This window comes from Anomalospiza imberbis, chromosome 2 (assembly GCF_031753505.1).
Source record: "Anomalospiza imberbis isolate Cuckoo-Finch-1a 21T00152 chromosome 2, ASM3175350v1, whole genome shotgun sequence".
NCBI lineage: Eukaryota > Metazoa > Chordata > Aves > Passeriformes > Viduidae > Anomalospiza > Anomalospiza imberbis.
The window spans coordinates 29,662,889-29,795,089 of record NC_089682.1 but is presented as its reverse complement, the minus strand read 5'-3'; the positions used below and the strand labels follow the sequence as shown (position 1 = coordinate 29,795,089).

Here is a 132,201-nt window from a genome sequence, read left to right as displayed (position 1 = left end):
TGGTGGGGTTTTGTTTTAGTTTGTTTTTATTTGTTAGACTTTAGCCTTCCACTATGTGCAAATTTTCCTGTGGTAATTTTTCTGTCTCTAAAATAATGGATGAAATAAACTTCTGCTAGATGACAGCATTAACTGTGCTTTATCTGCTGGAAGAGGAATGCTTTCACCAAAGAGGAAAGGAGCTGCAGTGACCTCTGTTGATGGAATTAAGCAATGTGTTTAAAGAGCCAAAAAGGAAAGGCAACACATTCAAATCCTCTGCTGTAAATCAATAGAACAAAAAACAAATTGTGCTAAGAAGAAACAACTTTCAGGCTGAATATGAGAAAGATTGACATGCACACTTAACACCCACTGAAGTCAGAAACGCTATCATAGTAGTTGCCTTTTAAAAATTACTTTTAGAAAATTTGTTCAGTGATTTTCTTTTTTGTGTGAGATTAAAAACCATTGGCATAAAGGCAGAGGGCATAACACAGAAGGGAGGTGTGGGGTTTTTGCAGTGCTATAGAGCATTCCAGGAGTTTATATCACCAAAAGAAAACATCATGCCTCTATGTATTAAGTGATCTTAATTTAGTGACCAGTTCTCCATGCCAGACTGACACACGATATTCTTGAAGTTTTGAGGCAAAGAAGCTTTCCAGTTGGCCGGCTGCCTGTGGCAGAAGGAAATATCTAGGAACTGTCATGCCTTTATGACCAAGAATTTGGAACGTGTCTTTATGGGCTAGTTCTGATACAGGAAAATAATTAAACATGTAAATACCCACAAGGATCTGGACCTTAATGCTTAACTTCAAGGTTTGGAGGAGCCTCATTAGAGCCAAGCATTTAAGAATTCATCCCATAAGAATAAAGTTATTGAAATCAATAAGAAAGCTTCCATTAAGAGCTAAGTAGTTTGTGGAAATAGGAGTAGCATGTCCTTAATTTTTTCAGACTTGGTCCTTTGCTAAGGACTACTCAGTATTAAACAGAGGCATAAATGAGGAGCAGGGCTTGGTGCTCTTGAAGTTATTTTGTTTCCAAACTGTAGAGTAAACAATTGGTACCCATGCTGTTTGTCTTCTCCAGGAGCCACAGTGATAGAAATAGGTATTGGTTTCCTTCAGTGTCAAGTGTTATGGTAGGTCTGACCATGATCACCAAGATGGAATTCTTCCCAGTTCAGGTATTTCAGTTTGATAATGCCTCCACAAGAACCTGAGAAGTTTTTTTTTTTTTTTTTTTTTTTTTGTTTTTTTTTTGTTTTTTTTTTTTTAGTATACTTTACAGAGCCACTTCTGTGCCTAAAATATCCTTCTCACAAGAGACAAATGGACATTGCTAATGATTTTTTAATAGTATCTACTACGGTATTCTCATTCAGGATTTGTAGAGAATGATTTCTGCAAGTGTAAGGAGGGAAAAATACCAAGCTCATTCTGTTTTTTTTTTAAATACTAGAAAATCTATGTAATGAAATATCTTATTTTGATATAGATAAATATAACCCCCAAAATAATAGATCAATGCACTATAATAGGATATCATTAACTAGATCTAAATGTGTACTTGGTCTGTCAGTCTAAGAATATTAAGATACACATAGTATCTTAATATTTGAGAATATTAAGATACACAAAGTATCTTAAGAATATTAAGATACACAAAGTACCTTAATATTAATTCCTCTTTGAGAACTACATGCTGCCAGGCATGAAGGAAGTATTGATGCATCTTCTATATATAATTAATTATTCTGGTGAAGATCTTCATTGACTGCTGGGAAATTATGTCTGCATGAGTCTGGCAAATTTTGGTTCACAGTGGTCAGGATATGAGGTATAGCTGGGTGGTAGGTTAGATCAAAGATTTATTTTCCTCAATATATTATCATCCTACACAGACCTCTACAAAGGACACCAAATTCCCACTAACCATGCTAAATATAAACCAAGAAAAGACTATTTCTGGAAGAGTTTACATATTAATAAAATAAATTCTATGTTAGAATAGCACATATAACCATTCTATAGAAAGAATTTTTTTTCTGCTAATTGTTATCCTACCTTGTGGTATGAATTTTTTATGTTGCTTGACATAATTATAAAATGAACTTTTGAAATATTGTACATAGCTACAACTTTTCCATTGAGGCTGAAATCACCTATGTTCTGGCATCTAAACTAAATCTGAGCTCCATTACCACATGTATTAGCTTTGTGGCCTCAGATATCATTTTAGGAAGCAGGCTGTGACTTGAAAGGAATCAAAATATCTCATTGCTGCTTTCAACTGTGCATTCTTATTACCCAACATTCAGGATTTATAATTTAGTTATTTTCCAGTTTAATATTATAGTGCATCTATGAACAAGTTCCTGAGCTGTTATTTATGTACCAGTCTTTAGAGGTCATCTCTCTTGGCTTATCGTATAGAAGAGAAAGGAAAAAGGCAGCAGTCATCTTTTTTTATATCTGCAAAAGTATCTTTTTCCTTCAATTATAACTGTTTGACAGGAATTTGCTCAAAGTTAATGAATATCTTTGGATAGAGATTAAAAATGGAAAATTGCATCTTCAGAGATGTACTTTTCTTTAAATTACTAGTATGTGAAAACTGTTTTGGAACTTTAATTGCTGCTACAGGCTTACTACAATATAAACTTTGCAATAAACCCTGGCTGATCCTTATCTATAACCAAAAAATCTCCACACTGGCAATGGCATAACGTAGGGTGAAATCATATTTGGATTTGGATTTTTTCTTGCAACTGAGTTCAAAAAAGCAGGATTTTCTCTTCCAACAGCCCCAAACTTCTCCTCTCTGTATGTAGAGATTATCTGGATCCTGCAGTAATTGCTGGTTTGGTCGATTGCTTGATTTTCTACAGTGAGGAGACTTACATACTTTCTGGTTTTGGCCTTACACAGAAGCATTCGGGCATGATTTCTCAGGGTAAACTGGACAGTTCAAACCCAGAATTTGAGTGACCTTCTGAGTTGGAAGCCAACTTTTCTGCCCAGTGCCAACTCTGAATCATAACAATTATGTCCATTTCCAAAAACTGCATCTGAGCCTGCCATTCTTTTGACCCTTGTGATTTTGGCAGTTTGTATCTCTCTGTTCATCCTATTTTAGTGTGATACAGGTGAGAGATTTCTGAGTCTCAAACCCACGAGAGTAGGCTTCATCTAATCCTCCCAGAGAGGCAACCACTACAAAGGTGATAGGTAAAATCCCTTATCATCACAGAATCACAGAATGGTTGAGATGGGACCTCTGGAGGTCATTACTCCAAACCCTTATCCATGACTCCCCTCTAGTGAGTAGTAAATTGGAAAATACTTGGAGAATGTACACACCTACATGTTTCCTAGCAAGGTTCAAAACTCGTATTCCATCCCAGCACTGTAAGCAGGAAAAGAGGTACATGCAATGAGCCATAAGAAGGCACCCTGCCTAGGCCAGCCTGTGATATTTTAATAGTAGCTGTGGGCAAATGTGGGATTTGAATCCACCACATTTGTCTTCAGATGTGTGCCCAGCTTATCAAGGCGGGGCATCTTTTGTGCTCAGCTCTAGGAGGCAGCATCTGCAGGCAGTGATTGATGGATCTGGGTAGCAACAAGCAGGCCTTTTTGAAGTGCCTGCTGCTTACCAGGAGCCCTAAATAGATCCCAAGGTGCCATTGGTACAGGACAGATGAGGGCACCCTAAAAATAAAATTATGATTACATCTTTCTGAGGAGTTGAAGGGGGTTTAAGAGATTTTGGACTTTTTTAGACCAGCATTTGAACACATTCTATGTGATGCTAGGACTCAACTTGACAGCAGTTGTTAAAAAACATTCTGATACCTTTTAGTCTAGTTCTGTACCAAGATACTTGTGTGGGCTCTAAAAAAGCAATATCTAGAATAAGAGCAGCGGTATCATAATCTGTATCATGAGCTCCAAGCCCATCTATTTTGCCTTAAGAATGCATCTGCTCACAAGTGTGTGGTACTGAGCCAGTATGGGAATCCTGCTTCTGGGACTGGACTGCATGCAGGATCAAAGATTTGTTAGTTCTTCACTACTGGACTTCATACAGCTTCGAGTTTCAAGGTGTTTGACTTCTGCAGTAGAAAACACAGGTCAGACAGATTCCTCTTTCCTCTCTAAGGTTTTTCTGTTAAACAACTTCTCTGCTTTATTTCAAACACTGCAGGATGGTGTTTGCTGCCTTTACAGGACTGGCACCGACATGCTGGTATAGCTGAGAGGAGGACCAAACTGCTTATGTGACAACTTTACTTCACCACAGGACAAGCAGAGGTTAACTGCACAGGACAGATATACAGACTCTGCTTCCCTCCTCAGAACTGGCATTTCCCAAGGCACCCACAAAAGGAAAAGGGGATTTACTTATTTCTATGTATCAAGAGGTGATAAACCCTATTGCAAATTATGTTAGAAATTTTGTTAATTCTATATTTTGGCAGGGTGTTCCTTCCTCAGAAGGTATAGATGGAGTGTCATGCAGGAGGAGTTAAAAAAATACTGGTAGTTAATGACTATGAATATAACTGCTCCACCTTTTTTTTCCATGACGCAATGTTCCAAGAGAGACTGTTGCATAAGAAAGTAATCAGAGTCAGGTTAAATTACAAGGAAATGGATACAATCTTCTCAATAAAGTAGTGCTATCCTAACATGGCTTCTGTGAGTAGATTTGTTTGTTGTTGGCATTGGACACACTTTACCACCTTGCACTTTTTTGCTAGGGTACTTAGGCTGGTTTTCCTCAGAGTGTAGTTTTTTGTTTGTTGGGTTCTTTAGTTTGTTTGCTTGCTGTTTTTTCCCCTGTGCAGCCTTTTCTCTGATTAAAAAGTATGTTCACATTTAGATGCCCATATGTACTTGTAGGATCAAATCCTACTGCTTTTTTATGAATTTTAAATGCTTGCAATTAAGTTGAGAATTCTAACATTTAAGTATCGATGCCTGGCTGAAATGATTTAGAAACACAGGAGAAGATTTTATTTGCAAGATTTGCATTCATGGAAAAAGGGAAAAATTATTTCAAACATAAGACTGCTTATTAGAGCTAATTACATGGAAGATATACAAAATATAAATAAAATCATATGCATATATATGTGCGTGTGTGTGTGTAAATGTATTGATACTAATACTAAATAGATATAAAAGGAAGAGGCTCTCTGTTAGTCATTGAAGAAGCTGTAAATTTGTTCTCTGCTAAACTATTAGAACTTGAATATAATCAAAACCAGGGTAGAGGTAGATGAAGAGGGTATGGGAGCCAGTGATACTGTGATTACCAATACTGGAAATGTTCATCAGATCTTTTCAGTGGTATGTTATGTATATCTTGCATTTAAAAAGTTGGTCAAATGCTGAGAAAGTTAACTGAAATAATTTCACAGAGACAAAGAAAATCTGACATCTTCCTCATTATGCCAATGTATCCTATTTGTTTCTATACCAGTGAACAACCATTAGTTTGTTAACAAAAATTTACACTCTTCTCAAAGCTTTCCAAAGAAGTGCCCACATTTTCCATTCCTGAAAGCTCCTGTATGCATCTCCCCAGTTTAATATGCCATATAAATTCTTTGAGAAGTTTTATAATATCAGCAATTTTTGCTATTACTTTTCTTTTTTTAATTTGGAAAACTCTATAATGAAAATAATGAAAATGTTGTACCTATTTCTTGATACTCTTTTGGAATGTTAAATGAGTCATAGGGTTCAATCATACCATCTTTGATATAATGAGAAAGCTCTTTCTAGGAATAAAAAAGATTTTGATGCCTGGCTGCTGCGTGCTCTAAGCACTGCAGCTTTGCTCTCTTAACCCCACACACTGATGCTATTCCACTTCAGAAGTGCTAAAATCCAGGCTGTAGGCTGGGGAGGGTTTCTTGTGCAGCTGAATGTTGTACCCTTTTTCTCTGGAGTGCAGAGGCAGAATTTAACAGCTGTAGTTCTTTTGACTCTAAATTTAGGCTGTCTTCAAATCAGAGGCTTTCTTCTAACTCTCACAGCCTCGCTGGCTATTCTACCAAACACACCTCCTCTTCAAGAAGCAGTGGGAAAGGAGGATTTTCCCATGATATGTCTTCTTCAATGAATGAATGATTTTCCTTAATTTCTTACCTGATTGTTTTATGTTAACTTTCCCAAGGACAGGATTATGTGAAGAGGTGAAGAAGATTTATTTTTACACATGAATCATAGGAACAATGAACTGGACTAATTTTTATTGAAAACAAACCACACATAACATTCTGTATAAAATTTAAAGCCAAACTCCATCAAGTCAAGTGGAAAACCTATGTTCATACCAGCTGCCTATTGGTCATAGAGCCAAGCAGCTGAGATAAGCACTTACAGATTCTGCAAGGGTTTATGAACCTTCTGCAGTGAAAATATAGTGACATAAAAAGATGCAAGTAATGGCTAATTGACTTCAGTGGGTAGGCTGCATAAAGAGAAATAAGAAATGGAAAACAGAATAGAGATAAACAAAACACAAGCCAGTGAAAAGAAGAATTAATCACCTCTTGAAATAAAGCTTTCTGAATTCTAACAGAAAAGTTATAGTCGATAAAAATTGCCACCTATTCTAGGTTAATTAATTTGTAGATAACAAATGCTTACTATTTAAGTCCTGCATACACAGTATTAGTGTGCAGACACTTAATTCATTGGCAGATCACTGCAGCAATTCACAAACAACCTTTCAGTGCAATTCAAATTTCAAAACACCTTCTCTGTACTGGGGCAACTTCAGCTGTCAGGAGCACTTCCCTGGCTTCAGTGGGATACATACAGCATCACTCAAGAGAGAGTCAGCTTTGAGGTTTGTAGAGAATTTTATGCCTTTGCTAAAGGCATATTTAGCAAATTAGAGATTTTTATGCCTTTGCTAAAGAATGGCTGCTTGTAGCTAGTGGTGACTGGAGGAAGTACTGGGTGCATTTATTTGTATATTGCAGGTGGGTTCTTGGAATAAGGAGGAGAAACAAGACAGTGTCAGAAACAAGGTACAGATGAGAAAGGGGCCATGAGATGAACAGCTCCCTACACCACATACTAATGCTATTCCAGCTACTGTTACTAACTGACCTTCATCACCGCTACAGGATGGCATTCTGTAGGCATCCCAGAAGACATTTCTAGACTCCTGCTTAAGATGAGACTTCTTAGAAACATCCTTATCAAGGGCCTAAATGTGACCTACAATACCTATTCAAACCAGCTCATTGTTGGTGAAAGGGGAAGCAGAGGTTAGGCTGTGCTTAACGGAGAATAAGGCGGTGATTGATTTCCTACAAGACTGAGCACAGCCTGGACACATTTTTTGTGTGCTTCAGAAGTGCTTCAGAACATTGTAGCATTTATTTTAGAATGAAACTTTTTCAGGGAAAAAATCCACATCTCCTCAGCATTTTTGAAAGCCACACTTGTTCAACACACTTGTGCCATTAATCTAGTGGCAAAGAGTGAGTCGGAAACGTGGCTTAGCAGGACTGGGTCAGTCTTTACCTTGCCTTTTGCAAACAAAGGCTACACCTCTATGCTTCAGAGGTTGTCAGAGTTGTAAATGTGGGTTACAGCACTAAAGGAATCACTTCACCCTCCAAATTCAACAAACTCAAAGGAAAGAGTTAAGAAATATGTTTATCATATCTGTCATAATCTACCAAACTCTGCTTTCAAAGGAAAATTCTCATTGTTGTTGATGGCATTGTAAGGCTAAAACTGGAAGTGTTCTTTTAGTCATTAACTTTTTCTGCCCCCAAAGTTAAACATTTAAATTAGTATTTCTGTATTCATGGCAGTGACAGGTGCTAAGCTTGAGAACAGTGGCTACTTTTGACAGCCAGCATGGGGACACAGCCTCAGAAATCATTCAATGACTAAGTGTCCTGGTGCAGAGTGAGCTAAAGAGGGGATTTACTGTTTAAACATTAAACATGTTGCTTAGCTATTAAGCAATTAGATTGTTCTAAGACTTAAGAGAAGGAGACCAGCCTGTCATGTTGAATTCTAGATTTTCAGCAAATGTGCCCAAGAATGTAATTTTTCAGTGATATCCAGATCACCTGAAACAGAAGTAATAAAAGGAAAAACAGTACAACCTCTCTCTGGGCAACTCCTCTTGATTTTGCCTGTCTTGTGAACAGAATGGCACTTTGAAGCAATAGCAGAAATTAACTTCATGGGTTATTAGTCTTCTTGGGTTATATATGTCCCTCTGCAGTTAGAAGCATCATTTAGCCGTCCTGCAATAGTTTATGACACGTCCCTTTTTTGTTCTTTGGGATGATATTTAATTCTGGTGCCCTGCAGTGCTGCTGAAACCTCTCTGTTATTTAGTGTGAGGTACAAAAGGCTCTCCAGAGCTTCCTGGCTGAATCTGCTGGAGTTGCTTACTCATGGTGAGCAGAGTGCTGTGTACACGCCTGCTGGCTGGGGAAAGCCTTCGGAAAAGTCTTTAGGAGAGTGTTCACATGGGTGCAATTACTCTAACACCCAAATTAGTCCTGGCTTTGGGGAGGTGGTTGCCTGTAATCCACAGAAGCAGCAACATGTTGCTTCCTCAGGGCTTCACGCTGGAATAACTGTGACTGGTGCTGTGGCTAATGCTGAGTGTGGCCTAAGGAAACCCCAGAAAAGCAGAGCTCATCACTCTGAATTCAGTACTTCATTTATGGGGCTGCTTTTGAAGGTTAAAAAAATAGTTATGTTCCTTCCCTCATGTTCTGCATCAATAGCCAGGCAATCTGCTGCTTCTACCATTCCTGGAGTCCTGGAATATTAGGTGGCTGATGGTACCTGTCCCCTTTCTCAACTCTTTCCAATTAAATAAAACAAGTTGTGCAGACACAACTGCTAACAGAGCAAGGGCCTTAAAATGGCTAACCAAAGTTCAGACCTGCAGAGCTAAATTGCTGCCATTAAAGTGCCCACATGAGCGAGGTGTAATGCCTCTGGTGGACCTGGCTTATGGGGATGGTTGCTAAGCAGTCCTGGAAAGGTCTGTGGAAAAACACATCCTCAATGGACTGTTGATTTCAGATAATAAATCATTTGATAGTTGAGGTATTAATTCACTAATAAATGGATTTAGAGACAGAGTTATTCAGTCAAGGCCCTGATGACACAGCCCTTATAAAAACAGTCTAACCTCTAATGGAATAGGTTTTGAGAAATGATTGTTAACATAATGCATGTAGATGAGTGACCAGCCCCCACTCCTAGATAAAACCACTCTCAGTCAAGCATGTTTGTATTTTATAATCCTTAAATCTTCAATTAGGCTGCTTCTAAACAAGTAAAAAAAAAAATCTATGTCACCTCTTTGATGTATGTTCTCACTTCAGGAACATCATGGTTGCATGCACTACGGGCACAGGCTTTCCTTGTGTAATTGTGATTCCCATACAGCTGCAGATGTCAAGACAAGCCATCTCTTTGCCTGATATAGCCCAGAAACTTCCTTCCTTTTTCTAATGGAAATACTAGATTTTTTTTACAAATTTATTTTAGTAACACACGAATGTATTTCAGAAAGGTGGTCTGTGTTTGTCTCCTGTGTGCTAGGGGAAAATGCTTTTGGGGAAAACTGGAAATAGTCTTTGGCTGATTTGGAGAATTTACTAGGGAGAAGTGAAATTTATACTTTTCTTCTGAACAAGGAGCACAGATTTTACAATACGGCTATATGGACTGTGTCAGGGAAAATTCAAGAAGTATGCAAGAGTAAGCTTCTCCACACAGGGCTAATTTCCATCAAAATAAAACATCCACAATAGAATATAACTTTTTAATTTTTTTATCTGCTGAAATTGTCTGTCAAACTAGAACAGCAATGAAAATTATGGAAAGATATTTATTATTATATTTATGATTTTCCCTCCAACCATTTTGATTTTTGATCATATTTCCAAGAGAAGACCTATAACATTTCTCTTGTAGGGGATGCAGTTACTAAAATAGTCACATTAGCATTCCAGAATGCTTCTATGATGACCAAGACAGGTCAGAACATCAAGTATGAAAATAAGACTTCATAATTTTTAGGGTATCCCTAAAATACAGAGCTAAATTTATGGTACAGTGAAAATTCTCATTTTTTTTTTCAAATTACTTATTTTGCTTTTCATTCTGAAAGCAAAGTTTTTATAATAGCAATAGACTGATCTTTTCTACTAAAAAGATAAATCTGGATTAATAAACACAGACAACATACAACCCTCTAACTCAAAGTCATGCTCACAATGAGAAAGTCCCAGTGCCTACTTCAACAAAAGTAAAACTAAACTGTCCTAACATCTGTATGAACCACTCAAGCTACTGCAAACTTGTGCAGTGTATCTGCCAATGCGTCTCTTTCCCAAACAGCACCCTGTGGGTACCCTTGCTCTGGTAGCCATTTCCAGTAATAATCAATAAAAGGATTAGAAGGTAAACAAACTGAATCATGTGAGTTAGCATCTTGATGTATGAAATAACATGCACTTTGTCACGTGAAATGCTGTTAGCACTGTATCTGGTAAAACAGACAGTGCCTGCGAGCAGAATTAAAGAGATGAAAGCACACCGGGCGCAGATGGCACGGCACAGCACAGGCAGCGAGGCAGCGCTGGGGGCACTGCAGGAAGGTCCTCTGTGGATCAACTGGAATCAGGCAAGTGCGGCGTACGTGCTTTCTGTTTGTGCTATCACTGAAATGGTGCGCAGCGACCTGACAGAAAATTGTTCTGAAGTGGAAGCAGATGCATTGAGCTGTCAGGCGCAGGGCCATGACGAGACACCGTGGCGCCAGGAACACACCTTCACGTCTCCTCTACAGCTCTTCCTGAACCCCCTCCCTTCCCTCCTTGGGCAGCACTGACGCTCAGGGATATTTTTCTCTGTATGGAGAGGTCCCCAGTCATGGTTTCAGGAGAACCTGCAAGGCTGGGCACAGTGCGAAGGGCAGCAGAGGGAAGTGAAGCTGTTGCTGCTGTCTCATACCTACCTAGGTGAGGCAGGGTTAACAGGAATATCATACCCCATTCTGCTGTCTAAGGCAAAGCTCTGCCTGGATTCAAAGACCTTCCAACCATGGTGAAACCCTCAGCACCTGTGGGACCAGGGCTGGTGGCAATGAAAAGTGGCATGTGTCAAAATATTGACAGAATCTTCACAAGCGCTTCAGTATCTCATACCACGCTGAGCTTCACTGCAACCATTTCAGCTAGGTCCGAAGTCAAAGAGGGTCCACTCCCCTGCCGCACTCTTCTATTCTGTAAAGGCAATTCCTGTTCAAAAGGTGGATATTCTCATTTATACAATCCATCCATAAAATACATTACTTTGGTTTAATAATAGACTATCATCTCTAATAATTAATCTCTATTCCCATTTTCTTTATTGTCTCAGTGTTTTGGGATCTGTGTCAATGTGTTATTTCCCTTTTTATTACTGGCATGTAAGTCTCCAGGCTCAAGATTAATGACATCTTTCCCTCATTTTTTTTATTCCCATTTACCAACTTCTCATTTTCTTCATATAAAAAGAAAGTTAGCCTATTAACCAGACCCACAGCAGTGTCAGAGCCAGAAGGATTTCTGCTGTCTACACCCTTTATTTTTGGAGTTGTGGAGAGTAAGAGGACAAATAATGGCAAATATCTGGATAATGCCCCAAGGAAAGGTCAATTTTCCTGTGTGTGAGTGAAACTTAGTGACTAAAGGCACATGACCTGGGTGCTGAAGCATCTCTCTGTCTCTGCCAGCATGCAACAGCCGTGTTCTGTCATCCCTCACTGCCTGTAATGAGCAGGGCAGCAATGAGGAACATTTCCCATGAGAAAGGACCTTCCTCCACTTTTGTATGACTCAGTCTTTTCCCACTTATAGTCTTCCTTCCCCTCTTATGGAAAAGTGAAATTCCTCAGGGCGTTCACAAATTTCCAAACATTGGTCTGGCGGCTGGTGCACCTGCAGGGCTGTTGCACAGTGGCTCAGTTCCCTGCTCTACCGTGTATTTTGGCTGTGTTATTGGATGGGGTTATGAATTCCAGCATAGATCAGAATTATGAGGTGACATTAAGAGAAAAGGGTCGGTGGGACAGCTTGGTCTTGCCAATACTTGACAGCACTGAAGAAAAGTCTCAGTTCAGCATCCTGCAGGTAGATAAGTAGAAAGGATCCTAGGAGAGCAGGTATTGATACTTTCATAAATGTATTTTTGCAGAAAGCTTTTCTTCATCTGCAGAAAAGGTCATAAAATGAGACATGCAAGTACCATTACAGATCTTGTAATTTTAGACTGAATTAAATTTATTATTTATAATAAATGGTGTTATCACTTTCACCTGAGGGTTAGACTTCTCTTCTTATGGATGGTCTGAATGGGACAAGGAGATTTAAAAATGAAAGACCATTTTCTTCTTTTATTCCTTTTTCATATAAAGGAAATGTCCTCAGAATTGGCAATATTTATGTGTTTATCTTATATTAGAGAATCTAATAAAACAAATAAAAGAAGATATGAAGATATTGCATCAAGCTAGAGAGTTAGCTGGTGTATATACTGGTTTGATATCAAAACATATTTTCCTGACTGAATTGTACATAAATAAAGAACAATTTTTTATTAATATCATATCTTAAAATTTGTAATTAAAATCACAGGCTTAGTGCCCTTTTTTTAAGGTTCTGAAGGTAAATGACAATTACAGATATTCAGCTAACTGACTCTGAACTTTAACACCCTACAGAAACAGTAGCCACTGATAAATTTGTGGAAAAAATAACTCCTACTTCCTGCTTTAGTTTTATTGGAAGCCAAGAAAGACATTCTTTGCTATAGAGGCATGCAGAATGGTGTGCTCTAAAGATTTTATGAGTTTGAGCTTTGGAATACTGTCTTACTCATAAGTGGTGAAGTCAGAGTAAATCATGGGTGAGATTCCGTTCTTTCAGGAAATACAGAAACCTGGTGCTCAGCAGTATCTGATGGAATCAGACTGCAGTGCCTTTAGAAACAGGATTTTGCCAATCACATGTTCAATATTTACAACACACACTGACACACACATAAATATATTATCAGTCATATATTTGTATACACATATATGAGAATATATGTATGAGCAATCATATATGCTTATACAGAGTGTAATTTTAACTGCCTGAAGTAATAGTATGTACATTCTTCATTAACAGAAATCAGATTGTGCCTATCACATGTGTGAGAAATGGAAACATATAGACAATATACTATATATGATTTTAGATATTAAATATATAATATGCTAATTATATATAACAGAATATAAAATATATATAAAATACCCATATTCTATATAAGGCATATACACATATATATATATATGAACCTACATACATCTATGTATACAGTGCGCATTCTTTTAACTCTACAAATTAACAGAGCTTTAATTAGTAATTCTGAACAGAGTGCTGTCTTTCATATATGTAGTAGACACCTTTTCTGCATTTGTTAATGGCAAAATACATACGCTTATACACACATACATATGTAAACATTACTTTAATATATATAAACATTCATATGAATATATATATACACACACACGTTTACACGTACGTGTACAGATGTACATGCATACACATAAAGTCCCTAAATTGCTTTTAGATACTTGTATTTAAAGACGATATATGTATCCACAGGCGTATCCATATAGAGCGTGTTAACACTTTAGATTAGTTTATATAACTATGTATGTATTTATATGACTGCATACATATATCTCTTAAAGTAATCTGCAGTTAAAGGAACAGCCCCCGGCTCTGCCTACACCTGTGCAGCCCCGTTCATCCCCGCAGGTGCTGGGGGGCAGGAGCTGCTGCCGGGGTCCCCGAGCGCCCGCTCACGCCGCAGCAGCGCCTGGCGGCGGCTGCGACCCGGGACACAGGAGCGGGGTCCCGCCCGGGCGCTGCCCCGCCGGCGGCCGGCCGGACCCGGGGGCGGCGAGGGCGGCTGCAGAAGGGCCGCCCCGCGGCTTGGCCCCGCGGGGGCGGCCCCGGGGGCGGCCCGGGGAAGCGGAGCGCCGCGGACAGCCGGCGGCGCCGGCCGGGACTCGCCCAGTCACCGGGGAGGAGGCGGGGCCGGCGGGGCCGCGGCGGCGGCGGCAGGTGCCCGCGGCGCGGGGATGGTGGCGGCGGCCGGCGCGGGGCTGTAGGGCAGCGCAGCGGGGACGCCATGGGCGGCCGCGGCCCCCCGCGCCCCGCCGCGCCTCTGCTGCCCGTACCCGCGCTGCTGCCCGTGCTGGCGGCGCTGGCGGCCGGCGCGGCGGAGGCGCGGGCCACCTCGGAAGGGCAGCTGCCCGGCGCCGCGGCGATGGGCACCGGCACCCCTCCGAGCCCCAGCGGCACCGCTTTCGAGGAGACGCGGCTCCACGTCTTCACCCTGGACTACCCCCACGTGCAAATCCCCTTCGAGATCACGCTCTGGATCCTGCTGGCGTCCCTCGCCAAGATCGGTGAGCGGGGCCGTGGGCGACCCTCCCTCCGTGCCTGTACCTGGCCGGGCCGCCGCTCCCGGGGCCGGTCCGTGCCCGGCGCGGGGGGCGCGGGGCGGACGGAGGGAGGCTGATGCTCCTCTGCGGAGCGGGATGCCCGGGTGGGATTTGGCTGGAAGAAGTCGGGGTCCTCTCAGTTAGGAAAGGTGCAGAGGAGAAAAGAGACGGGTAAACCCCGGGCTACGAGGACCGTGAAACCCGGAGTTCACCCGGTGCATGACTGACTTTTTCTTGATCACTCTGCTGTCATTTGAGCACGGTCTTCTTTTTCCTAAAATAACGCCGGGTATAACGACAGTCTCAAATCAGAACAACGGATCGATGAAAAGCAAATATTTATGAGGGTTGAGTATGCCTCCTCCTTACTCTGCTTTTCCACCATTCACTTACGTCCCGAGAAAAATATAAAAGATAGTGCTGTAAGAGTAAGGAAGGCCACCTCTTCCCTCATGTGGAAAACATTTGCATTACATAGTTTCACTGAGTTTTGTGCAGCTTATATGTCATGTTTTTAGTTAGCTTCTATGTCCCAAACAGAGAAATGAGTACAGCATAATAATCCAAAGAATGTCAGGTAATGGTGTGCTAGATAGCTGTTTAAAATCCAGTCAATCTCTATGAACTGTGAACTTTGTATCTTCTTACCTAGAAGATAATGTAAAGAATAAAGTTCTGGGAACAAAATAAGTAAGTTTACCCACACTACAGTTGTTTCATTCAGAACTCTGACTTTGCAGCACAGATTATCATAAAAAATACCATCATGATCATTCTAATAAAACATTTTCATCAAAGTTAAAACTTTTAGCCTCTGCTTGTGACATTTAAATGTACTATGTCACAATGTGGTTAGTGATCAGGTAATTAGGATTCTGAAAAAACAAAAATTTGTACTCACCTCCTGCCATGTCTAGCATTGTAGTTGGGGGCCTGATCCTTGACCCAAGTAACTTGGTCTGCTACCATTACTTGCTGCAGAAATAATGTGTTGCAGCCATTAAGCAGGCATGCATCCTGATGCACGTCTTAATGCATTAAAGGTACATGCTTAGTCTTAAGTATGCATTTAGGTGTTGGCAGAATCAGGACACAGTTCAAATACACTCAAATATATTGTGAACTGTAATAACCAGGAAATTTTGCCTGTTTACTGAAAATTGCTCTGGCTTCTGAGTTTAGATAAAGCAAAAACTCTTGTATAAGCTAAAACTATTGAAAAAGTTTATGTATTATTAAAGGTGTTTATTAAAAGGGAAGCCATTTGAAACATATAAGTACACATACAGACACAATAATATATAACTATTGTAAAACTATACATTCTGCCTATCATGCTATTTTGCTAGTGCATAGGCATCTAAAAAGATAAAAAGCAAAAAAAAAAGTTGCCTGACTGCTCTGATTTTCCAGTCTGATTCTAGTAAATAAGCAAGCAAACAGCACAGGTGAAGAAAAACACATATAATTTTAAAATCCTTTCAGTTACACCATATGAAAGCAAGTGTGGCTAATCTAGGGCATGCTGTTGTCAGTGCGTGTGCGCGGAGCAATGAGGGCCAGATCCAGGAGTGGCCCTAGGTGTGGCACTGCTCAGCTTCACCACACCTATCTGCAGGCGCCCTGACTCCAGGACTGGAATTAGGAACATCCAGTTCTTGCTCCTGGAGCTCTGTCTGTGCTTCCTTATCCAGTGAGTGCATCAGGTAAACCTTCCCAGGTCAGGATCCCATTGCTCCTAAGTCACATTCCACATCAATTTTCACTGGTTTATGCCTTCTTTTCTGTTGAAGGTAGACCAGATAGGCAGTTTTGAACCACCAAGATACCTAAATGATGCTCTGCCATGCTGGTTACTAGGAATGAGCCATATGGCTTGATTCAAAAGGATGGTGATGGGTTTCCAAGCCCATCTCACTGCCTGTGGCCCTAAGAGGGGCCTTCTAAGAGAGGAGGCTCTCTAAAGCATTCCTCTCCTCATTATTTCCTGCTGGGCAGCACAGGCATCTTGCCCCTGCCATGCCAGGCAACGTGAAATCCACCTCGAGACTCCCGCACTGCCCAGGAAACTTCGGTGCTTAATCTGGCATCAAAAATTCCTTTCTGGGGCTAGGCACTGGCTGCTTACACTTGGCACTGCTGAGTATCAAACCTTTATAAACAGATCCATAAGGTCTTTTCAGCTGTGAGGAGCTCAGAAGATAGGGTCCTGTGTAACAACAGCTCTCTCAGTGTGTGAAAGATCCCAAAGAATACCCAACTGCAGCACCTGGTTATGAATATTTTAACAAATATGTTTTCACAGAAGTGCAGTTTCTCCAGAGCTGAAATGTTCCAGCATTTGCTAATTTTTATGGGGAATTTACCTGAAAGGTTTGTCTGATCCTGCCTGTGATCATGTCAATGTAAGCTTGGTTTAGAGGGAGCAAGAAAGGCAGCATAAGAAAGTGATTGTCAAGCAGAACTTGAACATTTTGACAAGGTACATGTTCCCAAGGACACGGTGCTTTTTATTCCAGTATAGGATATGAGCACAATTCAAATTCTAATAAACTGCCTTGAATGGAATTATCTTATGACTACCTCTACTTATTTCTTGTTTTGTGTGTTGATACCAGAGGTGTTTTACTCACATGCTGATGGACTCCATGAGTATATTAGATGGCACCATTGCAACTGAGTATGCTGGAGTCTCTAACCAGTGAGATTAGTCTACATGATCCCAAATTTTGCTTAATTTTTATGCTACTAAACCCACAAAATATTGTGTAACCGATCCACGTTCCCATTATTTCTATGTTCAATCACAAATGCACAATGAGAAGTGTTTCTTCTTGCAATTGAGCTGACACCCTTCCAAGCCTGCTCTCCTGAAAGAAGGTTTAAGCTGTTCAGAGGTACTCAGTGGCATTTCCAGCATCAGAAAGCACTGGAATTCACTCCAAAAAAGAAGAAAACTGGGATTCTAAGGACTTTTACCTTGAAACATACTGAACTTGACTTCAGATAAGTATCCTACTGCCATTTTTGCCATGATATATGGAGGATGCTTACTCAATAAACATCTTCCCTGCTGTTGAAGCTGAGTCACTGCATAACCTGAAGCCCAAGGACAGGGTTAGAGGAGAAGAAAGTAGCTGTAGTCTTGCATTCAGCATTAAAGTCTGAGTATTCCTGTACTGCAGGGGATCTGTTCCCAGGGTGATCCTGACCCTGTGGCTGTGAATCCATCAGAGCAGGGAAAATATCCCTCATTGGGCAGGGCATCTGCTATTGACTTGACATGCGCTGGACTCTAAATTCTAGCTCTCTGTCTTCAGATCAAGAACCACACCCTGCCCCTAATCACCCTTAAATACTTTTCTTGTAGGCAGAAAGTCTTCCAGGAGTTTTGATGCTGTTTACATTAATAAATAGCATATTTCACTTAGTGGGAGGCTTTCTGTTATCTTTAAGAATGGGGTAGAATCCCAAATCTCTGAGAGGCTATGAACTTTCAAGTGTGATTTGTAGAGAAGGAAAGAAAAGATTTTAATTTTTTTTATTCACAGTAGACATTTCATTGCCATTGTATTTACAACTGGTTGTTTTTTTTTGTTTGTTTTTGTCAAAAGCTGCATTTACAAAATTTCCCTTCTCTTGAATTTTTATTCAGGAAATGATTTAAAATTTACTTTTGAAGGGTTTAAAAAACTTTCGGCAAAACCTACTTACTCAGTGGAAACTTGCTGATCATTGTATTGGAATTGTATTGCTGCCACTGCAGAAACCAAGATGAATTATAAAATGTTTATATGTAAGTGGCTGAAAGGTGAAGAGTCAAGTCTCCAACTGCAAATGCTTGATTTTTCCAGGATCATTACCTGTTCTGCTAATATAGGACATTGGTGATTCTGGTTTTGAAGAATGGCAGTGAATTTGGCAGTCCTTCTAATGAGTCACATAGGCTGTGTTTCTAATTATTTAAAGCAGTTTGTGTTCATTCAAAAAGGAAAAAAAATGCAGCTTTAGCTGCTTGCCTTTAAAAATAGCTTTAATAGTTACAGAATATATAAGTAAAAAGTCCATAGATTAAAACAACTTTCCTCTTGCTCCTTCTTAAACATTTGTTTTTACTAATTATAAGTTCAGGCTTTCTTTTAACTGGAAAAAAATCCATGGTGAAAGGAGAGTTAACAAAATAGGTGTTACAAGATACATAACCCTGGCACTGGGAAACTGGATGTAAACTATACCAAGATTGTGGTAATTTAACTGTTTTGACTACAGGTGTGATTTTTACTGAAATAGTTTTACTGAAATAGATGCCCGTTATTACCACACCCAATGTTTCCATGCAGCTCTCATTTAAAATAATTTAAATGCTTTTTAGTTAGGCAGGGATTGTGGGATCTTGTGGGTGTGGATCAATTTCTATATAATTATGTGGGCCAAATATAGATAAGGAGGAGTTCGGAAAAGATTGACATCGCTGGGATCTGGAATGTGACCTTGGTGCATAAGGTTGATCCTTCCATTAGACTGGCCAGAGTAAGTTCCTTCAAACTTTTCCCATTCCTTCTGAGAATTATCCTTACAACAGCCAACTTCTATAAATAATTGGAATCTTTAAATCAAAACTGCATGGCTTTGAGAGTTTTAGAAGGCTAAGTAACATTCAACCACCAAGTCCTCATTCAGAACCTTTTAAAATTAATTTCTTCAGTACTTTGCACAGATTTTTATGAGAGAATCCTGACTCTACTACAATTCATATGATACAGAAGAATGAACATAATAATACAGGCTACAACTTACTGTCACTTTATGGAAAATATGTTGATTCTTGTGAAATTAATTTGGAGGCTCCACTAAAAATAATAATTGTATCTCTAAATGCTTCCTTCTGGTGGTAGGGGAAGTGATGATGGGTGACTGGGTAGAGGTCATGTGCTAGTTTTCCTCACTGGCTTTGAGACTCTAAGAGTAAAAATGAAATTAAAGCACTCTTTAAACTCCTTTGTGAAGCTGTTCAGAGAGGAAGCAGTGGTTAGTATGATTTTTTTTTCTCTCTCTAGATGTAATTTACCCTAGAGAAGTGTTTGGATTGCATTTCTGGAGGATTCCACATTAAAAAAAACAAAACAAAACAAACACAGTTTCACAGAGAGAACACTTGCACACTGTTGCTCCATCCAGCCTAGCTGTTAAGTGGAATGTCTAACTATTAATTTGTCTTTCCACCAAATTAATTGAATTAACTATGTAGCCAGCATATTTGCCTTGACCCATTGTGGATGTCCAGTTCAGTCTTGGCAATTAAAATGAAATTGCCTTATAATTGCTATTTGTTTAGTATAGAAATGACAAGAACAGAATCCAGAATAATCTTATGGATTCTGTACAAGTAACCATTTCCCTTTCTTGTGTTTGAATTTCCTTTGAAGGCTTTCATCTGTATCACAAGTTGCCCTCAATAGTACCTGAAAGCTGTCTCCTTATTCTGGTTGGATTGCTTCTTGGTGGGATTATTTTTGGAGCAGAGGAGAAGTCCCCACCTGTAATGAACAGTGATGTGTTTTTCTTGTATCTGTTACCACCTATTGTACTCGACGCTGGATATTTTATGCCAACTCGTCTGTTCTTTGAGAACTTTGGTACCATATTCTGGTATGCTGTGGTGGGCACACTCTGGAATGCCATCGGCATTGGAATTTCCCTGTATGGAATTTGCCAGATCAGTGCATTTGGTTTGACTGACATCACTTTGCTGCAGAATTTGCTCTTTGGCAGCCTCATTTCAGCTGTGGATCCTGTGGCGGTGCTGGCCGTCTTTGAAAATATCCATGTCAATGAGCAGCTTTATATCCTGGTGTTTGGAGAGTCTTTGCTGAATGATGCTATAACTGTGGTAAGTTACTTGATAAATGATTAATTGATAAAAATGATGAATGATTGTTTACATGCCACTGTGTTGTATCTCTTTGTATTTGGTTATTACAATTTGCTACGAGATGGAAGTCAAGGAGTGCTAGTGTGTCTAATTCTTTAAACTTTAGATTTAGTAATTACAGTAGTCTTACTACTTGAGAGTAATGGTACCATATTTACTGTAGGGATTTTACTGCTGATCACTCTGGTTTCTATATTTTTGCAATTCTTTTACTTCTGTAATCTGAAACTGTAGGTTTTCCTCACCTGCAGAAATGTTGTTGGACAGGAAAGGGAAAGGGTCAGTGTGGGGTGTCCTAGTGTGTTAATGGGGAGGATGGCAAATCATGGAGGCACAGGACCTTGCTGAGGTTAACTTCTTGCATATGCCCATCCACTTGGAACTGCCCTGAAACCACCAATACACTTATCCCAGGCTACAGATGAGATAAGACAGCCACCTGGAGGCAGTAATTTCTAATCATTAACTAGCTGAATTGGGGTTGTGGTGCTGACCTGAGGACAGCAATCTGCAAATTCCATTATCCCCCCAGTGTCCCTCATTTGTACCTGATGACACTGTCTGAGGCATTACTCCCATTTATTCCTGCCCATACAAACCATGTCCTAGCATGCTTTCTGTTTTCTGAGACACAGAAGTACAGTTTGTCATATGCTGGAAGGATCAGAAAGATTCATGAATTGGGTCTGCACTTTCCTGTTTCTGTCCCTTGCTTCTTATTCCAGTCCCATTCTATGCAAAATTGTCCTGTTTTCCCCTTTTCTTGGATTTTGCCTTACATGTTTTTCCCTTTTCATGGACTTTCCCTCGCCTGCTTAACACAGGTATATGTCATAATTTATTCTGAGCCTTGGTATTGATAAATTCTTCTGTTTCTGTGGGAATACTATATTACTTTTTTACTTACACTGCATGTTTTACCTGAATCTGTTGCTATCCAGTCAGCTGAACCACATCTACTCTTACAAGCTTACCTTAAAACCTACCTTTTCTCAATAGCTTACAATTAGAACTGCCTGCCAATATTAACCTGGTAGTTTAAGCCAGTCCTATAAATAAATGGGTGTACATACTGAGTTTCAAAAGGTTTAGCAGTTCAGCCATGGCTGGGTCTGTCTTTAGTCACTCTAGTGGCCACTTGTGCGATGGATGTCTATTCATACTTTTTTTTTTTTTTTTTCTGGAGGAAAAGGATCTGGTTATTTAAAATTTGTTGTTTGGTGGATTTTTCCAACCAAAATCACTTTTCTCAATGACAAAGTCAGGCACTGGGGCAGCAGTTAATACAGCATGATTTGCTAGGAAAACTGCATCCTGATCACTGGCATATTCATATGTGCTATTTCCGAAAGGCAAATTTCTCTAAACCACCATTTTTATAGGAGCTGGCGTGGCAATTTAATGTGTAGCTTTCTTGTAGGCATCATTATTGCCTTCTCTGGAGATTTCCTTATGGCCTGCCTCCCCAGATGCCCTCACAGAGACAGGATAATCTGAGGAGTCTGTAGGGACAGTCCAGTAATGCACCGGCCTTACATATATTTATGAAGGAGTGAAAGGAATGTAGAGTACCTTTGGTCTTACTTCCTATCGCTTAAAGGTAGCACTTGGACAGAGATCAAGTTGTTTCCACATGCACAGAATTGGTCTGCTAATGATTCCTTGTTATGTTTTTGCACACCTGCAATCATGTGATTATACCTAAAATGTGACCCAGGCCGTCGCACAGATTCCTGGGGGTGCCCTTAGAGGACCTTACCTTCCCTGCCCACAGCAGATGCTGCTGGAGCAGCCCTTGCCAGGATACTCAGCCCTGTGCTTGGAGGAGGTGGTGCTTTGTGCTCTCCCTTCCTATGGGGAGCTGACAAGACCAGCATCCAGCAGAGCTCAGAACCTTTCAGCTTTCATCTTCTAGAGCCCTTGAGTGCCACCTGCCCTGGCAGAGGCCTGCAGTGGGATGTGGGGAGGAAGTAGGAAGGGAATTGAATGCAGGTTGGCCATCCATGGGAGCTGTCGAATTCCTATGGCCACTGCAATAATAAAAAACAAGGGGCTATGCAGATAGGCATTGCAAAACACAGTGGCTTCATTACATGTGCTTTTATTAGAATAGCTGTGTCATCTATGCTTTCCTTTCCAGAGAACATGCTCCCACACCTTCATTTTGTATACAAAGAAAGGTGTGTTTTCTTAGAAGCTGCATTTTCAGGTTGTCTTCCATGCATAATAGTTTTTGTGATATGTCTATGCATTTGAATGTTCTTTTTCCCCCACAGCGTAATTTTGGAACTTGAATTTGGCAGAGGACATTATTTGACAATTGGATTCTTGATCAGAGTTGGTGCTTTACCAAGAAACTGAGTCAGACATAACGAGCAAGGTGATAATAAATTATAAGATCACAGCTGAGTGTTAGCAGTTCAAACACCAATTTTGGGCTTAAAATCAGAAAGAAGGAGCCAGTGTCATTATAATAATATTATTTCCATGTTAGAAAACATTACAGCAGTACTTTGTACTCTGCATCTGCTGACAACATTATTTTAGAGTGCTCTAAAGTAATTTTAGAATTAAAAACTCAATAACTGAAAACTGATGAAAATAAGCAATTAGTGTTTCAGAGATACCCTGAGATAAGATTCAAAAGTGATCAGTGACTAATATTGCTTCGTGTGACCTTCAGTGAGTTCAGCCGAAGGCTATTGAGTAAATGAAAACCTTGAACTTCACAAAACCCCCCTGTTCTCACACCAGATGCATTAAAAATGTGACTGAAGTTGGTGTTTGATGCACCTGGAAGTTTAGAGAAATCTCAGTAAAACTGAACTGCTGTAGAGTAAAAGGGAAGTGAACCTGGTTTTGATCTCATTTGCAGCAGTGTAAGTAAAAACCAATAGGAATGAGGTTAAAATACTGTTTATGACATTCCATAGTTGTAGCTGCTGCTTTAACCATGGCTGAGGTACAAAGGAGAAAATTGCTTTTCTTCTTTCAAATAATTTATGGCATTAGACTTGAGTTTTATGAGGATGTCTCCATGTGGAGTAGCAGGCTCCATTCTATTTGCAGGGTGAATACTTTGCTGTAAAGTGACATTATGGAAAGGCTTGGATAGATCAAAATTCTCTGCTTCTTTACAAGGACCTTGCAGTTCTCTTACTTTAGAGACTAGCCTTGTATATATTTATATAGTTACTTTTTAAAATATAAAAAATACTATTTAAAACTCCAATTAAATAAAATAATCATCTTCTCTAATCTGTACCAAGAGAGTATTCTGCCAGGTCCAATTCTGTAGGTGTCTTAGAGAAAAACAGAACTCTGGGATTGTCCCAAGTTTCAATGAGTGACTCAGGGAAACTTTGCACAAAACACAAGTCAACAGTATTCTTCAGTCTGTGATTAATGGAGTCCTGGGAGTGTGTGAAATGAGAGATCCTTGTAAAGTGAGCAGCAAAGGCACTCCTACTGTCAGTAGGTTTAATTCTGGTATACTTCTCTCCATGCAAATCCATAAGGTCTGCAATTCAAAACAGGTGGAAAAAACTATGACATTGCTTTCCTGTCATGCACAGTACATAATAACAAGGAATGGGGAAAAAAGCCTGGGAGTCTGCACAAGGGATTTGTGCAGATGAAAAAGGACACTTCTCCCAAGTGTACTCATCCTGAGAGCATCCTTGTTATCTAATTAATAGTTCATGGTCCTGCTCTTATTGTATTTGCTGCTTTGTAATGAAATTGCTGATGACCATTCTAGGTTTGATTTAACCTTCTATTTTCATGCTTGCTCTGGAATTTATTTTCTCTTTTCTGTTTAATTTCTTTCCTTTCACTTAGCCCAAAGGACCCATAATAAGCCATGTCTTTGCATTCAACTTTTAGTTCTGTAAGACTTACCCAGTTTTGACTAAGAAGGGCTGAATAGCTTATGTTCTGTCCTGTGAGAGAGAACAAGACTGCAAACATGAAAAATCCTTCCATAGCCACTACTCAAACATCTACTTTGTTGGCACAATGCAAGTACTGATAAAACATTGTGATCTCAAATAGCATTCCTGATAGAGAAACCTGTTTGGTGTACTAAGAAGTCCAAAAAGAAAGCAGAGATTTAACTCCTGCAAGCTGTCTAAGATGACTGGTCTACACTGGTTTAGTCTGTGAACCCACTGTGATGGGAACAGGTGCCTGTGACCAAAGTTAGCTCTATACAAGCGGACAGGGTAGCCACCCTGGTGCTGCAAGGCTGGGAACATACATGCAACACCAGGGAATGGTTCAATCTCTCGAGTGGATCTGCAGATGGGACAACCCTTTAAAGTTTCTTTAAGAGTAACTGATTCCATTGGTTTCTGTTTTGGAGAAATCAAAACACTGGATATTAGAGAAATGTGGTCTCTAGATTGTTCTGTTGCCTGTATAAAACAAAAAGGGTCTCTGGCTAAGAAAATACAATAATCCCATTGACCTAGTTTGTTTTGGAGGATGGTTATAAATGCTTTGAAAATTAAACTGGGCAAACACATGGCAACAGGTTTTTTAATGGCAACAAAATACAAATCTCTAGAAATGCTCAATATTTTGAACAGTCTTTAAACCATTGTATTCCTAATGGTCAAGAATTTTGAGAAAGAGCACTGGTTATATGAATACCATGTTTCTTTTACTCTTTGAGGTGGTCACTGTCCATCCCCAGCTGCCTCTACATCCCCTCCTACCCCAGCAGTTTAGATGAATCTGTGGTCTAGTTCAGTACTCTACTTCTCAGTGTCATGTAGATCAAACAGATTTGAAAATAACCTGATTTTTCACTGATTATGAAACTGGTTCTTTTTTTCTCCTTCTGTTTTATTTCTTTTAGTCTGGGGAAAATCTGAAATGTACGTTAGGAGCTCTGTAAATAAATGATTTTAAAGAAGAATTAGATAGATTTTTGCTACTGGCTCCCAGAGCAGCACAGGTGAAGAAATCTGTCCCATTTGCAAAAGTGAAGTAAATATATTTACTGGGAGTAAATATATTTATCTGTCCTTTGTATCTCTCTGGTATATATGGATGACAAATAATATGCCAGATATAAATAACAGTGTATCCAAAAAGCAAATTCAAGGTAGATAGAGAAATTCAAAGTTCAGCATTTAAGCAGAGGAGCATAATGACATGAAGGGAAATTAAGAATAGTTCAAAAAGATAATGTGCTTTCTTTTTCCTCATAGGTCCTGTACAATTTGTTCAAGTCTTTCTGCCAGATGCGCACAATTAAGGTTATTGACATATTCGCTGGGATTGCTAACTTCTTTATAGTGGGGATCGGTGGAGTATTGATTGGAATCCTTTTGGGATTTGTAGCAGCCTTTACCACCCGTTTCACCCATAAAATCCGAGTGATTGAGCCACTCTTTGTCTTCCTGTACAGTTACTTGTCATACATAACAGCCGAAATGTTTCATCTCTCGGGCATCATGGCGTAAGTACCCCAAACTTCAGTAATCATAGCATCCAAGTAAGAATGCCAAAGGAAATTGGAGAGAGGATCAGCTTTTGCAAACCTTGCCATGTGGCATTGCTCCCCAGTGCATGGCAGAGTTGCTGGCTTGAGGATTTCTGGCCTCTTCCCTTCCGCTTCTGCCCCATTCTCTCAGCTTGCCACCACACCAGCTGTGTCACTAAAACTGCTCATGGCATCACATCATAAGCTGTGTCTTTGAAATGTTCCAAGTTAAAAATATTCTCTTGTATTTTCAGTGGGCTTATTTTTAACCCAGGTCACTTTGGTGACCTGTGTCCTAGTGTGACCCTTCAACTAGTCATAAGGGCATGGGTGTGGAGTGGCCCATGATGATGTAGGGGCAATGGTGGCAGGGAGGGAGTGACAGTGGTAGCAGGGAACTTCATGAGCTGCCTTCACTTTCGATGCCAATGTATTGTGAAACGGTGTTTAACAGTTAGTCATGTGAGCAGGCAGTAAATACCATTCAATGAAGACAATGTATATATCATTAAGGCAAACTTCTGCTGGATTACAGGCACAATAAGGATTGGCTGAATATGAAGTTTGCAATGTAAAGTTTGCAAAGTCCAATGGTAATATAATCCTATAGTTTAGTATCTTGATACATGTGCCTGTGTGTTACAATGTTCTCTGTATACATCATTATGTATAAAATAATATTTTTCTTCCCACTTCCAACAGACAGAAATATTTTCACTTCTGGTTTTCCACTCCTTGTCTTCAGTAAAAAAAGAGCACAGCCTCTCTCTTCACTCTGTTTTTACTGTAAGGACTTCAACATTGAAAAGAGCCTTTATGACATTTGATATAATGAAATGTTTTGCTCTGGTTCCAAGTAATATTTTTAAAGTCAACTTTGTTTAATGACTTTTTGTTTTTCTAGTGGCAACTATGAGTCATTCAGGCGTGAGGAGCAGAGTTTTTTTTGAAAGCTCAGATATTACTGCTGAGTGTCACTAATACTCGATAATACCTCACCTGATTATTATCTTTTAGGCAAGTGAAGATAGGTTTATTATCATAGGCATGCCAGTATAAGGTTTTCTGGGACTGGGAAGCAATTTACAAGGAAACTTATGGGTGATGATTTCAGTAGTATAAAAATAGGAATATGCCATGAAACAACAAGGGTTGGAACTTTAATGTAAGTAAAAAGCTAAAGATTACATGGGTTTCTTTCTCTGATATGAGCCTAAATAAAGCAACATATGCATCCACTTTGACCGAGTTCATAAATGTGCCATCTCTTTCCATAGCTTCTATTCATAGCATTTGTGTGGTTTCTAGTTTCCTCCACCTCTTAAGCCAAATGTCCTTGACATCCTATGATCAAATACTTAAAGGGTTTCTAAACCAAAAACATGTGGCTAAACTGGACACAAAAAAAATTTAGGCAGTGTTTATGAAAATACTGATTTGGACCTGCTGCATCCAGGACACAATGGATAGGGCGTGGCGGGTCTGCTGGTGGATCAGGGGACCCACCACATGCCAGTGCCTGCCACCAGCACACCAGTTCTTCCCACAGCACTAACAACCTGTTCATTTTCATTTGTGCAGTGGCCCCTGAGTGGGTGCAGAACAGAAGAGGAAACACAAAGTATTTTCACCCTCAAACAGCATGGTAGAAAATGAGTTATCTTTAAAATGTTCTGTCTGTTTTTGTCTCTAAGCATGCTTTATAATAGCTGACAGAACTATGTACACCTGTAACATCCCAGCTGAGACAGAAGGGCTCTCTGCTGCCATGTAGGGTCTCAGTTGCTATAAGCCATAAAGCTTGTCCCCTCCCAGCAGTGCTGCTGACAGCCAATCTCTGCATCCCCTTGGAGTAAATCTGCCCCGTTCTTGTCACATTTCTTTTGCCTTTGAACTACAGAGAGTAATTTGCTATGTGTCACAGTGCAAAAACACACACCAGTGTTAACCAGAGTTCCCTGTCATTTTTTGCAGCAACTGACTCACGTAAGGATTGCTTGGGTCTGATTTAAAAGTCAGCCCTCCTTTGAGCAGGCAGTTGGAGCAAATGACCTTGGAATGTCCCTTACAACCGAGATTATTTACTGCTTGCTTCTGTGGCCATTTATAGTTCAGCCTATGAGCAATAATTGCCTGGTCTCCCCTTTTTCACCCATATCCACATGAGTCTGATACTGATTCCCACTTCTGATTCCCACTTCTTTCATAACCAGGTTTATAAAGATACTCAGTGAGACCTTGTGGTTACATGCTGTACCATACTTTAGGGGAAGGACATGAGCAGGAACGTACACTGTTAACAAATAAATAAGATACTTAGACAGATTGCCTCATTCCTGGGCAAGCAGGAATTCACTGGCAGAGGAATAGAAGGCAATGAAAGGCACTTGTCCCTCTTCTGATAAGTTTGTGTACCCATTCTAAGGATAAACGATTCTTGAAATGTCCGTGTATAACCCCTGCACCAGGTTACCTGGCTGAAACAGTGAAGGGACTGAACCATGTCCCTGTGAGCTGCAGTGAGAAAATCCTCTTCAGAAGGAGAAGAAAGAGTTTCTGCTGTAACTAGAGCTGGGCATGAATGAGGATCACAGATGCAAAACACACAAATCTGAATCGGAACTTTATTCACTTGCTTCCATGCTGCATTTTCTGCTTACTAATTTCTCATGAAGGCTGTGAAGCAGCAGAATTTTTAATATAGGTTTCGTTGTTTTTTTTTTTTTTTATTCTTTTGCAACAATGAATTAGCAGGCTGAAAGGAGCAAACATTGAAACTACTGTAAATTTAGTAGGTCAAGGAAACTTGAGGATTGGACCCAGTGGCCTAGTTTATTGCAGTCCTGACAGAAACTGTACTGTTTATACAGTGAGACTTTTATTCTTCAGAAGTACAGAATGTTGCAGGTTAATTGCAATGAAGTGCTTTTCCCTTCCCCTTCTTGACCAAGCCAACTACTCAGGTCACAGAATTGGAAGTCAGAATTAATGTATGTGGGTAAAAATGTAAAATAAAACACATCTAAGCTTTGGCTTTGATTATTGTGACAGTAAAAATTTAGTTTGTGAAGAACTTATTATAATAATGTATGTAAAACCTTGCATAAAGACATTGATTTTATATTAAATTTTAACACTATATACCCACAAAATTTTCAAATGAAGGAGACTTCAACTTTTTTTTTCTTTGTAAATAAATACTCTAAAGAGATACCTGATTCCAAGTGAGCAGTGATTAGGTGTGGAATATTGCTTATCTGAAGAGTAACAAATCGTGTGCAGCTCTATTTCTTGTAGCATTGAACCAACTCCTCAATTGCTTGACACTATTTGAATGAATGCAAAATGTGACTGAAAATAAAGAGTGTTGTCCCTTTAAATTCTAGTGGGTAAGCATGGTAGGTGTTTTAAGTTACAGCTTGCAAGGATTCTGATTAATCTGGTGACAGATTCTTATCAGACATCCACTTACCTCAGGTATCAGACATCTCCATTACCTCAGGTTTCAAAAACAAACCATGTCCAGAGCATGATTCCCTGCTCCCCGTGCTCCAGGGCTTTCCTAAATTACTATAATCATGAAAACTATTTATTTTAAGAAGGTATTAAATAGTACTGCGTGTTTTGTTGTGCCTTTGATGCAGACCTGACAGTCCTAATGCTTCAGGGCACTGAGCTGCTGCTTCGGGACTTTGAAATGACTCTGGGCCTAGACATGGCTGTTTTCCAGCCCACCCACTGCCTTCTTGCTCTTTTGCATTTGCTGCCCCTGCACTTGCCACTCCACTGAGTGCCATCGGCCACAGTAGCCGGGTGCAGCAGACTTGTTACACTTGTGCAGATAAGCAGTGTACACACAGGAGAGCTGTCACAACCCATGGCTTAGCCTGAGATCTTTGTAGCTGTGTCAGTGCAGCGAAGAGCTGGTTTGCCACTGAGTTTGTGACTTTTGGTGGGTCAAAGTGTTAAGTGGATTTGAGAAGATTTGTGCATGTACTTTTGTGGTTGATCATCAGAACTGTGTACAAACTGAGGAACCTGGGAGTGTTTGACAGCTTCTGGGCTTGAGTGCATGTCCTGACCAAGCTGCTGCTTCTTGTCAGGACAAAATCCATGTGTGTGCCAGGTCTTTTCCCACTTTCTTGCTCAGGCACATGATGGGATCTGTTGTAAGACCTCAGTCTGGGCAACCGTAAGATCAGAACAAGGAGGAAAGCTGTGAAAAGCATCATCAGTTTGTCAATATTGGCAAAAAATTCAGGACCTCTGTTATCTTAACCAGGTGCTCAAACTAGAAATGCTACCTTAACTACTTAGTGTTTCAGGGAGAAAGCTGGCATGCTTATGAAATCTACATTGTATCTTGCACAGTGGACCCTGTGTAGTCAGGATGAGCTCTGCTTCCCAGGCAGCATGCTACCCGTGGACCACATGGGATCTTTCTGTTCAGGACTGCGGTGAAATCAGCTGACAATGAGGAGAGAGCTGACAATTATATCAGTACTAAATATAGATGGGGGTCTGGGATAGTCTTAGTGAGGCTTTCTTCCTTCTCAGACATGGAGTTTGCTTAGGGTTGGAGCTAGTCTTTGCATGTCAATGGACATTTTATTTTGTGCTGACTAGATCCTTCTCCATCACCAAGTATAGGTGGATAAAAATGCAGGGTGAAGGCCAGGTTAGGTGCACTGTTCTGCCTGTATTTGTAAGCCACTATCTGCCCCATCAGACTGCATCTGTCTCCATATCACATCCTCTACCTTGGATTTTCTTCACTTTAATGTATATTCAGGGTCTCTGCTGCTTGGGAGAGGTCAACAGAGTACACTGTGTCCTCTCCCAGTGTCCACATGTCCTCTAAGACTTGTCCTTCAGAAGTATTGTTGCCCAGCCACTTTGGGGATGTAGATGTGGCTCCATGTAAGAGAATGAAACTTCTGGACAAAACTAATTAATCAAGGGAAATGTGTTCAGAGTCTGCCAGTGACTACAATCTGATCTGCTGCTACAGACTTCCTCTTGCAAAATGCAAAGAAAGTTCACTGTATGGAAGTCCTTTTGAAGTTACTGCTGCTTCTGGGATTCCTCTTGCTTTGCATATTTTTTTTTAAAATCCCTTATTTAGAAGATAGAACCCAGGCATGTGTGTTCATATTGTCAGTGAGGTTTTTCTGAGCTCTATCCTAGTCTGCCTTTCCATTTAAATTCACATTCAAGGATGTTTGGTTCAGAGTGGTACAGAGATGGGGATCTTGGCTTAGAGGCAGGACATGCTTAGCAGAAGACTTTCTGCAGTGAAATCTCCACAAGACTTGGGACATTTCAAGAGAAATTTTCAGACATGCTATCAAACTTGCCCTCCTCCCCCATGAGAGAGAGAAGTGTAGAGATTTCAGCATGAAGAAATAGCCCCTATGTTAGCAAATACTTATATCTGAAAACCTGGAATAAATAACCGTAGACAAGTTGGCTGTATTCAGAAAGACAATGTAAATACATCTCTCTTTCATTGTTTAGATTTAGTGTGCTAAAACGTTTTAGCACAAACTTTTATGGGTTTGACTGAGAACCCGTACATGGATGTGGATAATGTTTTTCTCTGGGAAATCAGAGCAGGTGTTGTTGCTCTAGACAGCAGAACCAGGAATGACAGTGGTTTGACAATGTATCTTGCCTTAGTTGTCCTCCCTGATAATTATTAGTTAGCTCAAACTGTCATTCCCTACACTGAGCCACCACCTTGGAGTTATCCTCCAGCCAGCTCTGCTAACTACCCTTAAACTTTTAAATGTGTAGCTGAGTGGTCCTCAGCCATCCCTGTACTGTGGACAGCCGTACTGAGCAAGTGATGTACAACCAGTAATGTCATTCTTTGCTTTTCCCAAGGATTAGCAAACTCCTTTTGCTAACACAGAAAATAGACTTGTGGGTGCATTTACAGTAAGCCCTTTCTTTTCTCTCATGTATCAGCTGAGATGCCCATTTCATTCATTTGTAAATGCTTTAAATGTGCAGCAGCACCAGTATGATTTCTGGTGGTGTTTTTCTCCTATTCAGCCCTATGTGCAGGCAGAGCAGGTCTAAACTGATGAAGGATGACAAATTGTCTGTAGCCTTGCTGCTTACTTTGCTTGGAAAGAAGAGCTGGCTACCATCACTGCCACTGAGGTTAGGTTGGACAGCTGCTGGTAGGGAAGGAGGGAAGTCCTGCCCTGCCCCAGGATATGCAGTTTCCACCCTGTCTGATGTCCCTCAGCAGCAAGAGATGCAGCAACTCCTGTTTTCCAAGGCTGTTCCTGCCTTTCCTCATCTCTGCCCCTTTCAAAACAGAGTTGGAGTAACTCCTGCACAGATCATGTGCATTTAGTATGTGAAAAAACTCTCCATACACTGATGTCTCCTCAGAAAACTTCCCATTGCAGAAAAAAAAAAGTCAGGCCCAAAATTGTAGGTTCACCAAGCCTGCAAATTTGAGATTGGTTTTGGAATAAGTTATGCTTTGCATTTTAAAGAGAACTATGGAAAATGAATAATATGTAGATACAAGAGAGGCGAAAAAAAAAATAAAGCCAATGAAATATGGGGTAATATTTGCCTTTCAGAATTACAGCTTGTGCCATGACCATGAATAAATACGTGGAGGAAAATGTTTCTCAGAAATCCTACACAACGATAAAATATTTCATGAAGATGCTGAGCAGTGTCAGTGAGACTTTAATCTTCATCTTCATGGGTGTGTCTACAGTTGGGAAGAACCATGAGTGGAACTGGGCCTTTGTAAGCTTCACCCTCCTCTTCTGTTTAATCTGGAGGGCACTGGGTAAGCAAGTCTCAGACTATGGGTTAGTATTCTTTGCAAGTGAAATGTTTTATCTCTTGTCAAGTAGAAAATGCCTGAACTTAGACAGAGACCCATCAGTTTGTAGAATGGTTTTTGTATTAGTAACATATCCTATATCGCAGGGTCAGCTTCCACCTTTCCCTAAACCTAAAATCAGTTTTGCCCTGATCCTGCTCACCTAAAGTGAGGGGCAGTCCGCTTGTTAATCACAATACATGTATTTAAGTAAACATTTATTTACAAATAAGCAAATTGTGGTAAAAAGAATTACCAGTAATTCGGGAATTAAAAAGGTTTTGGGGGGTGTTTGTTTGTTTGTTTGTGGGATTTCTTCCTTTGTTTTTTGGTTTTGTTTTGTTTTTAATTTTTGTTTACTAGCTTTGGGATTTTCACAGTCATTGACATAAATAGTATCAAACCAGGAAATGCTGTAATTGAAGTGTAAAGAAAAACTCCTGTAAGAAACTGATCCCTCCTGATTTTACAGTACTAGCTCTTTTCCTTTTACTGAAAGAGCTAAGTGCAGGGCAGGCTGGTAGGTCTTAAATCTGCTCCTCTCCCCAGCTTCATCTCTAATGCTTCAGTCCCTGCATGTGTAAAGGTGTGTCATGTTCTAATCCAGCTCCCAAGTCTCCTTCCAGAGCAGAAACCTGGACTACTTTCCTACTGCACCTGCAACCCCACAATCAATATGCTGAATAAATATGCTGAATCAATATGCTGAAAAGCAGTCAAACACCCTGATTGCTACCCAGCTCTTGCTCCCTGTGCTTGCTCCCTTCACCTGCCTTTATACTTTTACTCCAATCTGCCACAACCCTGGAACCTTTTCCAAGGCACACCAGCATGCAGTGGCATCTTGTCCCCCCATCCCTAGTCCTGCATCCTTCCTGTCTGAGTAACATACTGCAAATAGGAGTTTGCAGGGTTCAAAGCACAGACTGATGGTGGGGACAAACCAGGTTTCAAAATCACCTCAAATGCAGTGAAAAAGTAATTAGGAGTCTTGGTCTATACTGACACAGAAAATTATTGTTGGTTTAGAGGTGTAGTCTAGCAGGTAGCTGTCTTGTAGAGATCTATTAGCTGCTTCAGGTCCTAAATCCAGCTGATTTGATGTGTTTAGCTCACTAAGTATGTTCAAAATTATGTTCCTAAGGCTTTTTAATTTAATATTATGGTATTTCAAGCTGCTAAGTAATGTTTCATTTTTACAAGAATATATATTGAAGAAGCAAATAAAAGGTTAGAAGCAAATGGAAATGTTTTAAAACAAATATTAGCATCATGGGCTAGTTCTGAAGTTCCCTTTTTTTCCCCTCCTCTCTGTATTTCTGTTTTTTCCCTCAGGTGTTTTTGTTCTGACTCAGATCATTAATGTATTCCGGACAATACCTCTCACTTTTAAGGACCAATTTATTATCGCCTATGGAGGTCTCCGAGGAGCAATTTGTTTTTCACTTGTATTTCTGCTTCCTCCTGCTGTGTTTCCCAGGAAGAAATTGTTCATCACTGCTGTTATCGTGGTGATATTCTTTACAGTTTTCATTCAGGTAGTACCTTTCTTCTCCTGAACTTCTCTCTCAGACAGGTTGTAAATAAGTACCTCTAATAGGTAGAAGATGAAATGTTCTAACTTACTGGAAGGAACATACCTGAAGGTACTTGCCATAGTCACAGTAGAAAAAACGTGATGCATGCCACAGGCAGGTAGCAAAAGTATGCCAGATATTAAGTACTTATGCTAGTGAAGCATAGTAAGTTAGTACTTATGTAAGTAGTACTAAGTATTTAAGACTAGTGAGGTTGGAGTAGAGATAAAAGATAATCTGGGCACAGCTTCAGCACTAATTCTTTTTTCTAGAATGTTTAAATTTGCGTGTTTATTCAGAAGTTCAGTGTTGGACATAGTGCACAGTGAGCTAAAGACACTGAGGGCCCAGGCAGGTGAACTGGAGTTGGGGTGTTAGGAAGTGATGTTGCAAACCAGCTGGAGAGCCCTAAAAAAGCACCAGGTGTGTGTTAGGACATGAAGAACTTGTCTCTGATGACCACCTGGCCATGGAGGCCTGGTCAAGGGTCAGCAAGAGACTGAAACCTGCAAAATGTAGAGGACGCCAAGCCCATCAGATAAACATATCAGACTGGTCATTATCCAGAGCAGTGAGAGAGATGTGAGTGGCTATTAATGAAATTTCAGGTCTGTGGAAAAAAATACAGAATTTTGTTACTCTGCCATTTACATGGAAAAAGGTGCTGTGGGAAGCAAGTATCTGTGCTCCCTTTGCTTGGGCAAAGGGGCAAGGCGGAGGTCAGTTAATTGACTTTAGCTGTGAAAACTAATTTTGAAGGACAGAATCATTTAAAATACGGAGATAAATGGAATGTGCTATGAGATGCAACATGATTTATCAAAGAAAAACCTGATATCATTCTTTCATAAGGCAATTTATTTTCTAGAGTAATCTCATTTAACTGGACTATTGTAAATACAAAACTATTGACAATACAAAATTATTGTATTGGGGAGGGGGCTACAGAGGAGATTACTAGTGTAACTACTCATTAAACTGAGTGTTAGATTGATGTTAGGATGACTGTAAGATGAATGAGGAAGGAGCTTACAGTTCCTCCTTTAAATGGAAATAGAAGCTAATTGTCCTTTGGGTCAGAAAGGATCTCTATCTCTGGGGGTCTCTCATCCAACCCTGTGCTCAAAGCAAGGCAACCCCCAAGATGGATGATGTTCCTCAGGGCCATGTCAAGCTGAGTTCTGAATAGATTGATGGATGGAGATACCCCAGCCTCTCTGGGCACCTGCTCGACTGTTCAGCCACCCTGGCCAGATAATAGGTTGATGGGATATGATTAAAGGAATTCCTCAAGGATAAGTTAATATTCTTGTTAACTGACCATGGCACATAGATGTAGGAGTTTTTGTTGCTGATGTTTCTTGATGATAGATTTTGAAAAGTGTTATCAGAGTGAGATAGAGTATCCTGTAGAAAGAACTGAGGGCCAATATGAAAGGAACAGAATTAAACTGAACAGTAATGTTCCATAATGCTCAAAAATGTTCTTGCAAGGACTTTCTTACTAGGAATTTCTCTTGTGAAATGGGAACCTTTGATTTGGGAAAAAATAGAAAGGGAAAAATATACAGGTGTACTAGTTGGCAATGGGGTAGATTTTAAGTCAACGATACAGTGGGGACAGAAGAAAGGCAAATGTGATCTTAGGACACACTGAGACAGGTATTTCCATTAGAGCACAGTGGCACGTTCTGGAGTGATCAGGGGACTGGTAAGCCTGTCATGTGAAAGGACACCAGGAAGCCTTGGCCTTAGCAAGATGAAGGAGAAGAGGGACTATAATTACTGTTTATATGAGGGAGTGAACATTGTTTAAACTAAAAAGACAAATGCTGGCACAAGAACAAAGTGCTACACAGTGACCATGATGCAATTAAGAAGCAGCTTTCTAATTATCAGAACAATAAGGTTCAAGATGAGTGTTCCATTATGAGCAATGGGGCACAGAAACCTAACAACTTTTAAAATAAAGCTTGATTCATTTACGAAAAGAAATGTGACCTGGGTGTCTGGGATAGTAGGGACTGATCTCAACACCACAGGAGATTCATTCCTCTCTCCTGTGCCAGTGTGCCTGTACAAGTAAACATATTATCTTAATTCTTCCACAAATACTTGTTGAAAACCATTATATCATTCAGGGAATAGCCAAAACTTTTTGTTCTTTCTCTGAGAATGGTCAGGCAAGGATACATATTTACAAAAAAACCATAGTTTCATGACCTTAGATATCCATAATAGTACTGTTTACATATCTTTGAATACTTATTTTGGACGTAAGTACTAGAAAAGAGGACTTACATGTTCATTTTGAAATTACAGGGAATCATGTTTTAAATTCATGTTTTTCTAACACATAACAACACTGATAGAAAAAGTTTAAAATAACTATGTATGGGATAGGTGATGTATTCCTGATGGGTTCTGTTAGGTTGACCTTCTTGGAGCTCTCAGTTCTAGGGTGCCCCTTCTGCTGCATTAATGGAGTCTAAACTGACAAGGACTTCATAGCTAATTGCAAAACCTGCTAATCAAAAGAATGAATTCACTTTTATAATTATTGTGTTCTATTTTTCTTCACAGGGAATAACAATTCGCCCACTCGTGGAGTTTCTTGATGTCAAAAGGTCAAATAAAAAGCAGCCTGCTGTCAGTGAAGAGATTTATAACAGGGTATGTTGCAACTTCAGTATCATAGGTTAAACCCTTATATAAATTAAATTCCTAGTCATGTTCAGACAGACAAGCATTCAGCATCAGTATTATGGAGAGGGTGTACTAGATTTCTTTTTCATAGCTGTTACAAGCACAATAATTGTAAGGCTTATTTTTACTTTTGGCAATTACATAAATTATTGTTACATATCCTTATTTTGGACTCTCTCACTTTCTTAATTGTTTAGATCTAGAAGTAAATTAACTTTCTGTAGTTTATTTCACACATGACATCCATGTTATTTTATAATTCGGCTACATCAGGAACCTTTGGCTTTATTTAATTATGTTATACTGCATTTGATTTAATCTAATTAAACAAATGCAGACTTCTCTTAAACACATTCTTAAACTTATTAAACTCTTACATAATCAGCTTTTTTATGGATATATGTTTGGTGCATGTGTGTCTCCAATTGTTGCAGATTATTAGCCATGCATCTTCTTGAACGTATTTGTCCTTGAAGTGTACCTGAGGCAAGTGGTTTGAAATTTCAAAAGGGAGGAATAGTAAGGGCCACATTTGGGAAAGAAGTCAACCTAGGCATCTAAAAGTCTGTCCTTTTAGAGCTAATCCTTTGGACATGTCTACCAGGGTTTTTCCCTGAGACTGAGAGACCCCTATGATGGTTCCTGAATTAAAAGCAAACATGCTGCCTCTGGGATCAAGTGAGATCTTAGCTGAACTGATTCAGTTTTTCCTAATTGATAATAGACTCAGGAAGAGTGTGTTGCTAATATTAGATGGACAGGATGCTTTAAGATGATACAAATTCCTAAAATAGGATCTCAGGACATACTGCTGGCTCTCAGTTCTGTCTGTGCATCCTGAGGGGCTGGTGCTGATGTAGGGAGCTTCTGTCCGCTGAGATTCTCTTCTCCACAAAGTCATACTTGCCTCACTGTCAGGCCTGGGGAAGTTCCAGACATAGCAGCAAGTGGTTAGGGAATTTCAAGTAAGTGAAAATATGGGAAAAACCTTTCGTTTCAGGCAAGAGCTGAGCATGATTGACATTGAGGAAATTAGCAACTAACTTCTGTCCTTTGTGGCTGTGAGCTAAGGAAGATTTAGGGGGAAAGAAACAGATTCTGTCTTTGAGCTTGCTTTGGACTGCTTTTGGTCGGACTGAAGCATGGTCCTGAGTTGTGACTAGATGTTTCTGTTTTAAAGTAAGTTGAAAATGAGTAAGTTCTAAGGACAAGGCAAGTGATGTCTGTAAATTTATGTAATGAACCAATGTTTTCCTTTAGTTCTTTGACCACGTGAAGACTGGAATTGAAGATGTGTGTGGACACTGGGGTCACAACTTTTGGAGAGATAAGTAAGAATGGCATTTGAAACTCTTTGTTATACAGGAGAGGCTGAAATGGTTCTGCAGCAAAAAAAAAAAAAAACAAAGGCTGTTGGGCATCAAGTTTCATTTTCAGCATTTATTCTTGAAAGCATATGGTTGTTTTTAGAACATGTGGGTTTCAAAGGGAAAGTAGCAAAACAATGTCTTTTACTAAACCACAAGCAAGTAGAACAGAATCTCCAGCTGGGAAGAAAGGCAGGCCTCTGATCCCAGGGTGAAGGATGGTACCTTCTGAGAGTGCATGATTTTGACTGTTTCAGAGCATTTCTTGTATGTCTGCTGAGCCTTTTTTCCCACCCAGCTGTCCTCCTGCAAGCTGTATTTCTTAGGGCAGTTAAGTGATGGGTTAGTTTCCTATTTGATGGTAAACATACAAAAGCTAGTGGATTTCCTCTAGGAAGATCAAGGCAGCAGCTGGCATGAGATACATGAGAGATCCTAATGGCAGGCAGCTCCACAGCTCTTGATGGTATTCCTTAAGACTTAGTATCAGTTAAGAAGATTACCCCTGGCAATACCTGAATAATTCATATTTTTACTTTATCTGCTGAATCATCATCATCATTAGGTTGGATCTAATTCCTTTAACATCCAAATTCTTTAGACCCAAAGCATGGGCACTGCTCACCACCTCTAGTCTGTGCTCCAAGAAGAATTTAAGTGTTTTATATAAAGGGAGAATAGCACCGGCAGCAATGGCTGAGGAGAGCCCTCTCCAAATGACTTGGGGGTGACACAGTGAGGACACTTTCCTGACAGATGTGTGACATGGGTACAACTTTTCTTTACTTAGCCTGGTTCTCCTCCAGTCTGTGTGAGATCTTTAATGAAAAGATTGCGGAGTAAAGGAAAGTCCCATCTCTTCATAACCTTCACACCCAAATTCAAGAATAATTTCAGAATGTCTGGAGGGCAAAATATTTTCTGACAAACAAAATCAACACCAGCTGTAATCAATATTTTTTCACTAAGCATCCAAGAGGGTGCAGTTGCTTTAGAGAAAGGAACAACTTCTAAAGTTTTACAAAAGCAGGCTAAAATTTCAAAGAAAAAGCAGTTGATGCAAATTTTGGCCTTTTATTTGTTATTACAGTAAATATTTAATGTTCTCTTTGTCTTGATGAAAACAGAGAATTAAAAATAATATTTTCTAATAACAGAATACCTAAAAGTTTAAAGTTGCTTCTAGGGAGACTGCCCATTAACATATTAACCTATCTAACCTATTAAGACTATCTATCTGAAGTAAAGTTGAAATTGACCCTTTCTTAGGTTACTCAGAATTAGGTTGTTAACATGAACAGACACATTCCCAGACAGTAAAGTCCTTTAAAATTTCATTAACTGCAATATATTGGCTTTCCTTAACTATGCACAGTAAAAATTAATTTGTTGGGCTGGTTTGCCTCATGTACAGGTTTAAAAAGTTCGACAATAAATACCTGCGAAGACTTCTAATCCGTGAGAACCAGCCCAAATCCAGCATTGTTTCTTTATACAAGAAGCTAGAGATCAAGCATGCCATTGAGATGGCAGAGAGTGGAATGATAAGCAAGGTCCCATCATCGGTGTCTCTCAGGTAAGCGAGTGATGCCAGCACGGCCAAGCATCTCGGCTAGGTCACATAATTTATTTCACAGCCCGGGCTGTAGGCAGGATAATCACTTTGACTTAGGATACTTTGTGTTCTAATGTCACCAGAGCAGTAAGAGGATGTGAAACATGAGCCTTTTGCTTGTAGCTTCCGGTGAAGTGCTGTGTTTTTCCGGCGTGTGTCGTTTTACTGGGACAGCTGCTCACTGGAACATCCATCTGCCGTGTAGAGCGGAGATGGACTTGAACATGTGCCTGCCTGCCTGCTGAGAATAGCTACAAGGGAAGCCTGAGGGGCATTTTGAATAGTACCTAAATAGGGTGGACAAATTATTGTAATTTTTATCATATTTTGTGTCTTACCACAGATTCAAATGAAATCAAGATTTCATTTCTACATGTTAAATTTTCACTTCTTGTTTTTTTTGAAATGTTGTTTCCACCTCTAACAAAGGAAATAATTCAAATGTCATTCCTGACCATAAAATTAAAAACATTCTCTATCTCTGCCTCTCCCCTATTTTCCTTTTTTTCATTCTTCCACAGTGACTATCATGAAGGAAAGATAAAGCCCCTTTCTCCCACTGAAATGGAAAACATGCGAGAAATATTAACAAAGAATCTCTACCAAATACGGCACCGAGTAAGGATGAACTTTTGCCTACATAAATATATCCCACTGCTCTTGTAATATACTGATTATCTTCTTAACACATCTTTGAGCTAGTACATCTGCTCTATCATATATCAAATAATGCTCTTATTTACCTCTGTTGCCTTGAATCCATATCCTGTCATATGTATAGTAGCATATTCACATTCCTTTGTGTAAATACTTAGTTGGTCCTTATACTATTGATAAGGCTTAATGTTTTTGTCTTATTACCTCTGATGCAACCACAATATTAAAGTAGGATCATAGGTGCCAATTCAACCCAACATTGTCTACTTGTATCAGTATATTGGTCACTTCATGATATGGGATTAGATTTCCTATTTGCCTCCAGTTATAAAGCTGTTTGTATTAAGAGCAGAGATGATGAACTGGAAAAATAGTGAAATAAAAGCAAAAGGACATTTCACTTGTTCTCCTGTGGCTAAGAAGTTTGAATGCCTGAGCCATTGGAAAACATTCAAAAATTGAGCAAGCTTCAGCTTGCTGGAGGTTAAAATGTCTTCCCTCTAGGGGACTCATCACTTTCAAATATGTGTCCTCTACTGACACACTGATGAAGCTGCGACAGCGTGGGGGTAAACACGGTATCAAGCCAGCTTCTTCCATTTTGCTTTTCATTATAAATATCAGCAGGTTAAAAAAATGACCAAAACCAACAAAAAAAACCCAGGTGGTTGTGAAGCAGATGAATAAAAACATTCCCGGCATAATTATTGTTCTTGTTCTTAATCATCTGCAATACGATCTTGTTCACAAGGATTTATGATGCTTATTAAAGCAAAAAGCCTGTTTTTCCCTGTTCATATAGTCCAACACGTTTGACATCATGCTGTCCAGGCTGTGATCACAGCTTTTCCATTTCAGACAATGTCCTACAACCGACATAGCCTGGCTGCAGATGCAAGTGAGAAGCAGGCCAAAGAAATTTTGATCCGTCGCCGGCACAGCCTTCGGGAGAGCCTGAGGAAAACAAACAGCCTGTCAAGGGAAAGACCGGTACTTGCATTTTGTGATGTTTTTTGCGGTTTTCTGTCTGTTTGTTTGTTTTTTTTTCATTTTAATTGTTATTGAAAGCAGCTGTTTGTAGCTAACTGTCATGCAGCAAAAACAGTCTTCTGACACGCAGGAAAAAATCCTGAATTTGGAAGACAACTGCACGTGTAGTATCACATTTACACCTTGAGCTGCACACATGAGCCCCTTAATTTGTGTTGACACCCTCAGCAAAGCTTCAGTCTTGCACAATGTGATATGGGAGTGGGATCTGCTGCCATACTTTTACCTCAGAGAAGCTGGACAGGCTCTGTACACAATGTAGGTATGATCAGTATTCTCTATCAGTGTTTTGATGAAGTGTGGATGATTAAAGGTTAAAAATTACTTTGACATAGAAAAGCTACTTACAATAAGCTCCAAAATATAGGAGAGGACTTTTGACCACATCAGTCAGAGCAACCTCTTCACTTGAAAAATACTGTATGTTCTTTAGTCAGGCCTTCAGATTTTGACACTGGTTAGGAAAACTGTTTCCACTTACAAGGATTGCTGTGGCATGATAATATTTGGCTCTCCGTGGCAATCCTGCAGTTGTAAACTTCCAACCATATTGGAATGAAGCACACTAATTAGGCAGGGATACTGATCTTTTGGGTCATATCAGGTATCAAGGAAATTAGCCATTCTGTGTATTTTCATGTTACAGGAATACTTAGTGACTGCTGTCTTCATTGATACAGTTGTCCTTCAGCAGTTGAGGCTGGAATAATGTCTCCAAAAGGAAGATAGTGTCTCATAGATGGTCATTACCACAGCTACTATGGTGTTAATTATGACAATAAGACTGTTCCTGAATTATTTTCTTTTCTTCTCAACCACAGTTACATATGTTATCCTTTTCATACAATTAAATTATTTATTATGTGGAATAGTGAGGAGACTCAGCAGGACTTCTGGGGCAGGGAAAGAAAAAGGATGTCTGATAACTTTTTAAAACACACCGGCTATAATTTTAAGAATAATTATCTTTGGATAAATCTTTCACAGAGGGAAGAGGAGAAAGAGGAAAAGAATAAAAATCCAAAGAGGAAAAATCTCTAAGGGAAAATAAATTTCCGTTCAGGTTCTCTTTGCGTCTGCCAGAAGTAATGGTATTAGCAGAGGAGAGCTGCAAAGATTTTAAGAATCTTTGTAGCAAATGTAAGAAAGGATGTCCTTGAGAAACTTTTGAATTTAAAAAAAAGCAACTTGTCCTGGAAAGTACCTCTCATGTCGTAGAAGTATGAAGTGTGGTCTGTTCCCAGAGCCTTTAAATCTTAGTCTGGGGAAAACGAGGATTTTATGCCCTGAACTGGTAAATGATCATGCTGGTGCCTAACTTCCTCATCAACTTCAGTGTGACTAGTCAACTGTATAAAGTCATTTATATGTATAAAGCCCTTGCAGGATCAGAATGCAGATTAGTTCTTGAGCCCAAGCTTCAGTCTCACCCAGATTTTTGCAGCTGACTAATAAAAAAGTTTTAAACAAGTTTTAAGCTGCATGAAGTGCCATGCTTGTGGCATTTGCCTTCCTTAGGAAAGTCTGTGCAGGCAAGGTTGAGGTTAGAGACCACACATTTATTAACTCTGATCTCAGAGGGCGTATCACTAGGCTTTCATTTGATTAAAGTGCTTGAGATTATTCAGTCTTTACCTTAGTTAGCACAGAGTTCAGCCAGCAATCAGCACTGAGTGTGTAGTAAAAGATCACATATTAGCTAATCCAAAACTATTCTCCAGCCCTTTAGCTACAGAAGCCTGTTCAAGCCTCAGTTGTGTATCTTAACATGCATTATGCAGGTACACTAGGCTGCAGTGACTTAAAATGTTTTGGTTTTCTTTTCATGCAGGCTGCAGCAAATACAAAAAGATTCCTTTCACTTCCTAAAAACACCAAACTCCCGGAGAAACTACGAGTTAGAAATAAAACATCTTCCAGAGGTAATGAAATTTTTCTGCTTTTCTCTTACTGTGCTGCAGTCATTTTGCTAACATAGAAGGAAGGTTTTTCCATGGATGATATAGAGAAATAAGCAAATTAGAGCATTTAAAGCAGTGTGTCCTAAAGCAGAAATGTGAACATAGAGAAATGTCCTGGACAGCAGGGCTTTGTGGGGTTTTCTCACTTGCTATCCCATTCTGGCATAGTCTGCCCAGCACACCTCATGTAAGCAAGCAGCTGCCTGCTGCACTTCTGCACCAGGAACACTGCCATGGCTCATTCTCCTCATCTTTATTCCATAATCCAAATATCCTTCCTGGATTATGAGCCTATTTGGTTCTTTTCTCTCTGGGGTCAGGCTAGAGGACACTGCTCTGAGAACCAAACTAGAGAGGGTAATGAGGACATTAGAGCTAGTTTATTGTTCTCATGAAGAACTGAAAATGCTGTGGTTTACAACCAAATTGTTAACTTTTTCCTCCTGCCTAAACTCACAAATGTTTTATGTTGTAGTTCTTGAGTTCTAACAAAAAAAAAATTAAAATCTGTTGGAGCACAAATATTTGATGTGAAAACTTTGCCCAATTCTATATATTACTTTTGATTGTTCCTGGTTTCATTACCATGCTTATATCATACTCAGGAACATTTTCTTTCATGACAAGCTATCATAAGGATCTCTTGCTGGAAAGAAGAAATCTGTCCAGAGTTGCTAAAATTTTCTGATCTCCACCCCCAATTTGTTTTCCACTATTCCAAATTAATTTAACAATAAATTTAACAATAAATAACTGTGTTCTTGTCTGTTAATAATGATATCTTTGCTCTCTTGAGTGTAGGATGCCTTTATTCTGTAGTTAGTCTGCAGAGGTCACCTACTGTCACCTAGAATTAAAGAGAAAATATGCCTCCAGATTATTCAATTGTCAAAAAATATATTATTTGACATACTTAGAAGGGAAAAAGCCTGAAAACACAGTCTGATGAAGACCTCCCTTGATATATAGTTATCTGGGTGAATGGACAATTACATGGTGATATATTTTGTTGACCTCTTCCTCACCTTTTTAAAAGAAATAACATGATTACTAATCTAATTTGTTCTTATGACAGTTGCACAATTGCACAGTTGTTTATTTTGATATGTTTAAAACATCATATCTGATTTAAGTCTAAGAACAGATCTGAGGCATTCATAAACTATTGTTAAAATTATTACCAAATGACTCAAGTGTGCAAGTTTTGATGAAGATGTTAATTCTTTTTAAAGAAGTCTGCTGGGGAAAAACATATGCACATGTGCACATCCAGACAATCTCCAGCTAGGTTTACCTGGCAATGATCATTTAAGGGCATTCCCTAAACAATTATGCCACCTTTCCCTAGAGCATATTTGACCCTGCTGTGAGTGGGAGGAAGAGTCTGCAGCACTTGCAACCTATAAGATTTGCCCTGTTCATTCTGTTTCATGTAACATTCACCCTTATTAAGGATGGGATATTTACACCCATCTGTACATTGACCTTGAGAGAGCCTTTGCCTGGTAAGAGTGTTAATGCTTCTTTTCCAAAGTCAAGTTTCTATAGCCCCTGTACATGTTGTGCTCTGGAAATGCCTCTCAGTTTAGATTTCATGAGATATGGGGCTGAGAAATCTAATTTTGGTATCCTGCTTGGATGTAAGCAGGGACTAGACCCTAAGTTCAGAGAGAGGCAGTTTTTTCCTGTCCAGAGAACTGGAAATTTCCCAGAACTGGGGAAATGTCACTTCAATCAAGAGAGCACTTGGCAATCATGAAGAAGTTGTGTGAGGCCTTTCTAAAAATCACACTTTTGAATGTAGGGATGTTTTTAAGTCAAATTTATCCCCTATTTTGACAGAGTTAAGAGGCTGTTACTGGGTCTAATCAGAAAGCACAGAATATAGAAAAATATGGGGAAACTTTATTCTTACGGCTGCAAGGGCTCAGTGTGCTGCTACTCAAATATTCCTGAAACAGTTATATTCTACACCTAAAACTATACTTTTGTTTTCAATTAACAGTGGGTGACAGCAGTGACTCTGAGTTGGATGCTGCTACCACCGTGCTCAATCTAAGGCCCAGAGCAGGGAAAATCTTGAGAGACCAGAGACTGAGACAACAGAGGCCACTACCTGAGTTTAGGGTGGAGTGGAAGAATGAAGTTGACGGGAGCCAGGACGGACGGGGAGAGCAGCAGGACCCAAGCACCTTGCCTCAGCCATCCATTGGGTTCAGGCAGCCACTGCTGACGAGACCAAGATTTGGCACTTTGAGCAGGGAAGATCTGACTGCAGACCATGGGTCAGCAAGACCTATGCCACCACCACGGTTAGTTAGGCAGGCATCGCAAGGGGACAGGCAGAGAAATAAGCCTGAGAACCAGCTGTACTGAACATAGCCAAAGGAGAACTATTGATAATAAACCATGGACATATTGGATTAGGATTCTGAATGATCTGATCAGACTATGGGATCCATTAAAATAACAAAACAAGCCTCAGTCTGGGTCTAACCACTTCCATTTGAGTTAAGTCAACTCCATTAACTAAGTGAAAGGAATACTGCAGCAATCACAAAGTTAAAATACAAAATATACATATATATATCTTTTACAAATAACTTATGGCAATGCTTTAATTTAATTACATTATTTCCACTGTTAAAATAGTATGGAAATGTGCCTTATCACATCATCTCTCATGGAACCAAGTCACAAAGGTTCAATACCCAATTTTCCATTGAAGTCATTGTTGAAAGTCCAGTGATGAATAGATTCTTAAAAAATACCCCCAAACTTGTGTATCATTTCAGATTTTATTTATAATCAACAATACTTGTTTTAACCAGAGCTTCAACATGAATACCACTGAAAATCGCACAATGCACCTATCATATAGACTTCTAAAGAAGAATAAATATATTCCTGAAGCCTAGTTTGCTCGAAGACCTCTGATGAAGAAGAAGAGGAAGAAGAGAAGAAACAAGCTGTAGGAGAATTGCAAATAAGGCTTATAAAAAGAACTTGCAACAAAGACCTGAATAGCTTGAATTTTTACTTTTTGAATTTTTGGCAATATGTTACCTTTGAAGGGTACTAAGGATCACCAAAGAAAAACTGAATTACTTTGGCTTTCACTTATGTCAGCAAGAACTGAGAGCACTTAGCAGGACACCAGAAGGCCTGAAACCAGAAAACTTCAAGTGGATAAATCATGTTTTGAATCAAAATTGCTTTTTTGCACCTTAGTTACTTGGTTGCAATGTAATGCAAACACAGCAGTAGAATAGTTGTAGAGCACTGCACGTAGACAAAGCGAGCAGTCTCCTGTTTGAGTCAGGGACCACTGAGACTCAAGAAAGTTCATGCTTGTGACCCTGGTTAATTTGTTTTACTTTTTGTTTCCTCATCTGTAAGAAGGGAAAGGTAATCTTTTCTTTGTCTGAGCTATGCACTCCAAGGAACAAAAATGTTCCATCTAATTTGTTTTTACAGAAAAGTAGCACAGTGGGGCCCTGGAATCAGCTGAAGTCACTGTGCACCTTAATAACATGGACTTCTTGATCTTAGAATCAATGGCTGCCATTTGAGGGCATATGGGAAGCATTAAAATAAATGATACTTAACTGTAGCTCTCAGGAATTTGCACTTTCTGTCCCACTTAATCTAAGTACTGAGCTTGCTTTAGCATAGATATACATTTCAGTACAATGCAGAAATAATTTTCTTTCTACTTGTTACAAAAATTGATAACTTTCATTGAAGAATGTACACTGTGAAATCATAACTTTTCTCTTTCATTAGCACATTTCTAAATCTGTGGGCAATAAGATTATTTTTTTTATTTAAGCTTGTTTTGAAAGAACTATTAAAAATCAGAGTTTCCTTTAAAACCACAAAGTAGATTTCTTTCAAATGTTCATGGGTGGGGGTTGATAAATGGGGATGTAAGACTTTCCTTCTTCAAACAGCATTTCCAAAATACTTATTTCATGTTTGTATTTGAAATATCAAACCTTCCCAAACTCTTTCCTTAGGTCCTTTAGTCTTTTCCCTCTGTCCAAGCTATGGAAAATTCTGCTGTGTGGCAAATACAAAGTCTAAGCTGCAGAGGAATGGCTCTGTGAACCCTATAATCCTCAGTCAAGTGTTCATGGCTATTCTCAACAAATGATTATTGTGAAATCAATACTTAGCTGTCCTCTAATGATCATCTCCTGTTTGGAAATAAACTTGGGTTCAAGCAAAGCCAGCAAGTTTTAAAAACAAATTTAAATTTGTCTTTCAACAGGAAAGTACTTTAATCTGTAAAATTGTCAGGGAATGCTATGTCACTGCATTATTTGGATCATGTTTGAATAAGAAAAAAAGCCTTGAGTTTTGATTTCAGTTTTGAGACAACATACTCCTTACAGATCAGATTGTATAAATTAGCTGTTTTATATCAGGCCAATCTGAAAACTGACCAAATCAATAAATGTGAAATGTTGCATATCCACATTTAGTTTACTCTCCGTGGAGTTTTCTTGTTCGTGTGCTGGTAATGACCAAGCACTTGGCTTCTATCTGGGGAGAGCTGCCTTTCCTTTTTTTTCCAAACAGTTGTTATTTTTTATGGCACAATTTTAAATAATGAATGCACGTTTCAGGAACCTTACTGCTATGCTGGTTGCCCATTAATGCAGGGCACGCTCACATTATTTGTGCTTGAAGTGGTGCCCCATAGTACAAGCACATCAAACTGAAGGTCATTTTTATGAAATACGGTCTTAAGCTCTTAGTGCTTCAAAACATGGTAGCATGTTTGTACCTTTCCAAAGCACTTGAAATCCACAGAATACAAGCATCAAGGCACATCTCCAGCATGGTCACACTGTGAAGTAGAATTGCAAATCTCCTGGGACTCTGTGTCTTTGTGAGTACCCTCTGCCTTCCTCACTTCTGCTCTTCCCACCCTTTTCAGGCTCTTTTCCAATACTGCTGAATCAGACCCTTGCCATCTCTGGGAACTGATTTCTGGGTACTCTCCTTTTCAGTAGCAATGACAGCAGCAGGTGGCACAGGCATTGTTCCACTTAGCCCTTATCATTCCACTCTTACTCTGGTTTGGGTCAGAGGTTTACCTTTGCCTTTTTTTTTTTTTTTCTTTCCTGCAAAGGAAAAACCCGTGAGCACTTTTTTTTTGAGCCTGCAGAGGAGACATCCTTCATATTGTATCAGTTTGTCTGCTGTAGAAGGAGCAGCCCGGTAAATCTGTCCTCGAGCACCATCTGATGGGGAAAGTCATGTATTGACTGAGGATAACATTTGCTTTTTCAAGGAAACTGGATATTCAGCAGCGACTGGGAAACTTGCCAAAGCCACACACAAATATTTTGTTTCCAGATGGACTCCCCAGTACACTCTGCAGTATAGATATTTTAATGCATTTTTAATGAAGAAAGTCCAGTTTTAGGGACAGCGGGAAAACACAGTTCCACTCTGAATTAGGGTTTTCAGGATTTCCCCTTCAGCTCCTGAAAGGCCTATAAATTAAAATAGGATAAGAAAGTAGGTATAACAAGGCCTAGAGGAGATAGACACCCAGTTACCTTTTTGGGCAGATACTTGAAAAAAAAACAAAGAATAATTTGCCAAAAGAGCTAAAATTTTAAGGGCTCTCCTACTTTGTTCTAAAGTATAATGCAAATTCCACTGAAAACCAGTTCAACAAAAGAAAACCTTGCTGCATAACAATTTAAAAATTAGAGAATATCCTTCTGTACTAAAGCCACACAGAAATCACATGGAAAAACAAAGTTAACATTTTTGCCAAAATAACATGTCTGCTGTTATGAAGGGTATCTTGGGCTCTCTGGAAGCAAACACACTGCACCCTGCACCAATTTTTTCAAGAACTGCCAAGTCCACCAATTCCAGACAGCAGCTGATGCTCCAAGAAATGCTTTAGCTGGTTGCCATTTCCAAAATTGTCCAAGTTCTGTCAACATCCCCCAGCCCCTGAAGAAAAGATGAAAGACTTTGAAATTGGATGCTGGAATGCTTTTTGTACCACAAGAGGTCTGGTCCAATAAAAATATCCTTGTTAATGTGCAAAAATATGGAACCCTAATTGCCACAGGTTTTGTTTCAAAAAGTAATTTTTTGCCACAAAATCTTGCCTTTTTCCAAAAAGGAAAAGAAATTTTAAATACTTCAACTTACTTCATTTTTCCTCTCTTAAGACCTCCTATTTATTAGATATTTGAGAGAATGGAAGACTGGTTCTTACTGTGTAGCACATCTCAAAAAATAGTTCCTTGGTGCTGAGATTTAAAATAATTAAACATTAGAATTAATTTCTCTTTGTAAATTAAACCAGAAGTTTTTCAAGACTTCTCTTTAAAATAAGCTGTATATTCTTTCATTTCTAAGAGCAGTCTGACCTCCATTCACAATCATTCGATTCTTGAAGTTCAGGCTCCAGTACACTCTTACAAGATTCATGATCAGCTCTTCAAGATTGTAGCAGTAACAGCACAGGCAAGTCTTGGGCTGTCAAATGCCAAAGTACCAGGTTATAAAGCATCATTTGCCCAAGAGTATCCTGCAACACCCCTAACCAGATTGGCACTGGCAGCACCCACAGAGGTTCCCAGCAGCAAGAATGTAATGGCACTACACAGAACCTGAAGTAATGAGCAAGCTAGGTCATAAACAGCACTACTCCTATTTTGTTGCTGCATTATCTGCTAACAACTTGTTCTCAGAAGATGACAACGGTACTGACCTCTGTGATGGTGCTGCAATGAGTAAATTCAGAAGAAAGAAAATTACAAGAAATGGAAGTTTGCAGAAGTGGTGTATTGGGTTTGCATGGCAAGGTTTTGGTAGCAGGGGTGATATAGTGGTGGCTTCTCTGAGAAGCAGCCAAAAGCTTTCCCTTTGTCTGATTGAGCCAATGCCAGCTGGCTCCAAGGCAGAGCCACCACTGGCCAAGGCCAAGACAATGAGTGTCTAATAACATATTAAAAAAGAAAAAAAGAAGTTATTTTGTAGAAGCAGTTGCGGCCAGAGAAGAGAGTAGTGACAGAAACAACCCTGCAGACACCAAGGTCAGCGCAGGAGGGGAAGAAGTGTTCCAGGCTCTGGAGCAGAGGTTCCCCTGCAGCCTGTACTGAAGACCATGGTAAGGTAGCTGTGCCCCTGCAGCTCATGGAGGACCACAGGGGGCAGATACCACATGCAGCCTAGGAAGGACCCTCCTGTCACAACAGGTGGATGCCCAAAAGAGGCTGTGACGTCTTGGGAAGCCCACACAGGAGCAGGCTTCTGGCAGGACCTGTGGACCCATAGAGAGAGGAGCCCAGATAGGAGCAGGTTTGCTGGCAGTATTTGTGACTCCATGGGGAACTCGCACTGGAGCAGTCTGTTCCTGAAGGACTGCACTCTGTGGTAAAGGGACCCGTGCTGGAGTGGTTAGTGAAGAACTGTAGCCTGTGGGAAGGACTCACATTGTAGAAGTCTGTGGAGGACTATCTCCTGTGGGAGGGACGTCATGCTGGAGCAGGGGAAGGACTCTTCTCTCTGAGAAGCACCAGAAACAACATGCGATGAACAGACCATCTCACTCCTCGTCCCCCTGTGCTGCAGCAGGGGAGGGGGTAGAGCCCGGGAAAGAGGGAGGAGTGGCAGGAAGGTGTTTTTATGATTTATTTTGCTTCTCATTATTCTGCTCTGATTTTGATTGGTAATAAATTCAATTGTCTTCCCAAGTTGAGTCTAATTTTCTCATGACAGTAATCAGTGAGTATCAGTAATCAGTAATCCCTGACCTTAACTCAGGAGTCTTTTGTTATATTTTCTCTCCTCTACCCTGTCCAGTTCCAGAGGGGAGTGGCTTTGGTGGGCACCTGGGGTCCAGCCAGGGTCAAACCACCCCCAAACTGGTATGTTTATAAAGGATCACTTTTAAGGATCTCAAAAGCACACAGCCTACCCCAACAGAGAAAAAAAAAAATCTTATCTTTGCTTCATCATTTAAAAGCAACAAAATCAGTATGTATACACAAGCCTCTTCAACATGAGCTAATCAAAATTGTCGAAAGTCACTTAACTTACCAAAGGGAAGGGCAAATACCAAAAAAACCCAAGAAACCAAACCAAAACCCAACTCTTCCTACAGGCCTAAGAAAACTGACCCAAAATAAAGTAACAGCAAGCAAGAGAAAAATCTTAATTTGCAGTGGTTTGCTGGCAGAAACTGTTTTCCTTTAGTCCATATTCAGATCAGGTTTGTTAAGAGTCTTCTACAGAAGATACTACAACTGGATTCAAGAGACAGCTGAGTAATTCAGTAGTTTGCCCACTAGACTGGAGCCAAAATTAGCTGCAACTGCTCCTTCCTCAACTTAAAACGGGGAATCACATCTCTCTGTCTGCAGGAATGTCATTGAAATCTTCGCTTTCTGAATTTGCATGGTTATGGCAACTTAGAGGCAACACAGGGGGTGCAAATATGTTCTCCAGGCACAATGAACAGTAGCTTTAAGGATTTCATCTCAAAATTGCAGAGTTCTCCATTTTATTTTATTTCTTATTTTTCATTCACTGCCAAACCACTTATTGGTTGAATCCTTGGCTCCTGTGCCCTTTATGAGAGATGTAGACAGATTTAAATGATTTTAACCACAGCTTGAGGAAAAAAAATAAAGCATCCACACTTCACATTGACTTGAACACTTCTATTTTGTGCTGTAACTTCAGCAGAGGAAGATGGGAAAAAAAAACCACAGTGACATAATGATACATATGGAATGTCACTTCATTTTATTTTTAGTCCTTAAAGAAAAAAAAAAAAAAACAAAAAAAAAGCAGTGCAATTCTTCTTTACCTGTACAGAAAAGGAATGTTTCTTTGGCACTTCAGGAATAATTTTGGCCTACAAGTAAAAAACTTTTGTAAAATGTGTTGCAATGAGTCCCCAAGACCACAGGCTTCCACAGACTTCTCAACTGTGAGGCTTCTATAACCTATATTCAGTAGGATATGTATTAGGATAGGTGTACACAGAAGTCAAATTAAATCAGTGCAGCAATTTAGAATGGTAAATGTTATGTCATATAATCAACAAGTATTGGAAAAATTACTAAATCATCCATATATATCCATATATATTAATTTTTGAAGGATTTTTTCAACTCTTTTCCTTAACCCCTTGCTAGAGATGCAAAACAGAATGCTCTTACTTACAGAAGGGAGGTTTTAGGTAAAGAAAAAAAAAAGAAAATTAAAAGATGGAAAGAAACAAAATAGGAAATATAGAGCAATAATGTTTTGGGCACCTACATAGAAAGGCAAGAGAAGATAAGAGACATGAAAATGCCTAAAGTTCCTAGGGAGAAATGAAACCCATATTACTATAATAAAGAACTCTGAGTATATGTAATATGAAATGAGTATATGTATATGAAATCACAGTAGGAATAAGACACTGATTATATCAATAAATAGAATTAAAAAAATTCAGAGTTCCATATATGAATTCCTATGGTGCGGCCACTGGAATCACTAGGGTTGCAGAAAATATTTGAATGCTAATAGGCAGTGGAAAAAGGTAAAGAAAATGAAAATAAAAAATACAAGCACTATCCATGATTGACCTGAAGCAGGAAGAATGTTTGCACTGATGTATTCAAGGAGATAACTCAATTGCATAAAAACACCCCAACCAAACACTTACATAGTTGACTTTGTACTTTCATCAAGTAATATAATGAAGATCATAGAGAACATTATCTGAGCAAAATACATTTTTCCATGTTTCATATGAAATACAAACAATGGTGACTGGCAAGTAATGAGCTTGAACAGTAAATAGCACAGGAGTGCTACAACTCTGTACAGCTCTGAGAGTAACCTCTCTTAAGTTAAGCCATGCACAAAAATGAGGACTAAAATACCAACAAAACCGTTTTCTCTTGTAACTGAAATGTCACTTATGCCTTAGATGAGACAGGATGCATTAATCCAGATCCATGAACTACTGCTAGATGCTCACACCTTTAGTCATTTGAGAGAATTAAGAAGGAAATTTGTTCTTAAAATGAAGGTAGAAAAATTGCACAGGAAATATATATAAAGAAATTATGACAAAGTTCCTCAGTAGAAGTTATAACTAAACAGAAGCCACCAGTTCAAATTTCAATAAAACTTAAATTCAGCCTCAGTTTCAGTCTGAATGGCCTTGTATTATTCTAAGATTAGGTCTTCTAGTACATGAAGTTAGCATATACCCAATTCTATTACTTGGGAAAGACCAGGAGTCAGCAGGGGTTGTATGATTACCCCGAAGTGCCTAACCATGGTCCGCAGAAAGTTTTCTGGACAAAATATGCTACACAAAAATCACATAAGCAAATATTCTGTTATATAAGCTACTGTCACAACAGACAAAAGGAAACAGACCACAAAATAAGAAATTAAGGCCAAACATACTGCAAATTCTCCTTCTGATTAAATAACAAAAATTCATGTTTGATTCACCATTTTTAAACAATCTTTCAATCTAAACACTGTTTTAAAAATGAGCTACAAGCAGGATTTGTGTGTTTCCCGACATTCTTTTTTCCCCTCCAAAAAGGTTAAAAATCCATTTAAAAAATCACAGTCAGCACAATATAGCAACATCTGCCCCTCTTAGAAATGTCCTGCTGGTACCTGTTAGAATAACATCTGTCTAGACTTAATATCCCTGCAGCAGAAATACATATAAAGACTTGCTTCCATGGGAACATAATGTGCTTTCTTTAAAAATCATGTAATTACTTTACAAGCCTGGCAGGTGAAGATACATCTGTGCAATCCAAAATTGTGACTACTGATTTTTTAACTTCACACTTCCATGACTATGGTATTTTTGTTTGTTTACATTCATTATCACAATAGCAACTAATGCTAGTCCCACGGCTAGACTTGGAGGGCCACAAGGACTGAACTCCTGAGCAATTCCAGAAAGGAGTGGGGCAATAATACGTCCCACTGATGTCACCGACTGTCCAACACCTAGGAGTGTCCCGCTGGCCTCGTTCCCACCAACAGTCAGTTCCAGATCAATGATACAGGTACGGCCTATAGTAGTGGAGAAGGCCAAGAACGTGGAGGACAAAATGACCATCCATACGCTTGGTGCTGACACATACAGGAGAATCAACATGCAAGTAACAGTGCTGGAGTGCAACAGAAGTCTGTAAGTGTTGTGCCGATAGAGTCTTGTTATTGGTCCGAGCAGACAACCAGCCAGGACTCCAAGCGCACTGCTATAGCTCATTAGGTATCCAGCAAACAAGCGTTTCACCCCAAATCTCTCCTCCAAGGCCAGAGTAAAATTACTATAGTACAGCAGTATAGCAACAGACATCAGGAACCGCACTAAAAATACATCCCACAAATTAGAGCACGCAATTCCTTTAATTTTCTTCAGCACTGATGCAACTTGGATCCATGGAGACTGGAAAAAACTACTGTTTGTCACAGCTCTACTAGTTGCTGATTTCAAATGATGGTCATGATTTGATTTTGCTGAGAAACTGTTTGTTTCTTTGTCTTGGTAATGGTCCCTATTGCTAGTGTTTTCTTCACTCCAGGGTAACAACCAGACAAGACCTATATATAGATGAAGAAATTAGTTGATTTCATTCAATTGCATCAACTTTACACGGAAGACATTAGTTTGATTGTAGCAATTAAAAAAATACTTCAGCAATACTTGTCTTTAAAAAAAATGCAAATATTAAGTCTAGTGTTATTCATAGTATTGGTTCAATTTGAAATGTAATGAAAGCAAGAAAGGAAAGCACTGAAATGCCACACTCACATGATATAAACAAATCTAATTCTGATTTCTAGTCTTCATCTTTGGGCACATAAAAAACTCCCATTTGTGTCTGAGTGTAAAGGAGACAGGCAGAACAAAGGAGAAGCACCTGGAGGATAACAGTTTCAAAATTCCCACTCATCCACACAAGTTCAAACTCAAACAGTAGTATTGGCATAGAAAATGATTATGCCATAGATGATAAATACACTGTGAATTCAAGGTATTACAGATGGCTTAAAAGGACAAAATGAGGAATGAAGGGACCCAAGATGCAAAATGTGACATACCACCATTCAGAAGGAAGATAGAGGCACAGATGAAGGACGTTTGGTAAAAGCCACCTTTGAACTCTGCAAGGTAGCCACCAACAACAGGTCCCAGAATGAAGCCCACACTGGAGGCTGCATTGAAGCGCCCCATTACTAAAGGGCGATCCTTCTCTGAAACCAGGTCAGACAGCAGGGCTTTAGAGATGGAAAGGGTGTGTTTGAAAATACCTGCAACAAAATATAAACAAATCAATAAACATGTATCTCTTGGTCCAAAAAAAGGACAGAATCTATCTCATGTAACAATGGTCCAAATTTGTATGATTAATATTTTTAAAATTCCATTAATCACAAATTCTTCAGTGCTGGAGTAAGCAGCTTTGTGGGGTTTAGATGCCTGGTGGGTTAGGCCTCAACATTTCAAATTATTTTCAGGGAAAAGAAAAAGAGAATTCTTTATTTGTAGAGACTTTTCCAATACTAAGGTTCAGTTGGTGCTACTGGGTGATGATGCTATGAGGCTATCCATATACCATTTTTCTCGTAGTAATTCTCAACCTGAGACTACAGGGAATTTAAACTGCAAAATGCCAAGTGTTTACTCACCTACAGGGACTCTAGAAATAGCAAACAGGAACACTGTGGTGGAATTTCCAAGAAGGAAGTAACCCAGTGCACTGAGAAGAATACAAGCAAGCAGGGAATACCGTCTTCCTACTATATCACTCCAGCAGCCCTTTCACAAAGCAGGAAAGAAAGATTAGCTTTTTATAACACTAAGCTATGTGCAGTGATCAATAAGTACTTCTAAATTCAATTGAGACAAGATATCAAAGGACTGTCAATGAAAGCCTAATAAGCTTATTACACAACATTCAAAGTGCTCAAAATTCGAAGTCACAAGGAGACCTCTGCCCTGCTGGCAGGCTACCTGCCAAAATTATGATTCCATTTAATGTTGTGTATACAGAACTTTTGAATAAAAAAAAATCACCCTTTAAAAAAGACAGTCCTGCAATAAATACCACAAAATATTACCAGTAGAAGCCTTCTGAAAATCTTACCATAATCAACCACAAATATTTGCTTGCATCACTCAGGCTGCTATGTATTAAGACACTTGTTGAACATCCTAAAAGCAATGATCTTGGCTATGAAGAGTTTGTCATCTGAGCACAGACTCAAGTAGTTTACAGAGGGCAAACATAAAACTTGCATTTATCATGCTTTTAAATCGGCTTGATTCACAAAAGGAAATTGTTTTTAAGAAAGCAGACAATTGTCTTACGCTTCCAAGAAAATGCCACAAAATTAGAGAAGGAAATTATTCCATATGCATAACAAACCCTGAAACAGTTATTTTATGAGACATTCTCATAATCCGTTCTCTTCAAAACTAGAAAATTAGTACCAGGGTAATATTAGGATAAAGAAAATCAATAGATAATAGAAAGCAAAACCAAACAAATAGCAAATATGCAACAATTAATTTAGACCATACAGTGAATTACAAGACACTGCTCATTAAGCAGGGAAAGCAAACTAGACCACAGGCTATGAAAAGATGACTCATGAGACTGCTTTCTGGATAGGCTACTGCATTGAAGGAAACTGCTCTACTAGCACCAACTCTAGAGGAGATAACCCTGTGTAACTGTGACCTGCTCAGTAATGTATCTGAGCCCAAATCTGTGTTCTAGTTTTTGTCTAAAAACTATATTGTTTCTGCCTGAAAAAACTGGCAATTCCCCATAAACAAAACTGCCATTTCTCATGCAAATTGAAAATTGGTTTCTCCAACCAAAATGCTTGTATGAACACTTTATGCATTTTTAAAATGTCAAGAAATGCTATTATTAACCCCACCCTTTCCCCCCCTACAATCCATAGAAATACCAATATGCTCTGGAATGCAGTGTTAGAACTCACCACAAATGTGCTTGAAAATAGCTGCATTACACCATAGAGAGATCCTAAAACAAACACAATACCTGTGTTAAAAATTAAGCTTTTTAAAATGAAAACTGCACAAAATTATAAATTATGAAAAATGGGAAATCATGGGAATAGTTTACTAGAAGAATGGGAAGATGGAGCAGGACAAACCAAGGGTGGAGTTTAGCATTTAATAAAGTAAATAGTTTCAGGGAATGACAAAACAAAAAGAAAGAAGTGCTGTAAAGTTGTAAAACTATGTAAGGGAAAATGATGTTGCTTTGTATGGTGTATTAAACAAAATCAATCTTGGCATTTATAACTGCTTTCTCAGAATCAGGAGAGATTTTCCCTACTGGAAAGGACTTTCTACTTGGTGCTTCAGTCTACTACAAGGCATCACAGAAGCCCAGAAGAAAACAAGGATCCTACTTTCTCATTTTGGAGGCTAGGAGTTTAGCAACCTTTAGTGACAGAAGAGAAGGAGCAAAGTGAAATAGAGAGAAACATCTGCTAGATGCTTTCATTTATAAGAAAACACCTGAAACCTATTTTTTTTCTAATGTTAAAAATCAAAGCAGACTGATGAAATGAAAACATATTTCTGACTAGCTGCTGTTTAAAATAATACTGTCAAGTCAGTGCAGAAGCAGAATTATTTCATACAAAGTGTTAAATAAGAAAGAAAATTAATAAAACTGAATAACAGCTCCCATAAAGTCTGGGAATAAAGAAAATACTGTATCACTCCAAACCATAAAGAATACCATAAAAGGTTCTTTAAAGCCACAGAACTTACCTTAGCACTATATACTTTAAGATAAAATTCCAAATCTTGAGAATTTATTTGTAAACACTCCTAAAAGTGAATAAATATTTTGCCAAGACAGCTGTAAGGATTTTAATCAAACTGGGAAGAGTCATGGACATTGGAAAGCTTTGGAGAACCAGCTGCAGAAGTACCATTTGCAAAATGTAAATAACAATAAAACTACAAGCAACACCTCTGGCTCCCTAAATTGCTAAGCTGTGAATTCTTGGATGCTGGAAAGTAGCTGTACAAATGCAACTGCAAGATGTCCTTGTTCTTTCCAACTGTGCTCTTTCCCAAGCATGTGCTTTTGGCTACTGTCAGTGCAAGAGTTTGGACAGGTCTCTGGGTCTAACACAGTATGGCTGCCCTTATAGTTTCATGTGGAAATAATCTTTATTTTTTATTGTGTTATTAGCAGGGAAGAATTGTGTTCCAATGTCCAATTTGCAGTAAGGCAAAATCCAGGCCTTATCTTACTCTTTCATAAATCAAGTACTGCAACTCACCTATGATTCCAGCAACTGTATGACTTGCTCCTAGAGATTTGATATGAAGATTCATTAAAGGAACCACCATGCTCACCCCAAATATATCCTGAAAAGAAGACAGGAAAAATTTTAGTAACTTTCGCAAAGACAATAGCAACCTGGCTTAGTAACAGTCAACATTAGAAAAATAAATTTTAAAAAAGTAAATTATCTCCATATCAACACGAGGTTAAAATAAATATTTTCATATGACAAGACACATAAACTGAAAGATAAAGGATTGCCTCACAGAGGAGTTAAACCTATGAAAACTTCAATTCTCTTCCCCTACTCTAGATACAATCCTTCTGATATTTATTTAAACATTAAAAATTCCTTTAAATATATTAAACTTTACCTGTTTAACAAGAAAAGTACTTCGTATCAGCGCTTTAAATTCAAAGTGGTCTTATTTCAATCACCTAAACATACTTTTTATTTGTGCAAAGAACAAAAAGTATACAAAACAATATACAAAAGTATATTTTGAAAAATGGTACTTTTACCCAACTACAATGGGGAAGAAGCTACAATACATCTAAACCTACTAACAGACTGCTTTTGAGTATAGCTTAAGAAATGTGACAAGGCAGAAACTTGAAAAAAAAAAATAAAGGCAAAGCATTATTGAAAAACATTTTGTAAGAGGAGGTTAAAGGACACTGCCCATCCTGAGAAGTACAAGGATCTCCTACTCGTTCCTTTTGCTTTATTACCTTTTGTTAAGCTTATCACTTTGACCCAGTAGTTCTTTCAGTACCACTACAATCTGGCACAGCATCCAGTATCCCCTGGAGATCTATTGGAGCATGATTACCTTTCATCACTGACTGCTTGAACTGAAAACTTAGACTACGTCAAAGACTGATTAACTGTAACAATGTGTCACTAAGTGAATTCTCACAGTCTGTCACTAATTATTTTTTGATGGTTGAAATTGAAGCTTACAAGGTCAGAATCATTAAATACATTAGCATGAACAAACAGAGCACACCACTTTCTAACATCTTCAGTAATACAATCTTAGGTGTCATCTGTGAACCTGAAGAAAGGTTCAGTGACCTCATCCAGGTCATCAATGGAGACATTAAGAAATACAAGTCTCAGACCATAGCCTGGCAGTACTGGACCGTCACAGGCATGCAGGTAGAGCAAGACCCATTAACTACTATCCTTTGATGGGTAGTTACATCTCATTCCACCGTGTAATTCCTTCTGTGGAGTGACAGGCTGTATTTATTTGTCTGGCTACAGGAAGCTTGCATCATCGCATCCTCTAAAAGGACACTCACTTGGTTGATTTTTTGTGTGCTCCAGCTCAGTGTCAATAAGCTATTTCAGGGCTGGAGAACCGCAGTGTTTAAAAGTCAGTCAAAAGGAGCAAATTTCTCTGGGATATTTGCTCCAGGACACAAACCAACTGGGTCATTTCTATTGCCCAACCTAAAAGTAGGTAAGCCAGTTATCCTGACATTTCACAGTGCAAACTCGTACTCATTTTGTATTCATTTTCCAAATCATCGTTTTTAATTTCAAATTAATTAAACGGCACTTTCCTGAGGCTCAGGAATCCTTACAGAATATGAACTTTTAAAGGTCTGTTCTTTCAAAAGTCTGTTCTTTTTTTTTATGTTTTAGAGAAACATATTTTTTAGTTTTTTTTTTTTTTTGGTAAATTTACAGGAACCACGGGAATTTCAAGGAAACAGGGAGCAGCTCTGTTACAAGCACCAAGGCAAGACTCAGTTTTTCGGGGGCAACGCTATTCCATGGCATTCACAGGATAAAAATCCGACCTGTGGCTGTTTGCACGGGTAAAGCAGCCCAGCAGCTGCACGCCACCAGCGCTACGAGCGCCGGCGCTCCCAAGGAGCCGCCGCAGCGGCGCACCCCGGAACCCAGCAGCCTTGGCCTGCAAAGGAGCCGATTCCCGATCCCGGGCGCGGCCGCCCGCCGCAGGCCGCGGGGGCGGGCCCCATGGCCGCCGCTTACCAGGAATCCCACCACGTAGAGGCACCGCACGAAGCGGGCGGACGCGGCCGGGCTCGCCGTGGCCACCCGGCCTCCGCCACCCTCATCCTCCTCCTCCTCCATGCGGGCGGCGGCGCCGGGCCTGCGCAGTGCCCGCGGCGCCGCGGAAACGGAGAGGCGGCGGCACCGGCGGCGGGGGCGAGTCTCGGGTGTTGTTTCGTTTGGCACGGTGTCCTCGCTGTGTCCTCTTTTTTGGACGAAGCCGAGGAAGAGCAAGGCTCCCTGCCGGCCTCGGAAGCCGTCGGGATCCCACACACACCTCTCTAGGACTTTGCCCTTCCTGCCTCTTGCATGTTTGTACGGGAAAAATTTTGCAACCCGTCCTCTCGGGGCCTGAGGCTCTGGGGAAGGCAGGAATAGCCAGGTGGAGCCGAGGGGCTTTGGAAACAAATATGCCATAGGAGCATGGTAATGGATCCCCTGCGCAGTTTTGTGGGCGCCGTAGAAAGATGGCTTTTTGGCCCTTGCATCTCCGATCCTACCTATCCATATGGAAAGCGGCCGTGTCCCAGCGCTGCTGCTGTTCCTCGGCCATCGCAGGCTTGGCCTGGAGCCTGCATCAAGTGTTTCTGGCAGCAAAATGTTTTTCTGCCTTGTTACGTGGCTTATGATGGTGGCACTGAGCCAAGGAAGAAGGGCCTCCTTCTTTCTGCTTAGTGCGTTCACTGCTGTGCTGTGTTTTTGTTAAAAGTCAGGGATAGCTGAAATTGTTGACGACTAGTATGTTATAATGCATTTGCATCCAAACCAGTGAAGCTTCATAAATCTCTCAGAAACACTGGTGGAAATAATTGACACATGCAAAATGTGGCCACCCACCTTTATGTTGGAGTCAAAGGTTCGCTCTTTTACGTAGTTGCTTGGCCAGGGATCAGTAAAATTGCTGCAGTTTTAAATGCTTGTAAAGGGAACAGGAGATGCTTTAACTTGTTTTTAATTATCAATAGGAAGAAACTTTTGTAAAATATTGATGATTCTTACGTTTTAAAAGTTATCATGAGTTGTAAAGTTTGAGGAAGATCATTCAATAACTGACAATAGCATAACTTCAGTTCTATCTTGATGTTTTGAGAAGAAATAACTATCACAGCGTTGAGGATCTTTTACAGATTTAGGACACAAAAAAGGAAAGGAGAAGGAAATGTAGTTTTCTTATTATTAAAAATTAAGCTAAAAAAACCCCAAAATACCAAAAGTGTGAAGAAACACATATTTCTAGATATGTAGCTTATTTATAAGAAACCAAGGCAAAACTTAACTTAGTGTCTGCATAGGGACAAAGATGTCATCGGTGTCCAGACAAGAATAGCTCAATTGTTTAATATCCTGGTGCCTGTGATGTTTTCGTGTTGAGTTAACCAATATATCCTATTAATTTATCTCTTTGAGGCCACTTTGAATAACAAATTCTCTCAGTGAGGTTTTTAAAATTCTGGATACAACACTAACAGAGATCAGTTGCACACAATTTCTCTGAAATCGACAAAATGGTGACAAGATGCTGAAATATTAGAGCATCCTGGGAATTGCTGCTACATTGTCTGCTCAATATTGCACTGATTCTATCATTGGTCATTTTAACTGATAGAAGAAATGGAAAATGCCTGGAAATTTATTAGAAGAAAGTATTAAAGAGGTGGATGATTAAAAGATGTTGCAAGGGTTTAGGAACTTTCCCTGGGATCTAAGGGACATTGACTTCTATGCAAACACCGAGACCAGCTGAAATTTTTAAGGTTTTATGTGTTAGTCTCTGCCATAAGTCTCTGAAACCAGTTAGCTATTCTGTATCTTTCTCAGGTTCTGAAGACCAGAATGATCAAATATGATGGGGACAAGGTATTGCAGGCAGGAATATTGAATTCCCTAGCAATGAAAACCTTTAGGTTTTTTGTGTTATTTCAAGCTATCTCCATGCACAACGACTTGTAAAGCAGGGAGTAGCCAAACTTTATGACATCAATGCAAACTGTTAATGGAAAACAACCCAAGCATTTAGAGAACACATAGGTGTCTCTTCCTTTAACAGATCTCTTACTGCTTTTTTCCTGGCAAACGTGATCAAATTGTTAAAGAACTGTGCATCTTACATTCTTACATACTTTGCATAATATATAAGAAAAAGGTGTTAATATATAGTAATGGACAAATAGCTCTGTTACTTTTAAGCTGAAGGCAGATGATTTCAGCTGCCTCAAGGTTCCTACTCATGTTCTGTAATTGCAATTACAAAGTTTAAGATAAAGGCTTTCAAATACAGAAATCTTAAGATAAATGTTCTCAAATAAAGTGTTTTTATGTCTGGAAACTGGATAAGGAAATTGACTAGCAATTAAAGGCATGAAATACAATGAAGACCATTTATCAGAGTCCTAAGGAAAACAGACCAAGTCTAATATATAAGATGTTTGACTTGTTGCTGGATGGTTCTTACAAACAGGTACACAATAGATGCTCAGAAGTGGCAAGCAGCTTGTGTGTTCAGAAATGCCTAGATGATCCTCTTATTTCTATCTTTTTTTCCCGTGACCTGGTAGTAGCAATTGAATGAAAATTATTGATTTTCATGGATTACGGTAGAACCAGGAAGAATATGCAGACTACTGTCACTACACAATCAAAGTGCTCTATTTCCATTTTATGTAAGTAATGTAAGTGTGAAGTGCATCATGCTAGAAGCAAAGCATGAGGTGCACCTCTCTGTTGTGACAGTGATTATGAGATGAACTTGGTAGTCATGGTAATCAGCCAGCAACTGTAAGTTTTTTATTGTTATTTTGTTGCCCCCCAAAAAAGCGCTCATCTTTTAGATAAGAAATAGAGGAACCAGAAGTAAAAAACCAGGAAAGCTTTATTAGATATTATCAGTTTTTGTTTGCATACTAATGCAACCTTGTGTCTAGGTCTGCTGTCCTAATTGAAGATAAATTTTGCATAAATAGAGAAGGTTTAAAAAAAGAGAGAGAGAGAGAGAGAGAGAGAGAGAGAGAGATTTTAATGGCAGAAGGAATATTTTTTCTAGCGTTGGGCTGCCAGAGATCAGATTATCGGCAGCCTTGTTGGGCTATTCTTGCCTCAAATTATGAATGGGAGGAGAACTAGTCTGTGGGAGAATGTCTGAAATTCAGTTTGCTCATGAGGGGAAGGGGTGAGGAATCTTCAGCCTTTTAGTGAAAACATCTACTGTAAATATGTTGTGTCACCTGCCAAGCAAGGGGTTGAGGCAGTCTGCAGCTGCTCTTCCTCAGCCAACTCTGTGGCTGTGTGTGCTCCAAGTGACATAGTGACATAGTGAAAGCATTGATGAAAGTCATCTGGAATCTAATACATTTTTTTAAAAAGATCTTCACATTACTTCAATAATGGAGAAAATTTGAAACCTTATAAATTCTTAAATAAAGTTTGTAAAATACTTCTGGGAGACAGGTCTAAGAGAACTACACTGATTTATTCCAGTAAATGGAATATATTCTTGAATTCCTGCATTACAAATAGGTAAGGTCAAGACCCTCAAATGTGCAATTTGTCATCGAATTTAGTGAATCTAACAATGACTTATTTCATTCTGGTTTGCTGCTTCAGATCATTATGGTAACTTCAACAGTCATTTCAACTTTTCATATACAAATTGAGCGAAGTAGAAAAAGTTACAATCCAGTGGTCTAGAACATTTTAAGAGGTACTTGTAAATGAACTTGAGTTTGGAGTCTGCTGTTAATCTTAAAGACATTTAAAGTGTAATCTGTCTGAAAAGATCTGCAAATTTAAAGAATGTGGAAAGAAACCTTTTAATTGATGCCACCCTCAAAGCTGTAAATGAATCATGTTGGTATGTCAGAGAGACTTAGAAAGCATTTATAAAACAGCTTGTTAAAGGAAGGAATTATTTCAGGCATCGGGTCTACTTCTTCCCTTCTGGAGTTTTTCATGGCAGCATAAGTAAGGCCACATGGCTTTTTGTGTTTCTTTCAATTAATGTTTAACAGATAAAATCAATACATTGGGAATGGTTTAGATACTATTAATCCTCTCTGGAGCAGAAGGTGGCCAGGATGAGTCCTGTTGATCTCAGTCTCTTTTCTGGTGTATTAGAGTACTCTTACATTACACATGTTATTCTCCACTCTCTGTGCTGGACCCCTCCACCAATCCTTCAATCCTTCAAAGAGTACTCTAGTTTATTTAATTATTTATTTTAAGGTCAGTGGCTCTGTAGAAGCTAGAAGGACACAGAAAGACCTAAAGGCTAGTTCCTCAGGCTTCCTGAATAAATCCAAAAATATATATATCAGAAAGTGTCTGTGCAGTAAATGGAAGTTGTTACAGCCTCAGAGTGAGATTCATAATAGCATCCTGCTGTGGAAGGACCCATGTAAAATGAATGTTAAAGAAGACTCCCGCTTTTAATTCCTGACTACTTAAGCATAACTACTTTCATAGAAAGCTTCCTGGAATACCTCCTAGAATTAGGCAAATAATTCTTTTCTGTGAAAATTGCATGTGATGTGTCATGACTTTAAAGTGTTGCAGGGAATGCTACTGGCATTGGCCTGGCTTTCCTGTAATTGTATGAAAAATTCAGAGCACTCATGATGGTGATGTGATAAAGGAACTCAGATGCACATTCTTGTACTTCTGATGATTCTAGTTATCATGCCCAATTTGCAGGTACATGGATTCATTACACCTTGAATCAGTGTTATGACACAATTAAAAAGAAATTATACTTTACCTTTTTTTACCTATTTTATCTAATGTAGATTTAATGCAAAATATAATATAGAATGGGATATATGAAACAGAGTGATCCACTCAGTCATACTAAAGTTCTGTCTTCCTTTCTGTGGCTGAATATATCTGTGATGCTTTGTAGTGTCAAAGTCCTGAACACAGAGAGTGTATAAGGCAGGGTCCAAATGGGATGTACACCCAGGGTACATCAGGGTGATTACAAGTCTGTCATGTGTTCATGCAGGTGGCTAGCAGTGGGTTCTGGATACACAGAGATGTGTAAAAGTAATGCCTCATAAAGAAGATTTTTTTTTTGTTGATTTATTAGAATACCTGTTGAAGCTGTTGCTGACATATGGGCTGCTTATGTCTCTTTTGTTCGTACTGTCATCTCTGTAACTTATTGTAGCTCGTGCTGAATGAATGACTCAGTGATACCTCTGTTCAGTATGGCTTGATTTCCTCCTTTTGTGGGGGGACATCAGCACATTTCTACAATCTCCACTCAGGTTTTACATGACCCAGCCATGTGACCTTGTTGCAAAGAAGGTAGATGGTATCCTGGTCCTTATTAGGCAAAGCATTGCCAGCAAGTTAAGGGAGGTGTTCCTTCCTCTCTGCTCACCACTGGCAAGGCCACACTGGGACTGCTGTGTCCAGTTCTGGGCATTGCAGTGCAAGAGACACATGAACGCTCTGGAGGGAGTCAAATGATGGACAACTAAGCTGATGAAGGGACCAGAGCATCCTCTCCAATGAGGAAAAGCTGAGAAAATTGTGACAGTTCCGCCTAGAGAAGAGAAGAGAAGGCTCAGAAGGAGTTTTATATAAATACCTGATGGAGACAGGCTCTTTTCAGTGGTGCCCATTGACAGGACCAGAGATAGTGGGGACAAGCTGAAACACAGGAGGGTTGCTTTGAACATCAGGAAATACTTTTTATTGTGAAGGTGAACAAACACTGGCAGATGTTTGGTCACACAAGGAGATTCTGGAGTATCCAGCCTCAGAGGTACTGAAAAACCACCTGGACGTGGTCCTGGGCAATCATTTCTACGTGGTCCTGCTTAAGCAGGGAGGTTAGACAAGATGCCCTCTAGAGGTCCCTTCCAACCTCAGTCACTCTGTGATTGTGTGACTTGTGGTCTGATTTACTGTAGTATTAAGAATAAAGTGGTCATATCTCAAACTAGTTATTCCAGACTCTCACTTGGTCAGTGAACAAACCAACAACCACCCAAAGTAATTGTACTTTTAGGGCATGGTTGCTTGCACATTGAGGTCATCATCCAAAAAAAGCTCAGACAGACTGTGCTGTAAAAGTGATGTATGACTGTAGAGGAAACCTGAAGTGACCAGCTTAAAGATGAACTTCAGCCACACATTTCATGGACAAAGGGTGTGCAGGGTGTGCTGTGCAACGTGTCTGGCTGTTTGTCTGCCTAGTACTCTGCTGACAAGTGATCGGGTCAGTGCAATAGGTAACATCTGCCCAGCTGGGAAAGACAGACAGGATGAGGATCGGAATCAGTGGGTGAGAGACTCCCATTAGTGTTCAGAACAGTAAATGAACACTGAGGTCTCAGAAGGACTCAGTTCTGAGGCAGTTGCTGAAATTGTTTCTTGGTATGTAGTGAGACATGCAGCCAGTTCTAAAAGGCTGTTTTTAGATCATGGGCATATCTGCCAGCACAGATAAGGAGCTGCCTGCCAATTCCGAACAGACGTACCCAACACTTACTCAATCACACACAAACATAAACAAGCAAATAAACAACATCCCCTTCCCATAAATTTCTTTTTTTACCCTTCAGATGGAAAAGGGAAAAAAGAAACAGCCTGCTATTGTTTTTTTAAATAGTTTTTTCTTTTCTATTTTTAAATACAAGGAAGGGCTCAGATACTATGTTGAAGCTGGAGCTATTATATGCATAAATAAAATATTCAGATTCAGGACTTAGTTTAGCCCTATCTGGTGAATAAACAGAAATAAAATAAAAAAAGCTTTTGCAGCTTTTTAAATGAGACTGGAATCCATCCATTATGTGGGTCCTTCAATCTTCACACTATGAGTCAACAAAACCCATGAATGTTGGGCTTAATTAGTTGAATTGATTGAATATTAAAGCTGTTTTAATTACTTCATTGTCATTATAGTAGGGATAAATTTGGCTGAGTCATTTTGGTTTAAAATGACAGTATTTCTGCAGAAATTTAGGAGTTTTGAAAGGAGTTGGAGAATTACTTTGTTTAAGATTGAAAATAATGATTGTTTTGCCTTGATAAACTTTCTCTCTTCTATTGAGAAACCTTCAGAATTTAATTTAATTAAAGAAAAAGGCCCTGAGACTTTCTTTGAGTATTCAAGTGGTGGATAACATGAATTTTTAAGCTGACATAACAAGTCTTTACATGGCTTCTGCTTCATTCTTGACATAGACAGGCATAATACTGGTGATGTTAGAGTATTTGGAAGATAACACTGCCAGAGAATGTGCCATAAATATAAAAGAGAATAATTAAATTAGATCCTCTCAGGATGAACATGCTAAACTGAGACCAGAGTGCATGTACAGTATATTAAAAATAAATACTTGCACTGCACAGGCAGTAATTCAGCTGTCATTTGAATTCAGTGAAACTTTCCATGCAAACTGATTTCAGTGAAGCTACTCACAAGAGTAAGTTGCTCTCATGCAGAAACAGGCTCACAGAGTCACTGACGTATTTCTGTCCTGAGGGCAGGTAGGTGTAACATGACTGGAACTAGCCATTTGATATTTTTTGGTAGTTTGTTTTATTAATTGTGGTTCAGTGGCTGACACAAGGGTCTAGAATTCTCTTTTTACTTCTGATTTAATGTTGGAAAAGTTCGCTGTTGTGACATTACAAGACCTCCCGTTATTTAGGATGAGCTAAGTGGCATAGTGTTAAACAGTGCATTAGAATTAATTTTTAATAGGTATCATGAAGAACTTTATAAAATGGATTTTGTTTATGTTGTGACTATTTATATCTTTGAATTTCACTGTATGAAATTCTTGAATTTTGGGTCAATGCTTTCTAAGGCCACCCAGACACCAGCAAAATGGTTGGGAACGCCAGCTCACTGAGTAGAATTCAGTTGCAGATGAAGACCTTTGCATTCAGACATCTCCATGTGAAATAGGGATCTTGAGTTGATAGAGGGCTGGCTAAAACACTCAGCGGTGCTTCCAGGATGGTCTGACAATCTAATGGAACCTGGCTTCTGAGGTAGCCTGGATGGCACACGTGGTGTGAACCTGGCCTGTAGTTGTCACTCAAGAAAGGTGTCGGCTTCCTTTAAGTCCTTTGTGGTACCTGCATGCCCAATGTAGATGCCTTAGACATCCTGGAGTACCCGACTGTGGGAGATGGCAGTAAGGCCACCACATTGCTCTTTCCAGATGTGATTCAGTCACCATCATGTAGGGTCCTAGTGTCATCCAAGGGGGGAGGGGACACATAAGATCCCGTGTGGGGCTAGCAGGTATTTTAAAACAGAGAGGGAAATAAGCCCTTCTGGCATGGCAGCTGAGAGCCAGCAGGATACTCTGGAACTGGCTGGAGCTAGGTGTCTGCTCAAGTGCCTGAGCAGAGCCCTTGAGTCTAATCTAGGTTGTGATGAGCTGCTCTCTGGCTCCACTGAGTGTGATCACTATTGATTATGATGGAAAAACATTTAGCTTATATGAAATTGTTTAAATTTGGGCATGTTAGTGCTGAACTGAATCCTACTTTTTTGGGTTTTTTTAAGACACATTAAAATGGAACTGAACAGAATAGAATATTTGCTGGAAGGGACCTACAGCAATTATCTCATCTGCCTGCCTGACCACTTCAGGGCTGACCAAAAGCTGAAGTATTATTCCAAATTGCAAGTAATAATTTTTATTTTATTTTATAGCATATCCTATGTGTTCTTATTTTTCCTGATTTTTTTTGTTTTCTTTAATAATGAGCAATAAAACATCACTTTTCAAAATTAGGTTTCCAAACACCTCTCTCCTGCTGTATCAAAATGAACTGCATCAGTGGCTGTCGGGAAAAGCAAATATGACAAAAAGAGTCTGTTTGAATATTCATTTGCTGCTCTGCATACACTGAAACGCTGAAGTACAAAAAGGTCACAAAATATTAGACGTGCTTGTGTATGAAATTAGTATAGTATCAGGTTTGAATTAAATATGATTAATAACAAATGTGAATATGATATTGGGCAGATTGTGTAGTGGTATAAAACCACTGAGGACACAACTCCAGTTCATCTGTGTAGAAATGAGGAGAGGTGGTAGAAGCAGTGTTTTCACTGCTGTCCTCAAGCATGCTGATGCACTGTCCAAACCAATACAGGCATATTGAAAGTAGGAGTCCCTCTGGAGTCGTAAGTCTATTGCTATAAAATGTTGTGACAAGTGTTTTCTGGAGTAAACTGGCTTAATTCTTCTCTTGAGCCCAGCACTTCCCAATATGCAATATCAATGGAAAATTCTACTCTGGTGATAAATAATTCCAATGAAATTTTATTGTGTAAGGACTGTAGGATCTGGTACATGTTATAGAAACTCTATACATTTCTATGGGAGCATTCCCTGTAAGCCATGAGAGATGACTGGGAAGGCCTGCTTGGCATAAAATGAAGTTGTTGAAAAAGCCTTTTTCTTGTACAGTGAGTACTTGTAATTTAAATGTTTTACTTCATCACTTTCCAAAATGGCCAAAGCATGTTCTTGGGAAAGTGAATTCTTGTTTTGAAAAGATTGAAGTTTTTTATCAGGTGCTTGAAGGAATTTTTAACTGCATAAAGTTTTGATCTATGCAAAAAAGATGCATCTGAATAAATAAAGCATTTAGGTGTTTTTGTGTTTAGTGTTGCTAAAGTTATTACATTAAAGATAGGATGTAAATTTTTAAAGATTACTGTATTTTTATTATATAGGATTTTTCAGAGGTATATCTTCATTTTGGCTACCATATTTTAAAATTCTATAAAAAATCGTCAGCCTTTGTTTTGTAATATGACTTATAGTAACTTCTTTGTTGGTGTTTCTTTTCCTGCTAGCAGCTAAGGAAACATTCGCCACCAGGCCTGAACTTTGGAAATCCTTGCTAGTACTGCGTGCTCTGTAACACTGCTCACGTAGATGGACAGATCCATTGCAGCTCCATCTCCACTGGTGTTGATGCACCAGCTGCAATAATATTTCAAGTCAATCCCTGATTAGTTAGGGGAAGGTCAGCTATTTCTGACTGGCCTCGCCCGGACAGCGAAACAGAGCAAAGCTCTGCCATCAGTGTCCTAAAATAGAAGGCCCTTTTCATCTGTCAGACTTGAGTCAGCCACATGGAACACAAATTTGGAGACACAAATTGACTCACAGGGCATTGGGAAGAAGGGCACAGGCAGAAAGTCAAGTGAAGAGAAACTTCTTTAGATATGAGCTGTATTCTCCAAACAGTTTTTTAGTTACTTTCACAATAATTTATTTTAAATTTATTTTACTGCTAACCTTTTAAGTAATTAGGTTTATTTTTTTCTAATAACTTCAACAATGAAACTGAGTGTGGGGATATTTTTTGGAGGCTTCTTTGCAGCTCTGGGGGTTTTGCTTTTTTTGGTGGCATTTGGAACTGATTATTGGCTTCTTGCTACAGAAATAGGAACTTGTTCAGAAGCACCTGAAGGTGCTAGGGTTAGTATGAACTTTTTATTTATAAAGAGAATGATATATATATAGAAATATTGGATGTGTTTATTTTCTAAGAATTTACTTCGATATAAACTTTTGAAAAGACAAATTTTGTTTATTTTCTAAGAATTTATTTCTGTATATACTTTTGAATATACTAATTTTGACCTTCCGGAGGCTTATAAGCTTGCTTCAAAACCTCTTATAATAATTTATAATCAGTTCTAAAATTAATTTTTATTTTGTGATACTGCTTTTGCAATATGATATTCTTTCAAAAGAAGAATGACTGTTTATAAATGCTATAGCTGACCTAAATTCGGACAGGTTGTGTGTCATTATGATGGTGATGTTTTTTACCTGAACATCTAATTGAACTTAATTCTTTCAACAGTTCAAAAATTTTATGATAATGGCTTTTTTTTTTCCTTCCTTTGTAGGGAGAGAAGGCCACTTTCCATCATGAAGGTTTCTTCTGGAGATGTTGGTTTAATGGAAATGTAGGAGATAATAATAGCAGCATGTGGAAATTTTGGTATAGTAAGTAATTTTTTCCTTTTACATTATCTACAGTTGTTTGTTTTCAAAATTGTTGGGGTTTGGTGTGTATTTTGTTTTTTCTTCTGTCTTGTGAATCATTAGATTTCATATGGATTCTTTGGGGATCAGGTTCTTCAGCTACTCTAAAATAAATTCTTGACACATGCTTTTGCAATCTACAGGAAACCCCAGGACAAAATGATACAAGTTTAGCTATCAGATTACACTGTGATTGTTGTGGATGCCCTGTTAACCTGAGTCCATTCTCCATTCTTAGCTACAAAGTCTTTTACCACTTACTGTTAAACAGTTGGTTTACCTCTGTTAAGTAGGGAAAAAGGGCTTAGTGGTTAGCCTGGTCCATGAATTTTTGCTTGGGTAGTTTCTCCATCTGTTCTTAACTGACTGCAAGTGGGTTAAGAAGGGAATGGGAGCTCCACAGTGAAAATGGTGTAGGGCACACCATCTCCAGAAGAATTTCTTTATTACATTCACAGATGACCCGTTGCTTTCTTTCACTGCATCCAGGATTCTAAGATGGATAGAATTACAAGATCAGATGGTGTTTTTCAACCAAAATCTCCCCATTAGAAGTCAAGCAAAACTTCTTCTCTAGTCTTTGACACTCCCTCTGAGATAGGGAGCTCCCTCACCTTATTTCAAGATTTCCATAATCCTTGTGAAAAGCATGTGCCATCATACAAGTTTTACTTGAATAGCCCATATTTTGCTAAATACATTGCTTTGTCTTAGGTATAAAATGTAATATTAACTGTAGTTAATTTCCCCTAATTATTTTTCTGGAAAATTATGTGGTCAGGAATCTGAAACTTAGATGGTGTTTAAGTTACAGTCAGCTTTTGTCTTTTGCCAGGAATAAGTTGATATTTTTAGAAGTATTTAGTATAAAGGATGAAATTATCCTTTTCTGGAGGATATTCATTTCATAGACTAGACTCTTACTTGTGGCCATTGTAAACTCTCTGAAGATGCTTGATATTTTCATTGTTCTTTCACAAAAGAAAAAGTAATTGCCTGGATTTTGTTTGTTTGGTTGTTTTTTTCTGCACATGTAATAATGAGAAGAACATAATAAACCCTCAAATGAGAAAGGTACATATGCATGCAAAGGCATACATATGCATCACATATAAATTGCAGTGTGCTTTCAGCAGGGCTCATTTATTAAATCTGTATTGCTCTTTAAGGAATATTCTTGTTTGGATTACAAGGCTTGTATCTCTTACCAAAGCAAATTCTGTAAGCCGTTGCCTAGGAAAGGACCTGAAATCTTGACCTATGAAGCTCAGTTTGCCCATTTGAAGAACAGACACACATTATTGTTAAGGCAGTAAAATATTAATCTTCAGCTTTCTTTCATTTTTAGCCAACCAGTCACCTTCTAAGAATTGTACGCATGCTTACCTGTCCCCATTTCCTCTTCTCCGAGATGAACACAACTCCACCTCCTATGACTCTGCAATCAGTAAGTATTGTTTGGTGCAAATGAATACAATGCCCATAGTTTCAAGAAAACAATTTGGATGCTTCAAAATAAAACAGCCTTATCGCTCCACACAGTTTAATTAACAGCATTTTGGTATTTCATACTTCTCACAATTTTACAACATGCATATTTAAGCCACTGTTTAACAAAACATATAAATAATGATTAGCTTTAAGAGTGATGGCAGAATGGAGGTAATTTCTTATTTCCTTTTTAGTGCTTCTTTTTTTCTCCAACACATTAATTATCTTCCTTGGGCTGAATGCATTAAACAAGTACTTCTTGTCATGTACTTCAATAAAACTGGTTTGAGTTGCAATTTTTTGTTGGTTTTGTTTTGGTATTTTTTGGGGTTTTTGTTTTTGTTAAATGAATAAACATGTATGGAAAACTACTGCATTTTTACTTTATGAGGAAGGAGGAGCAGAGCCTTGATGCTATCTGAGTTTATTTAACTGACTCAGATATACTTCACTGAGAAACTCTTGTACTGTAACAGAGATACATATTAGTATATATTTATATACTTGCGAAAGCTAAACATTAATAGAAAACTTTATGTTTGAATAGTGCCTAGAAAGCCCTGTCTTTACAACACTGAGGAATGACTTAAAAATATCAGGAAAATTTAATCATAGAGCTTTAAGCAAACATATTTGAAGTAGATAACTTCTGATAGCTATTTCACATGACTTTTTAAACAACCTGTGATGTGTGCATGCTACATGTCTCTGAGCTTGCTGACTAAGGGACTTAAGTGATCCCTTCCTGTCCTGAAACTGTAATGATGCTTTTGCTAACCTTGAAGTGTCTTTAGAATCCAAATTTTATGCTGCAGATATGAAAAAAAAATAAACTAGAATTATAATGGTTCTGTTAATCTTTAGAAATTATGAACTGTTTGTCCAGGAAGAATTCAGACCTCACCATTCACAGAACTAATCTGTAACTTCACAGCACATCTAGAACAGATTACCTTTCCATTTGAAAGTGACAGTCATCAGCTTCTAATAGCCTGGACAGAGTTTGTATTCCACCATTCACTCATACCTTCACAAAGGTTCCTCAAATTATATTGCATGATTACACAAAAGTGGACAAACAAAGAAAAAGAAAAGGAGAAGGAATATAATCAAAAGTTTAATTAATTTTAGTTAATGTTTGCCAAAAGGAACACTGCTCAAATATAATTTTCCTATCTATATTTCATATTAGGAGATTAAAAGTAGGCAGAACTGTACTATAGATGCTGGCCCAGGTAGAGTATATTCAGAGCCATTCCTGCTATATAAATAGATACAGTTGGATTGCTTTCAAGCTCATTAAAACTGAAGATGGTTTGGGGTTTTTTATGCCTACATTTCATTTTCAGCATCCAAGCTGAGTTATTTATTAGAACAGTTATGATTGTTCAAGAGTCTTTCACAACTTTTTATGAAGAAGGTTATGTCATCATCTCTTCTGTTAGTTCAAAACTTGTTTCTCCTTTAGTCTAATTTGACAATCCTGCCCATGATATCTGGCAAACAGGTTTTAAAAACCTTGCTTCAACTGCAGTTGCTAAATTAAGAAATGCTAGAAGGTTATCCTCTTCTTGACTCCCAGTGCAGGAAGTGGTTCTCTATAAAGCCAGTGGCAAAAGGCTCCAGTTTGTTTTCATGAAGAACAAAATTTCATTTATGATTTGTATATCCAGTTGTCTGCATCTAATACTTTGCATCAGCAAAACATAGAATAAAAGGGCACTACCAAAAATTTGAGGTTATTGTCCCCTTTTTTGGTTCTGCTACTGTTTCTTGATAAAATATTACCATTTTTATGGCACATATCTTTCTAAACATATTCTCTTTTGGGGATGATAAAAAGCCCAAATCTCCTCCCCAGGTTTATCATTGTATTTTTAGTGAGTCAATCAAGTTCTATTTTAACAAAATATAACAAGATTACAAGAATTTTTCTGTCACATTCATTTGCTCTTTCATAGAAAAAGAAACAACTGAATGAAGAGCTTTAAACTTCTTAAGAAAAATTAAACATGTATACAACACATCTTCTAAAAATCTCTTTCTGTTCAGAGCACTGTTAGTTGCTGAACAAGTAAAGGCATGTTACTTTTTTACATACTATTTGGCTTAAGAGACATTTGGATCTTAGCAGAAGAATTTGCATTTAATTTTAGCCCCTTGTGCAGTCACTTGTGTGGAGACACAAGTGTGGCTTGTTGGAGTGCCGTGTCACCATCCAGCTAGAAAAGCTCAGACAAAGATACGTTGCTTTAGGAATATGAAATCTCTGATGCTTTTTGAGTGCAGTGTCTGGACCTAGTTCTCTGTTGACATAACTCCTTTGGTTTTAGTAGGAATTTGGCTCAGAGCTTTTCTGGGCCAAAATTCAAAACAGGTTCGCCCATCCTCTCTATTTACATCTTTTTGTATGTTGGGTTTGCGTTTGTGTTTAGTTCTGAAAAATCTTAAAGCACTGAGACAGGGAGCTTTAGTGTTTCAGTCTGCCTTACAAAGCTTTAGACCAAAAGCTGGGTCCATTCTGATGTACAAACCTAGACTATGAGCTCTTGGTGTCAAGGACTACAGCCTTAGATGGAAATGTAAAGGCAGAAAAGCTTATGGGGTGCTTATATTGGAGGTTTGAATGCATGCTTTAATATACCAGATATCTTTTAATCATTACTAGATGCATGACCAGCTTCACAGGGTTAGATAGCACTGCTTTGAAATTGCAGTTTGCTGTATCTTTTAATAATGGTTATAATGTTTCTGTGCATCCATTGGTTTTGTTAAATAATCTTAACAGAGTGGGGAGGACTTCCCCTAGCTGTAGTGTAAGGTATCATCAAAAGCTGTGTGATCCATCATTCATGGTTAATGTACTTTTAGGAAATTCATAGGCCATATCATTTATCTTAACTGAACTCGGAGGAAGCCTGACTCTAGTGACTTTCTGTGATGGTACAGAGGTTTAGAGTGACAACTTTTATAGTGTGCAGCTCTTGAATTGACTTAGCGCCTCATTGTGTTTCTAGCAGATTCATTTTTATGATGATTCACATATATAAGTGCAATCAAATACAACCTAGGAATAAAAAAAATAGATTAGACCATGCAATAGAAATACCACAGCAGCAACCAATATATTTTAAAATAGATATATTATTGCATAATCATAAACAGAATAGTTGCCCATCAGGCTATTCTGAAAACATAGTACTATAGTATTTTTAATATTAATTCACTGCTATCTATATTCATGCATTCATTAGGTTAGTTAACACTGATGTTCAAAGGGCCATCACACTTTCCTAAAGTTCTTTTACTATAGGACAATACTAAGCCTGTTTTTGAAAAATGTGCAAAGTTCTTACTCATGGAAATAGTCCTATTGGCTATTAGTGAGATTTTTTGTAAGAAGTGAAAAATCTAACACTTAGTCACTAATTCATTATTTTTATTTTTGAGGGGATTTTTTTTTTTCAACGTAATTTGGAAATAACAATAGTGCCCTAGCTGTTGTAAATCACCCCAACACCTTTTGAAGCTGTAGTGGAATTATTTTAATAGGGCAGCACTGGCACATTAGTTTAACACTCTGATTTGTAGCTGCCAGTATTTTTTTCCTGACTATTAGTATCTTATTTTGTCCAGTACTGTGGTATTTCTATTGCATGGGCACATTGCCAGGATTTGAAGTAGTGCCTAATGGACAATACACAATGTTTATAGAACTGAAGCAAAAATCTGATTCAGCAACTGTTAAATCTAAAATGGTGAGATCAAATTTATTGGCAGGTTTGTTAATGGGTTGAAATTAACCTAAAGTAATCTGGAAAATATCAGCCATGAAATCTGAAAATAGAAGTTGTACAAGTGAAATGTTAGCAGTAGTCTATTTCTAGGGGAGAAAAATGCTCTTATGTAATATCCATATAATTGCCCGTGAGAGATTGTAATACAGTACATTTATAAGTGTGATCTCTGTAGTCCCCCAAGCAGCTATAAAGTAAGAAGCATTTTAAAAAGAAGTGTACCCATGTTGTGAATATTGTATTTGTTTTACTGTTAGAGTTATTTTTGAAAAAAAAAAACATTACTAAGGGATAGTAAAGGATGCTAAATGAAGCTGAGAAAAGTCTTGCAAGGTTTACTGTGTGGCCAGGTGTGTCTCCTGTGCTGCTGCTGAGATAGGTGATTTCACTTACATTTGGTTATCTGCAGAGAAGATTCTCCTGGTTGAGAGCAGTTCAGGCACTTTGCTTTTCACTGTATTGGCACTGTGTGTAGCAAAACTCTTGTTAAAAGCGTTTCAATATCTCTTGCATTAAATAGGGAGGTAAAAAACCCACACTTTCTAAAATACAATCCACTGTCAGATCACAGGAAATGTTCCCTTTTGGTTGTGAGCTTGTCCATGATAGTTCAAGGAAACTTTTCCAAATCATTTTGCCTACCCCTGGAAATTTTTATGTGGCATTGTACTAACACATGTTTCAAAAGGCATTTCATCCTTATAGTGCTTAATAATTCATACTGATATTAAATTTAAGTAGCTGGGGTTTTTATGGTAGACCACAGTACTTGTATGGACTGATGGCTGAGTTTTAAAAACACTTTGAGTCAGCAAGAGCAGTGAAATACTTGGAATGCTTTCATGATGCTGATGTTAACATCTCTAACAGTAGAAGGGTGTTGCTTTGTGACATTAGCTAGGCTGTTCCTTACTAACTGTTATGGAGCTCCAGATGTGTCCATGACTGCTACACAAGTGTGCGTTGTAGGTGACACAGCTCTGTAAATTTTCAAATGTATTATTGCTTCTCTTTCATATCATGTATCAGTAACATCTTAAAATATGAATCTGTAGGTTCACTTTGTAATCAATGCTGGGATCTACTATACTAGAAAAGAAGGCTTTTGGTAATTTTCACCCATTTCTCCAAAATTTGGGACCTTGCACAGACCCAGATACTTCTAGTTTTCACATAATGCAAAAGTCTCTGGAAGGACCTAAATTAGGATCTTTAGAAAGAAAAGCAAGTAGCGAGGGAAAACTACAGGTCATGCAATTTTGGAGGAATATAATGTCCCTATACAGGCCCAATGGTGCAGTTGTGTGTACTCCTGTTTTCCACTAAGTCTTTTTTTTTTATTTTTAGGTCTGCCTGTCATTTCCTAGGCAAATGTTGTACTCAACAAAGGGGTAGCTTACCAAGATGAGTTACAAAACCTTCTGTTTAGCACTCTTGCAACATAGAGCAATGGTATCTAAGATTTTAAACACTGCAGATATGTTTATTTTGCACTCTGCAATAGTGCTTGTACTTTATTTATTCTTTTGTAGGGAAAACTTGGAATAATGCATGTATTTGAGGTGGATAACTCTAACATATATGTGAACTATATGGAAGAGACAAGGGTACTCCTTTTCATCTGGACCAGAACATGGGCTATCCTATGAAATACCTCAGTGAGACTTGAAATTGTGCAAACTTCTATGAACAGTTTGTATAGATACACTTTGTATGGGTTCACTGAACCATTATTTCTTGAAACAGACTGTTTGGATCACAGTGTCAGCCCTTTTCATGGGATGTAAAGAAGAGTATAGTCTTTAAAGCAACATCTTCTGTTGCATTTTATCTATCATTGTGTGTCTCAGCCTCAGAGCAGCAAAGTCTTTGACTTGAAGAGTAATTTCATTCTTAGGAAGATTTAATTTCAACCAGCTCTTTTGTGTTCATCTATAGATGACAGTTAAGCTAAATGACAGCTGAGCTGTAATTTTGAATGGCTAGCCTGTAGAAATTGATCTTGCCCATCTAGGCAGAGATGATGGGAAATGTGATCTAAACAAAAATGATCAGATTATAAAATAAGTGAAGCCATATTTGCAGGGAAATTATGGTTTTTAAATTCCCTTACAAAAGTAAAAGTCTAAGTGCTCATAGGGTGTTTCCTCAGACCTGTGCCGCAAATGAACCAAATGACTTTCTGCCTTGCAGATTAGGGGGGTAGTATTTTTATTGAAAAGTCACACATTTGTGAGCAGACTTTGTACCTATCAACTACAATCTATTTTTTAATTGATGTTTAATGACTGAATTAGCTTAATAAACAAGCATTAGGATAATCAGACTTTATCTATGATTCTTTAGAGTAAATAACTGTTTTGGAGAAATAGAATGGAAGCCTCTGTCAGGGGATAGCTAGGTGAAATCAGTATTTCCCACATAATGTGTAAAATAGTTACAGTGTTGGAGCAGAGAAACAGCTTTTCTTTTCTATAGTTACAGAGAAGTTGAAACAAATTTCCATCAGTTACATTTGTACTTCTTTTGTACTCTATTTCTAAGAATATTTGAGCATCAAATCAAGCTTTTCTCATGAAATCTCATGAAAAGCAACTTTAAAGCTTTCTGTATGAAGAGTGGATAATGAAAATGGATGTTGGTTTTGTAATGCTGGAGAATCTCGTGTCCTCCTCCATTCAGAAAATAGAAACACTGCTCCATGACTTAGCTGACTGACCATAATAATATACAAGAAAGCTTTTTCAAGGTTCATTTTGGCCAATGTGTCCTGTTATGTAGTATGACTTTGAAGTACCTTGGGCCACCCATGTAAAAGAGTTGGGTGGTTATAGATTGATTTAGTGGTATTAGGCTTTAAATTAGGAAGTAATGTCCCATGGACTTGGAGACTGCAATGAAGCTTATCAAAGTAGCCCCTTGAGTACAATAATATGAAATTGCTTCAGAAACTCAAGACTGAAGGACTTGAGAGATTTACCTTTCTAGGTCTCCATTCATTGTCCATTTGCATTAAGTGAATCATTTAACTATGTGTTTAACTTTAAACAGGTGCCTAAATCCCATAAGAGGTATAGTACTTAAAGCAAAACACACATTAACTGCTTTGCTGAGCCATAGCCTTATTTCTTAGCTACTATTCCAATAATTTTTTTGTTTATGTGAAGTGAAGACTTGGATATGAACCAAACCACAATTTTAACCCTTCTGCAAGGTACTTTCAGACACATTCATCCTTTTTATGCCCAAATCTGCTGATCAGTGTGGCGGAAAACTATGTCTCTGAATGTTTGCCTGGATTAAAAAGGGTGTTATTTGAAAGTGTGGTTAATGTAATGTGGTGAGCGTGATCTAGCTAATACATTTACAAGGCTGATGATGTATACTTTAACTTGTGTTAAGCTGGTCAAGTTCAAAACCATAGACTTTTGGAATACATTAGTGGGAAACACGAGCTGCTAATGCCTAGTGCGCCTTCAGATTTCAGATGAGAGCAAACCTGAATTATTACTGAATAGCTGTCTCTAACAAGCTGTATGAATTTGAATCTTTCAGGATATGAACCAGTATAATAGTTGCTTGGTTGTGTTTTTCCATAACAGTAAGTAGGTGCTGTCAGATGATAAGTGGCAGTTTCTTTTGTGATACACTTTTCCTGACTTGCCAGCTGGCTTATATGCTTTCCCTCAGTTGGGTGGAAATGTTTTTCACTGACTGAATTGTCAGTGCTTCAAGATTTTCAGATCTGGCGATGGAGATCTTTACAACTCATAATTTTACTAATGGGTTGTGTTAATGTACCAATTTTTAAATTCATGGGAGAAATTTATGTCACTCTTGTAGCATTTGTAAAATGATGACTTTGTTAAATGGATGTGCAATTAACCAGCTAAAAACTAATTGTTAGAAAGACTCTTTTGGCCAGAGTATGTCACAAAACTCTCAGCTCATTTATCACCAGCTGCATCCATTAATTCAGCACTGCTTGGCACTGCCTAAAGGGCTTCTGAAACATCACATTTTAAATTTAATAAAATACAAAGAGCTTTAGAGCAGAAATAGGCTGGTTTAAGACACTTACTGTTTTTCAGAAATGCAGTTTACATTTTCTTAGTTTCTCCCTGTTCCTAGCTTAAGTTTCTTTCTGCTGAATATGACTATATATAAGGAGCATTATCCAGCCGTAAATTGTAAGGAACTTACAGATTGTTATTGGTGATATAGTCTGGGCACTAAGATGTTGCAGCTCTCTGCTTCTTCCACACAATTTTGGTAAAATAATTCTATCCTGTCAGTCCAATAATTTATCCCAAGGAATCACTTCTATAGCTTTGCTGTACCATTTTCTAAAGAGTGTCAGTTTGGTCAGGTTGCTATCTTACAAGTTATTGCTAAATATTCAGCAGATGGATTTCATTCACAATAACTTGCATGCTGTTTTCCATGATCATCAGGTAAGAACTGATAATCAGACCTATTTTGATCCATATGATATATAATGTATATGCAAAATAGAATTAATGTTTCATTTGTTAATAAGGCAAGTGATAAAAGAAGGGGAAAGGAAAATCTTTGTTAGCCAACTTGGATAAGTTCTAAAAAGTATTGTATTCTTTTTCTTCCTTCTTCCTTTTCACTAGTTTATCGAGGTTTCTGGACAGTTCTTATGCTCCTGGGAGTGCTCACCATTGTGGCAGCTAGTTTCCTCATCATCTGTGCAGCTCCTTTTGCCAGTCACATTCTATACAAAGCAGGAGGAGGCTTTTTCATCATTGCTGGTGGGTATACTGTTTTCTCAGTCAGTTATAGAGTAGAAAAGATGAGTTATTTCTTCCATTTTCCTTAACCAAAAATTATATCAATCATGGGTAGAAGAAAGAGAAAGCATATATGCTTCTATCTTTTGGCTTGTGGAGTGCCTGTCTTGGACACACGTTCTTTGCACAGTTATTTAGTCATGAAGTTATTATAAAAGCTATTTTTGGGTTAAGGTTAAAAAAAAAAAAAACCACATCCAGGACAAATAATGGAATTACACTGCAATTTCAATCTACTTTTTTTTAACAGAAAAAGAATGCATATTTAAGAATGTTGGCTTATAGGATTCTCAAGGGCTTTAGCTAAAGAGAGGGTTTTGTCCTTTATCAGTGATGCAAAAGATAATTACAGTAGACTCTGAAGAAGCTGGGAGACAGAACACATATACATGATCAATACAGGAAAATGCTTTGGGTGTGATAGGACTAAACAAAATAGTTGTCATGTATGAGTAAGTAGGAGCTCTAAACCTCTGTGAATGAAAGATAACAGTTAATTGAATTCCCTCCTCCCTCATAAGCCACAAGTACGGTGGAGGATGCACCCTCCCAGGATTCAGCTGATATGGACAGCTCACTGGCACGCCATTTGCTTAACCTTGAAAAGTCTGTGAAGATGTCACACTGGTGTATAAGATATAGTTATATAGGATGTAAATGATAGTATATGCTCCATCTCTGTTCTCCTTGGTTTAAAGCCTGGTGACAGGCAGCCCAGTGAGAACATATTGTGTTACAGGGCAGAGCCACCCATGTCAGGACCACAAGGCCTTTGGCTCTCTTTTTGCTTCTCATACTGACCCCCTGACCTTGCTTACCTGCAGCACTTCTAAGCTCTTCATATGCAGCTAGTGATCATTATTCCCTTCCAAAGGACTCTCAGTGAAGTGTGGGAAGTATTTTATAATATTTCAGTTGAAGAAAATCCTGCATACTTACATTTTATCTCTTGAGAATTACTCCTCCACACTTTTAAAAGACATACAAAAGATATTCCTAGGCTGATGGAGATTCTAAGATATTTCAATGCTTTTTGTCACTAATTTGCAGGGCAAGAGCCCATGTGAGCCTTGCTCTTTTTCTGCATTTGTAATGCATGAAAAACCTCAGCTGTCACTAGAAAGTAGCAGAAGCTGTTTGAGAGAAAAAGGGCACTTGAAAGATGTGGAACTGACTGGCAGAGGTGCAAGGCAATCCTTGTGTTCTCCACTCTGGGTCAGTTCATCTGCCCTCATTTAGGTAGGGGAAAGTTAGATCCCCAAGCCTGTGCTAGCCTCCTTTGGCTTCCCTAGGAGGCCTGCAAGAGGCAATAACATTCATTGGCAGTAAAAACAGTAGGTATGTAAGAAGTTCCCCCAGCTGGGGATTCATTTCATACTCAAAGAGGGGCCTAATTGGATCAGATGAATGTGCTATAGAGGAACCCTACACCTCTCTTTCCTTTACTAAGAGAATCTAGAGAGACTATTTCTTTGGGTATGTGAAGTTAAGTGAGCTTTATTATCCCAGTGTGTGGCCTTGGGTCTGTGTCTTTGCCCCTTTCACCCTTTGTACCTATAGAGCAAATGTTCTTCAAGGGAAATCCTGATTTTTTTACTCTCTCTGTATGTAGCATGTTTCAACTTCAGGACTGTTCTCAATCAGGGCTTTAGAAAAAAAGCTATGTTATTTTTACTATTACCATTTCTGTTGTTGAAAAGCAAAGATCTTTAGCGAAACCCTGCTATAATTTGTCAAAAAAGTGGTGGTGGCAGGAGAAAATAGGACCCATTCAGCTCACTCAAGACAGAACAAGATAAGATAGAATCTGATGCAGAAGAGGGTGACAAGCTCTACTGTGTCCCTGCTGCCCTGATCCCTTCCTGTGCCTATCTCCTTCAGGATTAGAGAGCCTGTTCTTTTAACTGCCTGCTAAATCAAAGCAGGGCATGGAAGGGAAGAGTGATGAGAAGTGGTGCATATTTATAACTTCTCAAACATATGATCAGGATGCAGCCAGGGCGTGCATCCACTTAAACACAGACCTAATGGGAAAATGAAAAGGTGTAATATGACTTAGATTAATGTGACTTAGATTTGATGAAGTTAGAGCTCTTCTAAGACAGAAACCAGCAGGTTGTTTTGAAGAAAAAAAAAGGAATTATACACAATGTTTTGAAAGAGCCTGGATGCTGTCTTACCACAAAATTCAAGTATGTGTTATACTGTAGAGAATAGTCTTCTGAGAAGGAAGTTAGACAAGATGACTGTTCTTTGGAAGTTAGTTAGAAGATCTTCTTAGGAAGAAGAAAAAGTCATTTTCCTACTGACATTTCTTAAAAATAAGTTAGATGAAATAATTTTAATACCTGTTATTGGACGTATCTTTATCCTTCCGCAACCTTAACTTACAAATTAGCAGCAGATAAAAGCTCTCCCTCAACTGAAGAGTGCAGCTTGTAGCATGATCTGCTGTGATGCCTTAGGGTTCAGGAAGTAGCTGGAGGTATTGGGAATGAGATTCTTGCCAACTGTTCAGCCATCTGAAAGCTGTTTTTTGTGAACCAACTGCTTAAATTTCTGTTGTCAACAGTAAGAAACACTCAGATGGACACCTCACCTTCTCTGTGATAAGGCAGATGGACTTGCCTTTTGGAGGGATCCATTCAAGAAGCCTAAACAGAGATCCCGAGTGACACAAATAAATTTACGTTGAAAAGGACCTCTTGTGGCAATCAAGTCTGACATCCCATTTAGAGCAGGATTGTCTTCAAAGTTAGATCAGGCAGCTCAGAGCCTTATCCAATCAAGTTTTTAAAACCTCTAATAACTGATGTTCCACAGCATCTTTGGGTACTTGTCCCAGTTTGATCAACTTCCTTGTGAGAAATGTTTTCTTTTTTCCTTGTTTTCACCTGATATTGCCCTTGATGCAGTTTGTGTGTATTTCATCGCATCCTGTCAAGTCTGTAGGTCTCTGAAAATCTATCCCCATCTTTTCTATAACTCTGTTTAGAAAAATGAAGGCTGGATTATTCTCTAGACTAAAATTCCCCAGCTCACTCATCCTCCACTTGTTCTCCATTCTCCTAACCGTTTTGGTGGTCATCACCTCAGTTTATCAGTATCTCTGTTTCACATGGAGACCCCAGACTGGACATAGCTTACCACATATTATATCACAAGTGTTGAATAAAGGGTGATAATAGTATTTTCAAATCTAATGACGGTGTTCTTGCTAATGCAGTATGAGGTTAATTTTAATTTTTGCCAGACCTGCTTGAATTCTTGTACACATAAAGGAACTATTCTTTTACTTTAAGGAAATTGTCAATCAGCAACTTCAAATTCTTCTGGACCCCTTCATCCGTTAAGGCAGCCTTTGCCCTTCAAGGCAGCCTCTCTTGGGATCTTGCCTACCAGTTCTCTGCACAGATTGAAGTGTGTTCTTCTAAGTTCTGGGTCTTACATTCTGTATTCCTCCTAGGATATTAACCTATGCCATTCCATGGCAATTATAGCTACAATTAACACCATCTATAATTTTCCTGACCCATTTTTCCTTAATTGGGAGTAGCAAAACTTTGTAGCCTTATTAACCACCTGAGGCCACAGGTGAAATTACACCTGCAATACCTGTGGGGAAAAGTGAGTATCAGATCAATGATACCACAGTCAGAGACTTGAGTCCTGCCTTTGCAGCCTCATCTTCATGTCTGCAACATCAGAGGATGGTCCAAGTGCAACTATGGTACTGAAAACTGTAAGAAGCCTTATAGTTGCTTCAAAGGTCATAGGAAAAGAAGGAAAAGCTGCCATAAAATGATCTTTTAGCCTTCAATAAAGTCCATAATTACCTTGTGCCTCTTTCTCCCTAGTGGTGGTGAAAACTGTCCTCTTGTACTGATACCAGTAAGCAATATACCAGGATGTGCACAGAGCATTACAGAATCACACTCTGGTGAAGAAGCAAGATTAGAAGTATGACTGCTGCTTCCTGCCAAAAGAGTGAAAAAAGATGGTACTTTAATTTGTGATCCTAGATGAGGACAAAAATCTGTTTTCAGAGACATGTACCTACTCCCATAACTTTTGCATGGGATCCTCTGCATGTTCTTCATCAGAGAATGCCAACCATTATTTTAAGTAAAGGTCACAAGAGGCCAAGGTAGGTGGTAGAATCTGAAACAAGGACAAGAATAGAAAAATGCATTTAATAAAAAAATATGCACACACACACAGAGAAGTTTTCCTCAAGTGAGATAAAGAGTTCTAAACTTCCAGGCATAAGTAAAAAGCTCACATCATTCTTTCCAGCACCTGTTGTCTTCGTGTCTGCACAGTAAAAGATTCATGCCATAAACAGCCATTCACCATTGACAAGTGAAAGGCATTTCTGCGTGGGAAGAATCAGTACTAAAGGCCAGCAAACTGCTTCTTGAATTCACAGACATTTCTAAAGGTTCTGTATTCTTTCTCCTCTACAATATGCACAAGTATTTGTTTGAAAGAAATTCAAAAGAATGAATGTGAAAGACAGAAAAGAGTGACCTCAGAGAAGTCCATGTCTTATCACACTGCACAGAGCTGTGTTTCAAACATGTGTGTTTATTAAAAAAAAAAGGAAAATGGAAAAAAAGAAAGAAAAAGGAGTAGGAGGAAAGTATTTATTTGTCTTAATCTCTCTCAGACATATTTCATGTTCTAGGAATAATTTCCCTCATCATTACTGATTCATGCAACTGCTGTTCTATTTTTTATCTGCTAAAAGGCAAAGGCAAAAGGATGTCTGCACTCTATGAAAAAGGTCTAAATGCCAAAAACGTAAAAATATATCATAGCACACACTGTTCTTAAAAATATTGACTTCAAGAAATTGTGGAATTTTTTTTCAATCTCAGTAATTTTCTCTTGGAGCTTGCCTTTGAGAGTTCATGACATTCACAATAGATTGTCAGAGCAAGACTGCAGGAGCAGATTTCTCAGGATACATATACATTCAGTAAACTGTCTAAGTGCTTTACTCCTGTGAAGTCATAACTCTGTGAAAATTAGACAAAAGGAGTGCTAATGAATGAAATACTGATGGTGGCAACAGGACATGGTCAGTTTTTACTTAGCCTGATTCTATTGTTCAAGATATTTATTGAACATGCTAAGTAATACACCTATTAATTAGTCTCAATTAGCAGGTGATGAGAACCCTTAAATACTCCTTTAGTGCCTTAATTAACAAAGAGGGTTTACATACTCTTCCTTTCTTTTTCTTCCCTTTTAAGGAAGGACATTTATCTCTGCTTGACATATATTTCTTCTGAAAATTTCCATACCTGACAATTTGCCACTCACAGGTGTAACAGCTTGCTGTGAAATCACACCCGATGGTTGATAGATTCCCTGAAGCTGTTTTACCACTTGCAGCCCTGGCTTTCTATTTTGCACCTACATAGTGTTGATTCTAGTTTAACAACCTAGGTGTTGCTTCAGAGTGCCTGAAAAGCAAGGGCTGCCCATTTCTAGATTAGAGCACCCTTGATGCAGTTTTGTTTTAATGACAGATGTTTTTGACTAACTGCTCTATGTAACTTTGCTTCTACCCAGCATGCCAGAGCGCTTTCTAGATGTGCAAGGCCTGGTTATACTTACCTGCTGCTATAGTAAGGGAATATACATGACTACTTTTTGTAATTATTATTGTTTTGGACTGAGTTTTCCCCAATGTAGAGATTAAACAGAGGACTAGTTTGAAAATGCATAGGCCCAACCAGTTGAAGAGGTAAATTCCAATGTCCCTGTGGATTTTTCCAGATTATTAATGTATCTTTCCAAATCTTAGTCTATAATATTTTTGTTCAAATTTTGAAACCTTGAACAAAATCCAGATATCTAACTCGATTTATGAATTTTCCCCTGAATTTTTCTACCTTTTTAATCAAAAGTTACTAGCTCTGTTTTGTTCTAATTTTCCTGTGTTGCCCACATTACCTGTTATCATTAGATGTTCTGTTATAGGAATCTTCTGCTCAATTTGAATTATATTTGAAGAGTTTTCAATCTAATTTCTTATTCTTCTTGTCTGGCCCTAAGGCAATCCTTCTCTCTGATTGTTTCAGTGGTTTTATGTTTACTACAAGCACAGTACTATATTCTATCAAAATTGAGTTTTACTTAGGTAAAATACTTTCAAGATTGAATTTATGCCTCTTAGAGTTGAGTGTTGGGTTTTTTCAAATTTTGTTAGGAATCTGAACCGTAGCAAAAAATGTAATCCTGGGAGTGTATTTCATAGACATGAAATGTGTCTGCCTCCTTCTTTATTTAGTTTTTCTACTATTATTTCAGCCTCCTAGAAATTGCAGATCCTTTGGGAATGTTTTGATTATGCCTCAGCCCTTCTTTTTGTTGGTCTTCAAAAGATAATGTTTATAAGCCATGAGCTCTCACCTGTCAGATGTTCAGGATATATGTAAAGATACTCTATTTTGTCCATAAAGCAGTAGCAGGAGGATCACCAGATCACCAGGTTAAGCTGGTGCATCTAATATTGCCTGCATCAAGTAAGTGAGTGAGACAACAGCTGCTCCCTGGTAAATGGGCAGAAAGGGTGGGGAAAGGAGGTTGTGGGGCAGCATCTCAGGTTGGGGATGGGGAAAGGTAACCATCAAAGGTTACCAAGACATGTGGATATAGAAGCAAATGCCTGGCCATGGGTGCTTCCAAAGTGCACTTGTGGGTTTTGCCACAAATACCACATTTGTTCAAGGTTGCATTGCAAGTATTTAGCTGGATGGAGAAGAGACCACAAATACCTTTGACTTACAACCTGTAACCTCAAGTTTGGCAGTGAAGTGTTCCCAGGACTGTGCCCTGAATTGTGTTTTAATGAGGCATGTAAACTTTCTGGGATAAAAACATGATGGGGTGGTGTCACTCAAATATTTGATTGTTGGAATAGATGGTCCTGCTGCTGTAACTCTGCTGTGACAGCTGGAGCTCTGGGAGCAAATGGGTACAGGCTGAAGCATGCAAAAAATTTAGACTCGTGCCCTCAGTCCTCCAGCAAATCTTCTTCTGGAGCATCTGTTCTGCAGGCTTGCATTTCTCAAGTGTCCACATTCCTCTAAAGTGAAATGAAATATTAGGAATGCAACTGATACTTTGGAAAGCACTTCTTGTATCTCCTTCTGGTGTATAGTAACAAGGAGATTATCAACGTTTGTAAGGACATGTGCTCCTATTACTATCATGTATAAACAATTCAAAGGCCTTTCAGAGGAGTGGTTGGGAAAAGGCTGTGAATTATGTGGTGGATTAATTTCAGGAAACTGTTGTATCCAATCTGAGGTTATTACTAATAGTCTGCTTCATAGTTATTGTTTAATTATTGTTGGGTTTTGTTCCTCTACCAAGAGCTTCTTTTCTAAAGGTGGATGATTTTGAATTAAATATATTTGAATTTTCATGCAAAATATTTGAGTAGAATACTCTGAAGTTTTGTGTTCCAAACACAGCCCTTTTCATAAGAATAAAGAAGTAAATGCAGAGAGGTGAAGATAATAGAAAGATTTCCCATTCCTTTCTATATCTCATCCATAAGACTGATAAAAACAATGCCAGAGTTTGGGAAGCAAAAGTACATTTTTTTCCCAGATGGTCCAATTCCATTCCCCCTCCTTCCCCCACCTTCACTCCTGAATTCAAAACAGTAAATACCTGCATGAATTTTGTCATCAAAGTCTGCCTACCAGAACCAGGTAGCACCTTTGTCCCATGACAAAGAGCACCTTTGTCATGAGAGCATGCCTTTCAGTGCAAATCAGGAGCAAGATGGAGGTAGTGCTAGTTAGAGGAAGCCAAAGGCAAAAATTATCCAGTGGTGGCTGACTGTGTCATGTATACAGGATCTCAAGCATTGATGGATTTTTAGGTAATACAGTAAATGCACCCAGCATATGTCTCACACTCTGTGGTTAAAACCTGGTGTTTCTTTTCCAGGTGTCTTGTTTTCGCTGGTAGTCGTGATGTATGTCATCTGGGTCCAGGCCATGGCTGATCTGGAAAACTACACCAACATGAAAAAAATGGATTGTCCAGACTTTGCTGTTTATGTACGTTATGGCTGGTCGTTTATGTTGGCTCCTATAGGAGTATTTTTTGCTTTATTAGCAGGAATGCTGTTCTTGTTGGTAGGGCGTGCCATTTATTTACACTCAGACTAGTCAGACACTGCTGAAGGGAATACAGCAATACTTGTGAAACTTTGTGGCAAGAGTAAACTGGAACACAATTTTGTACATTATTACCATTATGGGAATCTTAAATGTGCCAGCAGACTTCTGGAAGTTCTTCTATTACTTGTTTAAGGTAAGGGACACAAAGCTCAGTACAGGAAGAAACGACCTTTAGTCCCAACTAGTTGTTTTTAATTCTTCAGAAAGTACACATGTGGTTCTTCACATTGTACTATTAGTAGCATTTTTGTAGGTTAACAAATAGAAAAAGGCAAAATTTTTTTTGCAAGTAAAATATGAACATGAATTGTCTCAAATCTACATTTTATACATTTATCTTTTAGCATTTACACTGTTCTTCTGTTTGTAGAGAATGGCACAAGGTAGAGGAGAAGGCAAACATTGAAACACAGTAATTCCATCTACCTCCTCTCCTGTTTTCCACTACTTGCCTTAGCTTTAATAGCAGCAAACATGTCTGCACTTTATAAAAATAGAGTGCAGTTGCTCATGCAGCATCCATAGGAAGAGGACGAGAGAAGAAAATTGCCATGAATGTGTAAAAGCTTAACTGTTCTATTACCCATTTCTCTTTTCTGTATGCATTTGAAAGCTGTATACTTCTGTATTCTGATATCCATGTGTTGCATGATTCTGTAAGCCAAAATGCCATAGTGGAATCACTATCTGAAGTTATGCCAAAATTGTATTTTGAATTATAGCATTAATATTTTAATTAAGTTTTAACCCTTTTATTTTTCAGTGGAACAACTGGCTCTTCTAAAAAATATTTTCATGGTTGTGTAAAATTAATTTTTTATTAAAAAAGGTTTATTATCAAGACAGTATTTGGGACATGGAAATGTGTGTCTTGTGCAGCCTTCATCTTCCCACATGTTAAAAATCTGCATTATAGACCAGATCCTACTTTCCTACTAGGCTTGCTAAGGAAAGCTAAGACAGCCAGGGAGATGGATTTGGTACTGCATTGTAGGAATGGCTGGTTCTGTGTGTGTGTGCGTGCACATCTGTGTGGAAGATGGGGTAAAGATGAGACTGTATGCATGGTATGGAAAAGATGGGGTTGAGTTTTAACAATGGGGAAACTTTGTCTGGCATTGGGCCCAAATAGAAATTAAATCCATCTGAGAGTGTGCTGGTTTTCACTTTGTAACTCAATGCAGAATAGTTTGGGGCTGATGGGGAAAAGTAAAGGCTGCATGTCAGCTTGTTCTTGTTCATAATGCTTAATTCCACAGCTGTTATGAATACTGAAAGCAATGCTAAAAGGCAGGAAAGGAATGCCCACAGAGAAAATGTGGTGAGCCAGATTGGATGTTATTCCATTTTGGGAGGTTTTGTGATTGGAAGCTTTCCAGCCTTTCCTACTACTTATTTATTTTTCCCTCATCAAGATTAGTGTTATACATTATAGAACAGGAAGACAACAAGAGTAGGAGGTAGGGAAGCTGGGACTGTGAGGTTTAGAATAATTACCAATTCGCAAAAATATTTTTATTGGCAAATAATGTGGTGTTTTTAATTACTGTGTCAGAGAGTATGATGGGTGAATTTTAACCAAATATTCATAAGCATATATATATATATGAACCCCACATAAATGATAGCCATCCGGAGAACATTAGGGTTGCACCATAATGCCATTAGTTAGTCAGGAAATGCTGAAATTAACCCTGCTCGTTGTGCATATGGTATTATATTCCTGCCCTTAATTACACAATCACATACTGTTTCTCAAATAATAAATTCTGTTGGTATTTGGCCTCTTTACAGTCTAGGACACTCACTGGTAATTGTGAAGGCAAACTCAATAATCGAGAGTTATTGACTAGGTACCCTGTCCCAAACCCTGTCTGCTTCTCTGCATGGGAGAGTCCTTCTCCACAAGAGCTTAAGGGGGCAATATGCTTGAGCCACTTTCTTGTAGCTTTTGGAAGCTGGAGGAATTGAGAGGTGCCTCAGAGCTGGACCTCTTCCAGCAAACCCAACCATGTGTACAGCAGCAACTAATAAACTCTGCAAGGATTGAGCCAAAGGCTCCCGTGGCGCCCTTAATTCAGCCCATGTGCATCTTCAGAACTCTCTCCATTATGCAGCTAAATTAGTTACACTTTTGTGTGCAAGACATCCTCTCTTGGAGGCAACCCTTTGGGTCAGACTGTGGATGTAATGGCCGTCAAGATCCAAGGTGTTTCTGAGGATTCCCTTGGAAATATCTGGAAGCCTTTCCAATACCAGTAGAAATTTCTTGAGTCCTCGTAAATTTTTCACTCAAAGTCATACTTTGGCAGCAGTCTGTTGCTCTATTAATTTGCTTTAATTGGATTCCCTCCTAGTGGCAGAACTGAAAGTCAGGTTCCTTCTGAAATGGTGGGGTTTGTTTTCTCCCTCCAAAAAATGTATATAGGTAAGCACGTGATATGTAATAAGTAGTTGCTGTAGACCAAGGAATGGTGTTAAGGGTGGTGGGGAGGCATTTCTGTATAGATATTGCCTAAAAGTGCAGTTTAACTCTTGTTTTTCTGATTTCATTAAAGAGCTATGTGCAGGGGAATGGGTTTGTAAGAACTTGGGGAAGATAGGCCAGCTAAGGAGACTTTCTTTGTGGCATTCTTCCAGATATGCTTTTGTCTAGAAAATCCTTGGCAGGATGCAGGGATTTTCATGAGAGCTGAATAAAATATTGTAAAGAGGATTAAGTACGCTAATAAAAATATTCTGTGAAATTGGTCAAAGAACTGTGTTTCTCACAAATCCATAGGAGTTTGGGAATTTGTTGTTTTGTTTTTTTTTTTTTTTTTTTTTTTTTTTTTTTCCTTAATAATTTCCTAGCTGGCTTAATAGCCTGTGATCATATTGGAAGAAAAGAGATTTATTTTTTAAGAAATGTGTTTGGAAGAGTGAGGAAGTAGAGTAAATAAGAAACATTTTCTGATTACTTTCAATCTGTAAATCATCCATTTGTCCAGTACAAACATGGGAAGGACTATGACTGCCCACAAAGGAGGCAGTGTGAAAATAAGGGGAAGGAGATGAGAAAGGAGGGAGAAAAAGACAGGTGAGTGTCCCTCTGTTGATGCCATCTGCCAGACCTCTGTGCAGCTGTTGTTGATCCCTGGAGGATGCACCAATGCAATGTGGCAAAGACAGCTGCGGACAAGACCAGTCAGAAAAGGATTTCCCCCATTTATTCTTTTTACTCATTTGGATGGCTGCTGTGGGTTTCACTGGAGCTGACCTTCATGAAATTTGTGGCTGTTTATTGGCATTTACATTAATGAGGTAAAACAGTGTTCTCCTCTGAGGAAATGCAAATGCTTTATTTCTCTGCAGGGTGATTATCTGCTGCTGCTGAGACTGTACTCTGTAGTGTGCTAGTAAACCACTAGTAAAACAGTTGTAGGTAGTGTCTATAACTGTCGTCATTCCTGCAAAATCCTGGCTGTGAAGTATGTTGTGCTTATTATCTTTAAAGTCATATTGGACATCTAAATGAGCTATTTACCTTCTGATGCAGCAGCTGGCTCTCCTCTGGCTCTCCTGTTCTTATTTGTCCTTTTGGCAGTGTGATTTCCAGGCAGTGAAGGCTAGGTAAAATATGTTCACATGAAATTCTGCTGTTAACTTACAGTAAGTCTGAACTGATGCAGCTGAAGTTGGGGGAGACACTGAAATTGAAAACAGAAGTCAGTCATCTATAATCAAAAGTGACAGAAGGGATGAAGAATCGCAAGTACTTACAGCACCGCTTTTCCCTCTGTGTCTCGCACTCACATTACCAGTTTAAGACCAAAACTGGTCTGTCTTTCCAGTCCTTATGTGCCTTATCTACTCAGGAGACATATTTACCATAGTGGTCAGGGGAGCCATCTGACTTGAAGGTAAGAAGGAATGGAAGGCTGGCAGCAAATCCTGTATTAGACATCTCGTAACTGCACCTGATTTTCTCCTGTGTCCCAGAGCCCAGAAGGGCCTCATGGAGTGCTGCAAGGCTCGACATTTTGCTGTGAGGATAAGGAAAGGTCTTGGAGTACAACTCGCCCCACGTTACTTGCTGTAGATCTGTTCCTTATCTGTTCCTCAAATCTGGCAAGAATGCATTTTGTACAAACTAGGGAGGTGGGGGGATGGTAGTGGGGTGGGGGGTGGGAGGTGGAGAGCGGCTCTGTGCAGGGAAGGTGCCTTTCACACTGAGAGGCAGCCACTCTGTACTAGGTTAAATCAAGGGAACAGTCTCAGTGGTGTTACTTCACATTTGTCACACTGTTACTCCCCACCTTGTACCCGGGTACCTTAGGAGGTGTTATCTGAAATGACCTGGACATGGTTCAGGTTTTAAACCAGTTAGGAGAAAGAGCTTAAATTACTGCATCTTTGAGTTGGAAGACGTTTAAACCAGAAAGAAACCCAGAAGGATAATGAAAAACGTTCCCCCCTCCTCTTCTATACCACATCAGATTGACTAATCCTCTGTTATGTGGCTTTACTTTGAAACAGATCATTCTCGTTGCAACACGTTTAATGCTGCCAGCCACCACATGGTTATTTGGCAGCTATTTAAAGCTCAGATCATATTACTCTGTCGCAGTGCTAGGCACCCATGTTCCAACTGGTATACAACTGATCTAAAGAGAAATCAGCTTCAGGTTTTGTTCTCTGAAATTAAATGTGACGGCATGATCTCTATGATCCTTTTCCCCCTTTTTCTCTCTTTTCTCTCTTTTTTTTTTTTTTTTTTTTTTTTTGTATGCATTATTACTTTTTGGAACAGCATTTTGCTAGCACCACAGGGGAAATTCAGTTAGGTTGTCAGCCTGATATAGTGTATTATCAGACACTTTAGCTTTTCCTCCCTCTTACATTTGCTTAAGAGCTTATAAACCACAGAGAATAAAAAGTGCTAAATAGAATGAAATGACCTGTCAAGGGTAGATATACTATTTGTGAATGACTTAAGAAAATTCCAGCAGCTTCAAGTACTCCAGTCTCACCGACTGTCTGTGTTATCTTGAAATTTGGCCTCTTTATTCCTCCAAGTAAAGCTCTTTGATGGGCATTGATCTTTGATGATTCTGTCTTGAAAAGGACTAATTTTGTCTTCTCATGTTCAGTCCACGGTGATATTTTGTATCATGAGACGATATCTCTATGAGATTTGAAATAGATTTGACACCTGCTCTAAATATCGTAAGACTAATCTTTAATTTTACAAAACATTGAACAAAGTCAAGAAAAGCTAGTCCCAAGAAGAATTAACCAATAAATACACTGTATTTAGTAGGGAATTTAGTTATTCTATTAATGTAAAACAGGAGAATTTTCCATGGAAAACAAAGTGACTGATCTCATGCCCAGCTCATTGTGAACTCTGATAGATGTATTGAATTCAGGAGCTGGAGCGATCAGCTTGCATTTAACCTCTCTCAGGAAATATGGGATAGTGCTTTCAATGAAGCTCCAGTGAGTCTTGATTAGGAAACTGAAGTTTTTTATCCTTTTTTTACTCCTATTTTCTGACGTCCTGCCCACGTTTACGTCATCATCCTCCCCCTCCCCTCCCCCCTGCAATTATGAAAAAAACTTTTCAGGGTTTAAATCTCTGCCCTGAACTTTAAATAGCAAGTTGCTAGTCAAAGCAATATGTACAGTATATTCCTGTATGTTCTGGGACTAGTGTTAAGTAGCTTGGTTCTTTGGCATGCACATCACATAATACAGTACAAGAAGCACCCTTTCAGCCTTCCCTGAGAAGCAGGCTTTAGGGAAGGAAGTGTTAAGCTTCCCTTGAGGCACCTCATCCTTCGAGGCACTGGTGTACTGCAGCATGCACACAACAGTCCTGCATGTGCCTGGTGCTGAGAGGAGCCTGGAGAGCTTTGTGAGCTGCTCCAGGACCCACATGTGGGACAGCTTAGAATGCAGTCTCCAAGACATGTCTATGCAGCAGCGCATGTGGACAACTAGCTTCAAAAAGTTAGCTTAAGTACTGTACTCTGATGGTGACTGTGCCTGTGGCGTGCAAGACAAAGAGAGGACCAAAGAGAGAAGAGGAACAATAACCTGGATTATGCTCTCTGCCTTCCCCACAGAAACAAGGCCCAGTGTACCAGTGCTGTGGTCCTGTCACTGTAGCTCCAAATGCCTGTTATGTTTTTGAAGTTGCACAATACACCATTAGTTTGTGGGTTTCCCCAGTGTTAGTTGTGCCTGGGGAAATGAGACTGGTGGGATTCAGAACAGAACAGGGTATGTGTAAGTTGTAGCTCTTTAGCTGGGTTGATACACTAATACAGAAAAGCTGTGCACAGTTTCAGATTTCCTCAGAAGATTTTTCTGGTTACTCTGTATCTACAGAGAATGCAATCCATGGGAGGCACTTGCTTCTACTATCAATCAGGAAATAAAAGTTCCAGCCTGATTAAAAAAAAAAAAAAAAAAGCAAACTCCTATCAGCTTAGTTTTTCTAGCTCTAATGAAAACCTAAGAGTACCTTATTGTACAAATGATCCTGAATAAATCTGTTACAAGGCAGTGACATACACATGTAAAACAGGATGGTGACAGTTGGTGCTATTGTGTAAGACCCTCTTATAAGTCTAACCTGTGATTCACACAGTGAATATTTCGATAACCTTTCTGCAATAAGAAGCATTACTTGTAATTAAGATGTATGGGAATATTAAGTAATTATATTCCAATTATGAATTGCTGTAAAAAAACATGTCTGACATTTTTGCTCTGCAGAGAGGAACCCAAACAAATTCTATGCATATTTCAATGGCATTGAAATACTCTTCAGATTGCTCTTGGTAATCTGTGTCCATACCTCCTCTGCTCCAGTGAAAAGAGCACATCCATTGAAGACTCTGCACGAATCAGCTAGGGCTCTTTAATTTAATTGAGAGCTTCTGCAGTCAGAGTAAAAATATTCATGAACTAGAGAGTCCAAAGTAGAAGCCCCACTTAGAAGCTAAGGCCCTGCATTTTGGTATCTGAAAGTCCTTGATCAGCCATTTGCTTGGGTTATTTTTCAGATCCTTATTCCAGCACAAACAAACTGCCTGTTCAGTTGTTGCCTAGATGCCTACATGCAAGAATACCGTAGATGTAAGAAATGTCTAAAAACTTCTCAGTAACAGAGAAAGATAGGACTTTGAGAGAGCAATTTAACAAAAAGCATTTGGCCCACACCAGCTTTTCAGTGCACTTGGATCCTGCCCGTGAAGAGCACCAAAGGTGTGGCTTTTAAGTTTGGAAAGAAGACTTGTATTGTATCAGTGTCTGAACTACTCCTGCGTTAAGACAAATGGTTGGCAAAACCAAACTCTCCCCTCATGAGACTGGGACGCCCGCCAATTTCTTCCTCCGTGAAAGGGAGAATCTGCGTCGTGTTTGTTGAGATTTGTATTTGTTGTTTACCTAAGAGGGAACACGAGTGACATTCACGTCCCCGCTATGCAACCTGCTGCGGACAGGAGGGAAACCCTTTCCTCGGCTGGGAGGTGCTTCCTCTCCCTTGGCCGCTCATAACGGCGGGCTGGGGAAAGACGGCGGCCGAATTTTTGGCGAGGGGATGTGTGGGTCGGGGGCGTGCTGCTGGGTGCGCCGTGAGGCCGGCCGGGCCGGGGCGAGCCCGCGGGGTGGCCAGCAAAGCCGCGGGTCAGCGCGGCCGAGGCGCGGGGTCCCGGGAGCGGTGCGGGAGCGGTGCGGGAGCGGTGCGGGAGCGGTGCGGGAGCGGTGCGGAGCGGTGCGGGAGCGGTGCGGGAGCGGTGCGGAACGGGGCTGCAAGGCGTCCGGCGGCCACCGGGGGGCTTCATCTCCCCTCGAAAGGAGCTGTGCCGGGAGCCGCTTCCCGGGAAAGCGGCTTGTTAGCGCTAATGAGAGCGCGGCTGTTCTGCTCCCGCCGCTCCGCGTTTACTGTTAGCTCACGGGTTAGCCATTTAAAGGTATCTCGGCCTCTCTGTTTATTTTGAGGGTCTCACGTCTGTCAGCCTTCACCGAGCAGAGGCTAATACGCTTAAGCACGTTGTACCCTTCGCGGGAGCCTTAATAACAACCAAGGCAATTAGTGGGGCAGGACGGCCCCAAATGCTGGGCTTAAATGCTCTTTCCAGCCTGCCAGGCTCCTGTGACTGCGGTGCTGCTCTACTTTTTGTGGTAAATGGGTGCTTCAATAATTTCTTGCTTAAATAATTGTCCGTGAGAGTTATACATATTAACAACTATAATAGATTGGGATTTTTTTTAAACCCTTATATTCATTCCTAAGATCTCAAAGTGCTTTATAAATGAGGTCAGTGCAATTAACCCTATTGTGCCACTGCTGCGAAGAAATTCCAGATGTGCCCATAAACTGATGCTGTCACTTGGCATCAGCCGGACAAGTGGTCCTGTTTCTAGCACCTTTAATCCAATGTGGAATCAAAACCAAAACAGCGGAAAGCCTCCATATTAGATAAGGGTTTTGGTCACAGAGACTGCCATTGCCTTGAAGGGAGGAAGGAAATAGCCTGGAAGAATTTGGAAACTGCCCTGCTGTGCTTAAAGTGGTTGGGGATCACTGAAGAACTGAAATAAGGAGAAGCAGCAGTTGCCAAAAACTAGAAGAGGTAGCAGTGAGGAGAGTGAAGTTTCTTAAGTAACATGTAGCTTAGAGAGCTGTCACAGTTTTTGAGAGAGACTCCTGCCCTTCCTTGGAGGAAAATGTTCCCAGTGATCTGAAAGAGTGAGGGGGCTAAAGCCCTAAAAGGAGGCCTCCAATTTTAGAAATGTCTCTCCTCACCATAATCCCTCCACTTTTATAACATTTTCTACGTATGACATTATACGAACTGCGTAACTGACAAATCCTTCATTTGCATTAGATTTAAGTGGCTTCCCTCCCATCACTCCTCACGGTTAAAAATACATTACAGAAATTACTATCCTGCCTAGGAAAATGTGTGATGACTCTGGTGTCTGTCGTTTATTTCTAAAACATTTTGGCACTTTTCCTCCGGAGTTGTCTTTTCCCTTCAGCTTTGAGAAGGGGAAAGGAAAGTGCAGGGTTAGGGCAAGATTTTTCCATTTCCCTGGTTATTGCATGCATGCATTGCAGCCCACATGCCAGGCATGATGGGATCTAAATGCTGGGCAGGAAAAGTGAAATCCTTAGGAGGAAAGGAGAATAGAAAGCACAGAGAAGCCACAGTCTGGGCTGCCATCACAATGACCGTATCGAATCAGACCAAAGGTACTGGCCCAAGATCTTTTCTTCCTACACTGCCCAGTATTTACAGAAAGACTGTCAGCAAACTGCAAGTGGAGCATGACCTTTCCTTTCAAATGACCTTTCAGCTCCTGCAAATAAGAAAAATTAAATCCTGCTTTCACCTCCTTGCTACATGGGCTAAATTTGGCCCTCTGCATGCAAAGAGCCCTCTGATGTTCTTCACTCCTTTTTCCTGCAGGCCTACAGATGATGCTCCAGTGTCTTGTCTCAGTAGCTGCTCATGTGGGGTGTTTCTGAGCATTAATCATGCTGCAGGCATCCGTTTTCCCTCTGATAGGAGCTTGGCTCAATCTGTAAGGAAAGGAGGGGAATCAATCTGCCTGATTGCCGTAGACCCTTCATTTTGCACTGCTCAGCCCCTTGCCAAGCAGAGCAGCAGGGGAGTCTCTGCTCAGTTGCTCCCAGCAGGTGTCACTATGGAATGGGAAAATGCAATTCCAGAGCTGGGAAAGAAGTCTGGCAACAGGTGGAGCATCCTCTGACACTGCTGCCGAGGTAGCATGCCACTGTGTCACGGAAACTTTCATAATTAGATCTGAAGCAGACGCGCTGCCACCCTCTGCCTTCCCTCCTTTTTTCCCCTTCGTTGCAGCAACCATAATAATGGGTCGGGGGAGATTTTGATTTTTTTAAGGCATTGCTTAGCAATGAATGCAGAAACACCCATCTTCATGGATCACTACCCTGTGTAGTAATGCAGCACAATAACGTGTAAAGTTTCCAGAACTATTGGTAATTACTGATAAGCCCAGTTCAGCTTTCAGTTACATACAAAGCTGGGTAAACAATGGGAGGAAAAAATTAATTAGAGCCCATGTTTGCTAAAGCTCACAAATGATTCCATCTGATCACGTTCCTGCTCCTTTTATTCCCTTTGCACAAACATTTGGGTGGTCAGGTTTTTCTAGCACCTAGGTGTGCAGTGGGAGCTTTAGTCTGTGCATATAAAATGTCTGTCTCTAAGGGCATGGGCCTTTCTGGCAAGTGCTTGACCATGCTCTGCCCTTGTGTTTGCAGCTGGGAAGGTGTTTGGCGGCCTGGGAAGGTAGAAGTTGAAAGGTCACCTCTCCCAAGCAATACTGGGAATCTGTACATCAGCAAAAGCAATGGGAGAAGAGAGGAGAGAGGAAAAGCTTGAGTACCTTTGTACAGTTCGTCTTCTGTGACAGTAAACACAGACTATGTGAAGAGGCAGAAGGGAATTCACCATCTCACAGAAAGTTCCTCTTAGGCATGCTTTGAACATACTGGTAATGTAAACATTGGGTGTGGCTTGGATTGCCTCACTTGCTGGGAAAACTGAGGTAGATCCAGTTCTTAAGAGTTTTACCCAGTGGGAAGGCTCAGTAGGTGCTATGCAGAAGCCTGAACACTGCATGGGCCCTTTGTCCCTCCCTGGCACCTCATCAGGGACTCAGACAACTTCTGGATGTTTAGGGGGACTGAGGGTGTCAGAAGATGGTGCCAGGGCTCTAAAATCCATGTTGTCTTTTATGACCAGTTGAACCCCCTCACTATGGTAGGTCTGACTTACTAACATCAAAGCAAGACCAGTCTTGAGAAGGTAGTCAGAGCAGATGACCTCTAAATGTCCCTTCCAGCTAAAATAACTCTCCAATTCTAGTAATGTGGGGTCATATTTATTTATCCATATCCTTGAAGAATGCCCTTATTTTCCTGCATACTATTTACCAGTTTTATGCAGAAGGAATTCCTGTTCTTCTGCTCTGCCATTCTCAAGAGATCAGGAATGTGATCAGGATGAATGTGACATCTCCTCCACTGATTATAAATATTGTGTACAACTTTCCCTCCTCTGCATCCTCAGAGAAACTCAGATACCTCTGCTGGTGAGGACCATTTTGGTCAAGGATAAACAGAGAAAGGACTTAAGTGTCCTCAGCATCATCTCCTCACATCTCCATTCCTTGAAGAGCTCCCTCAGAGTCAGTGCATCAGTGATTTCTTCAGATTCATCTCCAACGCGTAGCAACCAGGTCAGGCAATTGTAGGTATGGCTTGATGTTTTGCTGTCACTGAAAAGTTTGGTGAGACCTGGCATCTGCTTAGACTCATAATGTGTTTCTCCTCTTGTGAAGAAATGCTTGGCAGATGGATCCATAAAATCCTACACTTACGTGCACCCTTTTATTGCTGTTGCTCATGCCCTGGTATGCAAAGCTGTGTTTTATGGGGTGTTGAGAAAGGCTCAGATCAAAGCTCATGTGATTTACCCATGATACCTTCAACAAGAACAGAAGTTCAAAAGATAGGAGGTCATCTATGAAGACAATCAAACTTCACATATCTATACCTGTTGGGACACAACAACAACAAAAAAAAAAGGATTCCGGGCAGAGGCCTAATATCAGTCTCTCCTTTTCCTACTAGCACACTGGACGACAAGGACCCCTTCTAACTTAGCCTGCAAGGTCTCCCCTTGGCCTCCAGCCACAAGTATCTGCCCTGGCAGTATGCTTCTAAAACAAACTCACAGTGTGTGAATGTAAATAAATTCTCCCCTCTCCCTATTTGAGATACTTTCAGGAAAGAAAATATCCCTATGTTCTAAATTTTTTTTATTCTGAATACAGTTGCTGGATGTAAGACATTCTAATTAAACTACAAACGTCTTTTGTAGAGAGCTCAGATGTTGAAGAATTCGATGTCAACCATTACACAAGTCGGTATCATTTGTACTCATCTTTTAAAATTCCACTGCCATAGAAGAGTAGCAAAAACCACCACCAAACTCCAAAACAAGGCCCCCAGATCTGTTTGCTCTTGCACTTTGGCTGTCCCTGGGGTCTTCATGGAATTTACAAACCCGGGAGCAGAGCCTGACGCAGGGTGTCAGCTGGCAAATGTGGGTGGTACTTGGTTGTCAGATAAAGATTCATTTAGAAATGCAGCCGAGGAGAAGGAAGCCTCCTTCTGCACCCAGCACAGCTCCTGCAAATCAGGTGTCAAATTTGCTATCGTGTAGCGAGCAAGTGCTTGGCAAGTCGTTCCTCGTGCGTGGGTTACAGAGGTGGTGCTGCTTTAGCACAAATAATTGTGCTGGGTGTCCGGCAGCAGACCCTGAGACGCTTTGCTCGCTGTGCGGTAGAGCCTGGGCCATCAGCCAGCTGAGCTGCGTGCACTTGCTCGTGCTCAATTAGCAGGTTCAGCCTGTGTATGCAATCCACGCTGACTGCAGTGCCAAGGCACCAGTTCCCCTCAGCAGCTAATAATACAGAACTGCAAAGCACAGTTAATTAAGTAGGTACAATTTATTCCATGGTATGTTTCCTACATGCGAAATGCTGTGTGGTTTTCTGCTGGCGATGTAGGTTGTTGCTCCCAGAGTTGTCCCTTGGGGTCCTGGTGTCAGGTGCTGATTCCTTTTCTCTGCTCTGTGCCAGACTGTGGCCTGCACCTAGGGTTCAGGAGGCCATGACTCACTTCAAAAGTGTAAAGTCTTCTTTTGAACCAAACTTTTGGGGAGTCTGGACTTTCGTTGGTTTTTCTTCGGCCATCTTTGACATCTTTTGTCTTCTAAGCTAGGATCCCAAAGATCTAAATAGTAGTTCTCAGCTGCTGGAAAACAGGCTAGCCTCAGGATTTCTATGAAAGCTTCCTGCTGATCACTCACTGTCATCCCCACCAGTGTTTTTTCAGTGCACTGAAACACACAGCAGCCTAATGCAGAGGTTCTTGCTTGGCTTCAGTTGTTCACAGAGGCAGAGAGCTATGACTTATATGTCCAGAGGATATATGGGAAACACTTTAAAAATAGAAAGATTCTTGTTTTATAAGCTTCCAGAGTCCTGTTTCAGAGAGAAACATGTTTTCCAGACTGTGCATCATGTTTGAAGGAAGATTTTTTTACAGCTGCATTTTTCATTTGGGGTGAAGAGAGATGCAGTGGTGCTTTATAATGACACTAAAAATCATTAAAGAAAAAAACAAAATCAAAACAGCATAGGAGTAATTTATGAATGATTGATAGTCATCTGAGGCTATTGTATGAGCAAACCTTGCTTTCTGCTCTGTCTCTGCTTGCTACAATAAGTGTTTGACAGCATCTGCCATTTGTCTGGGTCAAGGTGAAATGTTCATTTTCTTTTGAGGAGGACTCAAGCATTTTTACAGCGCATCTCAGTTAAAATTTTGTTCTTAGGTTGCAAAGAAACCTTTACTGCCACGCTGTAAACGAGGTGTAAGTCCACTGAAATAAACTCGGACTGGTTTAAGCAGAGACCAGAAAACAGTACTACATGTTTCTTTTAAAAGGAAAGAAAATAAAAAATCAACTAATAAATAGTTGATTTAGCAAAAAAAAAAAAAAAAAAAACAAAAACAAAAACAAAAAACTGGGAAAGACGGTGAAAGATAGAAAGATAAAGATATATATGATTGATCTGGTAGTTATATCTACACCAAGCACCACTCATTCATTAATCCATTCTTGCTTTGCCGACATTGTTGAGCAGGTAGAAACCAAACTCTTCCAACCTTCTCTGTCATTTGCTGCTTCTCACCTGCTTTCCTGTTTGGAAACCAAACACTTAGCTCTCTCTCTGCTATGGACATTTGAAAGTCTTCTGTTGTGTTTCCTTCCTAGAGTTGGCTTCCAGTTCAAATGGCAGTGGACAGGCAAGATAGGAAAGGTTAAATGGTTAATTTGTAGAACAGAATTATTAATTTCAGGAAAAAAAAAAAAGACCATGAATCCTATGTACTGGGGATGTCACTTGCAATGACAAGGAAGGCATCCAGATGCTAGTGAGAACTGATGGACATGTGAAGAACGTAGCCCTGTGCTGCTTATGTACCACTGGCATATGAATAATTGCCCTGCACACAGATCTCAGATGTCAGGAAGGCAAAATGTCTGACTGCAACAGTCTGTAGTCTGACACAGGACAAAACACTACAAAGCTAGGCAGGAAAAGAGCAAGAATTAGGAGAGCAGTAATAAGATCACACAGTAAGTAGCTGCCTACATGCACAATTAGACAGTTCCAAGCCATTTTAAAGAGGAGTTGTGTGAATAATTGATTTTTCAGTTCACTGGTCAAACTGAAGAAAAAAAACCATTCATTTTGGATTGACCTGAAGCATAAAATTTTATTGGCTTTCTCGGAAAAATTAAAAAAATAAAAGGTTAGGGAAAATGATTTGGAGTTGAAGTCAAAGTTAATGATTCATTTATTTGGAGGAATTGAAATGCTCATTAAGTGCATCTTAAATTTAGAGAAGTTTAGAAATAACTTCTGGAAAAAAATATTTTTTGAAAATATGTGAAAAATATTGTGAAAATATGAAAATCATTTCTCTTTTCAGTCAAAATTATTAGCCAAATCAAGCCAATTTCAGAAAAAAATTTGACCTGACTTATTTGCCTAACAACATTACTTCCTCTGTCCTTCAACCCTTCTTTCACTGGACAGTGCATTTGTTGAAAGACAGGTTGTAAACAAATTCTGAGGGAAATGATGGCTTGATTTTCAAATGAGGATTTTAAACTTACTTTTGTTGGACATAACGTAATTCTAAATATGTTTCTCTATTATGAAGCTAAGATTAGAGAGAAAATATTCAAGCGAAGGAATAATTTAGTTTTTTTTTTATTTTTAAGTAATAAATAAATAATGTAAATAAGGCTTGACAAATGAAGAAAGTTTTACTTAATCATTCCATAACACCCACTACTGGCAAAATTACCCATCACCAGTCCTGAGGAAAAAAAAAAGAATAAAATAGCCTTTGGTGTCAGAATATTCAGATAAGCATCACAGATTTTCCCTGTAGTTCCAAAGTCATCATTCCTGAGGCAAGCTGGGGCTTACCCAAGGTGCAGAGGGCGGTTTGGGGGTCCTGTGTGGAGCTGAGGGTGGGTGAGATCATTGTCTGGTCACGGTGACTGCCCAGGTGTCAGCTCCCAAGGCTGGATCTCTCTTTCTGAGTTCCTAAGGAAAAGCTGGCGTGCCTCCTGTGGGCTGTGCTTTCAAGCTTGCTCTTCTTCCTGCAACAGTTCAAAGATCAAAGAAGAAGCAGAGGCTGTTTCCCAGGAGCCAAAAGACACCCATCACACAGACCCTGTGGGAGATGCCTGGCAAAGGATCAGAATTTAGTGATCATTTTTTTTGGTAGCCAGTTTTTTCCAGTCCTTTAATATTCATTACATTGAAAATATTTCCTCTCTTATAAATACCATCTATTCTTTATTGGTTCTCTCTTAAGTGTGCTTTATTTCTGCACATAATACTTTATGTATACACTTAAGAGTTCCTGAATGAATCACTTCTTCTTACATTAGCTGAGTAACTTTGAGCAAGAAAAGGAAAGAAGCTCAAAGGTGGTCTAACATGACCACCCTTCTCACATCCACCTCTCAGAATCACTGCCCTGGTATATATGGTGCCCAGGGCATCTGTCTGGGTCAGGGGGTGAGACCTTTGCTCTCAAGGACTGTATCAACCTGTCCTCATGTGGGCTCAGCAGAAGAGCACCAGCAGTTATTTATGGCTCTGAAACCTAAGCAGCTCTCCAAAATGAAGACACCGTGATCTAGTTAGGTTACAGAAAATAACGGGCACTATACATGTGCTTTGATACATTTGCTTTTCTTTTGATTTGTCTGAAAGCCTCTCATTCTCTGTCTTCTCCCTACTGTCATTTCCCTTTTTTCTCTTCCCATTCCCAGTTCAAACCTGACTTAAACAGTTTATGAGGGAGAACCAGACCCCAGAACAGCCATGGATCTTAAAGGGATTGGGTTTCTGCACGTATCACTCTGTCCTTTGGGTGTTGCTGAAGCAATTTATTTTATATTAAAAGTTTATTAGGGAAAACCAGTCTTGCTTTTTGTTATGTGTTTCTATATTTTTTTCCAGAAAAAATGGAAAGAAGCAATCCCACCAAGATGGATTCATAAAACAATTAATAATGATAAAAATAATATCCTCATTTTCATTAATGACCACACTCCGATCTTCCTTTTAAGGCAATAGATCACTCTATCATGACTTCTTTGGCTCTCTGTGCAAAAGGGAAAAAAAACCCAACCAGCTTCTCATGGTGTATAAAGAAATTGAAACCTGTTTATTTATGACCAGATAAGAATGAGCTGCCTCATTAATGTGGTATAAAATGGGTATAATTCAGCATTCTGTACAATCCTCCATGACGTGTTGACAGGTGCTGTCATGCACTATCACTTTTAGGTTATTGCACTCTAATAGACTACAATTATAGCTCATTTAATATGATATGACAGTGGGGAGGCACGTGCAAGGTTACAAGCAGTTACACGTACAAAACAAGCTGGTGCCAATGAATACAGCTACAGGTAAATATTGCAGGGGGCAAATCCCCTTTCCACTGTCACAGAGCCCGAATGCCTGTGGCTACAGGTCTTATGCATATAGTTCTTGCAATGAAACATTTGTGCCTCACTTTTTCTCTTATTTTCCCCACAAATGCCAATATTACTGCTTTCAGTTGTGCCTCCTAATGTTGCTCCAACAGTCGAAACCACAGCAGGGGGTGGAGTAGACTTGAAGAAAAGCCGAAGCTGTAAGTAGCACAAGATTTATAACAGTTGGCAGCCCAACATCTCATCTCATACAAACAACTCGGTTTCCTTTTGGCGGCCTGCTGTGCCACTAACAAGGCAGGCTACAAAATTCACCCACTGGGTGATAGGGAAAGGCAGCACAAAGCACACACCAGCATCATTTTCATATGGTAGGAGAGCAGCAAAAAAGTTGGGCCCTGCACATTGATTTCAATCATTAGAGGGGGAAACTGCAGAACTGGATAGAAATTCTGGATAGAAATATTTTAAACTGGTTAACAACAAAAGTCCCCTCAGGGGACTTTAAGATTTCTCAACAACATTTCCAACCCTGCATTGCAGGGTTTCAACAGGGCAAGTTTTGCACTGTGGCCATGTAGGTGGTATTATCAGCGAAAAAGACACTACCAGTCTGTGTCTTTGTCTTAGCTGTGTATTGAAGTGAGTGATTTTGCTACTTTTTTGCCTAAAATGTGTTTCAGATATTGTTTTAAATGCTGAGGTCATACCTATTCTTGCACACTGAGCAACTGTATGATATATTCCTTCTGGGAGTGGCCACACATTTAAATTCAAGGGTTTAAATATAAAACTTAGACACTGACTCTGTGCAATATTTTGCACAGAAAACCAGCTTCCTGGCCCATGCAGCCGTGGTGCCTCGACAGCTGGGTCACGCCATCTGGGTCAGGATGCCGCCTCTCCGTTTCACCCGCAGAGCCGGGAGTAACACTCCTCAACCGGTTTGTAATGAAATATCTCCTTTGCATTACAAAGAATGTGCTTGTTCGCTGAAACCCCTTCCACTTCAGCAGCACTCATATGCTTGGCATACCTCCTGGAAGAGCACACACGCAGCCTCCTCTGCTCCTCTTCTGCAGCATGGAAGGCTCAGCCTGGTGAGCTGTTGCCTTCCTCTCCCTCCCTTCTTGAGCAGTCTCATGTCTCCTTCAGAATTAATTTTTCCCTGCCATTCCTTACACATTTCCAAATCTCCAGCTCCCACCATGTTCTCTGTGTGTCTGCTTTGGCTCCTACCGTGGGCTCAGTGAAGGAGAAGGGAGGTAAATCTCAGGTCAGGTCCATGATGAAGCAACAGCTTCTCTGCCAGCAGTAAATGATTCCCAACCAGCCCTGTGTGCCTGACAAAGTGGCCTTTTCTGACCACAGCTACTTTTCAGGGGCAATGTCTATGCACATTTCAGCTTGATCATCCCAGCTGGTTGCTAGGTCCTGGGGACTTGCCCAAAGGATGCAGACTGGATCCATTGTCCCATACAAACCCTGTTAAACTAACTGTGCCCTTTGGCTCTTCAGGAGATTGCAGTCCTAAAGAAAACATCACAAATAAATCCTCTTCCAAAATTGGTGGCATGTTATTTTGCATTTTTTCATGCTATTTTCTGCCTCCAACCCAAGGGAAATATTGAATTAATTCAGTGTACTGGGGTGCTGGAGAGAAAATACAAGAAGTGCTGATATAATCATGCAACGCTTGCCATTTAATAGTACTACCATTTTGATGCAGGACTTTGAAAAATTCCCATTACTTTTTGGAGAAGAACTTCATTTACAGACCAGGGACACAAATTCTATGGTTCTCTCTCTGAGAATCTCCCATTTAATGTCACTGTTGTTTTCAAATTCTCCTAAAACAAAATGTAAGTTGTGAATATTAAGATAATATTAAGATAAACCAAATAATATCTAAATATTTCTATCATATTCATTAGTAATGTATGCTTTTAAAAGACAGTTGATCTTGTGTAACAGCTAGCAGCCCTTTTTTTTGTGACCAATCTCAAATCTGATATCATGTTTTTCAGTTATAAAACTATTAAAATATCAAAGCTTGCATTAGTATGCCAGTAATGTCACATGGCTAAGGTCTACTAAGAAAGTGTGAGTGCTAACTTTATCTTGACAAAGAAGACTCTGCAGGATAAAAGCTACAAATAGTAGCATCTGTTATGCTCCAAACAATATTGCTACAAAAAGGAAAAAAAAAAATCCCCAAACCAAAAAGAAAACAGACTAGGGCTGAAGGGGCACAGAGCAGAAACCTTCACTCCTGAATTTTCTATTATTTCTCTTGTTTAGCATGAAAAGTTGTCTCTGTAAATTGAGGCACAGTAGGGCCAAAACTTCTGCCTCTGATCAGTGTTTGGTTGGCAGGAACTGTATTATTGTTTCTGATGGGGTTTTTTTGTCTATACCTGAATGAAGATTTTTTTCACTGACTGGGAAAGTTAGGAAAGGGACTAAGGGTTAATGCTGCTTGAAATAAAAATCCACGTGAATTTCTACAATTATCTACTGAGGTCTCCTGAGGGTTGCCAGATGGCATGTGATCCTCCTGCCTTGGATGGCACCCAGCACCTGTGGATGAGGCTGAGGGGTGAAAGGAGTAGTGCCAGCAAGAGCATTGGACATGGAGATTTTCTGCTAACTGGTTGTACAACAGCACCAGCAGCAGAGTCCCTGTTACAAACTTTGGTGATTATATAGCTTCTTTTAATACTTAATGCTTGTAATAAGCACACTTCTTCCCCCTTCTCACCATTACTTTCATAGTCCTGGGAAAGCAATTTATTTAGTGCCCTTTGCCATGTACAGAAATTCAGTTGTGGCTGTGTGATTTTAGGGAAGTTTTCAGGAGTGAAACAAATGTGTTTCACCCTGCTACTGTAGAGTGATTTCTAACACATTTCATAAATTTCATTATGAAGGAAAATGTCAAGTAGAGAATTCAAAGTCCTCTTTTTAGTGTCTGTCTTCATGAACTGCTCACAGTGGATAATGCCATAACCTCTACTGGTATAATGGAGCATTATCAAAGGCAGACATTCTCAAATCAACAGGGAGGTAGAGACCTGAAAGGCTTTTTGTTTTGTTTTTAGTTCTGACGAAGAATGATCAGCTCCTTGCAAGTACCTCTAGGTCTTAGGCTTTGTACTCAACATGATAAAACCATGATGAAGTGGTGAGCATTATCTTTTCCCTCTTTGTTCCTAAGAGCTATGACATATAGTTTTTGTATGAATAAAATATCTGGACCTATGTATGTGTGACAAAAAGAAAGTCTGGTACATTAGTGGCAATCTTTTTGACTACATGCAGAATTCTTCTATTTTGTCCTTACATAAGGAAGACTTTGGTGGTAACAACATAATGAATAGAGGCATTACATTTTTCAAATTATAGGTTTAAGATTATTGAACACTTTTGAAATAAGATTCCCTGTGAAATCAATAGTTTATTCCTTGCCATAGTCACCAAAATACATTTGTTTAGTCAGACAGATTTCTTTTTCCTTCCTTCCTTCCTTCTTCCTTCCTTCCTTCCTTCCTTCCTTCCTTCCTTCCTTCCTTCCTTCCTTCCTTCCTTCCTTCCTTCCTTCCTTCCTTCCTTCCTTCCTTCCTTCCTTCCTTCCTTCCTTCCTTCCTTCCTTCCTTCCTTCCTTCCTTCCTTCCTTCCTTCCTTCCTTCCTTCCTTCCTTCCTTCCTTCCTTCCTTCCTTCCTTCCTTCCTTCCTTCCTTCCTTCCTTCCTTCCTTCCTTCCTTCCTTCCTTCCTTCCTTCCTTCCTTCCTTCCTTCCTTCCTTCCTTCCTTCCTTCCTTCCTTCCTTCCTTCCTTCCTTCCTTCCTTCCTTCCTTCCTTCCTTCCTTCCTTCCTTCCTTCCTTCCTTCCTTCCTTCCTTCCTTCCTTCCTTCCTTCCTTCCTTCCTTCCTTCCTTCCTTCCTTCCTTCCTTCCTTCCTTCCTTCCTTCCTTCCTTCCTTCCTTCCTTCCTTCCTTCCTTCCTTCCTTCCTTCCTTCCTTCCTTCCCTCCCTCCCTCCCTCCCTCCCTCCCTCCCTCCCTCCCTCCCCTTTTCCCTACTTCTCATTCCCTATCACCTTCATCTTTCCCTCCTCTTCCCTTCTTTCCTCTGTCTCTTCCTTTCCTCCCTATCCCTTTATCTTTCCTCTGTTTTCAAGATAAATCCTAAATTTGCAAGATAATCCTTGCAAATTTATACCTGACAGGGCTGACAACTAGAATATTTGCTGGAAAAACAATAACACAGAGCAAGACTCAATGATTCTATTTCTCATATATATTTCTTTATAGGTTGTGTTCTGCAGTATTTGGTGCATGTGTCAGTGGAGATAAAAAGATACTTTACAGGGAAACTGAAATCTATTTCCAATGTCATTGCTATAGCACAAAATGGAATACTATGAATGACAGTCACTCAGATTTCCATAAATGTGGCTCCTCTATAAGCAAAATTCTGAAGTGATTTTTATTTCTAATGTCACCCTTGGAGGCTTTGCAATGTCATTCTCATTTTTGTCAGAATAATTATATTTAATTTTGGGGTTTGGTCTATCAGAGGTCTAAAAATTTATTTTATAAGTTAATACTACTAATTTGTCAAAACCAGACAAGAAGCAATCATTTCCCTATTTCCCTTCAATACTGTATGGACATTCTTTAATGGTTAAAATATTATCAGGAGGGAGGAAGAGAAAAAATGTCTTTTATGAGTCCTTTCCAGTGAGCTCAACAGTCTTTTTTTTTGCCTGGTGTGGAAGACCAGTTGTACCCTGTGTTGCATGAAGACCTGAATACCTGCCAGTCAAAAAGGAACAGGTCACTCAGTGAGGGCTCTGTAGTCTTGGAAGTCTAAAGTGTGTGTATGTGGGTAGCTAGATTTAGAGATTTTTCTTTAGCAGCATGTTATGTAGGGTTTCAAAATGAGATCAGTGAAGTCAAATCAACCATCCAAGTCCATTTCAGGCTTTCTTTTTATAATTTTTTTTCCTCTTTGGACATAAAACACTTCAAATAAAAGTTCTATTAATAAAACTCTAACCACAGATTAAATATTTCTGCTGACATTATTTGACTGATAATATCAATTTCAAAGTTCAAATTTTAATAAGGTATTACAAAGCATAGGAAGAAACAAGCTAATCAAGCCAAGTTTCATATTTTCCCTCTTTGTATAAAATTATAAGTGAATTTAAAGCTATGCTTTGTCTCTTTAATATCTGCTAAATATGGATGAATTGCTGAATATATATTTATTCTTAGCCTCATTTGAAGGCAAATATTTACAAGGCTTTTCTGTTGTAATCTGATTTTAATATCTCAACTGAAAATGATTCATAACATGTGGCTTCAAATACCCTGTAGTTAAAGAGGCCAGAAATTAATTAGCTGATTCTAGTAAGGGTTTCTTGGAACTGACCTTGAAAGAAATAAAAAAGCAGTACTGTTTATCAGATCATTGTACATTGTTGTTGCTTGTGCAAAGAATTTCAGAAGTAAATAACAGAGAATGGCAATAACTTGTGTCTGATCCTTGGTACTGATGTGCATCCTTTGGTTTTCTGTGGTTCCTGTAGCAGGGCTTCAAAGGCCAAGTATCTTCTGTCCTTTTGGAATGGAAATTGTTCAGACAGGCATGGGCATGTGAAGTGTGTTAGTGACTGTTATGCAAGCAATGGGACGCACCTCCCTTTAATCCCTTGTCCAGATTAAAATGCAGTGAGTGTGGAAATATTTGCAGGTCCTTTTTTTCTGCATCTTATAAATATACTCAGGAAGCCATCTGGGAACACAAATACTGCCTAAGTACCGCTGACCTGAAATGCAAGTGTCTTTGTGAAGTCAGTTTCTCTCTTTCCTTTGAAAGACAATTTTGCTGATGCTGACTGCTAAAAATAAGGACGCAAAATCTTTTCCAGCATCTGGAGTTTTCTGTGCTTTAATCCGTTCATTTCCTTATGTATTGTTATATAGGTATTTCTGTGCACACTCTGATTAATGTACAAATATATATTTTACTCAGTAGGATTAGAGTCAAGTGGGCCTGATTCTCTACTTCCTTGCAACTTGCATCGTTAGCTGTAAGTGTAGGTGCAACCCTTTTAAGAGCTGTCATTTTATAAGGAGCTTTAGGGAATTAGATTAACTCTAGCTTTGCCATTTTACAAATAGTGCATCTGTTGTGGGCTGAAAACAAATCTTTCCTCTGCCTTATTTTTCTTAACTGCCTTTCTAGAAACCTGAACAGTGAGCTATCTTCTATTCCATTGAACCATCTGTTTCCAAAGGATATTGTGTGGTCCAGGACTTCCTTGGGACAACTGCATTCTTGTAATTGTGTAGAGAGGTATGTGTGGAGGTATTAGATAGGTATTTACAACACATAATTGCTAACCGTAAAGGTGCAAATAAGGTTTTTAACAGCCCTTGCACAAACCACCTCAGACACCTCCAATTCCTGCCATGAGTGATTTGTGGTGTATTTGGGGAGGTTTCAGGGTATGTTGACTGTCTTTGTGTTTTGTGCTGTGTGTTTCTTCTGGACAATTGTTCATCCAGCTTTGCATTAAATCACAAATTTGCTTTGCTTGTGTCCATTCTCCTCCCCTCCTGTGAAACTGGACATTATGGTGTATGTGCTGTCCTTGGTTGCTACGGCCAAGTTATCTCAATGAAGTTGTGTCAATGGCAAACACTTCCAGTAAGTGCTGTCATATAATCCTGTATTAGAGTTTAAATATGTATAATCTGCATACTTCTGATACTCCCATTTGCATATTAGGTTGGCAGTAATCATCCTTGAAAGTGTCAAACAGTAAAAAATATTTGACATAATTTCTTCAGCAGTGATGAGACTTGGTTTGTCATGGGAAAGATCTTCATGATCATTCTGAGTATGGCAGGAACCTGGTACCAGGTTCAGACTCAGCTACAATTTCAAAAGTGTGAACCAGCTCAGGAAGCCTTTCAGGATTTCATTTTTTCACAGAAAGGAAACCAGGACAAAGTTTGTGTATTTAACCAAAAAAGGATGTAGCTTTAGCTCCTGTATTTGGGTTTTATCAGCAGCTCAGCATCTGCTTTGGTCTTGATAACATTAATTTCAAAAGAGCTTGTGAAATTTACTCAATATTAAAGCATGAGAATTATGTGTGCAAATACACACTCTGTGTGGTTTTCCACATGGGTGTGTATGTGCATGCACATGTGTTGTGTGTCTCTAGGAACCCTGAAGGCCCCATCTGCAGGTTGGCAAGAGGGTGTGCTGAGGTTCAATGATGCTGATGAAGCTCAGGTGATATGCATGCTCCTGGTATCTGCCCCAGTGTGTGAATACCTTAGTGTGTTCATGAGTAACCTTTCTAACAAAACATAAAAACTGAGATGCGCTTGCAGGACTTTGCCAGTTTGATGTTGTCCATTATTGTTGCATTATTATTCCCTGAATTAATGTATTTAACAGAAGTTCTTATGGCAGTAATAGGAAAAGTCAAAACCTTGCTGCTGCCCCTGATTTATTGAAGGGTTTGTATTTCAAGGAACATGAGGGATTTAACCCCACACATAGCACTTTGGATCAAGTTGCATCTAACAGGAGTAATTGCATTTTTATCAATGAATGGGTTCACTTTAAATAGCTTTTCCTGTTTCCACAAGGCTAGCTTTTTCTTGGTATATAATTGGCAACTTTTCGTCTTCTCTCAGACCAGTTTCCGGAAGTGCAAGATACATTTACATTTTGTTTGAGAATGAAGTTGAGGCCCAGTTTTAGGCAAGCTCATAAGCTTAGCTAAAGCTTGTTCATTTGCTATTTAAAAGCTGCTTTTATATACAATGCTTAGCTAAAGCTTGTTCATTTGCTATTTAAAAGCTGCTTTTATATACAATGCCACATCTTGCATTTTGTCTGTGTGATGTGGTCTAACAGCCACAGGAAAGACTATTCTGAGCAACCAGCAACCACCACAGGGCAAGATGATTTGGCAGAATCTTACTAGTAATTGCTGATCCTGAGCTGAGCCAAGGAAATATGGATTTTAAAAGTGCAAAATTATTTGTGTCTTCTGTTTTTTTTTTTTTTTTTTTTTTTTTTTGTAAAAATGTCAGACATTTCTACAGAAGTCTGGACTCTTGATTTTTCACTCCTGTTGCTTTAAAAAAATCAAAGAAAGGAGCGTTTTGAGTGAAACTTTCTGTATACATGCTTTCTGTGGTTTAGATATGGCCTCCTCATAACAGGAACCACATCCTTCCCATCTCATAATAGCTCTTTTGCTCTCATCCATAACACCACTGTGTAAATTTTCCCTCTCCATTATCTTGTGTAGCAGACTTTTTGAGATCCTCTCTTTAACATACAAGTAGATGACCTAGGCTGGACTTGAAATAAAATGCATGTGATGTGGGAATACCAGAGAGCTTATTGTGATTGCTGACCAGTGACTTTCTGCTGGGTTTGCTAATGCTATTAGTTCCTTTTTCCATAACATCCTCGTGCCTACTACCATTACCATCATAATTAAAAAAGCTCAAACCAAACAAAAAACAGAAGAAGAAAGTGTTTAATTGCAATACCTTGAAAATCAAATTTAGTATCCAAGGTTGTATCCACTGGACGGTTAAGATGTTTTGACAAAGGTAGCTCCAGGAAGATAGCTAAATACACTACTGAATTAGCTGACCAATCCAAAGCCCTTACACAAAGTCTGCTAGTTTATGGTTCCTCAAATGCTCTGAGTCATCAGGTATTAGCCACTTGTGCTACTGAGTTTACAGCACAGCATATACACTTCATGGCCTGTTATAGCCATAATCCATGTTTTAATGCTTTATGTCAGGCATCCCTGCTGCCCTCTAACCATTCTTTAATAATAAGACAAAAGTGATATTTTAGGGTAACAGTTAATAAATAATGTGACTCATCCAATCACACCTTTCACTAAAATATTATTATCTTTTGACAGGTTCATTACTGTAGAGACATCAGGGACTGATGAAACATTGTCTAATTCTACCACTAGTACATTTTCTGTAGTTGTCTTTCTTTTAATTTAATTCTCCTACTCTGAAAGCATACTGTCCATTGCAATTATTGAATGAGCATTTAATCTAGCATAACTAAGGCATTTTAATCTTTTCTTATGGAAAAACGATTAAATGGTCATAACATTGTTATGATGTGCACTCATCTACTCCTGACTTTGAGAATCAAAGTTTTCTCCTTTCTGATAACCAAACCTCAAGTAATATTTTAGCTTTAGTGCAGCATCCTCTTGTTAGAGCAACAAGAGGACTGTTATTTTTTCCATAATACTTCAGAGTCAGAAAAACAATTTGTGGTTATCAGCCACTTTTGGTAAGATTGTTTCTGGCTAAAATCTACATATGTTGGAGCCCTTTGCAAAGTACTATTTAAAAAAATTACTATTTCTTAAATTGAAGGTAAATGAATAGCACAAATGCAAAAAAATAATATATTGAAACAAAGCAAGAAGAAAAAGAAGTATGCTAAAACCACTTCCTGCATACTCATGTGATCACGTGCTAAGAAAAAAACATTTCTTGCAGTCTGTGTCCTTTTTGTCTGACATTACATATACAAATTTAATGGGAAGTGGATTTCAAGTACACAAATGTACATGCAGTAAATAAAAAGCTTTTTTCCAATTTTTGTTTGTAAAATTTGCTTAGAAGCACAGTTCATCCCCATCAAAAAGGAGATTGAATAAGAAATCCAAATTAACCATCCCAGAACAAAACAGCATTTCTCAATCTCTTCTCTTACTGAGATATGGCTGCTATCTGTCTAGGACAGGAATTTCTTTTGACATCATGGAAAAGGCCAGTAAGTTCATGGAAAAGGCAGTAAGTTGCTTTTTGAGAACGTGCTGCAATCTGTAAATTCCCCTAGAGAGAGTATATCGAATATCCACAGAGTTCTGCTTCAAATCATTTCACAGACTTGAAAAGAGATTTTAATAATGGGTAGAATTGTGAAAAAAACTAAATTTAACAGTGATTTACCTCTCTCTCCAGGCTCTAAGAAATCTGGTTTTTAGTGGCTCACTATTTTGCTCTTAAATAACTAAGTCTGTAATGTTATAATAAAGGGGGATATTTATTACCTAGCCTTCTACCCACATAATAAAAAAAAAACTAGGAATTGAGTTGCTGTCTTTGCACGGAACTATAAGTACAGTCATACTTCTAAATTCAAGGAGAAAATGCTGGTCTGTTTGTGAGGCTTTAGCACATACTAAAAGTGTGACTTGAGCAGACTGACATTCGGGTTGTCATCATTCAGTAATTTTTCATCCCAAGCAAGAATGAAACATCTTAGTCCACCCCCGCAGGAAAATACAACTGTTTACAAAAACCATCTAATATTAATGTTTCGTTTTTTTCCACCTAATACAAATTTTGATTTGAAAATGTAGTGAGCAAATGGTCAGTGTGAGTCAATTGGTATAGAAGGAGACCAGCTGTGCATTCAGTGATTGTTGCTATTGCAGTTGACTCTGACACGAGAGACTTGCTAGAGATTATAATGCTCCAAAATCCAGCAGAGGTAGTAATGGCCAAATTGCATCAGCTCCTAGCCTCCAGAAATGTCTTTTAATTTCTTCTCTAAATTCTTAGCTTGTGGTTTTGGGGAACAATGATCTTTTTTAAAAAGATGCTTCATGAGCATATTTACTGCCATGCTAGGCAGAAAAAGGGGGTAAATTCCTGTTGCCATTGAAGGATTCATCAAATATTTCTCTTTCCTGACAGATACTGACTTAATCTGTGCTTTCTGTGAGAGCAGCCTCATCATGAATCTAGGTAAAATTTAGCTTTAGCAGAAGTTGTAGAAAATTCTCTTTAATTTGAAGGTAAATACTCATAGGCAACTTCTTTCATGCTGACAATGTAAAGTCTGAAAGACTCCTCTATTCCTACTAGCAAGAAATGGAAAAGACTACTTCTGTTCAGTTTTGAACCTGCTCAGTCATTAGGAGTTTGCAAGTTCAATTCAGACTTAAAGGTTACAGTGCCTGCGTGCTACTGGGAAAAGATCAAAGCACAGAAAGGAACAAACACCTAAGTCATGTCACGGAGGAGGGACACTTTGCAGGCTTGAACATTTACTATGGTATTAGTTCATGCTTTTGATCTTTGAAAGAAAAGGGTGGGTGACCTTTAAAAACATCAGGGAAGACGTGCATTAGCTTTGCATTAATTGATTTCTTAAAACCTAAAATGATTATGAAATAAGCAATAATTGCCCATATCTTCTCTCCTACTAATACAGAGAATTCATCTGCTTTTAGATCCATGTTGCATTTTTAAGCAGAATAAGATCTTTCTTTATGAGTTGTCTAAGGGTTTATCAGGAAAGGGAAGACTTGCTGAAAAACAGAGCAGGCCCTCTCTGCCCCTTTAGCTTTGGCAAGGTGAGCATCACAGGTGTTTTCTTTCTTATCATGGAATAGAAAACCAGGAAAATTGTTCACAGTGTTTGGTCATATAGCTGGAGAACATGTTTCCTAGCCATGGCTGCCGGAGAGGAGGAGTTCTTGCTGCATTCTGTCCCAAAATGTGGCAGAGAAACACATTGCCTTGCAATGTGGTGGACATACTTTCTGCATTTTTTTCACCATCCTCTTTGGGTAATCAGTGGTGTTGATCTTTTTTTTTTTGTGTCTATGATCAAGGAAAAGATGAAGGATCACTTATATTTTCTTATTGTGTTGAAAGATGGACATTGGTGGGAAAATGCTAAAAGAAGGCTGTCACTCATCCATCTAGCTCTCCGTTGTTTCTCCCTCCATTTAGGAAGTAATTTCAAAGGGGAGATGCTGTGACTGCTTCTATCACTCTCTACAAAGCTATTCAAGGATCTGGTCCATCAACATTTCACTCCCAGCTCATAAGTGTGCTGTTGAAACAGATCTGTCCTTGGCTCTTCTTACCAGCTGAGTTCAAATCATGGGGTAGACTAAGAATCTGTGAAGATGACCCTTTTGGTTGAAATTAAACTAAGAGACACACAAGGTATGCAGTCAGTTGCTATTACCACCCATGTGGCTCTTTTCAATGTTCTCTTATGACCATATGGTTTTATGACTCAAATCCAAAATAAGGGCAACAATGTGCTTAAGTCACAGCCAGCTTAATGACAAAGTACAGACTTCATATTTTCTCTCAGCTACATATTTTTCTCAGCTTACCAAAGCTCCTTTTCTTTTGTGTTTTCTGCTTTGACATTCCTGATTTGTTCATTTATTTTATTTGCTTTTTCATTTTGTCCTGATCCATGCCTGATTTGAAATCTCTGATCCTATACAAAATCTACCTCTGGCTACCTTCCCTCTCCCACTTTCACATTTCCCTAAGTCACTTCCTGAACTAAGAATAAGCTCATTGGCTTCCCTTCCAATCATAAAGCATGCATTATGTTTATTTGACATGACTCGAAAAAGTTTTCAACTGAAATGGCACTTATATGCTAAATATATTTATTTATTCAAACTCAAACTTTTCAAAAAACCTGATAGATTATCAGTCTGTTCTGAACTTAGCTGTATTAAAACTATCACTATTTTCAGCACAAATTAACTGATTGCTTAGTAAACTAGAATAATTTACTGTAAACTTTTGTGAAAGTCTGAGATGTAAAGGAAATATTTTAACTACTTTAATACAATTTTTCCCTGATTCTCAATGTGGGAAAAATTTCAAAAACCTGACATTTGTCCCAGCTTGAGGATGAAAAAAATAGAAATCTAGAAATATTTTGCTTAGCAGTAAAGCCATATGGTTAAGAGCAGCAAAACGCACATATGGCAACAAGATCATCTCCTGTAATTCAACCCATTAGTGCAAGAAATTTGTTCAGACAGGTATGGAGTTGGATTCTCATTTATGTTTCTGCCAGCCCATTCTTATCCAGCTATAAAAAAGGTCCTGAAATGCTAACGGCAAATATAGCATATGCTCCCAATAAAAGGTGTCAAAATCTTCTCGCTTCCTTACACCAAATTAGTGTGAGTGTGTGTGTCTGTGTGTGTGTGTGTGTGTGTGTAATGTACATGTATTTAGGCAAAAGTTGAGTCTCTTTTCTGTTTTTTCCTATTTTTTAAAAAGGTTTTATTTTATTTTATTTTATTTTATTTTATTTTATTTTATTTTATTTTATTTTATTTTATTTTATTTTCCTCAGTCTGAAATTAAACAACTTAAACAACTTTAGAAAAGCCACAGGATGATTGTAATATTTTTATACTGAAACATAATGAAAATCAGTGTATTCTCTATTTGTGCATACTCCCATTTTCCTACAGGGAAATCCCTGTTTTGACAATTCTTTCTTATGCAAGGTGTTGATCCCACTACCTGTGGAGACATTTCATGATGAAACCTAAACACAATCACAGATTAACTTCTCTAGTGTCAAAGGGGTTTTTGGTAAGGGTGCTCATTGGTCAGTAAAACAAACAAAATTATGTATTTATTCTATATATCTCAGTCCAGCTGCTGGCTTTGTGGACATTTCAGTATATTCATCAGCATTTCTGGATGTTTATCCTGGTTTCCTGGAACACTGCTGACAATTTACCTTGACAAAGCTGAAAGACTTGATAGTTCAACAGTCAGGTTGCAAAATACTCTGCATAAGGAAGCTGTGTGACAGGAGGCATGGGAAAGGGTATCCTTCTGGTCTGATGAGGGATTTCACGTTAATCCCTTCAACTCTCTGTGCTTCAGATATTGTGATACTAAAGCACTCTACTATCTCTCTAAAGCACTTGCAAAGCTGGATACTACTAATGGAGAACATTAAGTAGACCTGGTGTAAAGTCATGGTCTTTGCAGATGACAACAGCAGTATTGTTTCCCAAAGCGAATCCTCAAACAAAGTTGTACTGCTTACAGTGGGAAATATTTATCTTTAAGGAAACTCTCATAGTTTGGGGCTCCTACATACTCCATCTCCACGTTTCAGGAAATCTCTGACTTCCAAGCTCTGCAGCAAATCCCTGCCTTCCAAACTCTGCCTTCCAGATGAAATTGAGCTTTTACTGTTAGCAGTGTAATACTAGAATGTAGTCATTGCAGAGAAATCAAATAGGAGAAGATAAAGCACTTGACCAAGTAAGATATGGAGAGCACAAGCAGTACACAATGCTAGGATAACCCCCCAATGATTATTATGATCTTACAGAAAATATTAAAATTCATAAATTATGCTAAAATTCAACAGAAGTTACAGATCTCTGATATTGCGAAGGAGAATCAAGTGGCAACTGAGCAGTGGTTAGTTCTAGTCACTGAATTTTGTGTATTTATATTCAAAGACTAACCCTTCTTCTCACCTTATATTCTCTGTAATAAACTTCCTGGCCATGGCAAAATTAAAGGCTGAGCTGAAAATAATAAAGTTTCCTAAGCCCTTTCTGAGAAAATTATCTAATAGAGTAATTTTATTTAAAAAGTAGCTCTGAAAATCACAACAAAAGCATTTAAACACATTGCCAAATTGTTCCATAGATATATCTCATTTCCTTTTGTTTGTTATGTATTTTCATGTTCAACAGCTTACTATCATTCGGTCTTTGCCCTGAGGTTTGTTTGGGAACACGGATTAAGAAGACTGTCCCAGGAGTAGATTTTACTGTCAAAACCATCAGGATCTGTGTAAATCCATCACATATGTTTTAGGGGACAAATTAACAATACTATCTAAGTCTTTGATAATGCAATAGCTAGCAGGTATGCATAAGGAAAACACCACAAGCAGTATCTGACATTATTCAGAGTCAGAAAATGGATGTTTAAACAAGAAAATGTTGCCAAAGTTTGTCTGATTTTTACTGCCTGAGTCCACAGAACAGCTAAGTGAGTAAGTTAAATTTTTCGCAGGATATGAATATTTTTCTGGGCAAGCAAGTGGCTAGAATGACAAACCACATGCATTTTCTGAGGTTGTGGAAGATTTTAACTGGCAGAGATGACATATATTACTTCTACCTTACATATGTATCTACCTCCAGTTTTGCCCTAATGCAGCTTTTGTTTTGCTATGTGCCTTAAGATTTTAGAAGGTTGTCTGCAAAAATTTGTGTGAAAAGACTCCCAACCAAAATGGTCTCAAATATGTTCACCACATGAAACCAAGCAGGCAGAGAAAATGACCACAGAAGCCTAAATTTGATTTTTTTTTGTAAACAAAACCTCTTCTGACTAAGAATGTCAAGAAATATTGTCATTGGTGCTATGGTAAATCGCTGTGAAGGTATTTATATAACACAGGTCCCTGACTCCTGCTCTAGCCTCTGGACCATGCCAATTCAATGTCGTTCTGCTTTCTCCTGTTTTTTGTTTTTTTTTCAGAGAGCATCAACTGTGTTTTGGCTTGCTTCCCAGACAATGTTGTTCCAGAGCAGAGATTTTGACCCTCACTAGAGACGAAGACATTTGAAATAAAAATGAAAAAGAGGTAGAAAATAAAACACTGGAGATGCAGGCACAATAAGAAAATTATGGGTGGTTCGAATGGTAGACATTACCACTAGTGTGACCTCTAAACTTGTGTCAGACTTGCACACCTCTAAATTTTGCTTTTGTTTTTCATGGACATTGCTTATCCTTGGGATATATTGGCTTTGAATTCCAAATATTAAAGACAAAAATCTTTTTCAGCTCCCCAGGACTGGTCACTTGGGTTAGTGGTAAGGGCCCCTATAGCAGCAGATCAGAGGTACTTTGAGGGGTCTGCTGAGTCTAGACTAGCTAGACTTTACCAAAAATGTACCTATCATTTCAAGTCTGCCTTTGGGAAGACATTAAGCCAGGTGCTTAAGAAACTCTTCAGTTCAAGCTGTTACGTACTTGAATTTACACGCATGGAAGCCTAAGACAATCTGGGACTTAGGTGAAAGTTCAGTGCCTTTCACCTACAATTTATGGACTAAATCAAATGATTTTAAAAAGAATTAAATGTGTTCCCCTTATGTCAGGAAGCAGCAGAGAGGAACCCAGTCCAGTGAAAAACACTGAGTAAGAAGACCCTCAGACAACAAAAGTCAGTAAAATTGGTGTGAGGGAAGGCCTTCAAATGACTTTTAATGGCACCCCATAGCTGATCCAGTACTAGGAATAACAATGACCCATTTTAATTAACCTATGAAGGTACTGTATATATGTCTGTATTAATTGTCATCTCCATCAAAAGATGCCTGCTGGCACTGCCAACATTTTGAAGCATGCACATAGGAGTCAGACACTTCCAGGCCTTTGCCCTTTGCTTTTGTGAAACTGATGTTAGTATTAGCAGTATGAAAGAGGGAGGTGGTGTAGAACAGTACAGTCTACAGGCAGCTCAATTGCACTCAGGCTCTTAACATGGGCATCGGTGTACATTGGTGTAGCAGGATTGGAGTCAGATGAGTATTAAATATCTGATTGCTGGGTATCAGTGTGGCATGGAAAGGCATTCAATATCTTGTCTTTGTTTCTTCATTAGGGAATTACATCTGATCTTAGAAGTAATATCAGTAGGAGACTGAATGCTGTGAAATTAGTCCCTTGTATAGGGTAGACAAAGGTCCCTGGTTAAAAGAGAACAGCTACAGACTGGAGGACGGGCTGGCTGAGGAGTGTGATAACCTGCAAGGAATGGTGCCATTGGTTCTCTTATTCACAAGTCATGCTGCCAGTCCTCCGTTTTCCATCTCTCCCTTTTTGTTCATTCCAGCTGTCGAATCCCCCCCTTCCTCAGTGTCCTGGGTCAAGTCTGTCAGTTGCCCTGTGCAGCCTTTTGTGTTCATTGACTGGATGCTGCCCTCTCCTCCAGTATCCCTATCTGCAGCCGAGCCCTCCGAACCTGCCTCTCCGCCCGCGCACTCCACCAGCCCCTCGTTACCCCTTACCCTGGGCTGTTGGCATAATGAGGGCTTGATTTCAATACTTCCCCTCATTTCTCTGTTCACTGCTCTGCAGGTTAATGCAGATTCCAAACTTCAACAAGCAGCTGTTAAACATGTCATTAACACTGCTTCGGCTGCAAATGAAACTCTGCTATTGGGATTATTCTGGGAGCTATAGTTTTGTGATGAGCTTTGTCAATCACAGCTGACCTGCTGTGTACAGAATGAAACTCAGATTATCTTCTTTCTTCCTCAGACTCTTGTCATTTTTTCACAAAGAATTACTATTCTACTCCCCGAAAGATTGATTACTTGCACAAATAAGAGAGTCTGAGACATTAATACAAAATTCACTGGCTTTTCTTTATCTCAAACCTGCAACTCTCTCTACATTTCCTCCTGGTAATTATATTAGAATTGTGTACACTAGGAATTGCCATCTGATTATTATGAAACTAGTTTTGTCATGACAAAAATGAGCTTAAGTCTTGTTTTTTTGGAAAATGATCAGTACAGTGCACTGGATGAGAGAGAAGGAGATTAAATCCAACTTGCTTTCATCCATGAATGCTTTCATCTCTTTTTCAAACACAGGAAATGATTACCACTGCTATAAGCTGCAGTTCATATGAGTGAAAAAGGATAAGAAAATATTGAAAATTCTGTAACCAACAGTAGGACATAATATAGGTCCCTGGTACCCACTGAGAGACATGTACTTTATTTTTCTATTCTGGCAATGTCAAGGGTTTCATATTTTAAGAGTTTCCTTCTACTGAGGTGTCACTAAGTACTGGAGAATATGTTAATTAATTGGCCATTTCTCCAGGTTAGGATTTTCTCTTATTGTGAGACAGTAAAATATTTTTTAAAAATTCACTCAAATAGCCTGTCCTCATCAGTCACTTAATGAACTTTACTCTTTTTTCTTCCAGTAATTCTGAAATTGTTGAATATCTCATAACTGAGACCAAACTGTCCTTTTCATAATTCTTGGAGAATATTTTAAATTAGGAAACAATTACCATTAGTCTTAGGCTGACTTCAGTTCTTTCATGTCCTATTTTAACATATATGTCTAAATATTGATTTGATTTTGTTTTAATTTCAAAGGCGAGGAAATTGCTTGACCTCTTGCACAGCATTTTGTCTTTTACTGAAGCATCAATCCCAATGAACTCTGTCCCCCAAGATATAAAACTGAATACTTGGAATCAGAAGCCACTTTGGGCAGGGGATGTATTTAAATTTGAGCTCACTTCCTCTAATACTGCAGTCCAGTAAACAAAACCATTTCAAGTTTCATTGCCTTTGCCCAACAGATTTCCCTTAATAAGCCCTGTTGAGCATCTGCTGAAAAATATCTCCTGGTATTATTTCCTTCAAATCTCCATTTAAAGCAGCTGAGTTTATTAAATGGTGTGTTCAAGTCAGTAAGAAATTCAAACCCTCCCTGGCACCTAAACCAGGGAGCTGCTAAATGCAAGGACATGTTCAAAGTCAGATCATCACTTCATGAATCATGATCACACCCAGAAAAAGTGAAAAAAAGGCTGAGAGGAGAGAGAACATGTTTCAGGGAGAGAGGAAAGGTGCCAGCAAGAAAGCAGTAAGCACAAGGTCTGAATCAAAGGGAGAGACCAGGATGATGAAGAGCAATGGGTTGATGAAATCTGGGTACCTCTTCAATCTGGGAACTGGAACTTGAGCTGCTAATTTTCTTCTCTTTTAACCCTTCTGTCTAGAAGAGAATGAAAGGAGGAGGATGTGAAGTGTGGAGTGAGTGACAAAATGCTCACCAAACAAAACCCCACAATTATTAGTAATTGAATATTTCATATTTTGAGTCATTCAAGCTCTATGAACCCCAAATAGCACTTTTAAGTATTCAATTTTTTTCTCCATTGACTTTAATTAAGTTTGCCCCAGGCTGGCAATCCTGATGAACGTGGAAAAGATTTTTTATAAAGGAGTAAGCTTTCTACCAGTGCAATTTTTTTCTTTCTGAAATCATTCAGCTGTTATTTAAACTCAAACTCTTATTATGTCATCAGGTACAATCTTAGAAATATAAAATACAGATATATTAAACTACTGCACCATAAATATTTTCCAGTTGGTGACTGTGAAAATTACCATATTATTTCCTGATTTAGATATGCCTGATGAAACCTAGTATTAGTGATAAGTGACTCTATGTATGGTAACTTCTGTATAGGGACTAGAATCAAATGCTTTAATGATAGGATTCACATACATATCTGCATTAATGCACCCAGTCTCACATTTTCTTCTTCTCTGCCATTTAATCAGTCCTACAGACTTAACAGCAAAATATCCAAAATGACCACAGGGTACGACCATTTGGAAGCAAGTTTTCCACATTATCAGTGACATTATTTTGGTGGCATACAGTGAATTTATTGTGTCCTCCAACTGTTGAACTCACTGACTAAACTGCTCTTGATGGCAATGCACTCCTGTCACAAAAGCCATACAAATCCATGCTGACTGCATTTATCCCCCTATCTGTCACAGAAATACAACCAGTTTGGTAGCTTTGATCTTACCCCTGAGATGTTAGATATGCCAGTGTTAAAGCATGGCCTTAGAGCACATAGGGGTCTTGCAGAAACAGTGACACAGATATATTGAAAAGGAACTTTCTTCATTTCACTGAGTTGGATTTACTGTCTGGATTCTCTCTCAATACTACTTGCTGTAACTGTTGACTTCAGTCTAGCTATACTGATTTATATTGATGGTGAGCTAAGATTTAAAAAGCACCATGATCTGGAGTGCTAAAAAACCTGCAATAATGACAGAGTGAGACATCAAGGGGAAATAATTGCTGCAGTCACGCAAAGCTCGCTGTAGACACAAAGGGCGGGCTTTCATGTGGTTGCTGAGACAGTGCCAAGCCCAGTGCTAAGGAAATAGGTGGAATATCTTTGGGGGTCCTAGAAGCCCCAAGTTCCCCATGAGATCAATAGTAGTGATGTAGAGGTATATGTAAGAAATTGAGCCTTCTGGTGATTGAGAAATTCCAGGGACAGTGCAATATTCTGGGTGACTCTCCTGCAATGAACAGGTAAGCCTCAGCATTCTGCAGCACAGAAGGCTTGCTATGAAGAACTATTATCTCTCATAGCCTTCAACATTATTCGTGTTTTACCTAGTTTTTTTGTTGAGATAGTTCAGGAAAAAAAAGGATATTCTAGGCTTCTCCTGAGATGCTCGAACATTACATTAGAGCGAATCTGAACAACTCTGCCCCTCTGCTCTTTTCCATTTCAGTCCATCTGCTGCAAAGCTTCAGCTCTTTCCAGTTAAATGACATGTCATGTCAGCAATCATTTCCTCTGGAGATCAACATCAAACCAAACTCTCTTCATTTCTGACCATATGGAATTGCTTCTTTGTGGGCTTCTGAGACTATGGATGTTTCCTGTCTTTGTATTTACAGAACTGGACTTGCCTTTTCAATCTTTCAGTGACCCTTTTAGCCAGATTTATGCCTGGCTATGTTGAAGTACTGACTCACAAAGGGGAAATGCATATTTTCACATAACCTAGCAGGAGTATCTGCAATAGTGCCACTTACTAAGAGGATCCTGAATCACTGACTCCTCCAGAAATTGCCAAAGCTTTTGCTGCCAGAGCTTTGTTATAATGAGCCAGGCAATGAGTGGCAGGGCATTGGGATTCCAAAATGTGGGCTGCATAGGCTGGCTTAGCAAAAACTGCTTTATGGACAACCTTATATGAGTGCTTGTGTTGCTGATGTGGGAGTAATCATGGTATAGAGGCTGTGGGGGGTGTCTTCTGCTACAAATCCTGCTTTGTGGTGATGCTGCATTAGTAGGATATAGTAGTAGTCAAAAGCAGAATCAACTTTGAGTGGGTGGCTTTGCAGCTTATCCATATAAACTCAATTTCATCTGTGTACCAGTCTGAGCTGATATCCGTATTGCAGTTAATGCTAATTAATTTTCATAACAGGAAAAATGGTCACACCAAGCCTGACATTGGGCTGCCTTGTTTTGGAGCTGTCTGTGCAAAACTGTGTGTATTTTGCTTTGAAGTAAAGTCCTTGAGCATGAAAAGCCAAAGGGGGATATGAAAGTTGAGTATGAAAATCTCACTTACTATATCTTTCTGAATGTTTTTCAAAATACTTTATTCATGGAAATAGGGCTAGTTTCATTCCTTTGGCCAAAATAGAAGGAGTTAGGTGGTCCCAAAACCTCCCTATCCCTTTTTTTAAGCATTCAGGAGCCTGAAAATTCAATCTCTCATCTTTTACTACCTCTAAACTTTTGAGATTTAGTGGCATAGTCAGCAGCAACACAACTCATCCCATCTCCTGTATACTAGGGGGGAGACCAACATAAGAATCCGAGTTTCTGTTGAGCAAGCAGAATTTAAATGGCCCCGCCCAGGCTGCTGACAAAAATAGATATAAATACATTCAGTGTGAGAAAAGGTGGAGATTTTTTGCTGTTGCCCCGTGCTGGTTTTGGAATATTTGGAGTTACCCACACTTACAGATCTCATCATACCAAATCTCATCATACCAAAATTATAAAATGCAAAATTATTTTATTATTTTTTGTGTCAAAACACAACATATTAAAAACAAGTCACAGACAATTCTTTTCCTGTAAAGGTTAGGGATTCTCAATGTACATTCAGAGCCATACACACAAGTGCAAATAAGTCAACTACCACAGCTATTTAATCAGGAGCGTTTGTTGATTTGAGCAGAGGCCCTATGCTGTGAAATGAAAAAAGAAAACCAAATTTTCTTGAGCAATCTTGCTGTTCCTGCTTCAGGTGCTAGGCCATTTCACTAAAGCAGCTCAGACGAGAATGTCATTAGTTCCTAAGCCCCAGGTGAATTTGCCACTGTTCCACATGATTAAGCCAGATAATTGTGTGTTGATAGCGAATGTGGTTGGTGAAATACAATTTCTAGGACCTTCCTAAACAAACACAATGTAGAAGTGAGTCAAAGTGCTGTCATTTCAGTCCTTTGTCACAGGCTTTACACTTGCAGACATCTCTGGTGAGGACTGGCGAATAATTCTGTGGCATGTCACTATGCTCTTAAAGGTGACCTGGCTCAGAAAGTGGATCATACATCTTTAGGCATGCAGTTTAAGGGAGGAGGGGAGAAAAAGACCTGGCTAATGTGCCCATGAGCAGCACAGACTTCTAACATTAGCACATTTTGAACTATGCATGCTGGAGACAGCTTTGTCTTTAAATAACTTTACAATTCCACTCAGTACTTTCAGAAGTGATTAAAATGCCACAGTAATGTGCAATTATATATCCTGAGAAGCTATTCGCTTAAAACTTTTTAGAAGCTATTTTAAATAGTGTTTCTCTATCAAGATGATGCAGACCCAGTAAACAAACTTTGGGACCATATCCTGCCTCTGCTGACTTACTCTGTGACCTTGACTGGGTAAATAAAAATTTGATTTTTGACCCTGATCCTAGAAAATGTAGAACCCTATATGTGAATTATTCTTCTTTTAGATTATAAATAGATAGACAAAGGCAGTGGTAGCTTTAGCAGGCATAGTAATGCCCCTTTGATCTGTCAGCAGATTGTTTCTGCCCTGGTGCTGTCCTGGCACAAACATAAATGGTGAAACTCAGCTGGGGACTGCCTTGGCTGAGACACAGGTTCCTTTGCCCCCAAAGAAAGGTAGTTTTTGAGCATATTTAGTTCTGTGATGCTGTCTACCACATGGCTCACCAACATTTGTGCAAGACATAGAGGCTGGAACAAACATGCTTAGGACCTTGGAAAGGGAGAAAGGGAAATTATATTTCCATTGCTGCCAAAAAGCAGTTGTGATTTAACTTCTAAAAAAGAGAGGCTCATACTCAAACTAACGTTGTGGGGGTTACATATTGTAGTAGAATCCACTGATTACTTTAGATGAAAGTGACAGTAGCGATGGAGAGCATTAGTGGACTGATTATACACATATACTGCTGGTTGCAAGAAGTGAAAAGTAACTCACTCTTAATAAAGGAATCAATTTTTACAAAAGGAAACAAAACAGAAAGAAAGGGACATAAGAGAAGTTTATATTTTTGTCTTGTCTACATATTTTCTAAATCTGGCAGCGCCAGGAAATTCTGTCTTTTGATTTTTAAACCACCTTTTCTTTCTAGTTACCATGTTTATTTGAAGCTAGGAAAAGTGGGATTGTTTCTGAGTTCAAGTGGTGCCTCCAAAACACACTATAAGTGTGTGTTTGTCCTGGAGATGCATATTATTAATCCACCAGACTTTGCACAGCAGCCTTTAAAACAAGTATCGAGCTAAAACCTGTGTGCATGCATGGAGGTGTGTGTGTATTTCCGTGTGTGTGTGCATACTTTCATCTGTACTTCACCTAGAAAGCTGTGTTTGTCAGCTGAAAGAAGAGAAGGGAAAAGACTGGACGTGCAGGAAAAGAAGGCAGATCCTTGCTTTTTTGAATACTGTAGAAATATTTATCAAATTATTATTTTCAGATCTCTCATTTCATTCAATAAGCAGACATATATTATGTACAATCAGAATCCTGTGGTATTAACTGGCAGTCCTGGTGCCAGATAAGGCGTTTTGCCTTATCATTTATGAAGACTTTAGATGTTGGTTGTTTATCTATGCAAGCTAAACATTTCCACTGTCCTTTCCTCATTCTTGAGTCTGTCTTCCCCATCCCTTTCCCTACAAACTCACTTTCTTAAATCACATTTACCATGTATCTCTCAAGACACTGAAGGAAGAGTCCCTGAAAGACGATTTCAGCTTCATTTCATGACCTGGCTGAGGTCTCTGGATAGTATGACTACTGTTTTATTTTCTGAAAGTATTTTTCACCAAAAGCAAAACACTGACTGAGAAAACTGTCCTCACCTGCCTTCTGGGTAGTTTATTAATATTCAGAAGCAGGAGAAGAAGCCAGAACGTGTGTACTTTTAGCAAGCAGGTATGGCTTTATCTACAATAAGACAAACTGATCACATTGACAGTATGGCAAGCTGGTTTAAAGCATGTGCCTTCAATTAAATTTAGTTAGATTGGAGTAAAAGGAAATTTTAATTTTGATGTAATTATTGGAAACTTTGTCCATTGTATTTTAACTATCTTCCCTGATTCAGGACAAATTAGATTTGGGGAAAACATTATTGTAGAAGTTTTTGAGCAAAGGTGCTCAAAACTGCTGCAGAGATTGATAAGCTCTATAAAACCTAGGTAAACTATATTTTGCACCAAACTGAGTATAAATTTATTTAATTTTGGTTAAAAAAAAAAAAGAAAAATATATTTTTAGTTTTACCCTGATCTAAATTTTGTGAACACTCTTCCTGCTGAGGAGAAAAAAAATTGTGCTAATACCAACTCTTTTTAAAGACTACTTTTAAGTTGGAAAGATTTTGGACTGTAAGTATGTCATCAGTATCAAAAGACAGATGAATTTCGAATTTCTGATTCTTTACAAATTGCCAGTAATAATTCTTGAGGGAACAAGACAGACGTAGCTACAAATGGCCAGAGTCCTTAACGCAACTCCAAACAATATTAAAAAAAAGCGAGAAGGAAATAATATTTCTTGTCTACACTCCTGTCAGAGCTGCTCTAATGGCATCACACTGTTAATTTTAGAAAAAGCAGAGGCAGATTTTAACAATTTCGAATAATTACTGGAAAATAGTCTTGATCTCTTCTTAAACTGCTAAATTATTTAATGCGTCTCAAAAAGGAAAAAAACCCTCCAAATGGTTAAATGGTTATGAACAGCTTTGACAAATGTGAAACTTATCTCTCTGCCTGTAATATTTCCAGAAATAGTGTTAATAAGTTGATTTGTACATGGACACAGATCACTAGCAAATTGGATCCTTTATGTTCTAAAGGTTCTAGTCAGTGTTTAACTGTTATGGGGAAAACCATGTTCTAAGCAGGCTTAGAGAATATAAAACTTGAGTTCAATAAAATAAGGCATTGATCTCTCTTATCCTTAATATTCAATGTCATGGGCGTTGCATGTCAGAAACTATGTTGGTCACTGACAGAAACTTGCCTTTTGCTTAT

The 132,201-nt window shown here is 39.1% G+C and overlaps 3 protein-coding genes and 2 long non-coding RNA genes across 5 annotated transcripts; 3 read left to right on the top strand and 2 right to left on the bottom strand.

Annotated features, from left to right (window-relative positions):
* Window positions 1-14,152: 14,152 nt before the first annotated feature.
* On the top strand, window positions 14,153-48,240 carry SLC9A2 (solute carrier family 9 member A2). The gene is made up of 12 exons (XM_068180328.1): window positions 14,153-14,514; window positions 19,977-20,440; window positions 25,699-25,949; window positions 32,576-32,793; window positions 34,165-34,367; window positions 36,990-37,079; window positions 38,373-38,443; window positions 39,894-40,055; window positions 40,616-40,712; window positions 41,610-41,741; window positions 43,633-43,723; window positions 45,768-48,240. Exons 1-12 carry the CDS (start codon window positions 14,235-14,237, stop codon window positions 46,136-46,138), a joined length of 2,430 nt encoding a protein of 809 aa, XP_068036429.1. The 5' UTR covers window positions 14,153-14,234; the 3' UTR covers window positions 46,139-48,240.
* Window positions 48,241-53,461: 5,221 nt separating this feature from the next.
* On the bottom strand, window positions 53,462-61,834 carry MFSD9 (major facilitator superfamily domain containing 9). The gene is given in 8 exon segments (XM_068180338.1): window positions 53,462-55,387; window positions 55,889-56,098; window positions 56,477-56,606; window positions 57,800-57,843; window positions 59,126-59,213; window positions 61,139-61,333; window positions 61,335-61,412; window positions 61,415-61,834. Coding segments are annotated over 8 exon segments (1,695 nt in total). The 5' UTR covers window positions 61,577-61,834; the 3' UTR covers window positions 53,462-54,599.
* Window positions 61,835-66,751: 4,917 nt separating this feature from the next.
* On the top strand, window positions 66,752-68,182 carry LOC137468533 (uncharacterized). The gene is made up of 2 exons (XR_010996025.1): window positions 66,752-67,040; window positions 67,083-68,182. It is a non-coding gene; the product is annotated as an uncharacterized lncRNA (long non-coding RNA).
* Window positions 68,183-70,908: 2,726 nt separating this feature from the next.
* Window positions 70,909-91,379, top strand: TMEM182 (transmembrane protein 182). Its single transcript, XM_068180327.1, has 5 exons — window positions 70,909-71,622; window positions 72,060-72,159; window positions 73,547-73,645; window positions 82,127-82,264; window positions 90,278-91,379. The coding sequence occupies exons 1-5, from the start codon at window positions 71,482-71,484 to the stop codon at window positions 90,499-90,501; spliced, it is 702 nt and encodes a 233-aa protein (XP_068036428.1). The 5' UTR covers window positions 70,909-71,481; the 3' UTR covers window positions 90,502-91,379.
* A 124-nt stretch (window positions 91,380-91,503) lies between these two features.
* On the bottom strand, window positions 91,504-97,980 carry LOC137468532 (uncharacterized). The gene is made up of 3 exons (XR_010996024.1): window positions 97,361-97,980; window positions 94,040-94,202; window positions 91,504-93,205 (listed from the first exon to the last, which is right to left on the bottom strand). It is a non-coding gene; the product is annotated as an uncharacterized lncRNA (long non-coding RNA).
* Between the last annotated feature and the right edge of the window lie 34,221 nt (window positions 97,981-132,201).

What these genes read in the sequence shown, in the direction of transcription:
- TMEM182 (XM_068180327.1), top strand. Translation starts at nt 71,482, where the DNA reads ATGAAACTGAGTGTGGGGATATTTTTTGGAGGCTTCTTTGCAGCTCTG. An exon ending in CTCCTATGACTCTGCAATCA is followed by an intron (nt 73,646 to 82,126) that starts GTAAGTATTGTT and finishes CCTTTTCACTAG; the next exon opens with TTTATCGAGGTTTCTGGACA. An exon ending in AGGCTTTTTCATCATTGCTG is followed by an intron (nt 82,265 to 90,277) that starts GTGGGTATACTG and finishes TTTCTTTTCCAG; the next exon opens with GTGTCTTGTTTTCGCTGGTA.
- SLC9A2 (XM_068180328.1), top strand. Translation starts at nt 14,235, where the DNA reads ATGGGCGGCCGCGGCCCCCCGCGCCCCGCCGCGCCTCTGCTGCCCGTA. An exon ending in TCTTTACAGTTTTCATTCAG is followed by an intron (nt 34,368 to 36,989) that starts GTAGTACCTTTC and finishes TTTTCTTCACAG; the next exon opens with GGAATAACAATTCGCCCACT. An exon ending in CACAACTTTTGGAGAGATAA is followed by an intron (nt 38,444 to 39,893) that starts GTAAGAATGGCA and finishes CCTCATGTACAG; the next exon opens with GTTTAAAAAGTTCGACAATA.